This window comes from Schistocerca serialis, chromosome 11, assembly GCF_023864345.2.
Source record: "Schistocerca serialis cubense isolate TAMUIC-IGC-003099 chromosome 11, iqSchSeri2.2, whole genome shotgun sequence".
Lineage (NCBI taxonomy): Eukaryota > Metazoa > Arthropoda > Insecta > Orthoptera > Acrididae > Schistocerca > Schistocerca serialis.
This window is the reverse complement of record NC_064648.1, coordinates 158,240,996-158,385,174: the sequence shown is the minus strand read 5'-3', so window position 1 is coordinate 158,385,174 and position 144,179 is coordinate 158,240,996. Positions and strand designations below refer to the sequence as shown.

The 144,179-nt window shown below is 44.8% G+C and overlaps 1 pseudogene; it reads right to left on the bottom strand.

The window, feature by feature from the left end:
- Window positions 1–137,589: 137,589 nt before the first annotated feature.
- On the bottom strand, window positions 137,590–137,707 carry LOC126427536 (5S ribosomal RNA; annotated as a pseudogene).
- Window positions 137,708–144,179: the final 6,472 nt, after the last annotated feature.

Below are 144,179 nucleotides of genomic sequence, written 5' to 3'. Positions count from 1 at the left end.
CCAATGACGACCTCATAAACCGTGACTGTGGCTATAATCTTAGCAAGGCTTGGGAACCAGCGATTGGGTTAATCAAGAGTATATCGAGCAAATGTATAGTTGTGACGACCACGGCGGACAGACCCATCACACCGACGTCATCTCAGACGCCGTCGCAATCTGTTCCACCGCGCGACCGTGGCGCGGGGCGCGGACGGCGGAGGGAGTGCGCCGCGGGCGGAGGGTATTTAAATCGGCCGCCGCCGCGACCGAACCCAGGTCCCCCTGAGCAGCCGTAGCGTACGGATCTCTGTGCCGGCACGTTCACAGGAGCTCAGTCCGTCAGTTCACCTGATGATGGCGACATGTATGATCGCCGAAATATTGTGCCCGTTGGACACTATAGACTGGCAGCACACCCGTGGATATTTTGATTATCAAATACGCCGGGAGAAACTCAAGAATCACATCATACACCTTTACGGGGAGGAGATGTATCGCAGCATGAAGAAATTTGAAAAGTTGCGCAACCGTAGATGTCGTTTGCTAAGTACTCTTGCGTTTCTAAAGAGATGTCGTTCCGAGAATGTTGTTCCAAATTTTGCTAAGGTTATGCATCACATCGATTCTGCAGCAGCTAAGAGAATCAAGAAACGAGCCAGCCTCGCATTGGTACGTGAGAGAGTGCAATTCACCCGCCGGAGCCTTGAGTTTATGTCACAGGAATTACTCAAACTACGTTTGCAACTGGCTAGTAAGTTCACTTCTTTTTCCTGGGATTGGATTGATGGTGTCACCTGGGTGTCAGCTGATTCCGCCCATAAGAAGGCTACGGGACGTCAAACAGCTAAGTTCTCACATCTCCTTGACAAACCATCTCTGCAGGTTCCGTGCAAGACTGTCATCAATTTGAGTGGCATGGTGTTGAGTTATGATGCGGTCTCGGTTTTGCAGAAAGGTCTCAACTTCGCTCCCACCCCCAAGTTCACTCCGGTCGCAGAAATTGTTAGTGCTGTTGAAAAGGTTGCAGCTCGACTTCCGCCAGAATCAGCCGAGGAAATACGTCGTGAAACTTGTCGTGCGTTGACGAAATCCAAGCCGATGAAGTCAAATATCAGCAGTAAAGAGAGGGCGGCCATTCGTGATTGGAGGGAACGCTCTGAAATTGTTGTCTTACCGGCTGACAAAGGCAATGCTACAGTTGTTGTCTCCCATAAGGACTACACTGATAAGATGCAGAGCCTGCTAAATGACGATTCCTACCGGAAGATCAGCGTTGACCCTACAAAGAAGGTGGAGAACAAGACGAGGGCACTTCTCAAGGACGCAGATTTACCGGAGGGTGACGCTAAGAAATTGTTACCCCAAGGCCCGGTACCGCCTAGACTATATGGACTCCCGAAGGTTCACAAAGAGGGGGTACCATTACGCCCCATTGTCAGCAACATCAGGGCACCTACATATTTGTTGGCCAAATACCTGACGGGAATATTAAGTCCTTATGAGGGTAAATGCCCTCATCACATCCGTAATTCCGTGGATTTTGTTAAACGCCTTGATGGCTTCAGGTTGGATGAGTCAGATATCATGGTGAGTTTTGACGTCGTTTCCTTGTTTACGAGGGTACCCCTTCGAGAGTCACTAGAATTGATTAGTCAGAAGTTTGACGAGAAGACCACTGAACTTTTTAGGCATGTCTTGACTTCCACGTATTTTCTCTTTAATGGAGAATACTACGAACAAACGGAGGGAGTCGCCATGGGTAGCCCACTCTCACCGGTGGTAGCGAATTTGTACATGTAGAACTTCGAGGAGGAAGCCCTGTCGTCATCCGTATAGAAACCTACTTGCTTTTTCCGTTACGTGGACGACACGTTCGTCATCTGGCCACATGGTATGGATAAACTGTGGTGTCACCGCCAGACACCACACTTGCTAGGTGGTAGCTTTAAATCGGCCGCGGTCCATTAGTACATGTCGGACCCGCGTGTCGCCACTGTCAGTAATTGCAGACCGAGCGCCACCACACGGCAGGTCTAGAGAGACGTACTAGCACTTGCCCCAGTTGTACGACGACTTTGCTAGCGACTACACTGACGAAGCCTTTTTCTCAATTGCCAAGAGACAGTTAGACTAGCCTTCAGCTAAGTCCATGGCTATGACCTAGCAAGGCGCCATTAGCCTTACAGACCTTGTATTTAAAGAGTCTCATTTGTATCATCAAGAGCGATGTACCACAATGATGGATTAAAGTTAAGTATTACAGCAGCTATGTACTTTTCTTTATAGCATTCATTACGTATCCTGTTTCAGACCTCACGCCAGCCGGCGTGTGTAACGCGTGCATTTCGGCTACTTCCAAGTAGCGTGGCTGTCTTGTTACGCCACAACATAAACTCCTTGACTTCCTTACACATCTAAACTCCATACACCCCAACATCAAATTCACTATGAAGACTGAAACGGAGGGTAAATTACCTTTCCTTGACATCTTGGTCAAGAGAAGGACTGACGGCACCGTAGGTCATGGGGTGTATCGGAAGACAACGCACACTGATCTGTATTTGCAAGCAGACACCTGCCACCACCCTACACAGAGGAACGGGGTACTTAAAACTCTAGTACATAGGGCTCGCACTATCTCTGATGCAGAGAGTCTACCCCAGGAATTGGAACACCTGAGAACTGTATTTCGAAAAAATGGGTACTCAGAGTGGCAGATTCAACGTGCTCTCCGCCCAACCACTGCACCACAACCTGTTGAGATGGATGAAGTCACGAGGGAGGAGGTAGGCACTGCATTTATTCCATACACAGGCGCACTCTCGGGGAAAATCGCCTGCATTATGAAGAAACACCACGTCGGAACTGTGTTTTGTCCTCCAAATAAAACTCGTGCACTGGTGGGGAGCGCCAAAGATGACCTCGGTTTGAGGAAGGCCGGCGTGTACCAGATTCTGTGTCAATGTGGCAAGTCTTATATTGGTCAGACGATGCGTACCGTCGAGGATCGATGCCGTGAACACCAGAGGCACACTCGACTGATGCATCCGAGCAAGTCGGCGGTCGCCGAACATTGTTTGTCGGAAAATCACGCCATGGAGTATGACCGCACGAGGATTCTGGTACAGACGTCGAGATACTGGGACAGCGTTGTTAGAGAGGCCATCGAAATTCGCACCAATGACGACCTCATAAACCGTGACTGTGGCTATAATCTTAGCAAGGCTTGGGAACCAGCGATTGGGTTAATCAAGAGTAAATTGAGCAAACGTATAGTTGTGATGACCACGGCGGACAGAGTCATCACACCGACGTCGTCTCAGACGCCGTCGCAATCTGTTCCACCGCGCGACCATGGCGCGGGGCGCGGACGGCGGAGGGAGCGCGCCGCGATCGGAGGGTATTTAAATCGGCCGCCGCCGCGACCGAACCCAGTTCCCTCTAAGCAGCCATAGCGTACGGATCTCCGTGCCAGCACGTTCACAGGAGCTCAGTCCGTCAGTTCACGTGATGATGACGACATGTATGATCGCCGAAATATTGTGCCCGTTGGACACTATAGACCGGCAGCACACCCGTGGATATTTTGATTAGCCTATGTAATATTTGAGGCGATTTATTTATCTGATATGAATGAAATGCAGTCCGCCCCCGGTAGCTGAGTGGTCAGCGTGACACGATGACAATCGTAAGTGCCCGGGATCGATTCCCGGCTGGGTCGAAGATTTTCTCTGCTTGGGGACTGGGTGTTGTGTTGTCATCATTTCATCCCCATCGACGCGCAGGTCGCCGAAGTGGCGTCAAATCGAAAGACTTGCACCCTAGTCACACGACGCTTACATTTTTAATGAAATGTAAATACAGAAAATAATGCTTGTAATATTATAAGTTATTTTGTCGAGTGTGATAATTATCTGTAACAAATATTGTAAATATTTTCCATGAATCGCAAAGAATACTATATTTCAATGCGTTCCATGAAAGAAAGGAACTTCATGTGTAATATATACAAGATGGTCCATTGATAGTGACCGGGCCAAATATCTCACGAAATAAGCATCAAACGAAAACGAAACTTGTCTAGCTTGAAGGGGAAACCAGATGGCACTATGGTTGGGCCGCTAGATGGCGCTGCTGTAGGTCAAACGGATATTAACTGCGTTTGTTTAAAATACATATTTGTGTAGTACGTAACGAAATATGAATGTCTTAGTTCAACCACTTTTTTCGCTTTGTGATGGATGGTGCTGTAATAGTCACAAAAGTACGTGGTATCACGTAACATTCCGCCAGTGCGGACGGTATTTACTTCGTGATACATTACCCGTGTTAAAATGGACCGTTACCAATTGCGGAAAAGGTCGATATCGTGTTGATGTATGGCTATTGTGATCAAAATGTCCAACGGGCGTGTGCTATGTATGCTGCTCGGTATCCTGGACGACATCTTCCAAGTGTCCGGAACGTTCGCCGGATAGTTACGTTTTTTAAGGAAACAGGAAGTGTTCAGCCACATGTGAAACGTCAACCACGATCTGCAACAAATGATGCTGTCCAAGTAGGTGTTTTAGCTGCTGTCGCAGCTGATCCGCATATCAGTAGCATAAAAATTGCGCGAGAATCGGGGAGCTCAAAAACGTCGGTGTTGAGAATGCCACATCAACATCGATTGCACCCGTACAATATTTCAATGCACCAGGAATTGCATGGTGACGACTTTGAACGTCGTGTACAGTTCTGCCACTGGGCACAAGAGAAATTACGAGACGATGACAGCTTTTAGCACGCGTTCTATTTAGCGACGAAGTGTCATTCACCAACAGCGGTAACGTAACCGGCATAATATACACTACTGGACAACGGATAATCCGAGATGGCTGTGACAATTGGAACATCAGCGACCTTGGTGGGTTAATGTACGGTGCGGCATTATGGGAGGAAGGATAATTGGCCCCCATTTTATCGATATCAATCTAAGTGGTGCAATGTATGCCGATTTCCTACGTAATGTTCTACCGATGTTACTACAAGCTGTTTCACTGCATGACAGAATGGCGATGTACTTCCAACATGGATGTCCGGCACATAGCTTGCGTGCAGTTGAAGTGGTATTGAATAGCATATTTCATGCATGACAGGTGGATTGACCGTCGAAGCACCATACCGTGGCCCGCACGTTCACCGGATCTGACGTCCCCAGATTTCTTTTTGTGGGGAAAGTGGAAGGATATTTGCTATCGTGATCCACCAACAACGCCTGACAACATGCGTCAGCGCATTGTCAATGCATGTGCGAACATTACAGATGGCGAACTACTCGCTGTTGAGAGGAATGTCGTTACACGTATTGCCAAATGCATTGAGGTTGACGGACATCATTTTGAGCATTTATTGCATTAATGTGGCATGCTGTAACAACATGCGTTCTCAGAAATGATAAGGTACATGTATCATATTGGAACAACCGAAATAAAATGTTCAAACGTACGTACGTTCTGTATTTTAATTTAAAAAACCTACCTGTTACCAACTGTCCGTCTACAATTGTGAGCCATATGTTTGTGACTATTTCTGCGCCATCTGTCACAAAGCGAAAAAAGTGGTCCAACTAAAACATTCATATTTCTTTATGTACTACACGAATATGTAATAAAAAATGGGGGTTCCTATTAAAAAAAACGCAGTTGATGTCCGTTTGACCTATGGCAGCGCCATCTAGTGGACCAACCATAGCGCCATCTGGTTTCCCCCTTCAAGCTAGACAAGTTTCGTTCTTTGTGGGTTTTTCGTTTGACGCTTATTTCGAGAGATATTTGTCCCTGTCACTATCAATGAACCACCCTGTATACACAAGAGCCATGTTGCTCGCCCCTGTTTGTTCTCTCTCTCTCTCTCTCTCTCCTAGCTATCTGTATGAGCTTTAAAGTTACAGTATAATGTTAATTGAAAATGTGTTACGTTTCCTTTCAAAAATGCCTCTCCCTCAACATAAAATTTATTATAAATAATTATGATGTTGCTGTCGATTATCCACCTGTGTTAGACTGTTCCGGTCGTGCTAAGTCCGCCATTACGTGTACTAAAACATATTTCAGTGTTTACGAGCTTCACTCGCAAAGGAAAATAATTCTAAGCGCTTTTATGAACTATTCCAGTCAGTTTTAAATACCGAGGTTAGTTAATATTTTTGATTACGTAACTTATTCAGAGATTTAACACCAAAGGCTTAGGTGAGGCTTCACCTCTGGTTTAAAATATTTTCGGTTAATTTAAAGGATTAAAAGTTAACTCAGTTCTTAAAGATAAATAGTTAAATAAAATATTTAAAATTTATTTAAATTATTTAAAAAATACGCAGATGTTTGTACCATTCTTTCTTTCTGTGTAACGTTATATTAATTTGCTGGGGAAAGAAATTGTCTCATGCTCTGTATTATCGCTGGGTAAGTTCATAGAGTAAAAACCTCTGGAGTGAGCATTCACATGCTGAGAACGGATTGTGTGTCGTGAACATACATTGCCGGCCTGGTCACGTGATCTCGGGACATCGTGTGTTGGTCTGTATAGCGCCCAGTGTATTTAGAATGTAACTACATCCCTAGTACAGACGGATTCTTTTCGTACGTGTCGTGGATTATTTATATATGTTGTGCAGACATGTTAACAGTATCCATTTGATACCGGGAATAAACCAGCTACGTAACTTTCAAGGGTAAGTGATATTGCATTCTGCTTCTTTGCGGTAGGTGTCGCAGTTCAGATGCACTCGATTTTTGGTAGTTTTCGGTATGATACGGCACTTTGTAGTATTACAGAGCCTGACGTACATTTATGCAGTGGTAGTCTTGCAAAACGACTTGACAGTACACTAGTACTTTTGCAAGTGTCCGAAAAACACCGAATTTGCCACACATTAGCGATTATATCCCTGCTAATTCGTCCTTTTTTTCTGCTATTTCTGCGTATTTATTTTCTCGTTTTTGCGACCTAAAGCACAACTTTTCTTACTGGTGACACTTTGCAAGTGTTTATTTAACGCATTTTACGTACTTCCTCCCAGTTTATTAAATAAATAGTAGACTGAGTAAGAAGGGGGAAAAAGGCGATTATAGAATAAATGTACTGTAAAGCAAATACAGTTGGCCATGTAACAGTCAACCCATATAACACCATTAAGGGAACTGGAAAGTGACACAAATGAAAGAGTTTGGGGACATGATTACTAATATTTTACGCTTCTTAATCAAATGGTGAAGAGAATAAATTGAAGGCAAAATACACCAAAGAAGATGAATGTGTACTTTGATTAGCTACACTATTGTGTGTTTTATTTGATTTGTGCAGAAAATGTATTTAAGCTGAATGCAGAAATTGTTAGTAGGTGCTGTGGAAAATTAAAAATAGTTGGTATAGCATCTGCCTTCAGCCACACACGTCCAAATTTTTCTCTGTCTAAACATTCCTCTTCAAAGTGTTTTGAACATACTTTGGAATATTTTGAGGGGACAAAATTACTCCTCCTTATTTTCTGGAGCCACATCTTTACTCGTTGTTCATCCTTCGGGAAACTAAAATATAAATCACACATAATCATTCTCCATGTCCTAGACACAATTAACATGGTCTCCTATTGTAACTTTATAGTAAACAAAAAGGTTTGAACACGTCACTGATAAATGCATGGAGAATAGTATTTGTTGAAACAACTGACCATACCCTTTCCAGTTCCACTAGGAAATTTACGAGAGGAAGCGGTTGTTTGTAAGCTTTTGTACGAGCCGTAATAATTATTGTATAGTCATAAAATCGGAGAAAAATAGGTCTACAGAATCAAACCATAATTATAATGCGCCTCGAAATGTTTAAATATTGTACCCATGAAAAGTTACTATCCCTCCTTTCACATATTTTTCTTTGCATCCGCAGCAACAACAGTAATTCACCATAGATATTACACTATCAACAAACGGTGAAAACACAACAAAAACTCTTGATATTATAAACTCTCTGCAGAAAGCACACACGCACAGCGTATTCCCGAAAACACGTGACAATCGTTGTTTAATGTTGACAACAGGCGCAGAATGCAATGCTCACTCCAGAGATATTTACTCTATGGGCAAGTTGCAGGTTGTGTTACATCGTCGTTCACTGAAAGAGAGCACAACATTTCCATTAATAATAAATAACGTTTTTCTCTGCGTATTGAGATTAAGTCACGCTACAGACGCATTTACATGCACTCAAAATATAGATGGCGTTCCAAAAACAATATTCACAATTTAAACTCTTACGTTACACCATCATCGCTGGATGTTCCGACTGACGCCTGCACATGTATTGCAAACCGCACGTAGCAAACTGCACTGACTTATACGGAATAACTAAATTAATTCAACATCACAACTACTACGCAGAAAGGAGGTAATGGTACAACACCTGTATGTCCACATCAGTTCCCATGATAAAGTTAACAGCTGATCACTTTCCTTTCAGAAGACCTGCTCCACTTCCTAACACAACCATCCCAAAAGTGACTCCTCTGCCAACTTCTTCAGATACAACTGCAGAAGTCTTTCAGCCAATTGGAAGCAATCATTACTCATTCTAATTGCCCACCCTAATACATGTTTTCCACCTCTGTAGCTATCACACTATACTAAAATGTAGACTTTCGCGGCCGGAAATGCCTTGTCCATTAAAATTATCCGGGCTGTTATGACGTGGTCAGTTGATGAATTCTGTGTCAATTCCCAACGTTTCGTCCCCGACTGCGCGAGACATCTTCAAGGGGGTCTGTAGCTCGATGGAAGGTCCAACACACCCACTGGCTCGCTACTGACTGCCGCCAAATTCCGTGTCCGCGCGTTCCCACGCCGCGGCGTGACGACATGTGTTTTGAAAACGTCAGTGCAATTGGTCGCTGTCCGCTGCCGTTGCCATCACCCAGTAGTGGACGGGTGGTACACATCTTCTTCAACACCGGCATCCATATACCGTTTAATTTCACACCCTCCTCCTTTCGATTGAAATTATTAGGGTGTTTGGCGATTTCGATTGCCTCCCTGTAGAGCCTTTCGTAATATCCGCTTGTGGCCGCTAGTACTTTCGTCTCCTCAAAACGAATATGGTTCCCTGGCTGGAAAGCATGCTCCGCAACAGCTGATCGTTCCGTTTCTCCTCTTCTACAATTGCCCTTGTGCTCTTGGAACAGCTGGATCGAATTTTTCCTGCCGATATTTCAGAACTGTTGTTTAACGAACACATACTTCAAGTGGAATGAACAGTTTTATGAGCAAACGGATGGCGTGACTATGGGAAGCCCGCTAAGTCACGTAATTGCAAACTTCTTTATGGAGAAGTTCGAAGAACAGGCCTTAGGTACTGCCAGCAGAAAACCAAATGTATGATTCCGATACGTGGATGACACGTTTGTGCTGTGGAGACATGGCAGGGAGGACCTAAGCCGCTTCCACGAACAGCTGAATAGTATAAGCTCGAGAATTCAGTTTACAATGGAGGAGGAGGTAGACGGCAAATTACATTTCCTCGATGTGCTTGTTTTCAGAAACGAAAATGGTAGTTTGGGCCACTCAGTATACCGCAAACCCACACACACAGACCATTATTCGAACCACCACCCACAACAGAAGCGGTGTGTTATCGAGACGTTAGCGGACAGAGCTAGAAATATTTGTGAACCTGAGTTGCTCGACGCTGAGATGGAACATCTCCACAATGCACTAATGAAGAACGCCGAAATAAAACGTGCGTTGGGACAGCCACGCAGAAATCATAGTGACGTACAGGCTACAGCAAAACCTAAGGTTTTCCTGCCATTTGTTAAGAATGTAACGGAAATAATAAGGAGTATCTTGACAAAGCGGAATATTACCGTAATTTACAAGCCCATCAGGAACATACAGAAATACCTTAGCCTGCCAAGGACGCTCGCAAACCATTGGAAAGAGCTGAAGTGTATAGGATCCCATGCAGCTGTGGAGATGTTTGTGTGGGTACCACTGAAAGAACTGTTTCTAAACGTTTGGAAGAGCACAAGGGCAATTGTAGAAGAGGAGAAACGAAACGATCAACTGTTGCGGAGCATGCTTTCCAGCCAGGTCACCATATTCGTTTTGAGGAGACGCAAGTACTAGCGGCCACAAGCGGATATTACGAAAGGCTCTACAGGGAGGCAATCGAAATCGCCAAACACCCTAATAATTTCAGTCGAAAGGAGGAGGGTGTGAAATTAAACGGTATATGGATGCCGGTGTTGAAGAAGATGTGTACCACCCGTCCACTACTGGGTGATGGCAACGGCAGCGGACAGCGGCCAATTGCACTGACGTTTTCAAAACACGTGTCGTCACGCCGCGGCGTGGGAACGCGCGGACACGGAATTTGGCGGCAGTCAGTATGAGCCAGTGGGTGTGTTGGACCTTCCATCGAGCTACAGACCCCGTTGAAGATGTCTTGCGCAGTCGGGGACGAAACGTTGGGAATTGACATAGAATTCATCAACTGACCACGTCATAACAGCCCGGATAATTTTAATGGACATATCCGACTATAACACAAAATAATCCAAGAAGACTACCACAAGACCTACAATGCCTGATTGGAGCTTACCCATTCACATACCGAAGACCACCTTGTCACTCTCCATACTGCCAACCTATCGCCTACACTACTCCTTTCCATGGCCCCATATGTCTACCACTTAAGAAACAATTACACTTCCCTCTCGCTCGCAACTTACAGTAATTACGCTGTATGCTATAGACTGATTTAAACAATCACAGCACAAAAGCCAGCCGCTGTGGTCGAGCGGTCTAGGCGCTTCAGTCTGGAACCGCACTGCTGCGACGGTCGCAAGTTCGAATCCCGCGTCGGGCATGGATGTGTGTGATGTCCTTAGGTTAGTTAGATTTAAGTTGCTCTAAGTCTAGGGGACTTTTGATCTTAGATGTTAAGTCCCATAGTGCTTAGAGCCATTTGAACCATTTTGAACAACACAATATGTGAGTACCATGTCTATTCACTTCCCCACTGCTGACATCGTCCCATTTTTTGTTTAATCCTCATCGCTACTTGGATTTTTCCTTCGTCTATTGAGATTAAAGCATGACTTGTGGCCTCTTCTACTCGTCATTTGATGCCAGTATCTGGGCTACAGTGGCTGCTCACAGTATTAGCGTAATTTCCCCTGCGGGTGACCTTTTTTTCGTCCTGCATAAGGAGAGGATATTCTCAGTTTTCGTGTCAGATACCACAGGTTTTCCCATGTCATTGGTTTCACAAATTATGAAGTATCTGCAAGCATTATTACTTTCTCTAGTCAAAGCAGCAACAACGTTCACTGTCGAGAATTCGTCTGGGTTGTATGGCAGTGGTCCATGGAACTCTTCAATACCTGACGTTTCATCCAAGGTTACATTGGACATCTTCGGATGTGCTCCTGGTTGTGCTGTCTTACCGACTGATGAGTCGGACGTGTAAGGACGGCCTAAATACCGTGGAAAGTGGGCGTGGTCTGGATTTCACGTGATAGCAGAGATAAACCTTGTCAATGATAAAATATAACTATCGATCATAGTACGTCAAAGATAAAAACTGGTATCGATACATGGATGATACATTTGTGGTTTGGTCACTTGGCATAAAAGCTTTAGAGGTATTGTTTTGTTATTTAAATAGTATAAATCCTAAATCCATTTTACCGTGGAAATGGAGAAAGACAATGCAATATCATTCTTGGATGTCTTCTTTATGAGACAGACTGATAGCAGCTTGAAACATAAAGTCTTTCGGAAGGTTACACATACCGACAAATACTTGCATAATGATTCCAACCATCATACACAACAGAAATTAAAAGTCTAGTGAACAGAGCTAAAAGGATTTGTGCGCTGGAGTGCCTGGACGTCGAGTTAAAACATCTAAAGCAGACTTTTGAGAAGAATGGGTACTCTCGTAAGGAAATAAATAGATTTTTGCGACCGAATAACAGGAGGCCTAAGGACAACGATAGGACACAGCGGTGGAAGAACGCAGTTTGTCTACCCTTCATCAAAAAAGTAACGGATGAAATCGGCGCCGGCTGGTGTGGCCGAGTGGTTCTAGGCGCTTCAGTCTGGAATCGCGCGACCGCTACGGTCGCAGGTTCGAATCCTGCCTCGGGCATGGATGTGTGTGATGTCCTTAGGTTAGTTAGGTTTAAGTAGTTCTAAGTTCTAGGGGATTGATGACCTCAGAAGTTAAGTTCCATAGCGCTCAGAGCCATTTGAACCATCAAATCGGAAAGATTTTAAGGAAACATAACATTTGACCGATTTTCAGACCAACTATGAAAATAGGCCAAGCACGTCGTTCCATCAAAGATAAACGTCCACCTCTATCTGCAAGTGGTGTATACAAGATTCCGTTGGCCAAGCGGTTCTAGGTGCTTCAGTCCGGAACCGCACTATTGCTGCCGTCTAAGTCCTGGGGACTGATGACCTCAGATGTTAAGTCCCATAGTGCTTAGAGCCATTTTTGAAGAAGATTCCGTGTACATGTCGTAGGGTCTACATTGGAACTACAAAGAGAAGTGTGAATACACAGTTGAAGGAACATAAAAGTCTTTACTGACTAGGGAAAACAGACAAGTCAGCCATAGTGGAACATGCTCTTCAGTTGGGTGGTCAAATAGTGAAATTTTTGGAAACTGAAGTTTTATGCACTATGACGAACTGCTATCCATGGCTATATAGAGAAGCTATCGAAATATATAAACAAGGGGATAATTTTAACAGAAAAGAAGCTATGAAAGTCAGCGATATATGGACAGTGGCGCTACAGAATCGAGGAGAAGCTTTTATCTTTGATGTACTATGATCGATAGTTATATTTTATCATTGACAAGGTTTATCTCTGCTATCACGTGAAATCCAGATCACGCCCGCTTCCCACAGTATTTAAGGAAACGTTAGCGACAGCCCCAGACATTTGCACAAGTCCCGCCCATTTAACCCACACCTACCCCCGCCGCACCAACCAAGAGTGCATCAATACGATCTTTGGTAGTCCTCATCGCTGTCGTGTTTTTGTTCATCGTTTTTTGTTTTACCGCAGTTGTTCATACTAGCAGTGTTGTGGTGTTAGTACTTCTTAGCAGTTTGTGTAATACTGTCAAAAGGAAACATAGATATGCACTCTCAATAAAGTTATCATACACAAGGTACGTAATATTGACTGTTGTGCGTAACTGCTGTCAAAACGGATATCTCACAGACATTAAAGTACTATAAGATGTGTTGGAATGACACTGACAAAATTATGTACATATGTTTAACAATAGGCAGCTCTAAAGCTCTCAAACACTGAAGAAGAACTCAAAGTAATCTCGTGTCTGCTATAAGCAAACAGTCATAAGAGTTCACAAGTAAAAATTCACCCATTGCACAGGCAACTATTAATGAAGAACGTCACTGAATAAATATCTGACTGCTTGCATTACGCATTTCTACATTATCCCACTCTTATATTCTTTAGTCTTAATGAGGTATGCAGAAACAAACCAAGACATCGACTTTGCCTTGTTTATGCACAACATTGACTTTAAACAATCGAGATAATGGACAGTATCCTTGGTGATACTACCAATTAATATTTCCCAACAGAATTTCTTACACTACGCGATGTGACGGAAATTTGCGCTCACTGCAGTTAACAAAATACCAGATTTTTTGATATAGTGCAGATGAAAGCTCATGAAATAAAAAAGACAGTGTGGATACCATTTTTGTTTTTCTTTCTTATTGATGATTTTTCAACTCGCATATTCAATGAACATACACTCCTGGAAATTGAAATAAGAACACCGTGAATTCATTGTTCCAGGAAGGGGAAACTTTATTGACACATTCCTGGGGCTGGGGTCAGATACATCACATGATCACACTGACAGAACCACAGGCACATAGACACAGGCAACAGAGCATGCACAATGTCGGCACTAGTACAGTGTATATCCACCTTTCGCAGCAATGCAGGCTGCTATTCTCCCATGGAGATGATCGTAGAGATGCTGGATGTAGTCCTGTGGAACGGCTTGCCATGCCATTTCCACCTGGCGCCTCAGTTGGACCAGCGTTCGTGCTGGACGTGCAGACCGCGTGAGACGACGCTTCATCCAGTCCCAAACATGCTCAATGGGGGACAGATCCGGAGATCTTGCTGGCCAGGGTAGTTGACTTACACCTTCTAGAGCACGTTGGGTGGCTCGGGATACATGCGGACGTGCATTGTCCTGTTGGAACAGCAAGTTCCCTTGCCGGTCTACGAATGGTAGAACGATGGGTTCGATGACGGTTTGGATATACCGTGCACTATTCAGTGTCCCCTCGACGATCACCAGTGGTGTACGGCCAGTGTAGGAGATCGCTCCCCACACCATGATGCCGGGTGTTGGCCCTGTGTGCCTCGGTCGTATGCAGTCCTGATTGTGGCGCTCACCTGCACGGCGCCAAACACGCATACGACCATCATTGGCACCAAGGCAGAAGCGACTCTCATCGCTGAAGACGACACGTCTCCATTCGTCCCTCCATTCACGCCTGTCGCGACACCACTGGAGGCGGGCTGCACGATGTTGGGGCGTGAGCGGAAGACGGCCTAACGGTGTGCGGGACCGTAGCCCAGCTTCATGGAGACGGTTGCGAATGGTCCTCGCCGATACCCCAGGAGCAACAGTGTCCCTAATTTGCTGGGAAGTGGCGGTGCGGTCCCCTACGGCACTGCGTAGGATCCTACGGTCTTGGCGTGCATCCGTGCATCGCTGCGGTCCGGTCCCAGGTCGACGGGCACGTGCACCTTCCGCCGACCACTGGCGACAACATCGATGTACTGTGGAGACCTCACGCCGCAAGTGTTGAGCAATTCGGCGGTACGTCCACCCGGCCTCCCGCATGCCCACTATACGCCCTCGCTCAAAGTCCGTCAACTGCACATACGGTTCACGTCCACGCTGTCGCGGCATGCTACCAGTGTTAAAGACTGCGATGGAGCTCCGTATGCCACGGCAAACTGGCTGACACTGACGGCGGCGGTGCACAAATGCTGCGCAGCTAGCGCCATTCGACGGCCAACACCGCGGTTCCTGGTGTGTCCGTTGTGCCGTGCGTGTGATCATTGCTTGTACAGCCCTCTCGCAGTGTCCGGAGCAAGTATGGTGGGTCTGACATACCGGTGTCAATGTGTTCTTTTTTCCATTTCCAGGAGTGTATTTCTAATTCTTTTCACAATGGTACCAGAAAAACTGTACTTCGTACTAATTACTGATTTTCTCCCCTGTTATGACAACTTTGATGTTGGAACATGCGGCAGATCATGGGCGGAGCTTAGGATATCGATTGGTGTGGAGGGGGGTGATTGGGCGGGACTTGTGCACTGTCCGGGGCTGTCGCTAACGTTACGTCGGTATTTAGGCAGCAGCTGAAACATCCGGTCGTGAAAGCCTTCATTGTATGACTGTGCACTGTTTTGGTTTTCTCCGCTCGTCTGCTGCGTAGTTCGTGGCACATTTTGAGACAAAATACGAACCAAAAATTGAAGGCTAAACGGAACCAAGAAATTTGTAAATAACTAGTTTATGTAGTCGCCTCCGTCATTACTATCTATCATGCTTAGTTCTTTAGTTCATCCTGAATTAAATGAGACCTGTACTTTCTATAACAGTGATGAATACTTCCACGAAAAAAAGCCAAATGAACACTAATAAATCATAGTGAGTCAGACAAAGATTTGAGTGTAGGCTGGTTTATACCTGATTTTAAAGTCCCCAGGCGTGTCTTCATCTTCTTCTACCTCGTAGCGCAACATCTGTTTGCTGACGTATTGCATGTCGTGTACCCATCCTGTTAATTTCGTGTGCAGTATGTCCTTCACACGTTCCACGTCCTTAATCCAACGGTGGAGTTGCTGATCACTCGTGTTTTTACCCTGAAACACACCGAAAATAGTTCAAACTACCTGCATAACGTTCACAAACAGCAGTCAGCCTTAATGTACAGTTAATGTACCGCGCTTACACAAAGCTGAAATTACTGCCGGCGCATGAGTGTATTACATTGTTTTCTACAGGCATTAAGACAGTAACGCATAGGGATACTAACTACTGCTTCCCAATATATTTATTCTTTAATGAAATTTGTCATTAAAAATGCATCACTTTTTCAAACCAACAGCTCAATTCATGGAATCAATACTAGAAATAAGAATAATCTTCACGAGGATTTAAGGTCACTTAGTCTTGTTTAAAAAGGTGTGCATTGTTCAGGAACACACATTTTCAGTAACTTGCCAGCAGCCGTAAAAAGCTTAACAACCAATGAAATTCAGTTTAAGAGAAGCCTAAAGGATTTATTGGTGGCCAACTCCTTCTATTCCACTGATGAATTTCTCAGTAGAACCAACTGATTTGTGTGTATAACTTCTGCACAATCCAGTGCAGTAATGTGTCCATTGTAAATAAGTGTGTGTGTGTGTGTGTGTGTGTGTGTGTGTGTGTGTGTGTGTGTGTGTGTGTGTAAGTACAATCTACCTTCTGCACCATTTCAGTACAGCAATGTGTTCATTGTAAATAAGTATTATAGTAGTTGTATTACACGTTTATTACCTTATAAATAAATTTAAAAGAAACTTTTTTATTTTAAATTCATTTGTATTTGTAAAATGGTTCTATCATCTGGAGGACCTCCTCGCTACGGATCAGTTGTAATGAAAGTAAATCTAATCTAATCTAACCTAGCTGGTGCCTAGTAGAGATGGGCAAAACTGTTCTTTTCAGAGATTGGATCAGAACTTTTCAGAGATTGGATCACTCCCTGAAATGAATTAGCTCTTTTTCATGACTCACCACTCATTTACAATAGAAAATAAATGGAAGGCACATTGCCCTTTAAACTTGGTTTATTCCAGTACTATACCTGTATTTTGATCTTATTTGATCCTATTTTGAAGTAACACAGATAATGAGTAAGAATTTTGTATTGTTTATTGAAATTTCCATGATATGACAAAGTTTTGGATTATTGATTTATTTTGCACTATCGTGGTTTTTTGGGTGATCGGAAAATGTTGTAACTTGAGATTTACATTAACAATATATTTGGCTGTAATGTATTAAAATTTCATTAACCTCATACAAATACATCGCAAGCCATATATTTTTAAAGTGAACGTTTCCTTCCGAAGACGCCTAAAATCGCAAAATCCGTACCAGAATAAGAACAAAAAATATAAATTTGACTGTAAAACTAAAGTGCTGCATATAGCCTTACGCAGAATAAAACAAGGAAAATATTGGTGTATCACATTTTGCGATACGTTTATCGGTTCGCTCGTAATTAAAGCGTAAATTCGAGTGTCCATAATAAAAATCCTATAGTAAGAGGAGTCGTCAGGAACCTAATCTAATCAGTTTAAACAAAGAAAAATAAAATAAAAACAATTGATGTATACATAACATAATAATGTAATATACATAGCGGTATTACTACGAAGAACAATATCCAGTAGAGACGAACTCCGATGCAGAGGTGCTGAGTCGAGCAGGTCGAGCCGCGAGCTGTATTACTGCGTGAGCTGAGACCGCAGAGACCAGAGTGACACCTGAGTCGCTTTTCTCAACGCTCTGGCTAGAGTCGAGACGGTGGGGCGAGCGTTGAGCGGGCGAGTTCCGAGGGAGGGGGGGAGCGGTGAACTCACCCGCTCCGAGACAAATAGTTCGTTCCCTTGCGAGCAGGTTGTTGCAAGTAGTTCCTATGTTATCCACTAGGTGGCTCTGTCCTGTTGCTCGCATCAACTGCCCAGAGGGCAGGACGTGCGACTGAAACGATCACCGACAGAGTGCGATGCGAAGCTACGCTGCGCCAGACACTGCAGGCGGCAGACGTCGCACAGAGACGGCACGGCATATGTGAAACACAAAATCCAATGGGGCACTGCACAATGCAGGCAGCCAAGGTAGAAGCAGGGCAGAGGCCGGCGCTGGCTGTGTTGTGTGGCGTGCACTGTGCTCTGACCAGCAGAGGCGCTGCTGATGTGCTCCGTCTCTCTCTCTCTCTCTCTCTCTCTCTCTCTCTCTCTCTCTCTCTCTCTCTGCCATGGGAAACGTTTGGAGCTACCGTTCTTTTTTTCTGAATCACTGATTGTTCACTCCTTTGAAAGATGCAACTCTATGCATTAGTTCAAGAGCGGATCCCCCATCTCTAGTGCCTAGTGGTGTCATACTGAAAACAAACAATTCTAAAACTATGACACCAAGCAAGTGAGCTGCAGATGTTTCTCGGTAGTTAACAATACAAACGTCTGAACGTATGAAGGCGTGCTCTTGTGACGATACGTTCGACTGAAACGTTGTGGGGCTGGCAGCAGCGTCAAACTCCTTGATATAGGGCCAAATGGCGTGCTCGGGGCTCTCTGTTCAGACCTTTGAACGACTTTCGAAAACAGAATCGTCAGATTGTTGACTATTCCATGCAAATCTTACTCGTTACCAACGCTGTGAGGAGCTTGAGCGCATGTTGCGACCGTTTGCAAACCGCTCCATTTACGAAAAATTATCCGAATTAGTTGTGCACGCACGAAATGTCAGTTTGACTCAAAATTTTGTAGCGTTGGTCTGTTGCCTGACTGCTCGCTTTTGCCGAAAATTTCCGTTTGTTGCTCGTCACCTAACATGATGTCGTCTTTGTCTTTTTGAGTACGTCTCGAATATTGCAGATTTTATTGACCTCAGATAGGGAATAATGAACCTCTCTCAGTTGTTCTAGCTGATGTTAACATAGAAACTATATAAGAGAAAAGTCTCGACATATCTCTGTTGGATGGAAAGAGAACGACGTGGAACGGTTAGGGCTCCATGTCTCAATGTGCAAAAATGGAACCCTTATAGAATAGCTTTGTTATCCCTCTGTCTCTCCGACTGTTACGAATTCTTTTCGTTAGGAACGGACACACGTATCAAGTTCAAATTCATGTCACATATTAATGTCTTTCGTCCCTTTGTGGTACCAAAATTTCAAGTTTATAAGTCACTTAAATTAAAAGAAACAGCCATTTATGTCACATATTTTGATACTCGAAAACTCACTCATCAAACCCTGAAGGGTGCTTCCGTTGTCCTAGAATAGTGAAATTTGCCAAGAAGCAAGGTTTTACAGTACACGTAAAGGAAAAGAATTCGAAAATTATTAATCTGTAATTATATAACACAAAAAATACTTTTTTTAATCAGTCTGTCTACTTTTCCTATTCGTCTATTAAGACACATTTTTTTCTGGAACAGTTTGGCGTATGAAGTTCAAATTTATGTCACATATTAAGGTCTGTGCTCCCTCTGCGTTGTACACATTGTAAGCTTTTAAGTCAATGCAGTCAAAAGATATGGCCATTTATGTCTGCGGCTCCCCTCCCCATGGTGACCTAGAATCATGAAATATGTCAACAACTAAATTTTCCAGTACGAGTAAAGGAAACAAAATATGAAGCTTGTTAACTTGTAATTTTATCACATAAAAAACATCTTTCTCCATTGGGACATACATAGCATTCATCATCTGTCAAAAGCATAACACATGAACATTATTGCATGCAAACATAAAATGTAAGTTCCAGTCATACTTTAGTAGGTAAATAGAAATGTATTATTAAATCTTTTCTCCCTACATATATAAACTGAAGTCCCCTGTTCACTTGTTTTTGTATGTTGAGGCTACGCTGAAGAACTAATGTAGAATTTCTGGTGTCGTCTTGGTATTCCCAGGGCCAATAGCTTGCCAGTATCTGCATACATCAAAAAAAGTTTTGCATCACCCAGGTTCCCAGAACTCCTGAAGATGGACGTTGACTGTGGAGATTGTATCACAGACACAGTCCCTTTCACTGTTCAGAGACGTCACTAAACCCACTCAAAGATGTAAACAACAAAGCATGAACATAGCCTATTAGACGGAGGGGGTCCGACAGCCGATCAGTTCCAATCATTCCACCAGGAAGGAGGTACACAGCTCATGTTGTCTGTAGTTCAACCATGCCTAGACGGACAACACCGCTGCTCGATCGCCTCCGCATCGTTACTTTGTGCCAGGAAGGGCTCTCAACAAGGGAAGTGTCCAGGTGTCTCTGAGTGAACCAAAGTGACATACACTCCTGGAAATTGAAATAAGAACACCGTGAATTCATTGTCCCAGGAAGGGGAAACTTTATTGACACATTCCTGGGGTCAGATACATCACATGATCACACTGACAGAACCACAGGCACATAGACACAGGCAACAGATCATGCACAATGTCGGCACTAGTACAGTGTATATCCACCTTTCGCAGCAATGCAGGCTGCTATTCTCCCATGGAGACGATCGTAGAGATGCTGGATGTAGTCTTGTGGAACGGCTTGCCATGCCATTTCCACCTGGCGCCTCAGTTGGACCAGCGTTCGTGCTGGACGTGCAGACCGCGTGAGACAACGCTTCGCCCAGTCCCAAACATGCTCAATGGGGGACAGATCCGGAGATCTTGCTGGCCAGGGTAGTTGACTTACACCTTCTAGAGCACGTTGGGTGGCACGGGATACATGCGGACGTGCATTGTCCTATTGGAACAGCAAGTTCCCTTGCCGGTCTACGAATGGTAGAACGATGGGTTCGATGACGGTTTGGATATACCGTGCACTATTCAGTGTCCCCTCGATGATCACCAGTGGTGTACGGCCAGTGTAGGAGATCGCTCCCCACACCATGATGCCGGGTGTTGGCCCTGTGTGCCTCGGTCGTATGCAGTCCTGATTGTGGCGCTCACGTGCACGGCGCCAAACACGCATACGACCATCATTGGCACCAAGGCAGAAGCGACTCTCATTGCTGAAGACGACACGTCTCCATTCGTCCCTCCATTCACGCCTGTCGCGACACCACTGGAGGCGGGCTGCACGATGTTGGAGCGTGAGCGGAAGACGGTCTAACGGTGTGCGGGACCGTAGCCCAGCTTCATGGAGACGGTTGCGAATGGTCCTCGCCGATACCCCAGGAGCAACTGTGTCCCTAATTTGCTGGGAAGTGGCGGTGCGGTCCCCTACGGCACTGCGTAGGATCCTACGGTCTTGGTGTGCATCCGTGCGTCGCTGCGGTCCGGTCCCAGGTCGACGGGCACGTGCACCTTCCGCCAACCACTGGCGACAACATCGATGTACTGTGGAGACCTCACACCCCACGTGTTGAGCAATTCGGCGGTACGTCCACCCGGCCTCCCGCATGCCCACTATACGCCCTCGCTCAAAGTCCGTCAACGGCACATACGGTTCACGTCCACGCTGTCGCGGCATGCTACCAGTGTTAAAGACTGCGATGGAGCTCCGTATGCCACGGCAAACTGGCTGACACTGACGGCGGCGGTGCACAAATGCTGCGCAGCTAGCGCCATTCGACGGCCAACACCGCGGTTCCTGGTGTGTCCGCTGTGCCGTGCGTGTGATCATTGCTTGTACAGCCCTCTCGCAGTGTCCGGAGCAAGTATGGTGGGTCTGACACACCGGTGTCAATGTGTTCTTTTTTCCATTTCCAGGAGTGTAGTTCGGAGAGGGAGCAGACAGGATCTGTCGACGACATGCGTCGCTCAGGCCGCCCAAGGGCTACTACTGCAGTGGATGACCGCTACCTACGGATTATGGCTCAGAGGAACCTTGACAGCAACGCCACCATGTTGAATAATGATTTCCGTGCAGCCACAGGACGTCGTGTTACGACTCAGACTGTGCACAGTAGGCTGCATGATGCACTCCCGGCGAGATCCAACTTTGCAACGATGACACCATGCAGCACGGTACAGATGGGCCCAACAACATGCCGAATGGATCGCTCAGGATTGGCATCATGTTCTCGTCACCAATGAGTGTCGAATATACGTCCAACCAGGCAGTCATCGGAGATGCGTTTTGAGGCAACCTAGTCAGACTGAACGCGAGTGCAGTAAGATGGAAGTTCCCTGCTGTTTTGGGGTGGCATTATGTGGGGCCGACGAACGCTGCTGGTGGTAAAAAAGGCGCCGTAAAGGCTGTACGATACGTGAATGCTATCCTCCGACTAATAGTGCAACCATATTGACAGCATATTGGCGAGCTATTCGTCTTCATGGACGACAATTCACGCCCTCATCATGCACATCTTGTGAATGACTTCCTTCAGAATAACGACATCGCTCGAATTGAGTGGCCAGCATGTTCTCCAGACATGATTCCTATCGAACATTCCTGGGATAAATTGAAAAGGGCTATTTATGGACGACGTGACCCACCAACCACTCTGAGGGACCTACGCCGAATCGCCATTGAGGAGTGTGACAATCTGGACCGACATTGCCTTGATGACCGTGTGGATAGTATGCCAAGACGAATACAGGCATGCAGCAATGCCAGAGGACGTGCTACTGGGTATTAGAGGTACCGGTGTACACAGCAGTCTGGACCACCAACTCTGGACGTCACGCTGTATGGTGGTACAACACGTAATGTGTGGTTTTCATGAGCAATAAAAAGGACAGAAACGATGTTTATGTTGATCTCTATTCCAATTTTCTGTACAGGTTCCGGAACTCTCGGAACCGAGTGAGCTGTGCTCCGGCTCGCATTGGTGCTGTTTGTAGGTTTCTGCCCTCTGTTGCAGGCCAGACGGTATCGTTTAGTTGGCATGGTTGTGGTTGTTGGTCTTCTTCTCGTGTTGACTGGCGCCACTCCCAAGCGTTGCTTGTCCGCAGCAGCGACGTTTATCGATGTGTAGTAACTGTTGCCCTATCTTTGGGGCGACACCAGTTTTTTTCTGGGTCGTGTGAGTGGGCCAGTTCGGTTGGGGACTCAGGAAGAGCCAGGTCTGAGTAGCGCCAGAACACGCCAGGACCGCTGGCGGCACGCGGGGACTGCCGGATGTAAGGGCTGTGGTCACGAGCGTGTACGACATCGTTGTAAACCGGCTCCAACAAGCTTTAAGATGAGTGCATTTCAATTCGAGTAGAGAAACCGCGCGATTCTCCAGTGACTTGGATTCATGTTGCTGCTCTTACAACGGAACCTCCCCATCGCCCCCCCCCCCTCAGATTTAATTATAAGTTGGCACAGCGGATAGGCCTTGAAAAACTGAACACAGATCAATCGAGAAAACAGGAAGAAGTTGTGTGGAACTATGAAAATATAAGAAAAATATACAAACTGAGTAGTCCAAGCGAAGATAGGCAACATCAAGGATGAAACATTTCTGGAAACATCAAGGAAAATCTGAGCTGAGGAGCGCCGTGGTCCCGTGGTTAGCGTGAACAGCTGCGGACTGCGAGGTCCTTGGTTCAAGTCTCCCCTCGAGTGAAAAGTTTTTCTTTATTTTCGCAAAGTTATGATCTGTCCATTCGTCCATTGACGTCTCTCTTCACTGTAATAAGTTTAGTGTCTGTGTTTTGCGACTGCATCGCAAAACCGTGCGATTAGTAGACGAAAGGACGTGCCTCTCCAATGGGAACCGAAAACATTTGATCGCAAGGTCATAGGTCAACCGATTCCTCCACAGGAAAACACGTCTGATATATTCTATACGACACTGGTGACGGCATGTGCGTCACATGACAGGAATATGTTGTCGACCCATCTAACTTGTACACTTGGCGAATGGGTAAAAAGATTCTTCTACGTTGCCCGATTTAGGTTTTCTTATGGTTGTGATAATCACTCCCAAAAAAGTGATGAAAACATAAGAGTTTGTCACACAGACAGCAACAAATGAATCCAACAGTTTCACAGTCGCACACTTTTCCCTGTGCTCTGTCAAAATATATGTTTTTAACGTTTTCAAATTTTTACGTGTGTAGACCGTCAAATCCTGCATATGTCCAAGCAAATCTGAACACGTACTCGAATTTTGGAGAGCGAAGTTTATTATGTGTGAGTGCCTGAACTTTGATAATTGTCTGAATATAAAAAAATTAAACTTTTCGCTCGAAGGAAGACTTGAACCAAGGACCTCGCACTTCGCAGCTGCTCACGCTAACCACAGAACCACGGCGTTCCAGAGCTCACATTATCCTTGATGTTGCTTATCTTGTGCATGGACTACTCAGTTTGTATATTTTGCTTATTTTTTTTCATAGTTCCACACAAATTCTTCCTGTTTTCTCGATTGATCTGTGTTCAGTTTTTCAAAGCCTATCCACTGTACCAACTTATAACTAAATCTGAGAGGGGGTGCGATGGGGAGGTTCCCTTGTTAGTGTCGCCGAGGCGAAGAGCAGCTAGTGGAGTGCTTGGGGAAGGCGAATCTTATTAGGCTTCCTCGACTACTTATTACTGTTTACTGCGTTCAACTTGTTACAATTTGTTAAGTTCGAGCAGCGGTAATTTTTCTTGCCTGGTGGCCGCTAACGTCCCAGTTACCTGCCCTGGGGGTTAGCGTATGTAACGGCAGTGTACGTTTCCTCACCTTGCCGCTGCTGTCCGGTATGTTGTTGTTGTTGTGGTCTTCAGTCCGGAGACTGGTTTGATGCAGCTTTCCATGCTACTCTATCCTGTGAGAGCTTCTTCATCTCCCAGTATCTACTGCAGCCTACATCCTTCTGAATCTGCTTAGTGTATTCATCTCTTGGTCTCCCTCCACGATTTTTACCCTCCACACTGCCCTCCAATGCTAAATTTGTGATCCCTTGATGCCTCAAAACATGTCCTACCAACCGATCCCTTCTTCTAGTCAAGTTGTGCCACAAACTTCTCTTCTCCCCAATCCTATTCAATACCTCCTCATTAGTTACGTGATCTACCCACCTTATTTTCAGCATTCTTCTGTAGCACCACATTTCGAAAGCTTCTATTCTCTTCTTGTCCAAACTAGTTATCGTCCATGTTTCACTTCCATACATGGCTACATTCCATACAAATACTTTCAGAAACGACTTCCTGACACTTAAATCTATACTCGATGTTAACAAATTCCTCTTCTTGAGAAACGCTTTCCTTGCCATTGCCAGTCTACATTTTATATCCTCTCTACTTCGACCATCATCGGTTATTTTACTTCCTAAATAGCAAAACTCCTTTACTACTTTAAGTGTCTCATTTGCTAATCTAATTCCCTCAGCATCACCCGACTTAATTTGACTACATTCCATTATCCTCGTTTTGCTTTTGTTGATGTTCATCTTATATCCTCCTTTCAAGACACTGTCCATTCCGTTCAACTGCTCTTCCAAGTCCTTTGCTGTCTCTGACAGAATTACAATGTCATCGGCGAACCTCAAAGTTTTTACTTCTTCTCCATGAATTTTAATACCTACTCCGAATTTTTCTTTTGTTTCCTTTACTGCTTGCTCAATATACAGATTGAATAACATCGGGGAGAGGCTACAACCCTGTCTTACTCCTTTCCCAACCACTGCTTCCCTTTCATGCCCCTCGACTCTTATAACTGCCATCTGGTTTCTGTACAAACTGTAAATAGCCTTCGTTCCCTGTATTTTACCCCTGCCACCTTCAGAATTTGAAAGAGAGTATTCCAGTTAACATTATCAAAAGCTTTCTCTAAGTCTACAAATGCTAGAAACGTAGGTTTGCCTTTTCTTAATCTTTCTTCTAAGATAAGCTGTAAGGTCAGTATTGCCTCACGTGTTCCAACATTTCTACGGAATCCAAACTGATCTTCCCCGAGGTCGGCTTCTACCAGTTTTTCCATTCGTCTGTAAAGAATTCGCTGTCCGGTATGGCTTGTAGTTTTGACAGCTTTCTTGATTGTAGGCCGGTTGGTGATTCTTCTACTCTGGTGGTAGTGATTCCTTTCTCGTGCGCTCTAAACACAGTATTCTGGCGACGTAGTGCAGACCGCCGGTTCCGGCTTTGGCGTGTTGTTCCATCGTTGCATTTGGTTTATCGGACGTCAGATAGGTTCAGCAAGATTATCATTAGTCATTCGTTAGACTGCCACTAGTCTTGAGTTATCATCTCGTGAAGTGAATGCAACTCTTTGCTGCCTATCTCATCGCTCGCGAAAGTGTTTGTTGCCGGACCTTCTCAGAGGTCAATTCCTGGAGCACCGTCTGCGGCCCCTTGGTTCTTGTAAGACATGTGTGTTCTAAAAGGAGGTCTGATGGCCAGTAGTTCAGTGTAACATTCCTTCAGCCCACGCCTTCTTCTGGCATAATCTGCCTCAGTACCCTCTAAGGAACTTATTTATTACAATACCTTGTAATGCCTACATTAAGGGCTATAATTCTACACTCCTGGAAATGGAAAAAAGAACACATTGACACCGGTGTGTCAGACCCACCATACTTGCTCCGGACACTGTGAGAGGGCTGTACAAGCAATGATCACACGCACGGCACAGCGGACACACCAGGAACCGCGGTGTTGGCTGTCGAATGGCGCTAGCTGCGCAGCATTTGTGCACCGCCGCCGTCAGTGTCAGCCAGTTTGCCGTGGCATACGGAGCTCCATCGCAGTCTTTAACACTGGTAGCACGCCGCGACAGCGTGGACATGAACCGTATGTGCAGTTGACGGACTTTGAGCGAGGGCGTATAGTGGGCATGCGGGAGGCCGGGTGGACGTACCGCCGAATTGCTTAACACGTGGGGCGTGAGGTCTCCACAGTACATCGATGTTGTCGCCAGTGGTCGTCGGAAGGTGCACGTGCCCGTCGACCTGGGACCGGACCGCAGCGACGCACGGATGCACGCCAAGACCGTAGGATCCTACGCAGTGCCGTAGGAGACCGAACCGCCACTTCCCAGCAAATTAGGGACACTGTTGCTCCTGGGGTATCGGCGAGGACCATTCGCAACCGTCTCCATGAAGCTGGGCTACGGTCCCGCACACCGTTAGGCCGTCTTCCGCTCACGCCCCAACATCGTGCAGCCCGCCTCCAGTGGTGTCGCGACAGGCGTGAATGGAGGGACGAATGGAGACGTGTCGTCTTCAGCGATGAGAGTCGCTTCTGCCTTGGTGCCAATGATAGTCGTATGCGTGTTTGGCGCCGTGCCGGTGAGCGCCACAATCAGGACTGCATACGACCGAGGCACACAGGGCCAACACCCGGCATCATGGTGTGGGGAGCGATCTCCTACACTGGCCGTACACCACTGGTGATCATCGAGGGGACACTGAATAGTGCACGGTACATCCAAACCGTCATCGAACCCATCGTTCTACCATTCGTAGACCGGCAAGGGAACTTGCTGTTCCAATAGGACAATGCACGTCCGCATGTATCCCGTGCCACCCAACGTGCTCTAGAAGGTGTAAGTCAACTACCCTGGCCAGCAAGATCTCCGGATCTGTCCCCCATTGAGCATGTTTGGGACTGGATGAAGCGTTGTCTCACGCGGTCTGCACGTCCAGCACGAACGCTGGTCCAACTGAGGCGCCAGGTGGAAATGGCATGGCAAGCCGTTCCACAGGACTACATCCAGCATCTCTACGATCGTCTCCATGGGAGAATAGCAGCCTGCATTGCTGCGAAAGGTGGATATACACTGTACTAGTGCCGACATTGTGCATGCTCTGTTGCCTGTGTCTATATGCCTGTGGTTCTGTCAGTGTGATCATGTGATGTATCTGACCTCAGCCCCAGGAATGTGTCAATAAAGTTTCCCCTTCCTGGGACAATGAATTCACGGTGTTCTTATTTCAATTTCCAGGAGTGTAGTTAATAGTTCTGGTCGCCGTCTGGAATAAATCTAGCAGCGTAATGTCCAGTGGATGTTAAGGGTTGTGTTACGAAGTTTACCATCATCTTATTTCACCCATTTGGTGATCAGTTGCTTGTTTTTTTTTTTAATTAACCTTTGCTATTGTATTTGCTGTTTTACAGCATGTTTCTAAAATTTCTGTATTATTGCCGTTCCTGGCGTGTAAGGCCTTCAGTCGTGATTGTGGTCATTTGCCTTAAAATTCTAATTTGTTATTTGTGTTTACGCAGTAAGTCTTTGAAACCTTATTCACTGCCATACCTGGCGTCTGATGCCTTCTGCTGTGTTTGTGGCGACTTGCCTGTAATATTTCAATACCTGTAATTTGCAAGTTGCAGCGAGTTTTAAGAAATTCTTAATTTATTGCCATTTGTGGCGTGTAAGGCCTTCTGCTCAGATCACAGTGGCTTGCTTTTAAAACATTATCTGCTGTATCTGTATTTAATTGTGATTTGCTAAATTGTAACTCACTGGAAACACTCTTATTTACACAGTTGTTTATTCCTTCATTAATAACGTGTGGGATTTTAGTTGCGATGGAATCTTCTCGCGAAATTCCACTCACCAACTTTCTCGTCCGAATGCGAAAATATTTTGTTGACACCTACCTACATAGGGAGGAACGATCACCCCGATAAAATAAGAAAAATAAGAGCTCGTACGGAAAGATTTAGGTGTTCATTCTTTCCGAGATTGGAATAATAGAGAATTGTGAAGGTGGGTCGATGAACCCTCTGCCTGGCACTTAAATATGGTTTTCAGAGTATCCATGTAAACGTAGATGTAGATATTTTTATTCATTGTTGAGTCTGGAATTACTTGTTTAAAACAAATAGTGTGTAACTGTAAAAGGCAACCAATAGTAACTGATTACGGCCCCGTCCAGAATCGTAGCCGAATGCTGCCTTCGCTTGACTACCAGGTGTCACTGAGATGATGCAAAACATTTTTTGATTTGTGTATATCAATAATAGGCAAAAATAGTAGGGATTCTTGATTTCCAGGTAGATCAACTGTACATATACACAATTAAGTTTGTACAGAACCCTTAGTGCGTAAGTCCCTCTCGCACTTGCCCAGTTTTTTTTTTTTGTTGGAAGGCGACTGTTCATCACAGACCAAAGTGTTGTCAGGTGTGTCCGAGAGAAGTGCAACAGAACTACTCTTGTTCTCTATATGGGGTCTTCCAGTCCTTTTGAGTCATATTGAAAGAGGTGATAGTGGTTCCATAAAAGATAATATAGAGGTAGGGAACCAATGGTCGAAATTGCATATTTATCATGTAATGTACTTACACAGCATACACCGCCTAACAACAATGTGGCTCATAGTAATGGTTCAAAGCAACGACTGCATTTATTGTAATGATGCCTGCAGTTGCCATACTCTTGCAAAGATCCTGGGTGTCTATTGTACAGTGGAACTGGTAGCAGGTGATAAACAGCCTACACCCCTCACCACCAAACAGACACGCTGTACACAACTTGGCTCATAGCACATGTGTCATGTGGTGACCACATCCATTGCACCGGCACATTCACCTTTGCCACAAGCACACCACTACCCATTGTGTCAGTTGTGAAATTGCATCAGACAGCTTGTGATGTGTTCGTGGTGAGGAGTGATAATGTGTATGGTGCATGATGCGTAGGCAAAGATGGAGCATTACTTGACATGAGATTTGGCAGACATGCATTTAATGTATGGTGCAGCAGGATGTAATGCAGGTAAAGCAGCATGAATGTATAGAGAATGCTTTCTCAACAGACATCATCCTAACTGGCAGAAGTTTACCTCAGTAGATACCAACTACTACCCTGGCCAGCACATTCTCCAGATCTCTCACCGATTGAAAACGTCTGGTCAATGGTGTCCGAGCAACTGGCTCGTCCAAATACGCCAGTCACTACTCTCGATGAACTGTGGTATCGTGTTGAAGCTGCATGGGCAGCTGTACCTGTACACGCCATCCGAGCTCTGTTTTACTCAATGCCCAGGCATATCAAGGCCGTTATTACGGCCAGAGGTGGTTGTTCGGGGTACTAATTTCTCAGGGTCTATGCACCCAAATTACGTGAAAATGTAATCACATGTCAGTTTTAGTATAATATTTTTGTCATCTGAATTTCTTCTTGGTGTAGCAATTTTAATGGTCAGTAGTGTAGATTCTCCTGGGCTCATTTTTACAGTTCTTTTGTTAGGTACGTTAGTTTAGCATGTGACATATACATCATTTTCGAGAATCGGTGAGATGTTTTTGATAGTGTCTGCAATATGTCATTCAGAATGTAGCCGATCAGCAGCTGCTCGCAGCCAGCGTATTCCATTCCGTGCATTTCTGTACGCACCATAATCCCACTACTCATACGTGAACTACTTCTTTCGAGAAATAAACCCGTTTCTGCTGCTTTACCTCAGTAAGTAATGATAGTAGTACCATGTGGGAGAAGTATGTTCAAACGTGTACCAACTAGTGTGTGTAATTTACTCACCTCTCATTCATATAACAGAGCTTATAAGAGGAGGAAAAAACACCACTTACCATGTGTTCGAATGCGAGAGGAACCAATAGCTGCGAGATGTGAGTGGCACTGAGTGAGACCAGCTGCGCCAAGTCTCTCCAGAAGTTGGAGAGGCGTCCCTGGTAGCCCGCTGCCTGGGCCTGCAGTTCTGGACAAGACAGGAGACAATGTAGTAGTGAACAGGCCAGCGGATCAGATTTCTGAAGAACAATAGCTTCCCACTTTCCGCTTTCACCAGATCACAGAGTGTATGAAAGTAACACTTACTTTTTGAAAGTAGATCAATATGTTGATCGTCGGTAAAGCAGATGCCAGACTGAGATTCATTGGAAGAATTCTGAGGAAATGCAATCCGAAAACAAAGGAAGTAGGTTACAGTACGCTTGTTCGCCCACTGCTTGAATACTGCTCAGCAGTGTGGGATCCGTACCAGATAGGGTTGATACAAGACGTAGAGAAGATCCAACGGAGAGCAGCGCGCTTCGTTACAGGATCATTTAGTAATCGCGAAAGCGTTACGGAGATGATAGATAAACTTCAGTGGAAGACTCTGCAGGAGAGACGCTCAGTAGCTCGGTACGGGCTTTTGTCAAAGTTTCGAGAACATACCTTCACCGAAGAGTCAAGCAGTATATTGCTCCCTCCTACGTATATCTCGCAAAGAGACCATGAGGATAAAATCAGAGAGATTAGAGCCCACACAGAGGCATACCGACAATCCTTCTTTCCACGAACAATACGAGACTGCAATAGAAGGGAGAACCGATAGAGGTACTGAAGGTACCCTCCGCCACACACCGTCAGGTGGCTTGGGGAGTATGGATGTAGATGTAGATGTAGATGCACTACCAGTAAACATAGGAGTTCCAATATGGACACCTTGATCAGACCTTGCAATGCTCATACTCCACTGACACGTTTAAAGAACACATCACGCAGAGTGAGAGGGGTACTCTCACCTAGCGTAGATTCAGCCTTAAAATTCTTCGTACATTGCCTAAGGGTAGAAGTATCAACCTACGTGAAGAAGTGGAAATATGCAACTACATTAAAAATGACCCACACGATGCGCTCACGAATCAGGCAGATTTAAGAAATAAGAGGTATATACACACATCAAAAAAAGATTTGCATCACCTTGGTTCCGAGAGTCCCAGAACCTGTACAGAAAATAGGAATAGAGATCAACATACACATCATTTCCGCCCTTTTTATTGCTCATGAAAACCACATGTTGCATGTTGTAACACCTTACAGCGAGAACTTCGGAGGTGGCGGTTCATATTGCTGTACACACCAGTACCTCTAATGTCCAGTAGCATGTCCTCTTTCATTGATGCATGCCTGTATTCGTCGTGGCATAGCGTCCCCAAGTTCATCAAGGCACTGTTGGTCCAGATTGTCTCACTCCTCAACAGCGATTCGACGTAGATCCCTCAGAGTGGTTGGTGGGTCACGTCGTCGGTAAACTACACTTTTCAATGCATCCCAGGCGTGTCGATAGGGTTCATGTCTCTAGAACATGCCATCCACTCTAGTCGAGCTATGTCGTTATCTTGAAGGAAGTCATTCTCAAGATGTACACGATGAGGGGGTGAATTGTCGTCCATGAAGACGAATTCCTCCCCAATATGCTGTCAATATGGTTGCACTATCGGTCAGAGGATAGCATTCACGTATCGTACAGCCTTTATGGCGCCTTCCATGACCGCCAGCGACGTACGTTGGCCCCACATAATTTCACCCCAAAAGAGCAGGAATCCTCCACTTTGCTGCACTCGCTGGACGGTGTCTAAAACGTTCAGCCTGACCAGGTTGCCTCCAGACACGTCTCTGACAGTTGTCTGGTTGAAGTCATATGCGACACTCATCAATGAAGAGAACGTGATGCCAATCCTGAGAGGTCCATTCAGCATGTTGCCGGGCCCATCTGTACCGCGCTGCATGGTGTCATCGTTGCAAAGATGGACCTCGCCATGGATGTCGGGAGTGAAGTTGTGCATCATGCAGCCTATTGCGCACAGTTTGAGCTGTAATACGAAGTCGTGTGGCTGCAAGGAAAGCATCATTCACCATGGTGGCGTTGCTGTCAGGGTTCCTCCGAGCGGTCATCCACTGCAGTAGTAGCCCTCGGGGGCCTGAGCAGGCCATTCATCGACAGTTCCTGTCTCTCCCCGTATCTCCTCCATGTCCGAACAACATCACTTTGGTTCACTCAGATATGCATGGACACTTCCCTTGTTGATAACCCTTCCTGGCACGAAATAACAATGCGGACGTGATCGAACAATGGCATTGTCCGTCTAGGCATGTCTGAACTACAGACAGCATGAGCCATGCATGTCCTTCCTGGTGGAATGATTGGAACTGATCGGTTGTTGGAACCCCTCCGTCTAATAGGCGCTGCTCATGTATGATTGTTTACATCTTTGAGTGCGTTTAGTGACATCTCTGAACAGTGAAAGGGACTGTGTCTGTGATACAATATCCACTGTCAACGCCTATCTTCAGGAGTTCTGGCCACTGGGGGATGCAAAGCTATTTTTGATGTGTGGAGAAAATTTCAAGTCATTTTTATGTGCTAATAATAGAAGATAACAAACATGAGGATGTGTAGTTTGGCTACCTGACTTTGACTTTACTGATAAGCAGAATCGTATGTATGCTGCTTTTATAATATGAGTAGTCCTTCTGATGTTTCCAATGAGTTGTATTGTTTTACATGAAAACAAGGAAAAATCATGTGCTCTCACACACATTTTTATATTTAGTATGCCTTTATTTTAACATAACTAATATATTTTAGTAATTCAGCAAAAAATTGTATGGGATGTTTTTCAAGTGGAACTGAAATAGCCCTCTCCAGAGTAAACATTCTAAGGAGCATGGGAATGTATGACTACGTTTGCACACATATGATACATTACATATTAGTAGTACATTTTACAATTAGATGGTGGTATATACACTCCTGGAAATTGAAATAAGAACACCGTGAATTCATTGTCCCAGGAAGGGGAAACTTTATTGACACATTCCTGGGGTCAGTTACATCACATGATCACACTGACAGAACCACAGGCACATAGACACAGGCAACAGATCATGCACAATGTCGGCACTAGTACAGTGTATATCCACCTTTCGCAGCAATGCAGGCTGCTATTCTCCCATGGAGACGATCGTAGAGATGCTGGATGTAGTCCTGTGGAACGGCTTGCCATGCCATTTCCACCTGGCGCCTCAGTTGGACCAGCGTTCGTGCTGGACGTGCAGACCGCGTGAGACGATGCTTCATCCAGTCCCAAACATGCTCAGTGGGGGACAGATCCGGAGATCTTGCTGGCCAGGGTAGTTGACTTACACCTTCTAGAGCACGTTGGGTGGCACGGGATACATGCGGACGTGCATTGTCCTGTTGGAACAGCAAGTTCCCTTGCCGGTCTAGGAATGGTAGAACGATGGGTTCGAAGACGGTTTGGATGTACCGTGCACTATTCAGTGTCCCCTCGACGATCACCAGTGGTGTACGGCCAGTGTAGGAGATCGCTCCCCACACCATTATGCCGGGTGTTGGCCCTGTGTGCCTCGGTCGTATGCAGTCCTGATTGTGGCGCTCACCTGCAAGGCGCCAAACACGCATACGACCATCATTGGCACCAAGGCAGAAGCGACTCTCATCGCTGAAGACGACACGTCTCCATTCGTCCCTCCATTCACGCCTGTCGCGACACCACTGGAGGCGGGCTGCACGATGTTGGGGCGTGAGCGGAAGACGGCTTAACGGTGTGCGGGACCGTAGCCCAGCTTCATGGAGACGGTTGCGAATGGTCCTCGCCGATACCCCAGGAGCAACAGTGTCCCTAATTTGCTGGGAAGTGGCGGTGCGGTCCCCTACGGCACTGCGTAGGATCCTACGGTCTTGGCGTGCATCCGTGCGTCGCTGCGGTGCGGTCCCAGGTCGACGGGCACGTGCACCTTCCGCCGACCACTGGCGACAACATCGATGTACTATGGAGACCTCACGCCCCACGTGTTGAGCAATTCGGCGGTACGTCCACCCGGCCTCCCGCATGCCCACTATACGCCCTCGCTCAAAGTCCGTCAACTGCACATACGGTTCACGTCCACGCTGTCGCGGCATGCTACCAGTGTTAAAGACTGCGATGGAGCTCCGTATGCCACGGCAAACTGGCTGACACTGACGGCGGCGGTGCACAAATGCTGCGCAGCTAGCGCCGTTCGACGGCCAACACCGCGGTTCCTGGTGTGTCCGCTGTGCCGTGCGTGTGATCATTGCTTGTACAGCCTTCTCGCAGTGTCCGGAGCAAGTATGGTGGGTCTGACACACCGGTGTCAATGTGTTCTTTTTTCCATTTCCAGGAGTGTATAATGTTCTGTAATTTGTTGGAAGTATCCCAACACACATTTTTATCTTAGTTCATTTTCCTTTTTCTTTATTCGTCTATTGGGTCTGTTCATGTACGACAGTTGCCGTGAATGCCCTTTATGCTCTTGCGATGTTAATCTGCTACAATGTATAAACATGTAAAATGATGGGTACGATTATTATTGCCATGTTTTAATGAGCATCCAAGCTCCTTTAAGTCTCTGAGCGTAGGTACCATACGTTCTATTACGCCCTATCATAATAAATTAATTGCTTATCTCATCCCCTTACACCATATGGTTGTATTATGGTACAGAATGTCAAATTCTGTTAACGAATGTAAACACGATCTTAAGATACTCTGATATAAAACTTTACTGTTCAGCGTACAATCGCTGACAAGAGCAAAGTGCAAACGAGTTGTGAATATGTTCCCGCGCCAATTGCCTCATTTGTCACATAAAGAGTGTGCATGAACGGTGATTTAATAGGATCCTTGTTAATGATGTTAACACTTGTAACAGTAAATGTAGTTTATGTCATTTTTACAGTACTCACGCTCGTTTAATGCTGACGTATTCTGAAAGTTAGAAGACTCAACATACAGATACTATGATGAGATATATACATGTCAGAAGATTCGTAAATTTTGATATCTACTTGACACAGTGTAAGTGACATGTTGTTTTGTTTTTAGCATTTTTGTAGTATTGTATTGTATGTTAATCATAGACCTAGAAACGACGGAGAGGCTCCGTCCCTGCTGCAGCCGCAGTGGTCCACAACCCCACGACGACTACCGCAGTCCACTTCACCCCTCCGCCGCCCCACACCGAACCCAGGGTTATTGTGCGGTTCGGCCCCCGGTGGACCCCCCAGGGAACGTCTCACACCACACAAGAGTAACCCCTATGTTTGCGTGGTAGAGTAATGGTGCTGTATGCGTACGTGGAGAACTTGTTTGCGCAGCAATCGCCAACATAGTGTGAGGCGGAATAAGGGGAACCAGGCCGCATTCGCCGAGGCAGTTGAAAACCGCCTAAAAACAAGCCACAGACTGGATGGCTCACCGGACCTCGACACAAGTCCACCGGGTGGATTCGTGCTGGGGACCAGGCGCTCCTTCCATCCCGGAAAGTCGTGCGTTAGACTGCACTGCCAACCGGGTGGGCTTTGTATACTACTGCTATATAAATGTCATGGTAGTGCCATTCTATCCTATATGCCACGTGATAATGGGCATAAGATCGAAACTGCAGTCGTGAAAATAACTTTTACAGTCAATAGCTGCTAGGAGTCTTTTAAAAAAAATCATACTTCATTATTTTTTATGCCTGGTTGTTGTTGTTGTGGTCTTCAGTCCTGAGACTGGTTTGATGCAGCTCTCCACGCTACTCTATCCTGTGCAAGCTTCTTCATCTCCCAGTACCTACTGCAACCTACATCCTTCTGAATCTGGTTGGTGTATTCATCTCTTGGTCTTCCTCTACGATTTCTACCCTCCACGCTGCCCTCCAATACTAAACTGGTGATCCCTTGATGCCTCAGAACATGTCCTACCAACCGGTCCCTTCTTCTTCTCAAGTTGTGCCACAAACTCCTCTTCTCCCCAGTTCCATTCAATACCTCCTCATTAGTTATGTGATCTACCCATCTAATCTTCAGCATTCTCTGTAGCACCACATTTCGAAAGCTTCTATTCTGTTCTTGTCGAAACTATTTGTCATCCATGTTTCACTCCATACAAATACTTTCAGAAACGACTTCCTGACACTTAAATCTATACTCGACGTTAACAAATTTGTTCAAATTTAACCTGTCTCATACATCTTGCTCACCAGATGGTAGAGTTTTGTCAGGACTGGCTCTCCCAAGGCCATCAGTAGTTCTAATGGAATGTTGTCTTCTCCTGGGGCTCTGTCAAACTCGCAGTATCGTATCTCCCATTTCACCTTCTTCAAAAACGCTTTCCTTGCCATTACCAGTCTACATTTTATATCATCTCTACTTCGACCATCATCAGTTATTTTGCTCACCAAATAAAAAAACTACTTTACTACTTTAAGTGTCTCATTTCCTAACCTAATTCCCTCAGCATCACCCGACTTAATTCGACTACATTCCATTATCCTCGTTTTGCTTTTGTTGATGTTCATCTTATATCCTCCTTTCAAGACACTGTCCATTCCGTTCAACTGCTCTTCCAAGTCCTTTGCTGTCTCTGACAGAATTACAATGTCATCGGCAAACCTCAAAATTTTTATTTTTTCTCCATGTATTTTAATACCTACTCCGAATTTTTCTTTTGTTTCCTTTACTGCTTGCTCAGTATACAGATTGAAATTGGGGAGAGGCTACAACCCTGTCTCACTCCCTTCCCAACCGCTGCTTCCCTTTCATGTCCCTCGACTCTTATAACTGCCATCTGGTTTCTGTACAAATTGTAAATAGCCTTTCGTTCCCTGTATTTTACCCCTGCCACCTTTAGAATTTGAAAGAGAGTATTCCACTCAACATTGTTAAAAGCTTTCTCTAAGTCTACAATTTTAGAAACGTAGGTTTGCCTTTCCTTAATCTTTCGTCTAAGATAAGTCGTAAGGTCAATATTGCCTCACGTGTTCCAATATTTCTACAGCATCCAAACTGATCTTCCCCAAGGTCGGCGTCTACTAGTTTTTCCATTCGTCTGTAAAGAATTCGCGTTAGTATTTTGCAGCTGTGGCTTATTAAACTGATTGTTCCGTAATTTTCACATCTGTCAACACCTGCTTTCGTTGGGATTGGAATTATTATATTCTTCTTGAAGTCTGAGGGTATTTCACCTGTCTCATACATCTTGCTCACCAGATGGTAGAGTTTTGTCAGGACTGGCTCTCCCAAGGCCATCAGTAGTTCTAATGGAATGTTGTCTACTCCCGGGGCCTTGTTTCGACTCAGGTCTTTCAGTGCTCTGTCAAACTCGCAGTATCGTATCTCCCATTTCGCCTTCATCGACATTCTCTTCCATTTCCAGAATATTGTCCTCGACTACGTCGCCCTTGTGTAGGCCCTCTATATACTCCTTTCACTTTTCTGCTTTCCCTTCTTTGCTTAAAACTGGGTTTCCACCTGAGCTCTTGATATTCATACAAGTGGTTCTCTTTTCTTCGAAGGTCTTTTTAATTTTCCTTTAGGCAGTATCTATCTTACCCCTAGTGAGATAAGCCTCTACATCCTTACATTTGTCCTCTAGCCATCCCTGCTTAGCCATTTTGCACTTCCTGTCGATCTCATTTTTGAGACGTTTGTATTCCTTTTTGCTTGCTTCATTTACTGCATTGTTATATTTTCTCCTTTCGTCCATTAAATTCAATATTTCTTCTGTTACCTAAGGATTTCTACTAGCCCTCGTCTTTTTACCCACTTCATCCTCTGCTGCCTTCACTACTTCATCCCTCAGAGCTACCCATTGTTCTTCTACTGTATTTATCTCCCCCATTTGTGACAATTGTTACCTTATGCTCACCCTGAAACTCTGTACTACCTCTGGTTTAATCAGTTTGGCCAGGTCCCGTCTCCTTAAAGTCCCACCTTTTTGCAGTTTCTTCAGTTTTAATCTACAGTTCATAACCAATAGATTGTGGTCAGAGTCCACATCTGGCTTTGGAAATGTCTTACAATTTAAAACCTGGTTCCTAAATCTCTGTCTTATCATTATATAATCTATCTGATACTTTCTGGTATTTCCAGGATTCTTCAATGTGTACAACCTTCTTTTATGATTCTTGAACCAAGTGTTAGCTATGATTAAGCTATGCTCTGTGCAAAATTCTACCAGATGGCTTCCTCTTTCATTTCTTTCCCCCAATCCATATTCACCTACTATGTTTCCTTCTCTCCCTTTTCCTACTCTGGGTGATACTTTTAAAAAATTCATCCTTATGAGAGTTTACTTTCAGTGCAGAAAAGATATGTTCAGTGAAGAATGGTCTGAGTAGGTGATGTGTTCAACAGACGTGCACATTCAAATTATGGGAATTTTTCTGAGTTTGTAAAAGGTCGAATCTTTGGCACAAAGGGCTTAAGAGCATCAGACTGACAGATCACACTGACATTTGGCTGTAGGGCAACAACTACAGGAAGTGTAGTGATGAGTTGGGGTAAACACAGTGGTGAGAAGATCACTAACCATCAGAAACAGATTGATGGAGTCTGGGTTGAGACATGTACTTGCCGTATGTCGTTTACCACTGTGTGTAGAGCCAGAGTCAGCTGGGACACTGAGTGGCTATCTGTGGCGTTCAGCGGCGGCTGTCGCTTTTGTCTGTGGCGGCCAGGACGACCTGGTGAGAGGTCGAGGGAAGCAGCGGTCTTTGAGATACATGTCTCTACAGCTCACAGAAACAAACAGAGCCTAGGAAGAAGACTTGCGATGGTAAAATCGTGTTGAAGGCATATGGAACAGTCCCTCGGAATTTGGAAAACTATTGAGAGATATGGAAACCAAACTATTATTCCAATTGGTTTGCAGACTCTATGGTTCTGGAGATGTACAGTCACAATCTTGGGAAATCACTATCCACGAAATTCTGAAGATTCCAAGGGCAGGTAAGCGCAAGAACATTCGCACAATCAGCTCAAGAGTTCTTGCACTCAAGTTGCTGTAAGGATATATGTATGGGGAGGAAACGAAGACTGAGGAAGTGCTACATGACGATCAGTTTGGTTCTAGGAAAGGTAAAGGAACTAGAGGGGAACTTCTGAGTTTGTGATTGATAATTAAAGCGTTAATTAAGAAAAATCGAGGCACGTTCGTAGGATTTGTAGATGCGTAAAAATCATATGACAATATGAAGTGGTGCAAGATGTTCAAAACTCTTCCGAAAATGGGTGTAACCTCCACGGGAAGAAGCGCAATATCCAGTACATGTGTCAACCAAGAGGGTAAAATAAGAAGACCAAGAACAGAGAGCTTAGATCAAAAAAGGTGTAAGACATGCATGCAAACTCCCTCGCTATTCAATCTGTACATTGAAGAAGCAATGATGGGTTTGAAAGAAAGGTTCAGAAGTGGAATTAAAAATCATGTTGAAACGCTATCAGTGATAAGAACAGCTGACGACATTGCTGTTCTCAGTGAAAGTGAGAAATAACTGTGGAATGGAATGTCGTGTGGATAGGGCTTCCCGTCGGGTAGACTTGTCGCCTGGTGCAAGTCTTTTGAGGTGAAGCCACTCCAACGACTTGCGTGTCGATGGGGATGATATGATGAGGATGACAAAGATAACACAACACTCAGTCCCTGAGCTGGGAAAATCTCCAGCCCAGTCGGGAATCGAACCCAGGCCCCTGTGCAAGACATTCCGACACACTGACCACTCAGCTATCGAAGTGGACAGAAATAACTGTAGGACTTATTGAATAGAATGAACAGTCTAACGAGTACACTCTATGAACCGAGCCTAAACCAAAGAAAGACTAAATTAAAGAGGTGTAGCAGAAATGAGACTAGTGATCAACTTAACGTCAAAATTGTAGACGAGCTGCAAGACGAACTGAAGGAATCTTGCTTGAGAGCTAGAAAATTCACAAAGGACAAATTAAAGTGGACATAAGAAGTACACCAGAACAATCAAAGAGGGCATCCCTGGCCAAAGGAAGACAACTAATGTCAAATGTCGGTCTTTGCTTGAGGACGAGTAGCTGAGAATATAAGTTTGGAGCACAGAATTGTATGAAAGCAAATCATTTAAAATCGAAACAGAAGAGAATCGAAGAGATTGAGATGTGGTGCTACAGAAGAATGTTGACAATTAGATGGACTGATAAGGCAAGAAATGAGGAAAATACAGAACACATTGGTAGGAACATGGGATAGCATTTTCTCCATGGTCTTGCATTCTTATTGTTGCCTCTTCATTCTTGTACGTATTGTATATCACCCATCTTGCACTGCATATTGCTCTTATTTTTCTCAGTATTTCGAACAGCTTGCACAAATTCACATTTTTTGATGCTTTTTCTAGGTCTAAAAGTCTCATGGATGTGTCCGTTTTTCAAGTTTTGCTTCCCTTATCAATCGCAATGTCAGAAGTGCCTGTCTTTTGCGCCATTACCATTGTGACAGCCAAAATGATCGTCATCTATTATCTCCTCTATTTTCTTTTCCATTCCTCTGTATGTATTATTCTTGTCGACAAATTGCGTACATGAGCTGCTATGCTGACTATGCATTAGATCTCGTACGTATCTGCTCTTGTTGTCTTCAGGATTGTGTCTAATGGTATATCTCCTGTCATGTATATTCTAGACTCCAGCTTGAGTAGTTCTTGGTTGACACTCCTCCCCAGTGATTTCGGAAATTGCGAAGGTATCTCTTCTGCCTTCCAAAAGCTGCGTTATCCTCTGGCTCTTAAATGGGACCTCCAATGTCTTCTATTGCTGTTTTCATTTCTTCTTCTGTCAAGTCATCAGACCAGTTCTTCACCTCATAGATGGTACCAGTTCACCGTTTCCATCCACCCACACTCCTGTGCATTTAACAGTGGAATTCCCATTGCACTCTTGATGTTGACCCCCCCCCCCCCCTTTTAATTACATCAAATTTTCTTTTGAGTATTCTGTACTTTGAATCAGTCCTTCAGACTCTTTCTTCACATTTTTCCAGCAGCCATTTCACTTTGGTTTCCCATGTCTCCCTAGTTACTTCTTTCTGAAATGACTTATATTGCTGTATTCCTGTCTTTCTCTGAATGTTGTGCACTTTCTACATTTGTCGATCAAATGAAATGTATTTTCTGTTTCCCAAGGTTTCTTTTCCGTTACCTCCTTATATCTATCTTTGTTTGTCCAACATCCATGATGTTCTTTTTGTAGATATCCATTCCTGTTCAGCTGAACTGTCTACCGTGCTATTCATTATGGTAGTATCTACAGCCTAAGAGAAATTCAGACTTACTTCATGATTGCTCTGCACTTCAGTGTCCCACTTCGTTCCACATTTTTCTTCCAGACGATTCTCTTAGACTTCAGTCCACTCTTCATCACTACTGAATTATCTGAGCTTATATCTGCCCCTGCGTATGTGTTAGAGCCCAATATCTGTCTTTAGAATCTCTGTGTGACCATGATGTAACCTACCAGGAATTATCGTGAGCCTCAATCGTTTTCCAAACATATCTCTCGTGGGGAAGCCAGTGCTTTCGATAGCTGGCGAGGGTCGCCACTTAAAACAAAGAACTACAGAGCGAGAGACTTCCCCTCCCTTCCGCTCAGCTTCAAGGCCAAACCTGATGTGTGATCATGCTTGTTTGTGTGGCAGCCAGCAACTGCTGCACATAAAATTTTGATATTTTTATAATTATGTAATACAGGAGGTGTGATTTCTGATTAAGAAAGAAGGATGAGATCCGAGAGAATGAAGAAGTACTGGGCTGACAGGAAACTGAAAAATTCTTTGTATAAAGTTGGCTAGAGTGGTCTAATGAAGGCCATAAAATGTAAATAATAATAATAATTATTATTATTATTTTATTTGATAAAAGAAAGGCGAAGAAACATGTAAAAGTAATGTATCTACAGCTTGAAACAATTGCTTCAGAAATGAATGTTTTATGTTGTTTTACATCGGTATGAATTTAAAGATGCATACTTACAGTTTTTGTGGTTTGTGTATTTTGATATAAAGCGTAACATACACAATTTATTAAAGTCCATACATTTATTTCTGACATCAGTGATAAAACCTGCTACAGTCAGAAAATCTTACAACTGAAGTTCATTTTATCACTGATGATGAAATCAAAAGTTGTGCATGTCCCTTCAAGAGAAACATGTGTTCATTTCTGTATCGACTGTTATTGTTGCTGTTGTAGTATAATTATTATCACTGCATGCTGGGCGTGTGCTATATGTGTTGTAATGTTGACTGAGTAAGAATGCCAGGTTATGTGTAAGAGAACGTATAAATGGCCTAATTTTAGAAAGTGAGAGAAACGTGTTCATTTCTGTATCGACTGTTATTATTATTTTATTATTAGTACTAGTATAATTATTATCACTGCATGCTGGCCGTGTATTATATGTGTTATAATGTTGACTGACTAAGCATCTCAGGCTATGTGTAAGAGAATGTATAAATGCCCTAATTTTATAAAGTGAGAGAAACGTGTTCATATCTGTATCCACTGTTATTGTTACTGTTGTTGTTATTAGTAGTAGTATAATTATTATCACTGCATGCTTGCCGTGTACTATACGTGTTGTAATGTTGACTGACTAATAATGTCAGGTTATGTGTAAGAGAACATATAAATGCCCTCATTTTAGAAAGTGAAATAAATGCATGTAAAACTAAATAAATGAAGAAAATGTGAAAAAATCCGCTATTGTTTGTAATCCACTTTAAAGTACACTACTGGCCGTGGCTACACCACGAAGATGACGTGCTACAGACGCGAAATTTAACCGACAAAAAGAAGATACTGTGATATACAAATGATTAGCTTTTCAGAGCATTCACACAAGATTGGCGCCGGTGGCGACACTTACAACGTGCTTACATGAGGAAAGTTTCCAACCGAATTCTCATACACAAACAGCAGTTGACCGGCGTTGCCTGGTGAAACGTTGTTGTGATGCCTCTTGTAAGGAGGAGAAATGCGTAACAACACATTTCCGACTTTGATAAAGGTTGGATTGTAGCCTATCGCGATTGCAGTGTATCGTATCACGACGTTACTGCTCGCGTTGGTCGAGATCCAATGACTGTTAGCAGAATATGGAATCGGTGGGTTCAGGAGGGTAATACGGAACGGCGAGCTGGATCCCGACGGCCTCGTATCACTAGCAGTCGAGATGACAGACATCTTATCCGCACGGCTGTAACGGATCGTGCAGCCACGTCTCGATCCCTGAATCAACATATGGGGACGTTTGCAAGACAACAACCATCTGCACGAACAGTTCGACGACGTTTGCAGCAGCATGGACTCTCAGCTCGGAGACCATGGCTGCGGTTAGTCTTGACACTGCATCACAGACAGGAGCGCCTGCGATGGTGTACTCAACAACGAACCTGGGTGCACGAATGGCAAAACGTAATTTTTTCGGATGGATCCAGGTTCTGTTTACAGCATCTTGATGGTCGCATCCGTGTTTGGTGACATCGTGGTGAACGCACATTGGAAGCGTGTATTCTTCATCGCCATACTGGCGTATCACCCGGCGTGATGGTATGGGATGCCATTGGTTACACGTCTCGGTTACCTCTCGTTCGCATTGACGGCACTTTGAACAGTGGACGTTACATTTCAGATGTGTTACGACCCATGGCTCTACCCTTCATTCGATCCGTGTGAAACAATACATTTCAGCAGGATAATGTACGATCTGCTGAAATGTACGACCGGGGGTACCCGTGGTCTAGGGGTAGCGTCTTTGATTCATAATCAGAAACCTCTTCGGTCCCCGCCACTGCCTAAATTTTGATAAATAATCAGCATTGGCGGACGAAGACTTCCGGCATAAGAAGTCAGCCTCATTCTGCCAACGGCCTTGTCAAAGAGTGCGGAGGAGCGGATAGAGGTTCAGGGCACTCTCTTGTCCTAGGGGTGGGAAATTGCCCCTAAAGGCGGAAGAATCAGCAATTATCAACGACATGAGGATGCAGAAGGCAATGGAAACCACTGCATTATAGACACGTAACGTGTATCCACAGGACATGTGTCCTGTATTTGAAGATTAGTCATGATGATCTCTCCATTGGCAAAAGATTCCGGAATAGTCCCCCATTCGGATCTCCGGGAGGGGATTGCCAATAGGGAGGTTACCATGAGAAAAATATTGAATAATCAACGAAAGGATAACGTTCTACGAGTCGGGGCGTGGAATGTCAGAAGCTTGAACGTGGTAGGGAAACTAGAAAATCTGAAAAGGGAAATGCAAAGGCTCAATCTAGATACAGTAGGGGTCAGTGAAGTGAAATGGAAGGAATACAAGGATTTCTGGTCAGATGAGTATCGGGTAATATCAACAGCAGCAGAAAATGGTATAATAGGTGTAGGATTCGTTATGAATAGGACGGTAGGGCAGAGGGTGTGTTACTGATAGGTGTAGGATTCGTTATGAATAGGACGGTAGGGCAGAGGGTGTGTTACTGTGAACAGTTCAGTGACCGGGTTGTTCTAATCAGAACCGACAACGATAGTTCAGGTATACATGCCGACGTCGCAAGGTGAAGATGAACAGATAGAGAAAGTGTATGAGGATATTGAAAGGGTAATGCAATATGTAAAGGGGGACGAAAATCTAATAGTCATGGGCGACTGGAATGCAGTTGTAGGGGAAGGAGTAGAAGAAAAGGTTACAGGAGAATATGGGCTTGGGACAAGGAATGAAAGAGGAGAAAGACTAATTGAATTCTGTGAGAAGTTTCAGCTAGGAATAGCGAATACCCTGTTCAAGAATCACAAGAGGAGGAAAAGGCCGGGAGATATGGGAAGATTTCAATTAGATTAAATCATGGTCAGATAGAGATTCCGAAATCAGATACTGGATTCTAAGGCATACCCAGGAGCAGATATAGACTCAGATCACAATATAGTAGTGATGAAGAGTAGGCTGAAGTTCAAGACATTAGTCAGGAAGGATCAATACACAAAGAAGTGGGATACAGAAGTACTAAGGAATGACGAGATACGTTTGAAGTTCTCCAACGCTATAGATACAGCAATAAGCAATAGCGCAGTAGGCAGTACAGTTGAAGAAGAATGGACATCTTTGGTGACATTAAAAGCAACGGTGGTAACATTAAGAGTGCAACAGGAATTCCACTGTTAAATGCAGAGGAGAAAGCAGATAGGTGGAAAGAATACATTGAAAGCCTCTATGAGGCTGAAGATTTGTCTGATGTGATAGAAGAAACAGGAGTCGATTTAGAAGAGATAGGGGATCCAGTATTAGAATCGGAATTTAAAAGAGCTTTGGAGGACTTACTGTAAAATAAGGCAGAAGGGATAGATAACATTCCATCAGAATTTCTAAAATCATTGGGGGAAGTGGCAACAAAACAACTATTCACGTTGGTGTGTAGAATATATGAGTCTGGCGATATACCATCTGAGTTTCGGAAAAGCATCATCCACACAATTCCGAAGACGGCAAGAGCTGACAAGTGCGAGAATTATCGCACAATCAGCTTAACAGCTCATGCATCGAAGCTGCTTACAAGAATAATATATAGAAGAATGGAAAAGAAAATTGAGAATGCGCTAGGTGACGATCAGTTTGGCTTTAGGAAAAGTAAAGGGACGAGAGAGGCAATTCTGACGTTACGGCTAATAATGGAAGCAAGGCTAAAGAAAAATCAAGACACTTTCATAGGGTTTGTCGACCTGGAAAAAGCGTTCGACAATATAAAATGGTGCAAGCTGTTCGAGATTCTGAAAAAAGTAGGGATAAGCTATAGTGAGAGATGGGTCATATACAATATGTACAACAACCAAGAGGGAATAATAAGAGTGGATGATCAAGAACGAAGTGCTCGTATTAAGAAGGGTGTAAGACAAGGCTGTAGCCTTTCGCCCCTACTCTTCAATCTGTACATCGAGGAAGCAATGATGGAAATAAAAGAAAAGTTCAGGAGTGGAATTAAAATACAAGGTGAAAGGCTATCAATGATACGATTCACTGATGTCATTGCTATCCTGAGTGGAAGTGAAGAAGAATTAAATGATCTGCTGAACGGAATGAACAGTCTAATGAGTACACAGTACGGTTTGAGAGTAAATCGGAGAAAGACGAAGGTAATGAGAAGTAGTAGAAATGAGAACAGCGAGAAACTTAACATCAGGATTGATGGTCACGAAGTCAGTGAAGTTAAGGAATTCTGCTGCCTAGGCAGTAAAATAACCAATGACGGACGGAGCAAGGAGGACATGAAAAGCAGACTCGCTATGGCAAAAAAGGCATTTCTGGCCAAGAGAAGTCTACTAATATCAAATACCGGCCTTAATTTGAGGAAGAAATTTCTGAGGATGTACGTCTGGAGTACAGCATTGTATGGTAGTGAAACATGGACTGTGGGAAAACCAGAACAGAAGAGAATCGAAGCATTTGAGATGTGGTGCTATAGACGAATGTTGAAAATTAGATGGACAGATAAGGTAAGGAATGAGGAGGTTCTACGCAGAATCGGAGAGGAAAGGAATATGTGGAAAACACTGATAAGGAGAAGGGACTGGATGATAGGACATCTGCTAAGACATGAGGGAATGGCTTCCACGGTACTAGAGGGAGCTGTAGAGGGCAAAAACTGTAGAGGAAGATAGAGATGACTGATGACCAAAAAAAAAAAAAAAAAAAAAAAAAAAAAAAAAAAAAAAAAACAGATGTACGACTGCATGTTGCAGGTCCTATACCGGCCTTTCTGGACACAGAAAATGTACGACTGCTGCCCTGGCCAGCACATTCTCCAGATCTCTCACCAATTGGAAACGTCTGGTCAATGGTGACCGAGCAACTGGCTCGTCACAATATGCCAGTACTACTCTTGATGAACTGTGGTATCAAGTCGAAGCTGCATGGGCAGCTATACCTGTACACGCCATCCAAGCTGTGTTTGACTCAATGCCCAGGCGTATCAAGGCCGTTATCACGGCCAGAGGTGGTTGTTCTGGGTACTGATTTCTCAGGATCTATGCACCCAAATTGCATGAAAATGTAGTCACATGTCAGTTCTAGTATAATATATTTGTCCAATGAATACCCGTTTGTCATCTGCATTTCTTTTGGTGTAGCAATTCGAATGGCCAGTAGTGTATTTAACATGAAAAACTGAGCAGCAATATGTGCAGGTAAAGTGTCAATCTCATGCACATATGTGTTCAACATTATTTAGCAATATTATAGTACTGATATTCTGCATCAGTTTTACAAGTATACTCATCTGCAGCAGCGTGTGTGTGAATATACACTGAAGCAGCTAAGAAACTGGTATAGGCAATGAGTATTCAAATACAGAGATATGTAAACAGGCACAGTACGGAGCTGCAGTTGGCAGCACCTACATAAGACAACAAGTGTCTGGCACAGTTGTTAGACCGGTTACTGCTGCTACAATGGCAAGTTATCAAGAGTTAAGTCAATTTAAACGTGGTACTATAGTCGGCGCACGAGCGGTGGGACACAGCATCTCCGAGGCAGCAATGAACTGGGGATTTTCCTGTACGACCATCTCACCAGTATGCCGTGAACATGAGGAATCTAGAGAAACATCAAATTTCAGATATTGCCACAGCCGGAAAAAGATCCTGGAAGAACGGGGCCAGCGATGGATGAAGAGGATCGTCCAACGTGATAGAAGTTCAACCCTTCCACAAACTGCGCAGGTTTCAATGCTGGGCCATCAACAAGTGTCTGCATGCGAACGACCCTTCAATGAAACATCATCGATACGGGCTTTTAGAGCAGAAGGCCCCCTCGTGTTCCCTTGACCACTGCACAACAGAAATCTTTACGCCTTGCCTGGGCCCGTCAACATCTACATCTACATCATACTCTGCAAGCCACCTAATAGTGTGTGGCGGAGGGTACCTTCGGTACCACTATCTGATCCTTCCAACCCTGTTCCACTCGCGAATAGTGCGTGGGAAGAATGATTGTCGCTAAGCCTCTGTATTGGCTCCAATTTCTCTAATTTCTCCTCGTGGTCAATATGAGAGATATATCTGGGGGGAAGTAATATGCTGTCTGATTCCTCCTGAAATGTGCTGTCCCGAAATTTCAATAGTAACTCTCTCCGTGATGCACAACGCCTCTCTTGTAACGTCTGCCAGTGGAGTTTGTTTAGGATCTCTGTAACGCTCTCTCGCCAGCTAAACGACCCTGTGACGAAACGCGCCGCTCTTCGTTGGATTTTCCCCATCTCTTCTATCAGTCGTATCTGATAGGGATCCCAGATAGATGAACAATACTCGAGAATCGGGCGAACAAGCGCTTTATAAGCCACTTCTTTCGTGGATGAGTTACATTTCCTTAAGAGGGGTAGGACGTCAAACGGTCCGACCTGGAGCAGGAGAGGCACCACAGGACATTTTAATTTCTACTGTCTATACTTTTACAAATAAATTCATCAAACTTTGTCAGCATGACCAGGAAGCATTGAGGACTCACACTCATAGCAGTGGAAGTTCAAAAATGTAGCAAAATGCCCTTTTTTTACATGTGAAGTTTCATCATTTTTTCACTTACTACTGGCTGCATTTGTTTCTGTAGGTACACTTTTCTTCCTAAGTAAGAGAGATTCTTCGACGAATTTTGCACAGCATACAAGCAGTACTTACAGGTGTATGAAACTCTAGAATTTTCCATATCTATTAAAAACTGTATTAAAAATTGAGATAATTAACTATACAATTTGAGTTTTTTCTAAACATGAAGTTTAAAATGTAACAGTTCATTCACTTTTACATAAATTAAATAAACTCTAGAGTTTTATACACAAGTAACTATAGTTTGTGTGCTGTGCAAAATTCATCGAAGAATCTCTCTTACTTAGGAAGAAAAGTGTAGGATAGCAACAAATGCAGCCAGTAGTAAGTGAAAAAATGATGAAATTTCACATGTAAAAAATGTATTTTGTTACGTTTTTGAGCTTCCACTGCTATGAGTATGAATCCTGAATCCTTCCTGATCATGCTTTCAAAGTTTTATGAATTTATTTGTAAAAGTATAGACAGTTGAAATTGAAATGTCCTGCGATGCCTCTCCTGCTCCAAGTCGGCCCGTTTGACGTCCTACCCCCCTTAAGATTCTTCCTATGAATCTGAGTGTGGTGTCTGCTTTTCCCACTATCTGTTTTATATGGTCATTCCACTTAAGGTCGCTCTGGATAGTTATACCTAGATATTTTACAGCTAGACGCTGTCTCCAGCTGTCATCAATACTGTAGATGTACAGTAGTGGATTTCTTTTCCTATGTAATATGTTACATTTACTTACGTTCATCGTCAACTGTCGGAGTCTGCACCATTCATCAGTTCTCTGCAGGTCGTTGTGCAAATTCTTACTTTCTTCTGGTGTTGCTACTTTGGTATAGACAACTGCATCATTTCTGAAGAGCAAAGAGCATCCGACGCTTACTACTAGATCATTTATGTATATCATAGCAGCAACGGTCCTATAACGTTTCCCTGTGGTACTTCGGATATTACCTTTAATCTGTCGATTTAGTTCCGTTAAGAGCGACGTGTTGAGTTGTATCTGCAAGAAAGTCTTGAATCCAATCGCACGTCTGCTCCAATACTCCGTAAGCTCGTGTTTTTTCATTATAGGGCAATTCGGGCCTTTGTCAAATGCCTTAGTGAAATCAAAGAATACGGCATCAACCTTAGCGCCGTTGTCCACTGCGCTGTGGACCTCATGGAGGAACAGAGCGATCTGAGTTTCGCAGGATCTCTGTCTGCGAAGTCCATGTTGATTTTCATAGTGGAGATGTTCATTTTCCAAGAACGTCATAATTCTTGAGCATAAAACATGTTCCATAATTCTACAACAGATTAACGTCAACGATATGGGTCTATAATTGTGTGTATCTGTCTTACGGCCTTTCTTAAAGCGGGAATGACCTGCGCTTTTTTCCAGTCGTTAAGTACCCTTCGTTGCTCAAGCAATCCACGATAAATTACTGCTAGAAGGGGAGCAAGTTCTTTCGCATAATCTTTATAGAATATTATAGGTACCTCATCTGGTCCTGAAGCCATTCCACTACTCAGCTATTGTAGCTGCTTTTCAATCGATCGGTTACCTCACTATCTGCCATTTCGACGGTCGCACGACGATTGAAAGGGGGGACAGTGTTACGATCTTCCGCGGTGAAACAACTTCGAAAGTGCCGAATTCGGTATTTCGGCCTTCTCTTTGTTATCTTCCGTTTCGGTGCCGGTATGGTCGCTGAGAGAATGAATAGATTATTTTGACCCACTGACTGATTTTACATATGACCCAAATCTCTTAGTGTTTTTACTCAGGTCGGTTGACAACATCTTACTTTCGAAATCATTGCTCTCCTTACGCTCATTCTCGCTTCGTTCAGCTTTTGTCAGCTAGGTTTTTACTTCTCTTGCATCTGAGATGAAGTGCTCTTTGTGTACTTAGCACTTTTCTAACACGTCTATTAAACCATGGTGGATCTTTTCTAACCCTTAAAACATTACTCGGAACATACTTGTCTAGGGCATTTTGAACGATGCCTTTGAATTTTTTCCATTTGTTCTCCATATCTTCGTCCTCATCGCCGAATATTTGATGTTGACTGCTGAGATATTCTGGCGTTTCTAACACGTCTATTAAACCATGGTGGATCTTTCCCATAAAACCTTACTGGGAACTTGTCTAGGGCATTTTGAACGATGCCTTTGAATTTTTTACTTTTGTTCCCCACATCTTCGTCCTCATCACCGAATATTTGATGTTAACTGCTGAGATATTCTGAAATTTGTATCTTGTCGCCCTTGCTGAGCAAATATATTTTCCTGCTTTTCTTAAAACTTCTTGTAGGACCCGTCATCATAGATGCTGTCGCAGCCTTATGATCACTGATACATTCCTCTACGTTAACTGATTCGATAAGTTCAGGTCTGTTTGTTTCCAGGAGCTCTAAGACGTTACCCTCCCCAGTTGGTTTTCTAACTATCTGCTCAAGGTAATTTTCGGACAAGACATCCAGAACAATGTCACACGATTCCCTGTCTCTGGCACCGGTTTTGACGGCATAACACCCCCCAATCTATAACTTGCAAGTTGAAGTCACCTCGTATTACATTGGCATGATCAGGAAAATTACTAATGGTGTTCTACAAGCTCTGTCTGGCCCAGCATCCGATTGGACTGTTGATTACTTGAAATATGTTTCCTAGCCGCACGAGTCTAGTTTCAAATTGTATCCAGTGGATGGACGTGTAAGGATATGGAGACAACGTCATGAGTCCATGGACCCTGCATTTCAGCAGGGGACTGTTCAAGCTGATGGAGGGTCCGCAACGATATGGGGCATGTCCAGTTGGAGTAATATGGGAGCCGTAATACGTCTAGATATGACTCTGACAGGTGATACATATGTAAGCATCCGTTCTGATCACCTGCAGTCATTCATGTCCATTGTGCACTGCGACGCACTTGGGCAATGCCAGCAGGACAGTGCCTACATGTTGATAATTTCTACAGAGTGGCTCCAGGAAAGCTCTCCAGCGGTAACGTTAGGTGACTCACCATATATATATATATATATATATATACAGGGTGAGTCACCTAACGTTACCGCTGGATATATTTCGTAAGCCACATCAAATACTGACGAACCGATTCCACAGACCGAACGTGAGGAGAGGGGCTAGTGTAATTGTTTAATACAAACCATAAAAAATGCACGGAAGTATGTTTTTTAACACAAACCCAGGTTTTTTTAAATGGAACCATGTTAGTTTTGTTAGTACGTCTGAACATATAAACAAATACGTAATCAGTGCCATTTGTTGCATTGTAAAATGTTAATTACATCCGGATATATTGTAACCTAAAGTTGACGATTGAAACCTCCGACGTTCAGTTGCGTCTTGTAACAAACACAGGCCACGGTCGGCGAGCAGCATCTGCAGGGACATGTTTACGATGACGACCGTGTTTACGAGTGTGGCTGTAGTGCACTGTTGTGGTTAGGTCTAGCTGTCGCAGTGTCCGCATGTACCGCTTGCTGCTATTGTTATTCTGCATTCGTCTCCGCACGCAGACCAACTGTAGTACACCGTGTTACCAGACGTCTGTGGTAGTGTAGTGTTGTAGGAACTGTGACCATGGTGTATTTGAACTCTGAAAAGGCGGAGATGATACTCATCAACGGCGAGTGTCGACAAATGCAGCTGAAGCCTGCAGGGTCTATGCAGAACGGTACCCGGATAGAGAGCATCCACCGTGCCGCACATTGCAAAACATCTACCGCCAACTCTATGCAACAGGTATGGTCGTAGCACGCAAACGGGTCCGTAACAGGCCCGTCACAGGAGAAGCGGGTGCAGTTGGTGTGTTAGCTGCTGTTGCCATGAACCCACACATGAGTACACGGGACACTGCGAGAGCCAGTGGACTGAGTCAAAGTAGTTTCATGCGCATACTGCATCGTCACCGCTTTCACCCGTTTCATGTGTCACTACATCAGCAATTACATGGTGATGACTTTAATCATCGAGTGCAATTCTGTCAATGGGCATTAACAGAGAATGCGTTGCAGTTCTACCTGTTTACCGATGAAGCGGGTTTCACAAACCACGGGGCAGTGAAACTACGGAACATGCATTACTGGTCCGTGGACAATCCTCGCTGGCTCAGACAGGTAGAGTGACAGCGACTGTGGACTGTAAATGTATGGTGCGGAATCATAGGCGACCACCTCATAGGTCCTCACTTCATTGCAGGGGCCCAAACAGCTGCAACATACATCGCGTTTCTACAGAATGATCTGCCAACGTTGGTCGAAAATGTCCCACTGGAAACGCGGCGACGTATGTGGTATCAGCATGATGGTGCACCTGCACATTCCGCAATTAACACTAGGCTGACCCTTGACAGGATGTTCAACGGGAGTTTCATAGGACGTGGAGGACGCATAAATTGGCCAGCCCGTTCTCCTGATCTTACACCTCTGGACTTCTTTCTGTGGGGTACGTTAAAGGAGAATGTGTACCGTGATGTGCCTACAACCCCAGAGGATATGAAACAACGTATTGTGGCAGCCTGCGGCGACATTACACCAGATGTACTGCGGCGTGTACGACATTCATTACGCCAGAGATTGCAATTGTGTGCAGCAAATGATGGCCACTACATTGAACATCTATTGGCCTGACATGTCGGGACACACTCTATTCCACTCCGTAATTGAAAATGGAAACCACGTGTGTACGTGTACCTCACCCCTCATGGTAATGTACATGTGCATCAGTGAAAAATACCAATAAAAAGGTGTTAGCATGTGGACGTAATGTGCTGTTCCAGTCTCTTCTGTACCTAAGGTCCATCACCATTCCCTTTGGATTCCTACATAATTCGGTGCTCTCCGATACACACGATCGAACAGTGTAGGAGTGGTACTCAAGCGTCAACTTTAGGTTACAATATCTCCGGATGTAATTAACATTTTACAATACAACAAATGGCACTGATTACGTATTTGTTTATATGTTCAGATGTGCTAACAAAACTAACGGGGTTCCATTTAAAAAAAACCTAGGTTTGTGTTAAAAACATTCTTCCGTACATTTTTTTATGGTTTGTATTAATGAATTACACTAGCCCCCTTCCTCACGTTCGGTCTGTGGAATCGATTCGTCAGCATTTGATGTGGTTTACGAAATACATCCAGCGGTAATGTTAGGTGACTCATCCTGTATATATGGTGGTCCATTGATCATGACCGCGCCAAATATCTCACGAAATAAGCATCAAACGAAAAAACTACAAAGAACGAAACTCGTCTAGCTTGATGGGGGAAACCACATGGCGCTATGGTTGGCCTGCGAGATGGCGCTGCCATAGGTCAAACGGGAATCAACTGCGTTTTTTAAAAATAGGAACCCCCATTTTTTGTTACATATTCGTGTAGTACATAAAGAAATATGAATGTTTTAGTTGGACCACTTTTTTCACTTTGTGATAGATGGCGCTGTAATACTCACAAACGTATGGCTCACAATTTTAAATGAACAGTTGGTAACAGGTTCGTTTTTTAAATTAAAATATAGAAAGTAGCTACGCTTGAAGATTTTACTTAGGTTGTTCCAATGTGATACATGTGCCCTTGTGGCTCTGAGCACTATGCGACCTCTGAGGTCATCAGTCGCCTAGAACTGAGAACTAATTAAACCTAACTAACCTGAGGACATCACACACATCCATGCCTGAGGCAGGATTCGAACCTGCAACCGTAGCGGTCACGCAGTTCCAGACTGAAGCGCCTAGAACCGCACGGCCACACCAGCCAGCGCACCTTTGCGAATTTATCATTTCTGAGAACACATGCTGTTACAGCGTGATTACCTGTAAATACCACATTAATGCAATAAATGCTCAAAATGATGTCCGTCAACCTCAATGCATTTGGCAATACGTGTAACGACATTCCTCTCAACAGTGAGTAGTTCGCCATCCGTAATGTTCGCACATGCATTGACAATGTGCTGGCGCATGTTGTCAGGTGTTGTCGGTGGATCACGATAGCAAATATCTTTCAACTTTCAGCCACAAAGAGAAATCTAGGGACGTCAGATCCGGTGAACGTGCGGGCCAAGGTATGGTGCTTCGACGACCAATCCACCTGTCATGAAATATGCTATTCAATACCGCTTCAACCGCATCATGTTGTAAGTTCATCGCCATTCTGTCATGCAGTGAAACATCTTGTAGTAACATCGGTAGAACATTATACGCACGGAATCAGCATAAATTGCTCCATTTAGATTGCCATCGATTAAATGGGGGCCAATTATCCTTCCTCCCATAATGCCGCACCATACATTAACCCGCCAAGGTCGCTGATGTTCCAATTGTCGCAGCCATCTCGGATTATCCGTTGTCCAGTAGTGTATACTATGCCGGTTTACGTTACCGCTGTTGGTGAATGACACTTCGTCGCTAAATAGAACGCGTGCTAAAAGCTGTCATCGTCCCGTAATTTCTCTTGTGCCCAGTGGTAGAACTGTACACGACGTTCAGAGTCATCACCATGCAATTCCTGGTGCATAGAAATATGGTACGGATGCAGTCGATGTTGATGTAGCATTCTCAACACCGAAGTTTTTGAGATTCCCGATTCTCGCGCAGTTTGTCTCCTACTGATGTGCGGATTAGCCGTGACAGCAGCTGAAACACCTACTTGGGCATCATCAGTTGTTGCAGGTCGTGGTTCAAATGGCTCTGAGCACTATGGGACTTAACATCTTAGGTCATAAGTCCCCTAGAACCTAGAACTACTTAAACCTAACTAACCTAAGGACATCACACACACCCATGCCTGAGGTAGGATTCGAACCTGCGACCGTAGCAGTCCCGCGGTTCCGGACTGCAGCGCCAGAACCGCTAGACCACCGCGGCCGGCGCAGGTCGTGGTTGACGTTTCACATGTGGCTGAACACTTCCTGTTTCCTTAAATAACGTAACAATGCGGCGAACGGTCCGGACACTTGGATGATGTCGTCCAGGTTACCGAGCAGCATACATAGCACACGTCCGTTGGGCATTTTGATCACAATAGCCATACATCAACACGATATCGGAATTTTTCCGCAATCGGTAAAAGGTCCATTTTAACACGGGTAATGTATGACGAAGCAAATACCGTCCGCACTGGCGGGATGTTACGTGATACCACATACTTATACGTTTCTGACTATTACAGCGCCATCTATGATAAAGCGAAAAAAGTGGTCCAACTAAAACGTTAATATTTCTTTACGTACTATACGAATATGCAATAAAAATGGGGGTTCCTATTTTAAAAAACGCAGTTGATATCCGTTTGACCTATGGAAGCGCCATCTAGCGGGCCAACCATAGCGCCATCTGGTTTCCCCCTTCAAGCTAGACGAGTTTCGTTCTTTGTAGTTTTTTCGTTTGATGCTTATTTCGTGAGATATTTGGCCCGGTCACGATCAGTGGACCATCCTGTATATATACACGATAGTGGTGAAAGGTTAGCGTCACCATCGTCACCGACAACCTCTCATACAGAAGAACCTGATGTCACTCAGTTTACCAGGTCTTCTCTATGGTTTATACAACTAAATCGGTAGTTATAAATAATAGCACCAAGAAACACTCAAACTATTCCATTTGCCTCATGTAAAAGTTTGTCAAATAGCCACGTGTAACGATGCATACCAGTCACAACTTTCACGGTCTTTGACGTTAAAACGTCGCGATTTGACCTTGTGGATAACATTGGAAGTTCACTGAGGCTTTTTGCGGATCGTGCTGTGGTATATCGAGAGGTTGTAACAATGGAAAATTGTACTGAAATGCAGGAGGATCTGCAGCGAATTGACGCATGGTGCAGGGAATGGCAATTGAATCTCAATGTAGACAAGTGTAATGTGCTGCGAATATATGGAAAGAAAGACCCTTTATCATTTAGCTACAATATAGCAGGTCAGCAACTGGAAGCAGTTAATTCCATAAATTATCTGGGAGTAGGCATTAGTAGTGATTTAAACTGGAATGACCACATAAAATTAATCGTCGGTAAAGCAGATGCCAGACTGAGATCCATTGGAAGAATCCTAAGGAAATGCAATCCGAAAACAAAGGAAGTAGGTTACAGTATACTTGTTCCGCCATTGCTTGAACACTACTCAGCAGTGTGGGATCCGTACCAGATAGGGTTGATAGAAGAGATAGAGAAGATCCAACGGAGAGCAGCGCGCTTCGTTACACGATCATTTAGTAATCGTGAAGGCGTTACGGATATGATAGATAAACTCCAGTGGAAGACTCTGCAGGAGAGACGCTCAGTAGCTCGCTATGGGCTTTTGTCAAAGTTTCGAGAACATACCTTCTCAGAGGAGTCAAGCAGTATATTGCTCCCTCCTACGTATATCTCGCGAAGAGACCATGAGGATAAAATCAGAGAGATTAGAGCCCACACAGAAGCATACCGACAATCCTTCTTTCCATGAAGAATACGAGACTGGAATAGAAGGAAGAACCGATAGAGGTACTCAAAGTACCCTCCGCCACACACCGTCCGGTGCCTTGCAGAGTATGGGTGTAGATGTAGATGTTGTATACTGCTCCTGGAGGTGCCATACTGTGGCTTATTCGTTCACCGGCATTATAAGTACGAATCTCTTACTGTACTGTACGGTAGTTCGCACTTTAGGCATTGGGGGGCCACAGTGTGCTGGAACGAGTGCAAAACAGAATTATGGCCCAAATCTCTGCTCAGGATAGATGGCTGGTGCTGATACGTTACAAGTGTGCTTTTTTTTATCCCTAAAACATGGGACCAATTTGATGATCTTCAATTGTTAGACGCAATCGGTTGTCAGTAGATAACTGTTCAGTTTCTCCAGTGCAGTTACAATCCAGTGTGGTTATTATTTAGTTCTAAATGCTGTACCAAAAATAAATGCAATTGTTAAAAGAGTATTCATTGGACAGATATATTATACAGGAACTGACATGTGATTACATTTTCACATAATTTGGGTGCATAGATCCTGAGAAATCAGTACCCAGAACAACAACCTCTGGCCATAATAACGGTCTTGATACGCCTGGGCATTGAGACAAACAGAGCTTTGATGCCGCGTACAGGTACAGCTGCCCATGCAGCTTCAACACGATACCACAGTTCATCAAGAGTAGTGACTGGCGTATTGTGACGAGCCAGTTGCTCGGCCACCATGTACCAAACGTTTTCCATTGGTGAGAGATCTGGAGGGTGTCACAGGAATCGAATAAAGGGTAGAGCCATGGGTCATAACACATCTGAAATGTAACGTCCACTGTTCAAGGTGCCATCAGTGCGAACAAGAGGTGACCGAGACGTGTAACCAATGACACGCCATACCATCACGCCGGGTGATACGCCAGTATGGCGATGACAAATAGACGCTTCCAATGTGTGTTCACCGCAATATCGCCATACACAGATGCGACCATCATGATGCCGTAAACAGAACCTGGATTCATCCGAAAAATGGCGTTTTGCCATTCGTGCATGCAGGTTCGTCGCAGGCACTCCTCTCTGTGATGCAGTGTCAAGGGTAACCGCAGCCATGGTCTCCTAGCTGAGAGTCCATGCTGCTGCAAACGTCATCGAACTGTTCGTGCAGATGGTTTTTGTCTTGCAAACGTCCCCATCTGTTGACTCAGGAATCGAGACATGGCTGCATGATCCGTTACAGCTGTGCAGATAAGATGCCATCATCTCGACTGCCATGGTACGAGGCCATTGGGATCCAGCACGGCGTTCCGTATTACCCTTCTAAACCCACCTATTCCATATTCTTGTAGCAGTCATTGGATCTCGACCAACACGTGCAGCAATGTCGCGATACGATAAACCGCTATCGCGATAGGCTACAGTTCGACCTTTATCAAAGTCGGCATGCGGGAGGCCGGGTGGACGTACCGCCGAATTGCTCAACACGTAGGGCGTGAGGTCTCCACAGTACATCGATATTGTCGCCAGTGGTCGGCGGAAGGTGCACGTGCCCGTCGACCTGGGACCGGACCGCAGCGATGCACGGATGCACGCCAAGACCATAGGATCCTACGCAGTGCCGTAGGGGACCGCACCGCCACTTCCCAGCAAATTAGGGACACTGTTGCTCCTGGGGTATCGGCGAGGACCATTCGCAACCGTCTCCATGAAACTGGGCTATGGTCCCGCACACCGTTAGGCCGTCTTCCGCTCACGCCCCAACATCGTGCAGCCCGCCTCCAGTGGTGTCGCGACAGGCATGAATGGAGGGACGAATGGAGACATGTCGTCTTCAGCGATGAGAGTCGCTTCTGCCTTGGTGCCAATGATGGTCGTATGCATGTTTGGCGCCGTGCAGGTGAGCGCCACAATCAGGACTGCATACGACCGAGGCACACAGGGCCAACACCCGGCATCATGGTGTGGGGAGCGATCTCCTACACTGGCCGTACACCACTGGTGATCGTCGAGGGGACACTGAATAGTGCACGGTACATCTAAACCGTCATCGAACCCATCGTTCTACCATTCCTAGACTGGCAAGGAAACTTGCTGTTCCAACAGGACAATGCACGTCTGCCTGTATCCCGTGCCACCCAACGTGCTCTAGAAGGTGTAAGTCAACTACCCTGGCCAGCAAGATCTCCGGATCTGTCTCCCATTGAACATGTTTGGGACTGGATGAAGCGTCGTCTCACGCGGTCTGCACGTCCAGCACGAACACTGGTCCAACTGAGGCGCCAGGTGGAAATGGCATGGCAAGCCATTCCACAGGACTACATCCAGCATCTCTATGATCGTCTCCATGGGAGAATAGCAGCCTGCATTGCTGCGAAAGGTGGATATACACTGTACTAGTGCCGACATTGTGCATGCTGTGTTGCCTGTGTCTATGTGCCTGTGGTTCTGTCAGTGTGATCATGTGATGTATCTGACCCCAGGAATGTGTCAATAAAGTTTCCCCTTCCTGGGACAATGAATTCACGGTGTTCTTATTTCAATTTCCAGGAGTGTTGAATATCCTAATAAGCACATTTTTTTAACAGTAGCATATTTCCAAATAAGATACTCACCAGTTTTGTTCGAGTACGTCGTCTTAAAATATGGCCGATGGTTCTGCTCACACGTTTGCCTGGCGGCTATGGCTGTTGTGATGCGCCGAACAGCTTGCAGTGACTGGGACAAGACACGGTGCCTCAGAGCATCCGTTTGCAGCGTTGTCACGTTCCATTCCGTATTATTCCACCTTTCAAAATAAAATGGAGGCAACTCATGTGACAAATGGTATATTGAAACTTGGCTATAGTTTGTAGAATAGAATAGTGAAAACTGAACTCAACTTTCCCCTTCTCCAGTTTTTAAGTTTGCTGTTGGTACTGGTCACTAGAGACGAATTAAACTGTCGGACAGTTATTCTGGCGTAAATTATCACTGGTATATGAGTCTGCTGACATATTCTGGTGAACTGAGCGGTCTCTTTTGAAATACTAAAATTCCCATTGTATTGTATTGTATTGTATGTTAACCGGGGCCTAGAAACGGCGGAGAGGCTCCATCCCCGCCTCAGCGGTCCACAACCCCACGATGACTACCGCAGTCCACTTCACCCCTTGGCCGCCGCACACCGAACCACTCTTTCAGGGTTATTGTGTGGTTCGGCCCCCGGTGGACCCCCCAAGGAACGTCTCACACCAGACGAGTGTAACCCCTATGTTTGCGTGGTAGAGTAATGGTGGTGTACGAGTACGTGGAGAACGTGCTTGTGCTGCAATCGCCGAGATAGTGTAACTGAGGCGGCATAAAGGGAACCAGCGCGCATTCGCCGAGGCAGATGGAAAACCACCTAAAAACCATCCACACACTGGCCGGTTCACCAGACTTCGACACAAATCCGCTGGGCGGATTCGTGCTGGGGACCGGGCACACCTTTCTGCCCAGAAAGCCATGCGTTAAACTGCACAGGCCCAAAATTCCCATACAAACATTTGGCCAGAACTATGACAGACAACCTCTAAAAAACCATCCACCATCACCATCATCATTTAAGACTGATTATGCCTTTCAGCGTTCAGTCTGGAGCGTAGCCCCCCTCCATGATCCCCTATTCACTGCTAACATTGGTGCCTCTTCTGATGTTAAACCTATTACTTCAAAATCATTCTTAACCGAATCCAGGTACCTGCTCCTTGGTCTGCCCCGACTCCTCCTACCATCTACTGCTGAACCCATGAGCCTCTTGGGTAATCTTGCTTCTCCCATGCGTGTAACATGACCCCACCATCTAAGCCTGTTCGCCCTGACTGCTGCATCTATAGAGTTCATTCCCAGTTTTTCTTTGATTTCCTCATTGTGGACACCCTCCTGCCATTGTTCCCATCTACTAGCACCTGCAATCATCCTAGCTACTTTCATATCCGTAACCTCAACCTTGTTGATAAGGTAACCTGAATCCACCCAGCTTTCGCTCCCATACAACAAAGTTGGTCGAAAGATTGAACGGTGCATAGATAACTTAGTATTGGTACTGACTTCCTTCTTGCAGAAGAGAGTAGATCGTAGCTGAGCGCCCACTGCATTAGCTTCGCTACACCTCGCTTTCAGTTCTCTCACTATGTTGCCATCCTGTGAGAATATGCATCCTAAGTACTTGAAACCGTCCACCTGTTCTAACTTCGTTCCTCCTATTTGGCACTCAATCCGTTTATATTTCTTGCCCACTGACATTACTTTCGTTTTGGAGATGCTAATCTTCATACCATAGTCCTTACATTTCTGATTTAGCTCTGAAATATTACTTTGCAAACTTTCAATCGAATCTGCCATCACAACTAAGTCATCCGCATATGCAAGACTGCTTATTTTGTGTTCACCTATCTTAATCTCACCCAGCCAGTCTATTGTTTTCAACATATGATCCATAAATAATATGAACAACAGTGGAGACAGGTTGCAGCCTTGTCTTACCCCTGAAACTACTCTGAACCATGAACTCAATTTACCGTCAACTCTAACTGCTGCCTGACTATCTATGTAAAGACCTTTAATTGCTTGCAAAAGTTTGCCTCCTATTCCATAATCTCGTAGAACAGACAATAACTTCCTCCTAGGAACCTGGTCATATGCCTTTTCTAGATCTATAAAGCATAGATACAATTCCCTGTTCCACTCATAACACTTCTCCATTATTTGCCGTAAGCTAAAAAAAAAATAAATAAATAAAAAAATAAAAAAAATGTTGAAATGTGTGTGAAATCTTACGGTACTTAACTGCTAAGGTCATCAGTCCCTAAGCATACACACTACTTAACCTAAATTATCCTAAGGACAAACACACACACCCATGCCCGAGGGAGGACTCGAACCTCCGCTGGTACCAGCCGCACAGTCCGTGACTGCAGCGCCTGAGACCGCTCGGCTAATCCCGCGCGGCCCACCTCTAAAAAGATGGAGTAGGTAGTCCTGCACAACGTGTCTCACATCGTCTGCTCCTTGACACCATAGTCACAGGAAACACTTCCGCTGTAAGTCGACTTCTTGAAGATGTGACCACGTCTCCCTTGTGCTACTTGGATGACGCTGAACCTCGAGCTTTCATGACGAGGGAGATCAAACTGTGCAAACTTCCTCAGTTGGTGGAGTCTGGAACATGCTACAGTAGAGTCTCGACAGTTTGAGTCTCGATAGTTCGAGTTTTCAATAATCCGAGCCTCTCTCTTTTTTTTTTTTTTTTTTTTTTTTTTAAGGAGGTTGCAACGATCTACTTTCTTTTTTTTTTTTTACTGACATGGTAAATAATGAAAACGTCATTGCAAAAGATAGATAGGGAGAGTACAGCTCAGTGACAAATCAGACCACAATGCAATCAACACCGAAAATTAGCTCGCTGCCCTGTTGCACGAACATCTGTTGTCAGTATGGCACGAAATATCCCGACTGCTGCCGGCTGCTATCGATCAAAACTGGGGAGTTCATACGCTGCTGTAGTTCCCAGTACATACCTGTATTGTACAGTGTTGTGTGTCGTTTTGTTTGTTGACTGTGTGTTCCGTTGTACACCTTACAAAGATGAGTGCTGTAACAAAAAAGAGGGAATTTGTGCCTTGCATCTAAAATTAGAAGCACTAAGACGACTTGACAAAGGAGAAACAATAAAAAAACTTGCTCTCGAATATGGTGTCGGTGAAGTTACTGTTGGTGACTGGCGAAGAAACCGACTTAAATTGGAACAGTTTTTTTCACAGAAATGCTCACACAAATCTCTCAGTCGAAGAAGTATAAAGAAGTCAGACTTTGGAAAAACAAGTGAGGCATTGTTCATGTGGTTTACCCAACAGAGATAGAAGGGTGCTCCGATTTCTGGACCAATCTTGCAAGAAAAAGCTTTGTTTTTCAGAAACCAGCTGCACGAAGGGGATGACAATTTCGCCGCTAATGTGGGCTGGCTCGACATGTGGAAGAAGAGGTATGGAGTGCGTCAACTAGACGAATGCGGAGAAAATCTCTCTGGTGACGCTCAGCCCGTTTCAGAATTTATCATCGAGTTTAAAAAAAATCGTAACTGACGAATATTTGTCTAATGAACAAATATATAACTTTGACGAAATTGGGCTAAATTTTAAAATGTTACCAGCGAGAACACTTGCTTCTTGTGAAGAAAAAAGTGCTGTTGGGCGCAAAAAAAGAAAAGAGCGGCTCACAGTTATGGCAGCTTCACACGCAACTGGAAACCACAAACTAAAACTAGTTGTCATTGGGAAGTCTGCCAAGCCAAGAGCATTCCAGAATGTATCGATCTCAGCTCTTCCGGTTTTCTATACACATCAGAATAATGCCTGGATGAATCAGGAAATCTTCAAGAACTGGTTTTTTAACTCATTTGTACCTGACTGCAAGAACTTTTTAAAAGAAAGGCGCCTGCCATGCAAAGCAATTTTGCTCATGGATACATCTACATCTACATCTACATTTATACGCCGCAAGCCACCCAACGGTGTGTGGCGGAGGGCACTTTACGTGCCACTGTCATTACCTCCCTTTCCTGTTCCAGTCGCGTATGGTTCGCGGGAAGAACGACTGTCTGAAAGCCTCCGTGCGCGCTCTAATCTCTCTAATTTTACATTCGTGATCTCCTCAGGAGGTATAAGTAGGGGGAAGCAATATATTCGATACCTCATCCGGAAACGCACCCTCTCGAAACATGGCGAGCAAGCAACACCGCCATGCAGAGCGCCTCTCTTACAGAGTCTGCCACTTGAGTTTGTTAAACATCTCCGTAACGCTATCACGGTTACCAAATAACCCTGTGACGAAACGCGCCACTCTTCTTTGGATCTTCTCTATCTCCTCCGTCAACCCGATCTGGTACGGATCCCATACTGATGAGCAATACTCAAGTATAGGTCGAACGAGTGTTTTGTAAGCCACCTCCTTTGTTGATGGACTACATTTTCTAAGGACTCTCCCAATGAATCTCAACCTGGTACCCGCCTTACCAACAATTAATTTTATATGATCATTCCACTTCAAATCGTTCCACTCGCATACTCCCAGATATTTTACAGATGTAACTGCTACCAGTGTTTGTTCCGCTATCATATGATCATACAATAAAGGATCCTTCTTTCTATGTATTCGCAATACATTACATTTGTCTATGTTAAGGGTCAGTTGCCACTCCCTGCATCAAGTGCCTATCCGCTGCAGATCTTCCTGCATTTCGCTACAATTTTCTAATGCTGCAACTTCTCTGTATACTACAGCATCATCCGCGAAAAGCCGCATGGAACTTCCGACACTATCTACTAGGTCATTTATTGTGAAAAGCAATGGTCCCATAACACTCCCCGGTGGCACGCCAGAGGTTACTTTAACGTCTGTAGACGTCTCTCCATTGATAAAAACATGCTGCGTTCTGTTTGCTAAAAACTCTTCAATCCAGCCACACAGCTGGTCTGATATTCCGTAGGCTCTTACTTTGTTTATCAGGCGACAGTGCGGAACTGTATCGAACGCCTTCCGGAAGTCAAGAAAAATAGCATCTACCTGGGAGCCTGTATCTAATATTTTCTGGGTCTCATGAACAAATAAAGCGAGTTGGGTCTCACACGATCGCTGTTTCCGGAATCCATGTTGATTCCTACATAGTAGATTCTGAGTTTCCAAAAACGACATGATACTCGAGCAAAAAACATGTTCTAAAATTCTACAACAGATCGACGTCAGAGATATAGGTCTATAGTTTTGCGCATCTGCTCGACGACCCTTCTTGAAGACTAGGACTACCTGTGCTCTTTTCCAATCATTTGGAACCTTCCGTTCCTCTAGAGACTTGCGGTACACGGCTGTTAGAAGGGGGGCAAGTTCTTTCTCATACTCTGTGTAGAATCGAATTGGTATCCCGTCAAGCCCAGTGGACTTTCCTCTGTTGAGTGATTCCAGTTGCTTGTCTATTCCTTGGGCACTTATTTCGATGTCAGCCATTTTTTCGTTTGTGCGAGGATTTAGAGAAGGAACTGCAGTGCGGTCTTCCTCTGTGAAACAGCTTTGGAAAAAGGTGTTTAGTATTTCAGCTTTACGCTTGTCATCCCCTGTTTCAATGCCATCATCATCCCGGAGTGTCTGGACATGCTGTTTCGAGCCACTTACTGATTTAACGTAAGACCAGAACTTCCTAGGATTTTCAGTCAAGTCGGTACCTAGTATTTTACTTTCGAATTCACTGAATGCTTCACGCATAGCCCTCTTTACGCTAACTTTGACATCGTTTAGCTTCTGTTTGTCTGAGAGGTTTTGGCTGCGTTTAAACTTGGAGTGAAGCTCTCTTTGCTTTCGTAGTAATTTCCTAACTTTGTTGTTGTACCACGGTGGGTTTTACCCGTCCCTCACAGTTTTACTCGGCACGTACCTGTCTAAAACGCATTTTACGATTGCCTTGAACTTTTTCGATAAACACTCAGCATTGTCAGTGTCGGAACAGAAATTTTCGTTTTGATCTGTTAGGTAGTCTGAAATCTGCCTTCTGTTACTCTTGCTAAACAGATAAACCTTCCTCCCTTTTTTTATATTCCTATTAACTTCCATATTCAGGGATGCTGCAACGGCCTTATGATCACTAATTCCGTGTTCTGCACTTACAGAGTCCAAAAGTTCGGGTCTGTTTGTTATCAGTAGGTCCAAGATGTTATCTCCATGAGTCGGCTCTCTGTTTAATTGCCCAAGGTAATTTTCGAATAGTGCACTCAGTATAATGTCACTCGATGCTCTGTCCCTACCACCCGTCCTAAACATCTGAATATCCCAGTCTATATCTGGTAAATTGAAATCTCCACCTAAGACTATAACATGCTGAGAAGATTTATGTGAAATGTATTCCAAATTTTCTCTCAGTTGTTCTGCCACTAATGCTGCTGAGTCGGGGGGTCGGTAAAAGGAGCCAATTATTAACCTAGCTCGGTTGTTGAGTGTAACCTCCACCCATAATGATTCACAGGAACTATCCACTTCTACTTCACTACAGGATAAACTACTACTAACAGCGACGAACACTCCACCACCGGTTGCATGCAATCTATCCTTTCTAAACACCGTCTGTAGCTTTGTAAAAATTTCGGCAGAATTTATCTCTGGCTTCAGCCAGCTTTCTGTACCTATAACGATTTCAGCTTCGGTGTTTTCTATCAGCGCTTGACGTTCCGGTACTTTACCAACGCAGCTTCGACAGTTTACACTTACAATACCGATTGCTGCTTGGTCCCCGCATGTCCTGACTTTGCCCCGCACCCGTTGAGGCTGTTGCCCTTTCTGTACTTGCCCGAGGCCATCTAACCTAAAAAAACCGCCCAGCCCACGCCACACAACCCCTGCTACCCGTGTAGCACATCCAAGTGCAGGAGATCTGCAGTGCGACGGTATCCGTGCCTTGTTTTTCCCACCGAACGTTACCTGTCTCATTCAGCCCATCGATCAGGGCGTTCTGGAATGTCTAAAAAAAAAAAATGTATCGACGGCGATGGCTACAGTCAATCTGGCATTCCGAAGACGACGAAAGCATTGAAGGAGCTTTGAAGAAAGTGACTTTGAAGAACGTCGTGTACTGGATTAGCGAATCTTGGAGCGAAATAAAGTCAGACACAATTTCGAAGTCATGGAGGAAAATTCTACAGGAAAGTATACCAGACACAGAAACTGAAGATTCAGCAGATGAGGACGATCAACCAGAAGATTGCCAGGGTGTGAAGAGGCAGAAGAGGTGGAGGTAGGCGAGTGGTTAAATGCGGACGAACAGTTGGAAGTGACAGACTCTTCTAGAATTGACACGGTTAACATTCCATGGCAGTGTGACGAGGCAGAGGCTGCACCGATGATGAGTCACACCGGTGGCTACGCTGCTCTCGAGGCCGCCGTATGCTACGTGGAACAACAGCCTGAGGCGACACCAACTGACCTGCTGCTCCTGAGACGGTGGCGTGACATTGCCGCGAGGAAACGTTGCAGCTCCGCCAAACAAAAGACACTTCACTATTACTTGTCTACATAAATAATTATTGTTATTCTGCCAGTGCAAATGCACGTGTAAATACTTTTATTTTCATAAAGTTCATACACTCCTGGAAAGGGAAAAAAGAACAAATTGACACCGGTGTGTCAGACCCACCATACTTGCTCCGGACACTGCGAGAGGGCTGTACAAGCAATGATCACACGCACGGCACAGCGGACACACCAGGAACCGCGGTGTTGGCCGTCGAATGGCGCTAGCTGCGCAGCATTTGTGCACCGCCGCCGTCAGTGTCAGCCAGTTTGCCGTGGCATACGGAGCTCCATCGCGGTCTTTAACACTGGTAGCATGCCGCGACAGCGTGGACGTGAACCGTATGTGCAGTTGACGGACTTTGAGCGAGGGCGTATAGTGGGCATGCGGGAGGCCGGGTGGACGTACCGCCGAATTGCTCAACACGTGGGGCGTGAAGTCTCCACAGTACATCGATGTTGTCGCCAGTGGTCGGCGGAAGGTGCACGAGCCCGTCGACCTGGGACCGGACCGCAGCGACGCACGGATGCACGCCAAGACCGTAGGATCCTACGCAGTGCCGTAGGGGACCACACCGCCACTTCCCAGCAAATTAGGGACACTGTTGCTCCTGGGGTATCGGCGAGGACCATTCGCAATCGTCTCCATGAAGCTGGGCTACGGTCCCGCACACCGTTAGGCCGTCTTCCGCTCACGCCCCAACATCGTGCAGCCCGCCTCCAGTAGTGTCGCGACAGGCGTGAATGGAGGGACGAATGGAGACGTGTCGTCTTCAGCGATGAGAGTCGCTTCTGCCTTGGTGCCAATGATGGTCGTATGCGTGTTTGGCGCTGTGCAGGTGAGCGCCACAATCAGGACTGCATACGACCGAGGCACACAGGGCCAACACCCGGCATCGTGGTGTGGGGAGCGATCTCCTACACTGGCCGTACACCACTGGTGATCGTCGAGGTGACACTGAATAGTGCACGGTACATCCAGACCGTCATCGAACCCATCGTTCTACCATTCCTAGACCGGCAAGGGAACTTGCTGTTCCAACAGGACAATGCATGTCCGCATGTATCCCGTGCCACCCAACGTGCTCTAGAAGGTGTAAATCAACTACCCTGGCCAGCAAGATCTCTGGATCTGTCCCCCATTGAGCATGTTTGGGACTGGATGAAGCGTCGTCTCACGCGGTCTGCACGTCCAGCACGAACGCTGGTCCAACTGAGGCGCCAGGTGGAAATGGCATGGCATGCCGTTCCACAGGACTACATCCAGCATCTCTACGATCGTCTCCATGGGAGAATAGCAGCCTGCATTGCTGCGAAAGGTGGGTATACACTGTACTAGTGCCGACATTGTGCATGCTCTGTTGCCTGTGTCTATGTGACTGTGGTTCTGTCAGTGTGATCATGTGATGTATCTGACCCCAGGAATGTGTCAATAAAGTTTCCCCTTCCTGGGACAATGAATTCACGGTGTTCTTATTTCAATTTCCAGGAGTGTATTTTGACCTGTATTAGGTACAATATCATAATACTTCTTTTTCTCATTTAAATTTCGATAGTCCGAGTTTTCGATAGTTCGAGGTGGTTCCAGTCCCGTTCACCTTGAACTATCGAGACTCTACTGTATTGAGGATTGAATTCACATTGGACTGTGTATTAAGAATTAGAACCTTGGCATCTGATTGTGAGATTAGTGGGGGCAAAACTGGGTAAAATGGTTCAAATGGCTCTAAGCACTAAAGGACTCAACATATGTGTTAATGAGTCACCTAGACTTAGAACTACTTAAACCTAACTAACATAAGGACATCACACACATCCATGCCCGAGGCGGGATTCGAACCTGCGACAGTAGCAGCGGCGCCGTTCCGGACTGAGGTGCCCAGAACCGCTCGTCCACAGCGGCCGGCACAAAACTGGATAGAACCAGCTACCACTAACAAGGGAACCTGCCCATCGCACCCCCCTCAGATTTAGTTATAAGTTGGCACAGTGGATAGGTCTTGAAAAACTGAACACAGATCAATCGAGAAAACAGGAAGAAGTTGTGTGGAAGTATGAAAAAAATAAGCAAAATATACAAACTGAGTAGTTCATGCGCAAGATAGGCAACATCAAGGACAGTGTAAGTTCAGGAGCGCCGTGGTCCCATGCTTAGCGTGAGCAGCTGCGGAGTGTGAGGCCCTTGGTTCAAGTCTCCCCTCGAGTGAAAAGTTTAATTTTTTATTTTCAGACAATTATTATCTGTCCCTCTGTCCATTCGATGCGATCACTTTTTTTGGGAGTGATTATCACATCCACTCGAAATCCTAATTCGGGCAAGGTAGAAGAATCCTTTCACCCATTCGCCAAGTGTACAAGTTAGGTGGGTTGACAACATAGTCCTGTCATGTGACGCACATGCCGTCACCAGTGTCGTATAGAATGTATCAGACGTGTTTTCCTGTGGAGGAATCGGTTGACCTATGACCTTGCGATCAAATGTATTCGTTTCCCATTGGAGAGACACGTCCTTTCGTCTACTAATTGCACGGTTTTGCGGTGCGGTCGCAAAACACAGACACTAAACTTATTACTGTGAAAAGAGACGTCAATAAACGAACGGACAGATAGTAACTGTCTGAAAATAAAAAATCAAATCTTTACACTCGAGGGAAGACTTGAACTAAGGACCTCACGTTCCGCAGCTGCTCACGCTAACCACGGGACCACGGCGCTCCTGCCCTCAGATTCTCCTTGATGTTGCTTATCTTGCGCATGGACTACTCAGTTCGTATATTTTGCTTATTTTTTTCATACTCCCACACAACTTCTTCCTGTTTTCTCGATTGATCTGTGTTCAGTTTTTCAGGGCCTATCCACTGTGCCAATTTATAACTAAATCTGAGGGGGGTGCGATGGGGAGGTTCCCTTGTAAGTAGGAGCTGTTGTGGCAATACCGTTAATAGTCTACACAGCCTATTCTTATTTGTACGTGCCATGTTCTTCCATGATTTAGTACAATATTCAGCAGCTTAATGTCCAAGTGAAATTGCAACGTTGCATTGTTCATCTGCGTTTCCTCCCCATGTCCATTATAATTATCCGGGCTGTTATGCCGTGGTCGGTTGATGAATTCTGTGGTGATTCTCAACGTTTCGTCTCCGACTGCGGGAGACATCTTCAAGGGGGTCCATAGCTTGATGGAAGGTCCAACACACACACTGGCTGTAGCGAGCCAGTGTGTGTGTTGAACCTTCCATCAAATCGGAGACGAAACGTTGGGAATCACCACAGAATTCATCAACCGACCACGGCATAACAGCCAGGATAATTATAATGGACATGATATTTCCGGCCGTGAAAGTTTACATTTTAGTATTTGCTCCTCAGTTGTTTGCGGCAATGTGGTGCAATAGATTTACTATGGAACCAAACGCCTTTGACAGGCTAGCGCAGTCCTGCATAAATGACAGTGACAGGCAGAGGGAAGTACCTAGATAGTTAACAATGTAGCTGTGGGATACTTTGATCCCATCTAGGTGCACGTATAACTGCCTGTGTACCTCTTTACTATGGAGATGGAACGCTGGGAGCTCTGTTTTACTTGGATTTTGCTGGACTTCACTGGATGAATTTGGTCTCTAGGCATCCATTACGAATGACAGTAAAAAACTACGTAGGGTCTTAATGTGTGAGGAAACTGGATAAGGGGACACGTGAAATGGAACCTGCAGCAATGGCACGGGTTTCTGCTCACTAGAGAGTACAGGTTTCGAATGACGTCTGGAAATCGTCATACAAGACTGTAAAGGTGGCCAGGTACCAGCGCAAGTCTCTGTTCCCAGGTTCAGCAGAGGGATGGGTTGGTCATACTGTAAGTAGCCTGTTTATGTGTCTGTATGTGTGCAGCGCGATAGACTGCACTACTAAGTCTCATGGTACTGTGCTCACTCTGTAAGAGACTCTGTGGCTGGTGGGACTAGCAGTTGGAAGTTAACAAATCAAATCAAATCAAATCAAATCGTTCTGAGCACTATGGGACTTAACATCGCAGGTCATCGGTCCCCTAGAACTTAGAACTACTTAAACCTAACTAACCTAAGGACATCACACACATCCATGCCCGAGGCGGCATTCGAACCTGCGACCGTAGCAGCAGCGCGGTTCCGGCCTGAATCGCTTAGAACCGCTCGGGCACAGCGGAAGTTAACAGTCAGCGGTGATGGAAGTTGAAGGTGAACAGCCAGTAGTGGTGGATGTTAGAGATTAATAATTAGTAGTGTTGGAGATTTGCAGTATTAGTGCAAGTGGATGGTCTGAATATATATCTGTCATTGACATTTGTTACTGATGATTATATAATTTTTGAACTGGTTGTGACATTCTTAAGGTAAATACATTGTTTGCTCTGCAACAAAATCTTTGCTTTGCTATCTACATGCCTATTAGTAGTTAGAGCCTTCAGTAGTTAGAATCTTTTATTTACTGGCGTTATTGGTGCTTGCGGCATTGCTGTAGTTTGTGTAATGAAGATTTTTGTGAGGTGAGTGACTTATGATATGTATGGGTTATTGCTAGGATTTCTTCTTATTCAGGGCCTTTCTTTTGAGTTAATTTGAAAGCAGTCAGATCGCGTTACCGTTGAATATTGTGAGTAATTAATAACTACGAAAAGTTTGAGTTCTGTTTGTCACGGCAAATTCTGTAGGTCAGAAATGATATGATAAAGAATAACAAAGAGACAGTATAGTCAATTTCACATAGTAAATTTTTACTTACTTAAACTGAAATAACTGGGAAGGTGAAACTTCTGAATTTAATTCTGAAACTGCTGAATCAAATTGACGTACTGAACCTACTGTCTCTTTGCTATTCTTATCATCTCAAAACGGACCCACAATATCCTGGCGCGACGCAATATGACTGCTCAAAATGATAACGTGACCCCAAATAATTAATACAAAAGAATGGCCCTGAATTAGTTGAGATCCTTACAATATATAAGTCCCTCACCTCACAAAAATCTTCATTACACGAACTACAGCAATGCCGCAAGCACCAGTACTGCCAGCTAAATAAAAGATTCTAACTACTGAAGGCTCTAACTACTGATAGGCATGTTGTTAGCAAAGGAAAGATTTTATTGCAGAGCAAACAATGTATTTACCTTAAAATGTGACAACCAGTTCAAAAATTATATAATCATCAGTAATAAATCTCAATGACAGAAGTACATTCAGACTGTCTGCTTGTGCTAATACTGCAAACCTCCAACACTGCTAATTATGAACTTGTAACCTCCACCACTGCTGACTTCTCACTCCCAACTTCCACCACTGCTGGCTGCTCACCTTCAACTTCCATCAGCGCTGACTGTTATCTTCCAACTGTGAATCCGACCAGCCACTGAGTGCGCACGGTGCTGTCAGAGTTATTTATGCAGTCTATTGCGCTGCCAACATACAGACACATAAACAGGTTACTTACAGTATTCTTGGCTGCTATTATATATGGGTATCTGACACTTACCATTCATATGGAAAACAATGTAAGTGCAGTGCTGAATCAGAAAAGGATCCTACAAACTTTTGGTCAGTCCTACAAACAACATGCTGTGTATTTGTCTTGCAACACGACACTGCTCGGCAACATCATGGCCTCCACATAAACATAATCCTACAGTGGACAAATCAAATGTATGGAACAGCGAGTTGCGTCTGTTAACTGGCTGTTGGGACTAGATGAAACCATCTGTTAACTGACTGAGTCTGTTGGGACTAGATGAAACTTGATTGTCAAAGGGACCATCCTCACACACTGGATGACGGCAGGAAGCCCACTGCTGAAGAAGAGAGACACGCTGGAGCAGAAACACATCGACCACCCTGCTGCCAGCATGCCATGTAGAATCCAAGCCATCGGTCAGGTGGTGAATTGACATGTTTATTCTATGATTGCTATTTATTTAATTCATCATAATCTGTATCATGTTCCTACTGATTGATGAACATCTGATGCTGATAATACGGGTGATGACAAAATGGTAGATATCGAAATAGACGACACAGGGATAGAGAAACAATTAAAATCGCTCAAAAGAGGAAAGGCCTCTGGACCTGATGGGATACCAGTTCAATTTTACACAGAGTACGCGAAGGAACTTGCCCCCCTTCTTGCAGCGGTGTACCGCAGGTCTCTAGAAGAGCGTAGCGTTCCAAAGGATTGGAAAAGGGCACAGGTCATCCCCGTTTTCAAGAAGGGACGTCGAACAGATGTGCAGAACTATAGACCTATATCTCTAACGTCGATCAGTTGTAGAATTTTGGAACACGTATTGTGTTCGAGTATAATGACTTTTCTGGAGACTAGAAATCTACTCTGTAGGAATCAGCATGGGTTTCGAAAAAGACGGTCATGTGAAACGCAGCTCGCACTATTCGTCCACGAGACTCAGAGGGCCATAGACACAGGTTCACAGGTAGATGCTGTGTTTCTTGACTTCCGCAAGGCGTTCGATACAGTTCCCCACAGTCGTTTAATGAACAAAGTAAGAGCATATGGACTATCAGACCAATTGTGTGATTGGATTGAGGAGTTCCTAGATAACAGGACGCAGCATATTATTGTCAATGGAGAGAAGTCTTCCGAAGTAAGAGTGATTTCAGGTGTGCCGCAGGGGAGTGTCATAGGACCGTTGCTATTCACAATATACATAAATGACCTTGTGGATGACATCGGAAGTTCACTGAGGCTTTTTGCAGATGATGCTGTGGTGTATCGAGAGGTTGTAACAGTGGAAAATTGTACTGAAATGCGGGAGGATCTGCAGCGAATTGACGCATGGTGCAGGGAATAGCAATTGAATCTCAATGTAGACAAGTGTAATGGGTTGCGAATACACAGAAAGATAGATCCTTTATCATTTAGCTACAAAATAGCAGGTCAGCAACTGGAAGCAGTTAATACCATAAATTATCTGGGAGTACGCATTAGGAGTGATTTAAAATGGAATGATCATATAATGTTGATCGTCGGTAAAGCAGATGCCAGACTGAGATTCATTGGAAGAATCCTAAGGAAATGCAATCCGAAAACAAAGGAAGTAGGTTACAGTACACTTGTTCGCCCACTGCTTTAATACTGCTCAGCAGTGTGGGATCCGTACCAGATAGGGTTGATACAAGACATAGAGAAGATCCAACGGAGAGCATGGCGCTTCGTTACAGGATCATTTAGTAATCGCGAAAGCGTTACGGAGATGATAGATAAACTCCAGTGGAAGACTCTGCAGGAGAGACGCTCAGTAGCTCGGTACGGGCTTTTGTCAAAGTTTCGAGAACATACCTTCACCGAAGAGTCAAGCAGTATATTGCTCCCTCCTACGTATATCTCGCGAAGAGACCATGAGGATAAAATCAGAGAGATTAGAGCCCACACAGAGGCATACCGACAATCCTTCTTTCGACGAACAATACGAGGCTGGAATAGAAGGGAGAACCGATAGAGGTACTGAAGGTACCCTCCGCCACACACCGTCAGGTGGCTTGCGGAGTATGGATGTAGATGAAGATGTAGATGTAGATGTGATATCGCTGACTGCAAGGATAGAGCTGCTACACATCTTAATTTGTCTGTGTAATTAATTGCATGTCCCACGCTTGTGGTGTTTACTGATTAATGGAGTCATGGATGGGCCACACAGCAGCATGGGCAGGGAGGGGGGGGGGGGTTGCCCTGGTGACCAGCTACGGGTGCACCCCCTCAGGAGAACGACTATGTCCTATAGAGACTGGGGTGCTTGGAGTAGAGGATGGAGACTTGGCTACTGACTCTGCGAGGTAGGAGTTTACAAGTACCTTATTGTCCAGCAAGGCACTGTCTAGGCATATGCAGTCAAGATCCCATGAACTGCGGCCAACGAGCTGTATGATCCGGGACTCTGGCTACACAGCCCAGTATAATGAACAGTGTCGTGTGCCCAGCCAGTGCAGAATAATTTATGTTTACAAGTTGGCATCATTGGGCGACTGGAAGGTGCCAGGCTGTTCGAGAGATTCTCATCTCTGCTTTCTTGTGGGATACTCGCTGGCTGTTTATTGTCGAATACTTTCTCTTTTCTCCTTGTGGGGGCGAAAGTACAACAGCTAGGTTCCACTCCACGTGGTGTGAGAATTTCTCTCTCTCGCAGTGTGGGATGGTAGCTTATTGGGTGATCTAAAAAAAATACATATATGTAAGTGAAAGTGGAAACAGGCCACTGGGGTGCCTCTAAGGATGACAATCTCTCCAGACCCTTGCAAAAACTCGTCAAATTAATCTAGTTCTGATTTAAATTTGGTTCAGTGTCCATAATTAGCACTTCATTTTACTTTGTATTTTGTCAGTCCTTGTAATGAGTAACTATTGCTTTCTTTTTTGTTCAAAAATGGTTCAAATGGCTCTGAGCACTATGGGTCAGCAGTCCCATAGAATTTAGAAATACGTAAACCTAACTAACCTAACTACATCACACATATCCATGCCCGAGGCAGGATTCGAACCTGCGACCGTAGCGGTCGCGCGGTTCTGGACTGAAGCGCCTAGAACTGCTCGGCCACAGTGGCCGGCTTCTTTTTTGTGTTTCTGCTTACAAGGAGTAATAGTAATGAACTGGGATAAAATAGAACCAAGATTTTCAATGTAGTAATTAGATTTACCTTCTCTCACTTATAAAATGTTAAATGTCTTTGGGATTGGGTTGGGCTGTTTTGGAGGAGGAGATCAGACAGCGAGGGCATCAGTGTCATCAGATTAGGGAAGGACGGGGAAGGAAGTCAGTCGCGCCCTTTCAAAGGAACTATCCGGGCATTTGCCTGGAACGATTTAGGGAAATCGCGGAAAACCTAAATCAGGATGGCCAGACGTGGGTTTGAACTGTCGTCCTTCCGAATGTGAGTGCAGTGCGCTAAGCACTGCGCCACCTCGCTCGGTTTTTAATGTTTTTGGTAAGAGCCAACTCCTGGAAGTCGTTTCTGATTTACAAGGACCATTATATTCAAACTGTTCAACCAACTTCGCGACATATTCATTTCCGTTTATGGACCAATCAAACATGTGCAGGCTATTATAACAGCCAAGGCCCTCATAGCTCTGCTGGCGTCTAACAGCTGTTTCGTTCTTATTTCAGAGTAAAGTGCTATTTTTGTTTGATAAGCCTAATTCCTTCATTCTCGGTGAGTTGTTTCTTTCAGTTTTACGTATAAAACTCTGATATTCTTCTTCTTCTTCTTCTTCTTCTTCTTCTTGCGTTACGTCCTGTGTAGGACCATCGGTAGCCCCTTCATGGAGTTTATTTTCCTCTTCTTCTCCCAGAACCTCTTCATTCTTTCTCTTCTTCTCTACCGCTCTTCTTCCGAGATCTTCAGTTTCCGTTTCTCCTGGCGGCTCCACTGGTGATATTCTAATCTTTTCCTGCATTCTTCTCTGCCATTGATCTCCAGCATATTTGTCGGTGTATCTTTGTTCCTCCAATTTTCCTTTCCTTCGACCTTGATCCCCAATTCCAACCAGTCCTTTCGAAGTTCAACAGTCCACTTGGTTCCTGTCTTTCCTCTTATCCTCCCTGTTGTTTCCCACACTCTCTTCGTCATTCTGTCCATACTCATCCTAACCACAGGTCCAGCAAACCTTGCCCTTTTGAGTCTGATTTCCCCAGATATTGTTCTCATGTTCCGGTACAATTCTTCCCTAGGTCTTCGCATCCACCTCTTTTTGGACCTAGTATTTTTCTCAGTATTTTTCTCTCTTCTTTGTCTAGTTGTTCTGCCCCATTTCTTCCTAGTGTCATTGTCTCATGAGCATATAATACTGCATTCCTCACTGTTGCCTTGTAGTGGCTTATCTTTGCCTCTGTGGATATACTGTATATCTCTCTCGTCATGCAGAAGTCTGACCTCATCTTCTTTATCCTCTCTGTTATTTCTTCCTTGCTCTTGTTCCTTCCTGTTATAAATTCTCCCACGTATTTAAATTTGTCCATCATTTGCACAGTGCCTTCCAGTGTTTCCCAGTTTGGAGTGGTGTTTAATGTCTTTGTCTTGTTATAAGCGATCCTCAGTCCCACCTTTCTGGCTACCTTACTTAAGTTGTCGAGTTGTGTCTTTGCGTCTTCTTCCGTCTCACTTACTATTGCTATGTCATCTGTAAAGGCTAGGCAGTCCACTTGAGCCCCGTTGTCCTTTTTGTCCCCCACATGGGTCTTTGGTATTCCCATTTCCTCGTTTATTGCTGTCCACTGCCTGATCACTTTGTCCAGTGCTATATTGAACAACAATGGTGACAATCCATCTCCCTGTTTAACACCAGTCTTGATCTCAAATTCTTCTGACAGTGCTCCTCTGAATCTCACCATTGCTTTTGTGTCTGTCAGAATTTCTTTTATGAGTTCTTGTGTAGTTCCATCAAGTACTCTGCTCTTCAGGATCCTAACAAGAGTCTGTCTGTCGATGGAGTCATATGCCGTTTTGAAGTCCACAAAGGTTATTACTGTCTTTTTGTTTTTTAAGCCCCAATGTTCTATCAGTTGCTTCAGGATAAATATCTGTTCTACAGAACCTCTTACCTTCCTGAATCCCGCTTGGTAGTCGCCAACTGTACTTTCTACCTGTTCTTTTACTCTCTTGAGCAATAGTTTTGACAGCACCTTGTATCCAACCTCTAGTAGCGATATTCCTCGGTAGTAGATGTAACACAATATTTTAATGGGTCATAACTGTCCTTTGCAAAAATTCATTCTAAGACAAAGGAAAGAAAAAGGAAAAGAACACGACATACCACAAAGGAATTATCTGAATGGGACGGAAATCAGTTGACGTGATTTACACTAACAAACAAATGATTACAATTTCAGAAAAACTGAGAGATTTATACATGAGAAAGAGCCTCACAAACTGAGCAAATTCAATAATACTTTGGTCCACTTCTGGCCATTATGCAAGGAGTTATTCGGCTTGACATTGATTGGCAGAGTTGTTGAATGTCCTCCTGAGAGATGTGGTTCGAAATTCTGCACAGTAGGGATCAGATGTGAGCCGTGCTATGGCTGGCTTTGGCGCTGTTGTAGGCTTACGTCCTCTGTTGGAGGCCAGACTGTATCGTTTAGATGGCACGGTTGCAGTTCTTTGTATTCTTCTTGTGTTGACTGATGCCACTTGGTTTCGCAAGCGTTGCCTATCCGCTAGTGGCAGCAGCGGCGTTATCGATATATAGTAACTGTGGCCCTATCTTTGGGGTGACGTCGTTGTTCTTCTGGGCCGTTTGAGGGGGTAGTTCGGTTGGGGACTCCGGAGGAGCCAGGTTCGCACAGTGCGCTAACGCGCAGGGACCACTTGCGGCACGCGTGCTCTGCCGGATGGAAGGGCTGTGGTCGCGAGCGTGTACGATCTCGTCGTCAACCGGATCCAACATGCTTTAAGTTGGATGGATTTCAATCCTGGCGTGAAACCTCCACCATTATGAGATCTCGCGGTTCTCCAGTGACTCGGGTTCGTGTTGCTGCTCGCAGTGTCGGCGAGGAGAAGAGCAGGGAGTGGAGTGCTTGGAGAAGGCGAATCTACGAGGGCAGTTCAATAAGTAATGCAACACATTTTTTTTCTGAAACAGGGGTTGTTTTATTCAGCATTGAAATACACCAGGTTATTCCCCAATCTTTTAGCTACACAACACTATTTTTCAACGTAATCTCCATTCAATGCTACGGCCTTACGCCACCTTGAAATGAGGGCCTGTATGCCTGCACGGTACCATTCCACTGGTCGATGTCGGAGCCAACGCCGTACTGCATCAATAACTTCTTCGTCATCTGCGTAGTGCCTCCCACGGATTGCGTCCTTCATTGGGCCAAACATATGGAAATCCGACGGTGCGAGATCGGGGCTGTTTGGTGCATGAGGAAGAACAGTCCACTCAAGTTTTGTGAGCTCCTCTCGGGTGCGAAGACTTGTGTTAGGTCTTGCGTTGTCATGAAGAAGGAGAAGTTCGTTCAGATTTTTGTGCCTACGAACACGCTGAAGTCGTTTCTTCAATTTCTGAAGAGTAGCACAATACACTTCAGAGTTGATCGTTTGACCATGGGGAAGGACATCGAACAGAATAACCCCTTCAGCGTCCCAGAAGACTGTAACCATGACTTTACCGGTTGAGGGTATGGCTTTAAACTTTTTCTTGGTAGGGGAGTGTGTGTGGCGCCACTCCATTGATTGCCGTTTTGTTTCAGGTTCGAAGTGATGAACCCATGTTTCATCGCCTGTAACAATCTTTGACAAGAAATTGGCACCCTCAGCCACATGACGAGCAAGCAATTCCGCACAGATGGTTCTCCTTTGCTCTTTATGGTGTTCGGTTAGACAACGAGGGACCCAGCAGGAACAAACCTTTGAATATCCCAACTGGTGAACAATTGTGACAGCACTACCAACAGAGATGTCAAGATGAGCACTGAGTTGTTTGATGGTGATCCGTCGATCATCTCGAACGAGTGTGTTCGCACGCTCCGCCATTGCAGGAGTCACAGCTGTGCACGGCCGGCCCACACGCGGGAGATCAGACAGTCTTGCTTGACCTTGCGGCGATGATGACACACGCTTTGCCCAACGACTCACCGTGCTTTTGTCCACTGCCAGATCACCGTACACATTCTGCAAGCGCCTATGAATATCTGAGATGCCCTGGTTTTCCGCCAAAAGAAACTCGATCACTACCCGTTGTTTGCAACGCACATCCGTTACAGACGCCATTTTAACAGCTCCGTACAGCGCTGCCACCTGTCGGAAGTCAATGAAACTATACGAGACGAAGCGGGAATGTTTGAAAATATTCCACAAGAAATTTCCGGTTTTTTCAACCAAAATTGGCCGAGAAAAAAAATGTGTTGCATTACTTATTGAACTGCCCTCGTAATTAGCTTTCCTCGACTTCTTGTTACTAAGTGCTGCATTCTGTGTGTTAAAATTTGTTCAAGCAGTGGTATCTTTTGTGCCTGGTGGCCGCTAACGGCCCAGTGAGCTGCCCTGGAGGTTAGTGTATGTAACAGCAGTGTACATTTCCTCGCCTTGCTGCTGCTGTCCGGTAAGGCGTGTAGTTTTGACAGTTTCCTTGATGTGTAGGTCGGTTGGTGTTTCTTCCATTCTGGTAGTAGTGGCTCCTTTCTCCTTTTGGACGCTCTAAACATAGCATTGTGGGGACATAGTGCTGACCGCTGGTTCCGGCTTTGGCGTGGTGTTCCATCGTTGCATTGGTTATCGCACGTTAGGAAGCTTCAGCAGATTATCATTAGACTGCCACTAGTCTGAGCTACCATCTTGTGAAGTGGAGCCACGCGGGATGAGCCGAGCGGTCTTAGGTGTTGCTGTCATGGACTGTGCGGCTGGTCCCGGCGGAGGTTCGAGTCCTCCCTCGGGAATGGGTGTGTGTGTTTGTCCTTAGGATAGTTTAGGTTAAATAGTGTGTAAGCTTAGGGGCTGATGACCTTAGCGGTTAAGTCCCATAAGATTTCATACACATTTGAACATTTTTTGTGAAGTGGATGCAACTCTTGGCTGCCTATCTCATCGCTCGCAAAAGTGTTTTTGGCCTGACCTACTCAGAGGTCGATTCCTGGAGCACCGTCTGTAACTGGCCCTTGTGTTTTATTGTTGTGGTGTCATTTTATTATTGCATTACCAAATTACCATCATTCGTCTCACCTGTTTGATGATCAGTTGCTTGACCTTTTGAATTGACCTTGTTATTATATTTGCTGCTTTAATTGTATGTTTCTAAATTTTTTTTAACATAATTGTCATTCTTGGCGTTACAGCAAGTTTAAAAGGTTGTGCTACTAAGTTTACTATCATTTTGTCTCACCCGTTTGGTGATCAGTTGCCTGGCTTTTAAATTAACTTTTGCTATTGCCTTGCTGTTTGACAATATGTTTGTTAAATATTTTTAATAATTGCCGTTCTTGGCGCTGAAGGCCTTCTGCCATGACTGTTGCTACTTGTCTTAAAATTCTAATGTGTCAATTGTATTTTAGCAGTTAACCTTTAAGACCTGAGTGATTTGTTTTGAATATTTTACTAACTGTCTTTTGTAAGTTGCAACAAGTTAAACACTTCTTAATTTATTGCCATTAAGGCCTTCAGCTGCGAATCATTCTTAATTTAATACCATTAAGGCATTCAGCCATGAAACAATTCTTAATTTATTGCCATTAAGGCCTTCATCAGTGAGTGTCATTACTTGCCTTAAAATTTTAATTTAGCAATTGTATTTTTGCAGCTATCTTTAAGACCTTGGCCACTTGTCTCTTATATTTTAGTAACTGTAATTGTAAGATGCAGCAAGTTTAATTAATTCTTAATTTATTGCCATTAAGGCCTTCAGCTATGAAACAGTTCTTAAATTATTGCCATTACTTTAATTTGTTATTGATTTCAAATAAATTGTGTGTGATTAAAAGAAAAGTCAGCCAATAGTTACTGATTATGGCCCTGTCGACAATCATAACCGAATTCTGCCTTCCTTGACCACAGCATCTCAAGATCCTAAAAATCCTGAGGTGGTTGGAGGGCCATGACCAGATTGCTCGTTCTCAGTTGGCGAGAGATCCGGCGATCTTTCTGGTCGAGGTACAGTTTTGCGAGCACAAAGGCGAGCAGTAGAAACTCTCATTGTGTGCAGACAGGCATTGCCTTGCTGAAACGTAAGCCCGGTGTGGCTTGCCAGAAGGAGCGTGGAATACCTTGGACTTATCGCTCTGCTGTATGGGTGCTGCGGATGACTGCTGAGCGCTTTTGCTATGAAAATGAGTGGCACCCCACTCCATCACTCCTGGTTGTCGTGCCTTTTGGCAGTCGGGTTCGTTTCCCACCTTTTTCTGGGGCGTCTTTGCTGATCATCGGGTTCAGTTTGCGGGCTTTCAAATAACTACGCACCCTCTGCCTCAATGTTGCAGTATTAAAAGTATTAGCTAGTTTCGTTATCTGGGGGCTTGGATACGTAGTTGCCCCATAACAGGCCAAATACTGCTGAGTCTAGAGTATACGATAAACATACACACATGAATCGAATGGTCGAATGGTTCTATCACTCGGCAATTGCGAGTTACGAATGTAACATATAAATTTATAAATGAAAGATTGCAATCAAATAAAATCTGCAGGTACTATCTTAACGACTTTAAATCACGAGTATGACAGGAGAAATACTTTTGAGAATGTGTTATATTTCTGAAAAACACTTATTGATGTCGATGGTCCAGCAATTATGTTGAATATCAGGGAAACAATAGATTCCTATAGCATGTAATTAGTTATGAACAACAACACAGCTCACAAGACATTCACTTCTAAAAGCACACTACATATTCACTGCAGAAGCCACAGAAATCACACAAGAGCACAAGTCCCGTGTCCACAGCTGTACTGTTCAGCACTCCCCGTGTCCAGTCCTGTCCTGTCCAGCACTCCCTGTGTCCAGTTCCATCCTGTCCAGCACGCCCCGTGTACAATGCCATACTGTCCACCACATCCTGTGTCCAGTCACATCCTGTCCAGCACTCCCCATGGGAGTCCCGACGACGTCCTGCTCGAACTATAGATTATATTACCAAACTTGATGTTTGTTTGTAATCCTCAAACTTTGTTATATATGTATGTTTGCAATTATTAACGTTTGTTATATTAGTGATTTGTCTGTTTCTTTCTTATGTGTCTGTATTGCCATATGATAAATACACTACTGGCCATTAAAATTGCTACACCAAGAAGAAATGCAGATGATAAACAGGTATTCATTGGACAAGTATATTATACTAGATTACATTTTCACGCAATTTGGGTACATAGATCCTGAGAAATCAGTACCAGAACAACCACCTCTGGCAGTAATAACGGCCTGGGCATTGAGTCAAACAGAGCTTGGATGGCGTGTACAGGTACAGCTCCCCACGCAGCTTCAACACGATACCACAGTTCATCAAGAGTAGTGACTGGAGTATTGTGACGAGCCACTTGCTCGGCCACCATTGACCAGACGTTTTCAATTGGTGAGACATCCGGAGAATGTGCTGGCCAGGGCAGCAGTCGAACATTCTGTGTCTCCAGAAAGGCCTGTACGGGACCCGCAACATGGCATCGTGCATTATCCTGCTAAAATGTAAGGTTTCTCAGGGATTGGATGAAGGCTAGAGCCACGGATCGTAACACATCTGAAATGTAACGTCCACTGTTCAAAGTGTCGTCAATGCGAACAAGAAGTGACCGAGACGTGAAACCAATGGCACCCCATACCATCACGCCGGGTGATACGCCGGTATGGCGATGACGAATACACGCTTCCAATGTGCGTTCACAGCCGTGGTGATGCTGTAAACCGAACCTGGATTCATCCGAAGAAATGACGTTTTGTCATTCGTGCACCCAGCTTCGTCGTCGAGTACACCATCGCAGGCGCTCCTGTCTGTCATGCAGCGACAAGGGTAACCGCAGCCACGGCCTTCGACCTGATAGTCTGTGCTGATGCAAACATCGTCGAACTGTTCGTGCAGATGGTTGTTGTCTTGCAAACGTCCCAATCTGTTGACTCAGGGATCCAGACGTGGCTGCGCGATCCGTTACAGCCGTGCGGATAAGATGCCTGTCATCTCGACTGCTAGTGATACGAGGCCGTTGGGATCCAGCACGGCGTTCCGTATTACCCTCCTGAACCCACCGATTCCATATTCTGCTAACAGTCATTGGATCTCGACCAACGCGAGCAGCAATGTCGCGATACGATAAACCACAATCGTGAGAGGCTAGAATCCGACCTTTATCAAAGTCGGAAACGTGATGGTACGCATTTCTCCTCGTTACACGAGGCATCACAACAATGTTTCACCAGGCAACGCCGGTCAACTGCTGTTTGTGTACGAGAAATCGGTTGGAAACTTTCCTCATGTCAGCACGTTGTAGGTGTCGCCACCGGCGCCAGCCTTGTGTGAATGCTCTGAAAAGCTAATCATTTGCATATTACAGCATCTTCTTCCTGTCGGTTAAATTTATGTCTGTACTACGTCATCTTCGTGGTGTAGCAATTTTAATGGCCAGTAGTGTAATAAAGTAGATACATGGTAGGCAGTGTAAAACAGCGTTGATGAAACCACTACTTAATACCTACCACACACTGGCCGCGTAACTCAAGTTGCAAATGAGTCCGTTTTCCCAAATTTCGGGCGGTAGGAGAATGCAGTTTAATTGCAGTAAGCATTTAAAAATTCTATTAACGTCTTTTTATTCACAAGGAAGCATATGAAATGGCTATCAATCCGTATTTAGTAATGCAAATGCTCTGTCATTCCGAGTTCACTGTTTATCCAGCATATTTCAGACTTAAAAGCAGCCGGAATTCCTGCAAGTCCGACCCAATTAATTTTTTGCGATCTAACGGTGACTGACCCACCACTAGCGAGTTTCATTGATTGATTGATTTATTGATCCATTTTCATCTACAGCTGCACGATGTGCAAGAGATATTTGGATTTTTATGTTAATATTGACAGTTTTACATATAATATACCTTTGTGCATAATAACACACATTAACATATCAATTAATGATGAATACTTAAATAAATGTTGTTACGCTATATACAGGGAGATAAAATACAAATGTTCTTTTGAATGAGATTGCTTTGGGATAACATAGAAAAAATTTAATTTTGTAGTTATTCATTTACTGCGTAAAAGCAGTGATCAACCAAGTACGACTTCAATGTAGATTTGAAGTGACCAATGTTTTGTATGTGTTTAATGGTATCTGGTAAGACATTGTATAGTTTGATACTAGAATGGATAAGACCGTTTTGATATAACTTTCTGTTGGTGCTTTGAACATGTACATACTATTTTTGTCTTGATTCATAGCTGTGTATTGTGTGATTTTGAGTGATGAGTGGTCTTTTTGAATGTAAGTTTTGCTTTAAATACATTATACTTACAAGTATATATATGCAATGAAGAGGCAGGATCATCTTTTTTTTGAAACAATTGTCTACATGATTTGCGATTATCTACCCCTTCCATTATTCTCATAATTTTTTTTTTTTTTTTTTTTTTAATTTCGGCATTCAGTCTTCTCAGTGGTCTTCTATGTCAGAAGTGGTCAGCAGAGTATTCCTTAAGAGGAAACGTTGATAAAATTGACCAAAAATGTCAATTTTCGATTTATTTTTTATTTGTTAGTACAACTCATGGACAATAAGTCCCCAATGTTTCAATGTTTAAGTCGCATCCGAAGTGCCTGAAAATTAATTAAAAGTGTGACGCGGTCTCCCTGCCACGCCCACGTTTTGAAGCAGCACTTCAATACCAACTCAGTGAACAACAATTCTGTGTATTACTTTCAACCAAACGTGTGTGGGATACATCTAGAAGAGCGTGGTACATACTCTTTGGATTTATAGATAATCTCTGACTCTGTTTCATGTCTTATAAACAATAACAAACTAGCTCTATCGTTTATAAGGAAGAAATTCTTTTTTTTTTTGCCTTGTGATACTGACGGAGATTTATGCAAGTGTTCGATTATTTCTTCATTCAGTTATGCCACGATCACAAAGAGTGTATAAAAAAACTGGATAAACTGCGTTTGAATAAGTTAGTGAATGGATGACGTGAGAAACAACGACAAACTAGCAATGAAATTACGCCCGAAGTAAGAACATCTGCTGAAAATGTGAACTCGTCTGCTAGCAGCTCCAAGCAAAAAATTGGTGAGGTGAATGGTGCATACTACAGTGATGAATCTTGGTAAACTGGATTTAGATTAATTGACCTTGAATTACTGACTGCAGCAGTGAAATTTTCTTATGTTTGTAAGATGTGTGGTAGTGATAACATTCAGATTATGGATGATGGTAAGGGAGTAGGCTTTCAGTCAATCTGCGTATTGTGTGCCAAAAATGCGATGCTGATAGTTCATTCAAAACTTCCAATTGTAAAAACTGGTACTATGAAGATAATATGAGGTTTACCTGTGGATTGAGGTGCATTGGAGTTGGGAGAGAAGGGAGAAATTTATTGTGTGGAATAGTGAATATGCCAGCGCCACGTCTGAGATTTACACAGATAAACTGTGCACTGCAAAACATAATTTCTGACATGTGTGAGGACAGTATGATAGCAGCTACAGTAGAAGCTATTGCAGACACTGACCCATTAGATGAAAACGATTCTAATCGTGTTAGAACAGATCTGGTTGTGTCATGTGATGGTACATTCTTGAAAAGAGGGCGTACGTCTTTATATGGTGTGTCGAGTGTCATAAGTATTGACACAGGTAAGGTATTAGATGTTCAAGTTATGAGCAAGTTCTGCCATAACTGTGCACTTAGTGGAGAACGTGAAGAAGATGTAAAAGGACATAACTGCAGCAAAACATTTTCTGGTTCTATTGGTGGAATGGAAGGAGCTGGTATGCTAATTATTTTTAAGAGATCTGTCAAGGGACATGGTGTCAGAGCTGTCAAACATCTTGAGATGGTGACCCCAGTGCATTCAAGTCTGTGTGAATGAGAGCAAACCTTATGGAGAACTTTCAATTGAGAAACTTGAATGTATAGGTCACATCCAGATAAGAGTGGATCAAGATTGAGGAAACTTGTCAGTGACATGAAGGGCAAAAAGAACACGGAATATGCCACGTGGAATTGTCTCTACGATCAAAAGATCACACGCTTGCAAAACTTCAACTAACTTATTCAGAAACATCAAACTTTTCTCAAAATGTTCGTAAGTTAAGCCGCCTTGGTCACGAGACGTTTTAAACGCAATGAACTCCCTAGTTCTTCATTTTACATACTATTTTCACGGGGAGATCTAACATGGTGTTACTCGGAATCAGGTTAGCGAGCGACTACCTTGATGCTCCTCTCCTCTCTGCCTATCTATCTATCTGCGTGCGGGGACTACTTAATTCTGATTGGCTATTGATCTGAATGACAAATTAGAATGATCCTTCCAGATCATTGTCGCGGCAAAATTCGCCTTAGCCAACCATTAATCAGATAATCAGTTACGTCATTACAGTTTCAATTTCTAATATATTGTTTAATAAAATCGAACGAAATGCAAAATATTATTTAAATTAATATAAAAATTTATTCCACTTCAGGATTTTATTCTGGCTGCACTCTTACAATATTGATGTACGTCATCAGCATCGTGGTTGCAACACAATTTTCCCACTGTTCAATTTCATAAGGTTTTACATAAAATGACATTAAGTTTTAACATATGTCCCGCATACACTCTCTCATTCATTCCCATGTATTAACACAAAAAATAATAAGCAAATAATAATTTTGAATTGTTCTTATGCTACATAACAAGGATAATCAAACTTTTGAAAAGAAAATCCCAATTAAGTGGTTTCATATACTGCAACCTCTGTTATGACTTCATATGATAATAAAAGACATTTGGTTATTGTTCGTAACTGAGTTTTGAAACACAAGTGTCGGTTTTAGGACATTTAAGCAATTTTCTCAGTCTCCGTAACTACACTACTGGCCATTAAAATTTCTACGCCACGAAGATGACGTGCTACAGACGCGAAATTTAACCGACAGGAAGAAGATGCTGTGATACGCAAATGATTAGCTTTTCAAAGCATTCACACAATGTTGGCGCCACTGACCACATCTACAACGTGCTGACATGAGGAAAGTTTCCAACCGATTTCTCATACACAAACAGCAGTTGACCGGCGTTGCCTCGTGAAACGTTGTTGTGATGCCTCGTGTAAGGAGGAGATATGCGTACCATCACGTTTCCGACTTTGATAAAGGTCGGACTGTAGCCTATCGCGATTGCGGTTTATTATATCGCGACATTGCTGCTCGTGTTGGTCGAGATCCAATGACTGTTAGCAGAATATGGAATGGGAGCGTTCAGGAGGGTAATAGGGAACGCCGTGCTGGATCCCAACGGCCTCGTATCACTAGCAGTCGAGATGACAGCCATCTTATCCGTGTGGCTGTTACTGATCGTGCAGCCACATCTCGATCCCTGAGTCAAGAGATGGGGCCATTCGCAAGACAACACCCATCTGCACGAACAGTTCGACGACGTTTGCAGCAGCACGGACTATCAGCTCGGAGACCGTAGCTGTGCTTACCCCTGACGCTGCATCACAGACAGGAGCGTTTGCGATGGTGTACTCGACGACGAACCTCGGCGCACGAGTGGCAAAACGTCATTTTTCCGTATGAATCCAGGTTCTGATTACAGCATCATGATGGTCGCATCTGTGTTTGGCGACATCGCGGTGAACGCACATTGGAAGTGTGTATTCGTCATCGCCATATTGGCGTATCACCCGGCGTGATGGTACGGGGTGCCATTGGTTACACGTCTCGGTCATCTCTTGTTCGCATTGACGGCACTTTGAATAGTGGACGTTACATTTCAGATGTGTTACGACCCGTGGCTCTACCCTTCATTCGATCCCTGCGAAACCCTACATTTCAGCAGGATAATGCAAGACCTCATCTTGCTGGTCCTGTACGGGCCTTTCTGGATGCAGAAAATGTTCGACTGCTACCCTGGCCAGCACATTCTCCAGATCTCTCACCAACTGAAAACGTCTGGTCAATGGTGTCAGAGCAACTGGCTCGTCACAATACGCTAGTAGCTACTCTTGATGAACTGTGGTATTGTGTTGAAGCTGCATGGGTAGCTGTACCTGTACACGCCATCCAAGCTCCGTTTGACTCAATTCCCAGGCGTATAATGGCCGTTATTACGGTCAGAGGCGGTTGTTCTGGTACTGATTTCTCAGGATCTATGCACCCAAACTGTGTAAAAATGTAATCACATGTCACTTCTAGTATAATGTATTTGTCGAATGAATACCCGTTTATCATCTGTATATCTTCTTGGTGTAGCAATTTTAATGGCCAGTAGTGTATAATATCTGAAATCTGAAATTTTGATGGTGTCCCTTCCTTAATAACGAAAGATTGTGTAGGAAGTTTGAACAAAATCAGATGATAATTACGACGCTTTATTTAGATTCGTAGGGGGTATGAATTTCCATACTGACTGAATGGTACTTGAGCCGGCCGGTGATGCCTTGCGGTTCTAGGCGCTTCAGCCTGGAACCGCGTGACCGCTACGGTCGCAGGTTCGATTCCTGCCGCGGGCATGAATGTGTGTGATGTCCTTCGGTTAGTTAGGTTTAAGTAGTTCTAAGTTCTAGGGGACTGATGACCACATATGTTAAGTCCCATAGTGCTCAGAGCCATTTTTTGAGTGGTACTTGAGACCACTCTGACGGCTGGTAGCGTTATCTCCGCTGTGAGTCAGAGTGAAGAAAAAGCGTAGCCATCATGAAGCCACCTTCCTATACGGCTGTGTGCCTTGCTGCATCGAATGTTATCTCGTAGTAACTTGCTACGTTACAGAGCGTAACGCCGTCAGACGAGTTGCGATTTCACCCCTTCTGAAATTATCGAGGTGTCGATTGGACCGACAACCCAATGAGGCGTTTAAGCTGCAGTGAAAAAGTGCGTCGCCGTCAGCCCAGTAGTGGTTGCGTGGTGTTACGGAGGTGTTTCTGTTGCCACTGCTTTGTTTCACACATCAAGGCTAATGTGAACCTGAACTACACTCCTGGAAATTGAAATAAGAACACCGTGAATTCATTGTCCCAGGAAGGGGAAACTTTATTGACACATTCCTGGGGTCAGATACAACACATGATCACACTGACAGAACCACAGGCACATAGACACAGGCAACATAGCATGCACAATGTCGGCACTAGTACAGTGTATATCCACCTTTCGCAGCAATGCAGGCTGCTATTCTCCCATGGAGACGATCGCAGAGATGCTGGATGTAGTCCTGTGGAACGGCTTGCCATGCCATTTCCACCTGGCGCCGCAGTTGGACCAGCGTTCGTGCTGGACGTGCAGACTGCGATAGACGACGCTTCATCCAGTCCCAAACATGCTCAATGGGGGACAGATCCGGAGATCTTGCTGGCCAGGGTAGTTGACTTACACCTTCTAGAGCACGTTGGGTGGCACGGGATACATGCAGACGTGCATTGTCCTGTTGGAACAGCAAGTTCCCTTGCCGGTCTAGGAATGGTAGAACGATGGGTTCGATGACGGTTTGGATGTACCGTGCACTATTCAGTGTCCCCTCGACGATCACCAGTGGTGTACGGCCAGTGTAGGAGATCGCTCCCCACACCATGAAGCCGGGTGTTGGCCCTGTGTGCCTCGGTCGTATGCAGTCCTGATTGTGGAGCTCACCTGCACGGCGCCAAACACGCATACGACCATCATTGGCACCCAGGCAGAAGCGACTCTCATCGCTGAAGACGACACGTCTCCATTCGTCCCTCCATTCACGCCTGTCGCGACACCACTGGAGGCGGGCTGCACGATGTTGGGGCGTGAGCGGAAGACGGGCTAACGGTGTGCGGGACTGTAGCCCAGCTTCATGGAGACGGTTGCGAATGGTCCTCGCCGATACCCCAGGAGCAACAGTGTCCCTAATTTGCTGGGAAGTGGCGGTGCGGTCCCCTACGGCAGTGCGTAGGATCCTACGGTCTTGGCGTGCATCCGTGCGTCGCTGCGGTCCGGTCCCAGGTCGACGGGCACGTGCACCTTCCGCCGACCACTGGCAACAACATCGATGTACTGTGGAGACCTCACGCCCCACGTGTTGAGCAATTCGGCGGTACGTCCACCCGGCCTCCCGCATGCCCACTATACGCCCTCGCTCAAAGTCCGTCAACTGCACATACGGTTCACGTCCACGCTGTCGCGGCATGCTACCAGTGTTAAAGACTGCGATGGAGCTCCGTATGCCACGGCAAACTGGCTGACACTGATGGCGGCGGTGCACAAATGCTGCGCAGCTAGCGCCATTCGACGGCCAACACCGCGGTTCCTGGTGTGTCCGTTGTGCCGTGCGTGTGATCATTGCTTGTACAGCCCTCTCGCAGTGTCCGGAGCAAGTATGGTGGGTCTGACACACCGGTGTCAATGTGTTCTTTTTTCCATTTCCAGGAGTGTAGGACGTTTATTTCAACATTGTCGGTGAGGAAGTGTCTACCTGTCTTCTATCTCTTCCTCTGGACCCTTGCATTGTACGAGGGTCACTCCAGAAGAAGTGCACATTATTTTTGTAAAAATACGGTTTTATTCTGCATGAGTGAAAGTTTTACAGTGTGTGGATACATCCTTCCCGCTTGTTTTCAAACTTAGTTCAACCTATTCCCGTGAGTGGCGCCATCACAGCATGTCTTCAAGATGGCTGCTACACTTGACGTTCGTCAGAAGCAACGTGCTGTCATACAATTCCTGTGCTGTGAAAACGAGACAGTGGGAAATATCCACAAGAGGTTGAAAAAAGTGTACGAAGATGCTGCTGTCGATCGCAGTACAGTTAGTCGGTGGGCAAGCAGGTTACGTGACGAAAGCGGGCACGGCAATATTGAGGATTGTCCTCGCAGCGGCAGGCCTCGTACTGCACATACTCCATTGTGCAGAGAATTAACGAATTGGTGACTGCTGGCAGACGCGTCACAGTGAACGAATTGTCACGCTACGTTGGGATAGGGGAAGGAAGTGTTTGGAGAATACTGAAAGTGTTGGCGTTAAAAAAGGTTCGTGCCTGGTGGGTTCCCAGGATGTTGACAGTGCCTCACAAAGAAACAAGAAAAACGGCATGCAGCGAACTTTTGGAACAGTACAAGAATGGTGGAGATGAATTTCTTGGAAGAATTGTGGCAGGTGATGAAACATGGCTCCATCATTTTTCACCAGAGACGAAGAGGCAATCAATGGAGTGGCATCATGCAAATTCACCTAAGAAAAAAAAATTCAAAACCACACCTTCTGCTGGAAAAGTTATGGCTACATTTATTTTCGATTGCGAAGGACTCTCGCTTGTGGACATCGTGCCAAGTGGAACCACCATAAATTCTGACGCATATGTGACGACACTGAAGAAACTTCGAGCTCGACTGAGTAGTGTTCGACCACATCGGCAAAAGCAGGATGTTTTGCTGTGGCACGACAATGCAAGGCCAAATGTCAGTCAAAAAACCATGGAAGCGATCACAAAAACTGGGATGGACAACGCTGAAACATCCGCCTTACAGTCCTGACCTGGCTCCATGTGAGTATATCATCTCTTTGGGAAACTGAAAAACTCTCTTCGTGGAACAAGGTTTGAAGATGATGACTCCCTTGTGCACAGTACCAAACAGTGGCTCCGACAGGTTGGTCCAGAATTTTACCGTGCGGGTATACAGGCACTGGTTCCAAGATGGCTCTCAAATGGCTCTGAGTACCATGGGACTCAACATCTTAGGTCATAAGTCCCCTAGAACTTAGAACTACTTAAACCTAACTAACCTAAGGACATCACACACACCCATGCCCGAGGCAGGATTCGAACCTGCGACCGCAGCAGTCCCGCGGTTCTCCAAGATGGAGTAAGGCAGTTGACAGGGATAAAAATTACTTGGAGAAGTGAAAATATTGTTCCTAAAGGATGTATCTACACACTGTAAAACTTTCAAACGTGTATAAAAGATGGATTTAAAATAATAGTGTGCATTTCTTTTGGAGTGACCCTCGCAGTAGGTGGCAACAGTAGTGTTCTCAGGGCTGCGAGCATACATTCCTGGTTTCACGAACACTGAGGCACCGTACTGCACCTAGACAAGCTGATCTTAGTGCCGTAGACAACGTGTGGTACTGTTTGGAACAGCAGCTGACATCCCCACAGACTGGGACCTTATCACCAATGGAAGCCTCAGTTGGATATTGTGTATCTGAAGAAACTTTCGGTTCTCTCTTCCTCCCTGAACTGACGGAATTTTCGAGGCTAGAGGTGGTCATATGACGACGCCATAGCGTGATACTTTAACCAAAAGCCGGCTGGAAGCTGACTGTCTTACTAAAACTTAGTGATGGATGGAAACAATGGGAATCGTGCAGGCAACTAGTTGTACGTCAAAAGTTTATTCGGACTCTTACCTAGGTTTCTACAGATGTAATCGTGTCTTCCTCAGAAGCAGTAATAGCACGTGTTAACTTATCGCATGAAAAGAGAAACCAAGTCACAAGCGCCAGTCAACACTAGAAATGATAAGGTACAGCCCAAAGGCTTAACAAAGAAGACGAAGTAAATATTCCTGAATTCCAATCAAGAACGACTGCCAAGATGAGATACATAGAAGTAGATATCCTCAGAGTAACGAAGCAGCTTAAGTCACTTAATAAAGGCAAGGCCTCCGGTCCAGATTGTATACCACTCAGGTTCCTCTCAGAGTATGCTGATAAAATAGCTCCATATTTAGCAATTATATACAACCACTCGCTCACAGAAAGATCCGTAGCTAAAGACTGGAAAATTGCACAAGTCGCACCAATACACAAAAACGGAAATATCAGTAATCCGCTGAATTGCAGGCCCACATCACTAACGTCGATTTCAGAAGGGTTTTGGAACATATACCATGTTCGAACATTATGAATTACCTCGAAGGAAACGATTTATTGACACATAGTCAGCACAGATTCAGAAAATATCGTTCTTGTGAAACGCTACTAGCTCTTTATACTCATGAAGTAATGAGTGCTATCGACAGGGGATGTAAAATTCATTAAATATTTTTAGATTTCCAGAGGGCTTTCGTCACCGTTCCGTATAAGCGTCTTCTAACCAAACTGGGTGCCTACGGAGTATCACCTCAGTTGTGCGATTGGATTCGTGATTTCCTGGCAGAAAAGTCACCGTTCATAGTAACAGACGGAAAGTCACCGAGTAAAACAGAAGTAATATTCGGCGTTCCCCAAGGAAGTGTTATAGGCCCTCTGTTGTTCCTGATCTGTATTAACGACATAGGAGACAATCTGAGTAGACGTCTTAGATTGTTTGCAGATGATGCTGTCATTTTCCGCCTTGTAATCAGATGATCAAAACGAGTTGTAAAACGATTTAGATAAGTGGTGAGAAAAGTGGCAATTGACCCTGAATAAAGAAAAGTGTAAAGTTATTCACATGAGTACTAAAAGAAAGCAGCTAAATTTCGATTACGCGATAAGTCACACAAATCTGTAGATTCAACTAAATACTTAGGGATTACAATTACAAATTGTAACGATCACATAGATAATATTGTGGGTATAGCAAACCAAAGACTGCGATTCTTTGGCAGAACACTTAGAAGGTGCAAGAGATCTACTAAAGAGACTGCTTACACCAGGCTTGTCCGCCCTATTCCGGAGTATTGCTGAGCAGTGCGGGATCCGCATCAGGTGGGACTGACGGATGACATGGAAAAAGTACAAAGAAGGGCAGCTCGTTTTGTATTATCCCGAAATAGGGGAGACAGTGTCACAGACATGATACGTGAATTGGAGTGGCAATCGTTAAACCAAAGGCGTTTCTCGTTGCTACGCGATCTCCTCATGAAATTTCAATCGCCAGTTTTCTTCTCGGATTGTGAAAACATTCTGTTAGCACCCACCTACAAAGGGAGAAATGATCATCACCATAAAATAAGAGAAATCAGGGCTCGCACAGGAAATTTAAGTGCTCGTTTTTCCCGCGTGCCGTTCGAGAGTGGAACGGTAGAAGACAGCTTGAAGGTGGATCATTGAACCCTCTGCCAGGCACTTTATTGTGAATATTAAACACGTAGACGTAGATGGAGAAACAGTAAACCTGCGTGAATAAACTTCTGATGTGCAACTGGTTGGCTGTACGATTCCTATGGCTTCCATAAATTTATATCTGCTGACTACATGCTCACGATTTCAATGACGTAAGTATAGCAGATGATGAGATGATGCGGAGCATTAGAACTATATTATGGGGCAGGGTGCTGACTCTACAACTACTTCTTCCGAAAAATAATTAATTTAGCCACTGGTGGTGTTTATTGCTCACTTTTAAACTCATTTACAACTAAAACGTGAGGCAATACTGACCTTACGACTTATCTTAGAAGAAAGATTAAGGAAAGGCAAACCTACGTTTCTAGTATTTGTAGAGGTAGAGAAAGCTTTTGACAATGTTGACTGGAATACTCTCTTTCAAATTCTAAAGGTGGCAGGGGTAAAATACAGGGAGCGAAAGGCTATTTACAATTTGTACAGAAACCAGGAGGCAGTTACGAGAGTCGAGGGGCATGAAAGGCAAGCAGTGGTTGGGAAGGGAGTGAGACAGGGCTGTAGCCTATCCCCGAAGTTATTCAATCTGTATATTGAGCAAGCAGTAAAGGAAACGAAAAAAAATTCGGAGTAGGTATTAAAATCCGTGCAGAAGAAATAAAAACTTTGAGGTTCGCAGATGACATTGTAATTCTGTCAGAGACAGCAAAGGACTTGAAAGAACAATTGAACGGAATGGACAGTGTCTCGAGAGGAGGATATAAGATGAACATCAACAAAAGCAAAACGAAGATAATGGAATGTAGTCGAATTAAGTCAGGTGATGCTGAGGGAATTAGATTAGGAAGTGAGATACTTAAAGTAGTAAAGGAATTTTGCTATTTGGGGAGCAAAATAACTGATGATGGTCAAAGTAGAGAAGATATAAAATGTAGACTGGCAATGGCAAGGAAAGCGTTTCTGACGAAGAGAAATTTGTTTACATCGAGTATAGATTTAAGTGTCAGGAAGTCGTTTCTCAAAGTATTTGTATGGAGTGTAGCCATGTATGGAAGTGAAATGTGGATGATAAATGGTTTGGACAAGAAGAGAATAGAAGCTTTCGAAATGTGGTGCTACAGAAGAATGCTGAAGATTAGATGGGTAGATCACATAACTAATGAGGAGGTACTGAATGGGATTGGGGAGAAGAGGAGTTTGTGGCACAACTTGACTAGAAGAAGGAACCGGTTGGTAGGACATGTTCTCAGGCATCAAGAGATCACAAATTTAGCATTGGAGGGCAGCGTGGAGGGTAAAAATCGTAGAGGGAGACCAGGAGATGAATACACTAAGTAGATTCAGAAGGATGTAGGTTGCAGTAACTACTGGGATATGAAGAAGCTCTCACAGGATAGAGCAGCATGGAAAGCTGCATCAAACCAGTCTCAGGACTGAAGACCACAACAACAACATAGAGCTTCGGTTGTCGTCTCTAATGACAGTGCACTCTTATTGAATTTTGATAACATGGTTGAAAAACAGGTATAGAAATTCAGTTTCAGTAAGGCAATCAGTCTCGATCGCAAAATGCTTTATTGAGGGTTATCGATTTCAATCTTTGACTATCATCATCAGATCACTGACTGTTTCCTGTAGCGCTATGCGGAGACAGCGAACGGAGCAGCATGTATGCTGGAAGGAACATTCATCGACTGTTCGCTGGGCACCGTTAAGGGGCTCTGGAAAGGCTCAAAATCATGAAAAGTTCAATTTTTACTTTTTTGCGTTTTCTGAATCTGTAGACTATTACCTTTTAATAGATATATAATTTATTCAATTCCGAAGACTACAACTATTTTTAAATTTTTTTTGAAATGTGTTCTACATGGGCGTGACCCACTGTGGCGCTGTTAAACTGCTGTCAAATGGTGTTATTATTAACGTCCGTGTTCATCAGGTACATTTTAGTGATGTGAGATAAAGTATGTGTTGTGGCTAACCTGTGATGGTTCAATATATATCGCTGGTGTGATTGTCGATTGTTTCATGTTTATTTACTCTGTCGTTATCTCGAAAATATTCGTAATTAATTCTGTTTCTTGAGTCTCTGTTTTGTTGAAGTATAATAATGAGTAAAAGTAAAGTTATTAGAAATCCTCTGAAGGCTTTTAAGAAAAGGAGAAATGTTGAAAAGCCAAAGGTATGTGTTATTACTGTAAATAATAACATTCTAACATGTTACGAGCGATGCTTGCTTTAGACAAGGAACGCCTTCGGGCTGCAGACAGGGCTGTAAAGAGTCTAGAAATACAAGCCAGAGTAAACAGGAGGAGGAACAAGAGGAAGCTGGAGGAGCAGTTTGCAGAGGATGAAGATAATCCATCCTATGGACCTGGAATGCACTAAAAAGTTACTCCAATCTTTGTCGCTCGATTCCCAAAACTTTTATTTTCTCATACTAATTACATGTTTTCTAAGTATCTTCCAAACATATTTGTTTCAAACTTTCAGTAAATGTTACACAGTACCTTCTGCATAATTTAACACAGTCTTTTTCCAAAAAACTGTATATTTTTGAATATATAAATAAAAAATTTCAAAAAAATGTTGTGAATTTTCAATACAATTGAAAAAAAAAATCATCTTTAATAACTGAACTAAAATTTTGTAAAATCCCTGTGTTAAGTAGTAGCCCATATTCCAATAAATAATCTGTAAAAAGTTCAACTTCGTACCTCAAATACTTTGTGAGGAAAGATGTAATTTATAAGCGTTATTTTAACATTGCAAGTATAGGGCGTTCCGGAGCCCCTTAAAGCGAGAAGCGGCGGCGCGAGGCACTAGCGTGGTGTCTCCTTGGGTCTGAGCAATGTGCGGAGATGGTTAATCTCGGAAAATACCCTGAAGATGCAAAGAACTGGTACACCTGTCCAATATCACATGGGGCCCCCTGAGCACGCAGAAGTGCCGCAACACGACGTGGCAGGGACACGACAAATGTCTCAAGCAGTGCTGGAGGGAACTGACAGCATGAATCCTGCAGGTCTGAACGTATCAGGGGTCCCATACCACTCCAACTACTCATACGCCACACCATTACAGAGCCCCCAGTATCCATGGATTCATGACGTTGTCTCCATACCCATAAAAGTCCATCTCCTTGGTACAATTTGAAACGAGACTCTTGCGACCAGGCAACATGTTTCCAGTCATTAAGAGTCCAGTGCCAGTGTTAAGAGACCCAGGCTAGATCTGGAACCGCGTGACCGCTACGATCGCAGGTTCTAATCTTGCCTCGGGCATGGATGTGTGATGTGTGTGATGCCTTTTGGGTTAGTTAGGTTTAAGTTGTTCTACGTTCTGGGGGACTGATGACCTCAGATGTTAAGTCCCATAGAGCTCAGAGCCATTTGAACCAGGCTAGGTGTAAATCTTTGTGCCATGCAGTCATCAAGGGTACACGAATTGGCCTTTGGCTCCGAAACCCCACGCTAATGATGTTCCGTTGGATGGTTGGCATGCTGACACTTGAAATTTGCAGCAGTTTGCAGAAAGGTTGCACTTCTATCACGATGAACGAATCTCTTCAGTCGTCGTTGGTCCTGTTCTTGCAGGATTTTTTTCCGGCCACAGCGATATTGGAGATTTGATGTTTTACTGGATTCCTGATATTCACGGTACACTGGTGAAGTGGTCGTACTGGAAAATCCCCACTTCATCCCTACCTCGGACATGCTGTGTGCCATCGGTCGTGGGCTGACTATAACGCGACTTTCAAACTCACTTGTGAGCCGCAGTTGTGTCCAGCTCTTCGAAAAGCGCGCCAGGCGGAGTGCTTTCGCTTTGCGTGCAGTGTCTGCGGTGGCACCATCGGTTTGGCGCGCTGTTTGGATCGCTACCGCCCTCTGGCGGGAGGTGGAGCAAGTGTACGGCCGCGTAACGATCGAGGGGGACGTTCTGGGCGGTGACCGAGAGAGGTGGTGGCGCGAGCGGGGCCCTGTTGTTGGGGGGGTCGTCAACTGCTCGCCACGTGCTTTGGCCGACCTCTTGGCTGTCAGGGGCCAAGCCTGCCTGACCCGCACGTACGTGGCTTACGAAGCTAAGAAGCCGTGGTGCAGGAGATCAGTGCGTGGGACCGTTATGTCTTCTTATCGCCCATTGCAACCACTGGCAGCGGTTGGCTCTGACGAGCATGTGGAAGTGCAACGTGCTCCCGGCGCTGTGGTCGAGTGTGAGAAGTTGAGAACTATTTTTATGTAATATATATATATATATATGTATATATATATATATATATATATATATATATATATATATCTATATATCTACAGGGCTATTACAAATGATTGAAGCGATTTCATAAATTCACTGTAGCTCCATTCATTGACATATGGTCACGACACACTACATATACGTATAAAGTTTTGTTCGGCTGAAGCCTTACTTCAGGTTTCTGCCGCCAGAGCGCTCGAGAGCGCAGTGAGACAAAATGGCGACAGGAGCCGAGAAAGCGGATGTCGTGCTTGAAATACGCTCACATCAGTCAGTCATAACAGTGCAACGACACTTCAGGACCAAGTTCAACAAAGATCCACCAACTGCTAACTCCATTCGGCGATGGTATGCGCAGTTTAAAGCTTCTGGATGCATCTGTAAGGGGAAATCAACGGGTCGGCCTGCAGTGAGCGAAGAAACGGTTGAACGCGTGCGGGCAAGATTCACGCGTAGCCCGCGGAAAATTGGCTCGTGCCACAACTGGAGACCGACAGCGCCGACTTCATCTTTCAACAGTATGGTGCTCCACCGCACTTCCATCATGATGTTCGGCATTTCTTAAACAGGACTTTGGAAAACCGATGGATAGGTCGTGGTGGAGATCACGATCAGCAATTCATGTCATGGCCTCCACGCTCTCCCGACTTAACCCCATGCGATTTCTTTCTGTGGGGTTATGTGAAAGATTTAGTGTTTAAACCTCCTCTACCAAGAAACGTGCCAGAACTGCGAGCTCGCATCAACGATGCTTTCGAACTCATTGATGGGGACATGCTGCGCCGAGTGTGGGAGGAACTCGATTATCGGCTTGATGTCTGCCGAATCACTAAAGGGGCACATATCGAACATTTGTGAATGCCTGTAAAAACTTTTTGAGTTTTTGTATGTGTGTGCAAAGCATTTTGAAAATATCTCAAATAATAAAGTTATTGTAGAGCTGTGAAATAGCTTCAATCATTTGTAATAACCCTGTACACACACACACACACACACACACACACACACACACACACACACACACATATATATATATATATATATATATATATATATATATATATATATATATATATATATATATATATATAAAGGGATTTTCAAGTTCTAGTTAAGTGTACGAGTTTTTTCACCAGTCGTTTTGTTGGTGTGTTCCCACCACAGTTTTTGTTTGACTGTCCGCGAGAATGTGGTAATTGCTTCTTGGTCGGGCCGTTTCATTCACACCTTGATTGGGTGATTTAGGGTCAGTGTTGCATGTCTCTGTGGTTTGGCGTCTGTGCAGGCACCGCCCTTGCTACACCTTCCAATTTTGGGTAACTCGGGGAGGTGGTGGCTTGTAATGGAGGTTTTGGGATTGATCTGCTGTGGCCCTGTAGACCACCAGTAACTATTCCGACTATTGCGATTTGGGCCTCTTTACACGTGTCACACCCTCACCGAGCTAAGGAAAATTTTTTTGGGAACTGCCTTTAATGTGAAGGTTTGTGTGCTGGCTTACTCACATTTATCTTGTAACAACTATTGTAGCTTTAGCGGAGACTAGCTACTTAAAGGTGTTTTTTGAAGGAACTGTTCTCTTATAGATATAACTAGTTTAAAATCTTATTATTGGGAAGTTGTTAACGTCATACCTTGCAATATCCTTTACATAGAAGAAAATTGCCAGCTATTTAAAAGAGTTTTACAATTGTTGTTTATATATATATATATATATATATATATATATATATATATATATATACTCCTGGAAATTGAAATAAGAACACCGTGAATTCATTGTCCCAGGAAGGGGAAACTTTATTGACACATTCCTGGGGTCAGATACATCACATGATCACACCGACAGAACCAAAGGCACATAGACACAGGCAACAGAGCATGCACAATGTCGGCACTAGTACAGTGTATATCCACCTTTCGCAACAATGCAGGCTGCTATTCTCCCATGGAGACGATCGTAGAGATGCTGGATGTAGTCCTGTGGAACGGCTTGCCATGCCATTTCCACCTGGCGCCTCAGTTGGACCAGTGTTCGTGCTGGATGTGCAGACCGCGTGAGACGACGCTTCATCCAGTCCCAAACATGCTCAATGGGGGACAGATCCGGAGATCTTGCTGGCCAGGGTAGTTGATTTACACCTTCTAGAGCACGTTGGGTGGCACAGGATACATGCGGGCGTGCATTGTCCTGTTGGAACAGCACGTTGCCTTGCCGGTCTAGGAATGGTAGAATGATGGGTGTCAATGTGTTCTTTTTTCCATTTCCAGGAGTGTATATATATATATATATATATATATATATATATATATATATATATATATATAAGTTAAAATCTTACTATTGCGAAGTTGTTAACATCATACCTGAAATCTCCTTTTCATAAAGAAAATTTGTCAGCTATTCGATATTATTTTTGAAATTGTTTTTCTTTTAAATGCCAGATTTAAAAATTTGTTACTGAGAAAGGCTTTTAAAATAAAAAGATAACCTAAGCACTGTGTGTTACTTCACCAGCACCTCCTGGCCCCTACTTCCACGATAACGTTTTTGGAATAACATGTGTACTTGAGTTGTTGTTTGTGAACCGCCCTAATTGACAGTTCAACTTGAACCTTGACAACTTGCTGTTGAAACAACAGTAACCAATGGAACAACACACGAGAAACTTGTTGTGGTATGCAGACGTTGCCAACCGCAGCGCCGTATTCTGGCTGTTTACATATCTGTGTATTTCAATACCCATGCCTATAGCAGTTCCTTTGCCGCTTCGGTCTAAGAAACATACACTACTAGGCATTACAATTGCTACACCATGAAGATGACGTGCTACAGACGCGAAATTTAACCGACAGGAAGGAGATGCAAATGATTAGCTGTTCAGAGCATTCACACAAGGTTGGCGCCGGTGGCGACACCTACAACGTGCTGACATGAGGAAAGTTTCCAACCGATTTCTCATACACAAACAGCAGTTGACGGCGTTGCCTGGCGAAACGTTGTTGTGATGCCTCATGTCACGAGGAGAAATGCGTACCATCACGTTTCTGACTTCGATGAAGGGCTAGATTGTAGCGTATTGCGATTGCGGTTTATCGCATCGCGACGTTGCTGCTCGCGTTGGTCGAGATCCAATGACTGTTAGCAGAATATGGAATCCGTGGGTTCAGGAGGGTAATACGGAACGCCGTGCTGGGTCCCAATGGCCTCGTATCACTAGCAGTCGAGATGACAGGCATCTTATCCGCACGGCTGTAACGGATCGTGCAGCCACGTCTCGATCCCCGAGTCAACAGATGGGGACGTTTGCAAGACAACAACCATCTGCACGAACCTTTCGAAGCCGTTTGCAGCAGCACGGACTATCAGCTCGGAGACAATGGCTGCGGTTACCCTTGGCGCAGCGTAACAGACAGGAGCGCCGGGGATGGTGTACACGACAACGAACCTGGGTGCACGAATAGCAAAACGTAATTTTTTCGGATGAATCCAAGTTCTGTTTACAGCATCACGATGGTCGCATCCGTGTTTGGCGACATCGCATTGAACGCGCATTGGAAGTGTGTATTCGTCATCACCATACTGGCGTATCGCTCGACGTGATGGTATGGGATGCCACTGGTTACATGTCTCGTTCACCTCTTGTTCGCATTGACGGCGCTTTGAACAGTGGACGTTACATTTCAGATGTGTTACGATCCGTGGCTCTACCCTTCATTTGATCACTGCGAATCCTTACAATTCAGCAGGATAATGCACGACCGCATGTTGCAGGTCCTGTACGAGCCTTTCTGGATGTTCGACTGCTGCCCTGGCCAGCACATTCTCCAGATGTCTCACCAATTGAAAACGTCTGGTCAATGGTGGCCGGGCAACTGGCTCATCCCAATACGCCAGTCACTACTCTTGATGAACTGTGGTATGGTGTTGAAGCTGCATGAGCAGCTGTACCTGTACACGCCATTGGAGCTCTGTCTGACTAAATGCCCAGGCGTATCAAGGCCCTTATTACGGCCAGAGGTGGTTCTTCTGGGTACTGATGTGTCACGATCTATGCACCGAAATTGCGTGAAAATGTCAGTTCTAGTATAATATATTTGTCCAATGAATACCCATTTATCATCTGCATTTCTTCTTGGTGTAGTAATTTTATTGGCCAGTAGTGCAGGTGATAGCATACAGAATAAATTTGAGGACAAGAGAAGTTGAGTGGTTGTACGGTTAACAATTACGGCGCACATACCTCAATACAGAGCTCGAGTCGATACAATCAGCAGCGATCCGGCAGTAGATCTCCTTGCGGAATTCGAGGGTCTCAAAAGGCGTGAGGCGCTGAAGCCCCTCCAGGGCGCCGACGCAGCCCCCTCGCTGCCCCCCTCGTTGCCACCCTCCTGCAGGCCGCTGCAGGGGTCCGTAGGTCGGAAAGCTGGCTGCCTGCCGCGCCACAGCTGACAACGCGGCCGACGGCGGCTCCAGCGTCCCGCACGTTCCGGTCACCAGGTAGCGTCCTGAAAAAAGCTGTTCGGTCACCTCTGATTGCTCACACGGGCGCGGATTGACTACTTCTCTCCGCATCAGTACGGGCAGCCACTGAAAGTGACACACGTAGAGAGCGGCAGTCGACAGGGCACGAGGTGTACCGCACAGTGTCGCGAGCAGGCGCGGCTCGTGGTTTCTATACTGGGGAAGGCTGCGGCATTTATTGATCGGAGCCAACATAGACCTCGGGTTACGCTATAGATTAGTCTGACATAAACAACTAAGAATTCAGGTGGACGGGGTGGGCAGATCACTCTCTACCCATAATTTTACGTACTGTATCTTCTACACTCCTGGAAATGGAAAAAAGAACACATTGACACCGGTGTGTCAGACCCACCATACTTGCTCCGGACACTGCGAGAGGGCTGTACAAGCAATGATCACACGCACGGCACAGCGGACACACCAGGCACCGCGGTGTTGGCCGTCGAATGGCGCTAGCTGCGCAGCATTTGTGCACCGCCGCCGTCAGTGTCAGCCAGTTTGCCGTGGCATACGGAGCTCCATCGCAGTCTTTAACACTGGTAGCATGCCGGGACAGCGTGGACGTGTACCGTTTGTGCAGTTGACGGACTTTGAGCGAGGGCGTATAGTGGGCATGCGGGAGGCCGGGTGGACGTACCGCCGAGTTGCTCAACACGTGGGGCGTGAGGTCTCCACAGTACATCGATGTTGTCGCCAGTGGTCGGCGGAAGGTGCACGTGCCCGTCGACCTGGGACCGGACCGCAGCGACGCACGGATGCACGCCAAGACCGTAGGATCCTACGCAGTGCCATAGGGGCCCGCACCGCCACTTCCCAGCAAATTAGGGACACTGTTGCTCCAGGGGTATCGGCGAGGACCATTCGCAACCGTCTCCATGAAGCTGGGCTACGGTCCCGCACACTGTTAGGCCGTCTTCCGCTCACGCCCCAACATTGTGCAGCCCGCCTCCAGTGGTGTCGCGACAGGCGTGAATGGAGGGACGAATGGAGACGTGTCGTCTTCAGCGATGAGAGTCGCTTCTGCCTTGGTGCCAATGATGGTCGTATGCGTGTTTGGCGCCGTGCAGGTGAGCGCCACAATCAGGACTGCATACGACCGAGGCACACAGGGCCGACATCCGGCATCATGGTGTGGGGAGCGATCTCCTACACTGGCTGTACACCACTGGTGACCGTCGAGGGGACACTGAATAGTGCACGGTACATCCAAACCGTCATCGAACCCATCGTTCTACCATTCCTAGACCGGCAAGGGAACTTGCTGTTCCAACAGGACAATGCACGTCCGCATGTATCCCGTGCCACCCAACGTGCTCTAGAAGGTGTAAGTCAACTACCCTGGCCAGCAAGATCTCCGGATCTGTCCCCCATTGAGCATGTTTGGGACTGGATGAAGCGTCGTCTCACGCGGTCTGCACGTCCAGCACGAACGCTGGTCCAACTGAGGCGCCAGGTGGAAATGGCATGGCAAGCCGTTCCACAGGACTACATCCAGCATCTCTACGATCGTCTCCATGGGAGAATAGCAGCCTGCATTGCTGCGAAAGGTGGATATAGACTGTGATAGTGCCGACATTGTGCATGCTCTTTTGCCTGTGTCTATGTGCCTGTGGTTCTGTCAGTGTGCTCATGTGATGTATCTGACCCCAGGAATGTGTCAATAAAGTTTCCCCTTCCTGGGACAATGAATTCACGGTGTTCTTATTTCAATTTCGAGGAGTGTATAATCAGGTATTAAATATCATTAGAAGCTAACTTCGAGTTAAAATCTTCGGTAAGTGTTTTTATACATCATCATTACATTTTCTGACACTTTGCAGCAAATCATATGGAAAGACGCGTTTCGGAGAGATCTTTAATGCGGGTCTGGATGCACAAAGTTCTTTCACTTTCATTCTATGGCCGTGTTCCAAGTTTTTACCTATTAAATTGCGCACTGAATTCATATTGCGCTTGTTTCACAGTCGCGGTATGTCGCAGATATTCACCAGCAAATAAAACTCACTAAAATCTTGCAAAATATACTCCGAAAAAGAAACATGCTAATATTACACGGTATCAACAAAAGCAGTCAGCATCGGCAAGCAAGGAAAGCAAAGTAACGGGACAAATTTCGCGCGTTTTGTCCTCTAACCACTTAGGAAACTCTCGCTAGATGGCAGTACTGGTATGTTACTGTAGTCTAGTGCACTCTGGCGGGATATTTGCAAACTTATTCTAAATGTGGATAAAATAGCCAATGGCAGAAACAAAACAACTATGTAAAACATTATAAAACAATAATACTAAACGTCAATTAATGACGCATCGAAGCGCAGTACAATTGTGCAGAGACAGATTGGATAGCGAAGTTTCGGCCACTCTACATTCCTTTATTACATAGATAGTGGAACCTGAAAAATGTGTGGTGGTTGGTATGACACACTTAGGCTACAAGCTCTGAGCCTTCGGGTCGCCCATAAAGGGCAGTACTGTGTAGAAGCCACGCCCCCAAACCGCTACTACATGCAGCTTACGGACGTTCCAAGGCGCAGCCTAAACACTACTAACCGTTCGTAAAACATCTATGGATACAAACAGTTCCAAAAACGTTGACCGCCGTTATTTTAATCGGAATGGGAAATATGCGAAATTCGTCCTGATAATTTAAATTATGTAATACGTTCTTGCGAAATTTACTTTAACATATATTTTGGGGCGGCTCCACCTCAGAGCAATTAATTACGAGCCGCGCCTGGTCGCGAGCGAATCGTCAACATTTCAGCTGACTGTCAGGGAGGCGGGGAGAGCAGCGCCGACAGTACCCTGCCCTGCGACACCGTGTCCTCCCTTCTGATGAGCCCTCGTTGTGATTGCTATATCTGTGTAAGCAGGAGAAACTAACAATCAAAGTCCAGAAACAATTTATTGGACTGTTCAATTGTTGTTTTTGTTGTTGTTGTTGTGGTGTTCTTCAGTCCTGAGACTGATTGGATGCAGCTCCCCATGCTACTCTATCCTGTGCAAGCTTCTTCATATCCCAATACGTACTGCAGCCTACATCCTTCTGAATCTGCATAGTGTATTCACCTCTTGGTCTCCCTCTACGATGTTTACCCTCCACGCTGCCCTCCAATACTAAATTGGTGATCCCTCGATGTCTCAGAACATGTCCTACCAACCTATCCCTTCTTCTAGTCAAGTTGTGCCACAAACTCCTCTTCTCCCCAATCCTATTCAATACCTCCTCATTAGTTATGTGATCTACCAATCTAATCTTCAGCATTCTTCTGTAGCACCACATTTCGAAAGCTTTTTATTCTCTTCTTGTCCAAAATGTTTATCGTCCATGTTTCACTTCCATACATGGCTACACTCCATACGAATACTTTCAGAAACGACTTCCTGACACTTAAATCTATACTCGATGTTAACAAATTTCTCTTCATCAGAAATGCTTTCCTTGCCATTACCAGTCTACATTTTATATCCTCTCTACTTCGACCATCATCAGTTACTTTGCTCCCCAAATAGAAAAACACATTTACTGTGTTAAGCGTCTCATTTCCCAATCTAATTCCCTCAGCATCACCCGACTTAATTCGACTACATTGCATTATCTTCGTTTTGCTTCTGTTGATGTTCATTTTATATCCTCCTTTCAAGACACTGTCCATTCCGTTCAGCTGCTCTTCCAGGTCACTTGCTGTCTCTGACAGAATTACAATGTCATCGGCGTACCTTAAAGTTTTTATTTCTTCACCATGGATTTTAATACCTACTCTGAATTTTTCTTTTGTTTACTTTACTGCTTGCTCAATATAAAAAATTGAATAACATCGGGGAGAGGCTACAACCCTGTTTCAGTCCCTTCCCAACCGCTGCTTCCCTTTCATGTCCCTTGACTGTTATAACTGCCATCTGGTTTCTGTACAAATTGTAAATAGCCATTCGCTCCCTGTATTTTACCCCTGCCACCTTCAGAATTTGAAAGAGAGTATTCCAGTCAACATTGTCAAAAGCTTTCTCCAAGTCTACAAATGCTAGAAACGTAGGTTTGCCTTTTCTACTGTTCAATTAACAAAACAAATTCTCCAAGTATAACGCCAACACAAAACACTGATCCGTCTTCGAATCACAACTACATACAAGAATAATATATAAAACAACTGAAATAATTTTCCTACTAGTCTCCGCCAGAGACTTCTCCGATATGCCGAGTCTAATCCAGGGATCGGCGAGAAGATCTGCGCCGGGCTGCTGGGGCATCAGCTATCTGTATCTGCTGGCGGTCGATGAACTGCCGGTGTGCGATTTTTTTTTTTTTTTTACTTTATTGTTATTGTAACACCTGAACAAAACAAGTAGGCTGGCAGCGGCATGCTACGCCGCTCTTCAGCCAGAGAGTTGACAATCACAGTACAAAAAATGGAGAATGAAATGAACATAGTGACGGGCAAAAAACAGTGGTCACAGTCACACAAAAAACACGGCGCCGTTCACACTCGACGAGAAAGACACTGAAAACACGTTGACACGGCGCACAGAACACTGACGAATCCGATGGCACAAGTGAACGGAGAAGCGTGATGGTGGACACTAAAAACACGAAACGACGTCACACACACAAGACACAGCTGGCGATGATCTCCGGCGCGCGAAAGTCCACGTAGCGTGTGCGAGTCCGGGGACCTGCCAAGAGGGGAAGCAGGGTGAGGGTGGGTGGAGAGGGTGGAGAGGGGAGAACAGAGATGCCAGTGGCTGAGGAGAGGGGAGGAGGAATAGAAGGACAGGGGAGGGGAGGCCCGGGGGAGAAGTGGTGAGGAGGGGGGGGAGGGATGGAGGGTGCCCAAAGGAACAGATACAGGAAGAGGGAGGGAGGATCAAATTTGGTAGGAGGGGTAGATGGAGGGGAGGAGGACATCATCAGGGAGGGGGAGCTGGCGGAAGCCACCTTGGGAGAGGGTAAGGAGGGTGGAGAGATGGAGATCGGGTGGGACGAGGGAATACAGGCGCGGCAGCGAACGGGGGTGGGAAAGGAGCAGGAAGACGAGCGGGTGAGCCGGTGTGCGGCCGAGCGCCGGCCTTTATAGCGCTTCGGCGGATGAGTACCTCGGAACTATTTTCTGTCACGTGGTTTATCGTGTGAAAATAGTTCCGGGATCTGCAGCGACCTCTTCTTTATGTTTATGTCGGCCGGTAGTGGCCCCTGGTGGCCGCTGGTGTCTTTGCTGTGGTGTTGTTGTTGTGGCCGATAATCAATATTGCCTGTCAGTTGTGTAGTGCTAGGGTGTGCCTGTAAGGTGGGCAACCCGCGGCTGCAGGCTATCAGTTTGGTTGCCGATACTCTAGGGGCCGTGATGTCTGGTAGCGAAGGCCACAGCAGATTGCAGCATCATGATGGACGTACCCACGTGCCGGGACCCGGACCGGAATGTACCAGGTGTACCGGTATGAAATGAGCGTTTTTTTTTGTGAAAATGAAATACTAATTTTGAATTGAAAATTAAAAACATTTTATTCAATGTACTGACCATTGCTTTCTATACACTTTGACCACCTGTCTGGCAATTTGTGGACACCACGCCAGTAGAAATGTTCGTCTTTTGAAGCAAACCAATCAGACACCCAATTTTCGACTTCTCTGTAGGAATCGAAGTGTTCCTCAGCCAATGCGTGTCCCATTGATGAAAACAAATGGTAATTGGAAGGGGCTAAGTCTGGTGAATACGGCAGGTGGGGTAGCAGCTCCAAACCGAGTGTTTTGATTGTATCCTCAACCAGTTTTGCTTTGTGTGCAGGTGCATTGGCGTGTAAATTACTTTGCCATGTCTTCTGGCCCATTATGGTCTTTTTTCGATCAATGCATAGTTCAAATTGATCATTTGTTGTCTGTAGCGATTAGTATTCACAGTTTCACCGGGTTTTAGAAGCTCGTGATACACCACACGTTTCGGAACCCACCAACAAACACAGAACATTGTCTTCTTGTCGAATCGATCTGGTTTTGCAGTCGATGTTGATGGTTGTCCTGGATTAACCCATGATTTTTCCCGTTTAGAATTCTTAAAATAAATCCATTTTTCATTGCCAGTAACAATTCGATTCAAACTGATTTTCCTTCATGTCTTTCATGTCATTTGACAAATGGTATCTCGGTTTTCCATCGGCCTTTCATTCAGTTTATGTGGCACCCATTTTCCACACTTTGGATCTTTCCCACAGCTTTCAGACGGTCAAAAATTGTTTTTTGTGCAACATTTAGCTTTGCTGACATTTACTTCTGACTCAAAGTATCATCTTCATCCAATATTGCTTGCAATTCGGCGTCTTCGAACTTTTTTGGTGGTCTTCCACGTTCTTCATTTCGTACATCAAAATCATTATTTCTGAACCGTTGGAACCATCTTTTGCATGTTCCTTCTGATAGAGCACGATCACCACATGCCTCGACAAGCATTCGATGCGACTCTGCAGCACTTTTTTAAAAATGAAAACCAAAGATTAATGCTTTCCGCCAATCATCACTTTCAGGTAGAAAATTCGACATTGTTAACACGATGAAAACGTATCATGTTGTTTGTTCCATGACTTGATGTATCTTTGACAGATGTCATACCAACCAAACAAAAATAATTAAGGCTCATCCACAACAAATGTTCCCTATCGACACATTTGTATCTTTTCAGTTGGTGAGATATCTGGAGAATGTGCTGACCAGGGCAGCAGTCGGACATTTTCTGCATCCAGAAAGGCCGTTAAGGACCTGCAACATGCGGTCGAGCATTATCCTGCTCAAATGTAGGGTTTAGCAGGGATCGAAAGAAGGGTAGAGTCACGGGTCGTAACACATCTGAAATGTAACGTCCACTGTTCAAAGCGCCGTCAATGCGAACAAGAGGTGACCGAGACGTGTAACTAATGGCACCCCATACCATCACGCCGCGTGATACGGCATTATGGCGATGACGAATACACGCTTCCAATGTGCGTTCACCGCGATGTCGCCAACAATGATGCGACCATCGTGATGCCGTAAACAGAACCTGTATTCATCCGAAAAAATGACGTTTTGCCATTCGTGCACCCAGGTTCGTCGTTGAGTACACCATTGCAGGCGCTCCTGTCTGTGATACAGCGTCAAGGGTAACCACAGCCACGGTCTCCGAGCTGATAGTCCGTGCTGCTGCAAACGTCGTCGAACTGTTCGTGCAGATGGTTGTTGTCTTGCAAACGTCCCCATCTGTTGACTCAGGGATCGAGACGTGGCTGCACGATGCGTTACAGCTGTGCGGATAAGATGCCTGTCATCTCGACTGCTAGTGATACGAGGCCGTTGGGATCCATCACGGCGTTCCGTATTAACCTCCGGAACCCACTGATTCGATATTCTGCTAACAGTCAGTGGATCTCGACCAACGTGAGCAGCAATGTCGCGATAGGATAAACCGCAATCGCGATACGCTACAATCCGATCTTTATCGAAGTTGGAAAAGTGATGGTACGCATTTCTCCTTGTTACATGGGTCATCACAACAACGTTTCACCAGGCAACGCCGGTCAACTGCTGTTTGTGTATGAGAAATCGGTTGGAAACTTTCCTCATGTCAGCACGTTGTAGGAGTCACCACCGGCGCCAGCCTTGTGTGAATGCTCTGAAAGCTAATCATTTGCATATCACACCATCTTTTTCCTGTCGGTTAAATTACGCGTCTGTAGCACGTCATCTTAGTGGTGTAGCTATTTTAACGGCCAGTAGTGTAGTTCTCGACAATGCGCCATATCACAATGTTAAAATAAACAAAGCTGCAACATCTCATTCAGCTAAAGACGATATCAGAAAGTGGCTATCAAAGGAACGTATGCCATTCTCGGATCACATGTTGGAGCCCGTTCTCTATGAGCTCGTTCGAAGGCAACGACCGTCGAATATTCCGCCGATAAAATCCTTGAAACTGCTGGTCGCGTTGCTTTCCGCCTTCCTCCTTACCATCCAGAATTAAATCCAATAGAAAATACACTCCTGGAAATGGAAAAAAGAACACATTGACACCGGTGTGTCAGACCCACCATACTTGCTCCGGACACTGCGAGAGGGCTGTACAAGCAATGATCACACGCACGGCACAGCGGACACACCAGGAACCGCGGTGTTGGCCGTCGAATGGCGCTAGCTGCGCAGCATTTGTGCACCGCCGCCGTCAGTGTCAGCCAGTTTGCCGTGGCATACGGAGCTCCATCGCAGTCTTTAACACTGGTAGCATGCCGCGACAGCGTGGACGTGAACCGTATGTGCAGTTGACGGACTTTGAGCGAGGGCGTATAGTGGGCATGCGGGAGGCCGGGTGGACGTACCGCCGAATTGCTCAACACGTGGGGCGTGAGGTCTCCACAGTACATCGATGTTGACGCCAGTGGTCGGCGGAAGGTGCACGTGCCCGTCGACCTGGGACCGGACCGCAGCGACGCACGGATGCACGCCAAGACCGTAGGATCCTACGCAGTGCCGTAGGGGACCGCACCGCCACTTCCCAGCAAATTAGGGACACTGTTGCTCCTGGGGTATCGGCGAGGACCATTCGCATTCGCAACCGTCTCCATGAAGCTGGGCTACGGTCCCGCACACCGTTAGGCCGTCTTCCGCTCACGCCCCAACATCGTGCAGCCCGCCTCCAGTGGTGTCGCGACAGGCGTGAATGAAGGGACGAATGGAGACGTGTCGTCTTCAGCGATGAGAGTCGCTTCTGCCTTGGGCCAATGATGGTCGTATGCGCGTTTGGCGCCGTGCAGGTGAGCGCCACAATCAGGACTGCATACGACCGAGGCACACAGGGCCAACACCCGGCATCATGGTGTGGGGAGCGATCTCCTACACTGGCCGTACACCACTGGTGATCGTCGAGGGGACACTGAATAGTGCACGGTACATCCAAACCGTCATCGAACCCATCGTTCTACCATTCCTAGACCGGCAAGGGAACTTGCTGTTCCAACAGGACAATGCACGTCCGCATGTATCCCGTGCCACCCAACGTGCTCTAGAAGGTGTAAGTCAACTACCCTGGCCAGCAAGATCTCCGGATCTGTCCCCCATTGAGCATGTTTGGGACTGGATGAAGCGTCGTCTCACGCGGTCTGCACGTCCAGCACGAACGCTGGTCCAACTGAGGCGCCAGGTGGAAATGGCATGGCACGCCGTTCCACAGGTCTACATCCAGCATCTCTACGATCGTCTCCATGGGAGAATAGCAGCCTGCATTGCTGCGGAAGGTGGATATACACTGTACTAGTGCCGACAGTGTGCATGCTCTGTTGCCTGTGTCTATGTGCCTGTGGTTCTGTCAGTGTGATCATGTGATGTATCTGACCCCAGGAATGTGTCAATAAATTTTCCCCTTCCTGGGACAATGAATTCACGGTGTTCTTATTTCAATTTCCAGGAGTGTATGTGGTCGAGTTTAAAAGGTTGGGTATCTTCTAGGAACGTTCTCTGCAATGTAACGTCTGTGAAATATTTGTGTGACGAGTAATTTAAATCCATGAGCAAAGATGACTGGATTCCGTTGTCCGAACACGTTAAAAAAAATTGAGTGGGAATACAAGCAGAAAGAAATATTTATCGACAATGAAACAGATAAAATAATCACAGATTTAGGTGGTGCAGACAGTGATAGCGGAACTGATTACTGTGATCCTAGCTCTGAATTTGACGGAGGACTGGAAGGAGCGGCTGTGCTACCATATGATGACTGAAGGGAAGTGCTCGCAACCTAAGCTGATCAGATTTCAAAGAGAAAAGAAACAGGACAATTTTTTTTATAGTTTATATTTAATTTCATTACTGCACTTACTGCACTTTGCCGATGACCTGATGTTATGGGGAAATTGCGAGAAGGAGGTGCAAGAGCAGTTAGATGCATGGGAGGCAATGGCAGCACAATATGGAATGCATTTCTCTGCAAAGAAAAGTGAAATAATCGTCACAACAAGGAAGAAGAATAGGCCAAATGTGGATATAACTTGTGGAGGGGAAAAACTACAAGTGGTAGAGAACTTCAAGTACCTGGGAAGCGTGATTGAAAGTAAGGGGGGAAATGCAATGGAAATAAATGAAAGGTGCAGAAAAGCAAGGCAGTTCTACAAATGCATTAGGGGGCTTATTTGGAGAAAGGAGGTGCCACAGAAATCCAAGGGAATTATATACCGAACCTACTTTGTCCCCATATTGGCATACGGAAGTGAGACATGGGTAATGCACAAAAGCGACAAAAGTAGAATACAGGTTAGTGAAATGAAGTTAAAGAGGAGCAGGCTGGGTGTAACAAGACGAGACAGATTGCGAAATGTGTATGTGAGGGAAAGACTAAAGGAGGAACCAGTACAGAACAGGATAGAAAAATCAAGACTGCAGTGGTATGGACACATGAAGAGAATGGATGAGGGAAGAATTCCAAAGAGGATGTTTGATCTGCAACTGGAGGGCAAGAGGCCCAGAGGAAGACCAAGGGATAGATGGGTGAAGGGAGTGAAGGAATGTGTGATGAGAAGAGGAGAGAACTGGAAGAAGGTGGAAGAGGGGGAATGGTGGAAAGACAGAACACGATGGAGAGGCTTGTGTTCCCGACAGACCCAGCCAATGGCTGGAAACTGTCCAAGATGATGATGATGACTGCACTTACGTCTTACTCTTATTTTTCTTGCCAGGTACTGTGATATGTTGAGGCTGATAATAGGCCCATGATGATGCTACACTTGAAGAACTCAAAACGAGAGTGTATCTTCAATTTGTGAATTGGGATGGGAAATGTAAATATTACTAATCTGTAATAAGACACAAAGTAAATATTTTATCCTAAGATTTACCTTAGTAGTATTTATCAGAAGAATGAATGGATTGATTTTAGCAATTCCTCGTTAGAAAGAAGGTATTTTATTATCAATACGGTAAATATTGTGAAATACATTTCTCTAACGCCCTACTACTGGGGAATTTAATTCTCATAATTTTTTAATTAACTAAGAAATGTTACTGCACGCATTTTGTTTCTCGATTAAAACCGGGATCGCAGACTCCTCACCTAATACTAGTTCTTGATACTTGCATCTACATCTACGTGATTGCTCTGCTATTCACAATAAAGTGCCTGGCAGAGGGTTCAATGAACCACCTTCAAGCTGTTTCTCTACCGTTCCACTCTCGAACGGCACGCGGGAAAAACGAGCACTTAAATTTTTCTGTGCCAGCCCTGATTTCTCTTATTTTATCGTGATGATCATTTCTCCCTATGTAGGTGGGTGCCAACAGAATGTTTTCACAATCGGAGGAGAAAACTGGTGATTGAAATTTCATGAGAAGATCCTGTCGCAAGGAAAAACGCCTTTGTTTTAATGACTGCCACTCCAATTCACGTACCATGTCTGTACCACTATCTCCCGTGTTTCACGATAATACAAAACGAGCTGCCCTTCTTTGAACTTTTTCGATGTCATCCGTCAGTCCCATATGATGTGGAACCCATACCGCACAGCAGTCCTCCAGAATAGGGCGGACAAGCGTAGTGTAAGCAGTCTCTTTGGTAGACCTGTTGCACCTTCTAAGTCTTCTGCCAAAGAATCGCAGTCTTTGGTTTGCTCTACCCACAACATTATATATGTGATCGTTACAATTTGTAATTGTAATCCCTAAGTATTTAGTTGAATCTACAGATTTGTGTGACTTATCGCGTAATCGAAATTTAGCTGCTTTCTTTTAGTACTCATGTGAATAACTTTACACTTTTCTTTATTCAGGGTCAATTGCCACTTTTCTCACCACTTATCTAAATCGTTTTACAACTCGTTTTGATCATCTGATTACAAGGCGGTAAATGACAGCATCATCTGCAAACAATCTAAGACGTCTACTCAGATTGTCTCCTATGTCGTTAATACAGATCAGGAACAATAGAGGGCCTATAACACATCCTTGGGGAACGCCGGATATTACTTCTGTTTTACTCGGTGACTTTCCGTCTGTTACTATGAACGGTGACTTTTCTGCCAGGAAATCACGAATCCAATCGCACAACTGAGGTGATACTCTGTAGGCACCCAGTTTGGTTAGAAGACGCTTATACGGAACGGTGACGAAAGCCCTCTGGAAATCTAAAAATATTTAATCAATTTTACATCCCCTGTCGATAGCACTCATTACTTCATGAGTATAAAGAGCTGGCAGTGTTTCACAAGAACGATATTTTCTGAATCTGAGCTGACTATGTGTCAATAAATCGTTTCCTTCGAGGTAATTCATAATGTTCGAAGACGGTGTATGTTCCAAAACCCTACTGCAGATCGACGTTAGTGATATAGGCCTGTAATTCAGCGGATTACTCCCTTTTTGGATCCTGCCTCGGGCATGGGTGTGTGTGATGTCCTTAGGTTAGTTAGGTTTAAGTAGTTCTAAGTTCTAGGGGACTTATGACCTAAGATGTTGAGTCCCATTGTGCTCAGAGCCACTCCCTTTTTGGATATTGGTGTGACTTGAGCAATTTCCCAGTCTTTAGATACGGATCTTTCTATGAGCGAGTGGTTGAATATAATTGCTACATACGGAGCTGTCGTATCAGCATACTCTGAGAGGAAGCTGACTGGTATAGAATCTGGACTGGAGGCCTTGTCTTTAATAAGAAATTGATGCAGCTTTGCTACACCGAGGATATCTACTTCTATGTTTCTCATCTTGGCAGTCGTTATTGATTGGAATTCAGGAATATTTACTTCATCTTCTTTTGTGAAGGAGTTTCGGAAAACCGTATTTAATAACTCTGCTTTAATGGCACTGTCATCAATGACTTCACCATTGTTATCGCACAGTGAAGGTATTGACTGCGTCTTGCCACTAGTGTGCTTTATGTATGTTCAGAATCTCTTTGGGTTTCCTGCCACATTCCGATGTGTATAGTCTGACAGGATACCAAACTTCTGTCTTCTGCCAGTTTCTCTCTTACAGTTTTCCTGGCGCGCTCTTCTGACCCTCAAACCAGCCTGCCAGCCCCGTTGTGGCTCTCTTTCTAAACATCCCACATCATCTCTTCTTACTGCTATCTGGTATGCATCCCCTCCCTGTCATCAGTATTCTGGAATGATTCCCACAAACGTTTTGCCAGCAAGCTCCTCTATAGAATGACAGCATTTTTGCCCTATTCTACCAGTGAAGCGTAATCCACCACCTGCTTCATTTATGACTGACCCTATGTCATTGTCCCGTTTCACATCTTCATAGATTGTTACACCCAAGTAAGTACACTCGTTCCAGTTAGTGAAAAGCACAGTTTCATATTTATGAACATTTACAGCTTGTTGCCAAAGTTTGTTCCACTCTGAAATCGTGCCGTTATCTAGTTGCGTATTTAAGCAGTTTTATACCTTTGGAGAAAAGAGAACCACTTGTATGAGTATCAAGAGCTCAGATGGAAACCCAGTTCTAAGCAAAGAAGGGAAAACAGAAAGGTGGAAGGAGTATATAGAGGGTGTAAACAAGGGCGATGTTCTTGAGGACAATATTATGGAAATGGAAGAGAATGTAGAAGAAGATGAAATGGGAGATACGATACTGCATGAAGAGTTTGATAGACCACCGAAAGACCTGATTCGAAACAAGGCCCTGGGAGTAGACAACATTCCATTAGAGCTACTTACGGCCTTGGGAGAGCCAGTCCTGACAAAACTCTACCATCTGGTGAGCAAGATACATGAGACAGGCGAAATACCCTCAGACTTCAAGAAGAATATAATAATTCCAATCCCAAAGAAAGCAGGTGTTGACAGATATGAAAATTATCGAACTTTTAGTTTAATAAGTCACAGCTGCAAAATAATAACACGAATTCTCTACAGACGAATGGAAAAACTAGTAGAAGCCGACCTCGGGGAAGATCAGTATGGGTTCCGTAGAAATATTGGAACACGTGAGGCAATACTGACCCTATGACTTATCTTAGAAGGAAGATTAAGGAAACGCAAACCTACGTTTCTAGAATTTGTAGACTTAGAGAAAGCTTTTGACAATGTTGACTGGAATACTCTCTTTCAAATTCTAAAGGTGGCAGGGATAAAATACAGGGAGCTAAAGGCTATTTACAATATGTGCAGAAAACAGGTGGCAGTTATAAGAGTCGAGGGGCATGAAAGGGAAGCAGTGGTTGGGAAGGGAGTGAGACAGGGTTCTAACCTCTCTCCTATGATATTTAATCTTTATATTGAGCAAGCAGTAAAGGAAACAAAAGAAAAATTCGGAGTAGGTATTAAAATCCATGGAGAAGAAATAAAAGCTTTGAGGTTCGCTGATGACATTGTAATTCTGTCAGAGACAGCAACGGACTTGGAAGAGCAGTTGAACGGAATGGACGGTATCTTGAAAGGAGGATATAAGATGAACATCAATAAAAGCAAAACTAGGATAATGGAATGTAGTAGAATTAAGTCGGGTGATACTGAGGGAATTAGATTAGGAAATGAGACACTTAAAGTAGTAAAGGAGTTTTGCTATTTGAGGAGCCAAATAACTGATGATGGTCGAAGTAGAAAGGATATAAAATGTAGACTGGCAATGGTAAGAAAAGCGTTTCTGAAGAAGAGAAATTTGTTAACATCGAGTATAGATTTAAGTGTCAGGAAGTCGTTTCTGAAAGTATTTGTATGGAGTGTAGCCATGTATGGATGTGAAAAATGGACGATAAATAGTTTAGACAAGAAGAGAATAGCACCTTTGGAAATGTGGTGCTACAGAAGAATGCAGAAGATTTGATGGGTAGATCACGTAACTAATGAGGAGGTATTGAACAGAATTCGAGAGAAGAGGAGTTTGTGGCACAACTTGACTAGAAGAAGGGATCGGTTGGTAGGACATGTTCTGAAGCATTACGGGATCACCAATTTAGTACTGGATGGCAGCGTGGAGGGTAAAAATCGTAGAGGGAGACCAAGAGATGAATACACTAAACAGATTCAGAAGGATGTAGGTTGCAGTAGGTACTGGGAGATGAAGAAACTTGCACAGGATAGAGTAGCATGGAGAGCTGCATCCAATCAGTCTCTGGACTGAACACCACAACAACAACAATCACACGCCTGTTATTTGAGACTGATACACAATATTTTATTCAAAATAATCTCCATTGTTATTTAGACATTGGTCCCAGCTCTCCAGCAGGCCATGAACGGCACCTCACACAAATGAAAAAAAGTACTTCTTTCGAAGCGAACCAGTCAGCGATTCATTTTCGTACACTTTGATACGAGTTGCGGCGTTGTTCAGCAAGACCATGTGCCAGTGACGCAAACAGATGATAACTGGAAACAGCCAAGTCTGGAGAGTAAGCCACATGCCCTGCTATTTCCAAACCGAGCCCCTCAATCGTTTCCCTGACCCGTTTTGCTGTCCGTTATGGGACGTAATCGTGGAGCAATATGACTTTGTGTTACCTTTTTCAATGTATCTAACAACAAGAAATAATAATGACCCAGAAACAGCCAAATATTATAAAAACTACTGTGCTACATTAAAAAAGGTTATTAAAAAGTCCAGAAGTATGCGCATCATGTCTGAGATTAATACCTCTGATAACAAAATCAGAACAATTTGGAAGATTATTACACGGGAGACAGGGAGTACAGGATGACAGCATCACCATCAAAGCGAATGGAAACTTGATAAACAACAAGCCAGAAGTCGAAAACATTTTAAATAATCATTTTTTTAATGTCGTAGAGAAAATAGGATCTACATGTTCATTAGAAGGACCAAGGCAGTTAATGGAGGAGGCCATACGCACACCATTTGATACACTTGAAATTCTACCCACCTCTCCTTCTGACATTAGGAAGAAAATAAACTCTCTCAAGAATAAAAGCTCACATGGAATTGATGGCATTTCCAGCAGGATAATAAAAGCCTCTTCCCAAGAAATAAATGGGATTCTTAGCCACATACGTAATAGCTCTCTGAAGCAGGGTATTTTCCCAGATAGACTGAAGTATGCCATTGTTAAACGACTGCGTAAAAAAGGGGATACGTCAGATGTCAACAACTACCGCCCAATCTCTTTTCTGACTGCCTTATCCAAAATTCTTGAAAAAGTAATGTATTGTAGAGTAGCTTCACACCTTTGTAAAAATAAAGTTTTAACAAAATATCAGCTTGGTTTCCAGAAGGGTTTGTCAACGGAAAATGCTATATATACTTTCACTAATGAAATATTAAATGCTCTGAGTAACTGGAAGTCACCTGTTGGGATTTTTTGTGATCTATCAAAGGCTTTTGATTGTGTAAATCATGGAATACTTCTAGATAAAGTCAAGTATTGTGGTATGAATGGGACAGTGCTCAAATGGTTTAAATCATACCTAACTGGAAGAGTGCAGAATGTTGCAATAAGCAGTTCACATAATATACAAAAAACTAGTGATTTCACAAACTGGGGAACAATCAAGAATGGGGTGCCACAAGATTCGGTCTTGGGTCCTCTGTTGTTCCTAATATATATTAACGACTTGCCACTCTATATTCACGAAGATGCAAAGCTGGTACTTTTTGTCGGTGATACAAGTATAGCTATCACACCCGTCAGACAAGAATTAACTGGTGAAATTGTAAACGATGTTTTTCAGAAAATCATTAAGTGGTTCTCTGCAAATGGACTCTCATTAAACTTTGACAAAACACAGTATATACAGTTCCACACAGTAAATGGTATGACACCATTAATAAATATAGACTTCGATCAGAAATCGCTAGCTAAGGTAGAATATTCAAAATCTCTAGGTGTGAGGGATTGGACTGGAAAAAACACACTGAGGATCTGCTGAAACGTTAGAGTTCATCTACTAATGCTATTAGGGTCATTGCAATTTTGGTGATATACATCTGAGTAAATTAGCTTACCACGCCTATTTTCACTCTCTGCTTTCGTTGCTGTTGTTGTGGTCTTCAGTCCAGAGACTGGTTTGATGCAGCTCTCCATGCTACTCTATCCTGTGCAAGCTTCTTCATCTCCCAGTACCTACTGCAACCTACATCATTCTGAATCTGCTTAGTGTATTCATCTCTTGGTCTCCCCCTACGATTTTTACCCTCCACGCTGCCCTCCAATACTAAATTGGTGATCCCTTGATGCCTCAGAACATGTCCTACCAACCGATCCCTTCTTCTGGTCAAGTTGTGCCACAAACTTCTCTTCTCCCCAATCCTATTCAATACTTCCTCATTAGTTATGTGATCTATCCATCTAATCTTCAGCATTCTTCTGGAGCACCACATTTCGAAAGCTTCTATTCTCTTCTTGTCCAAACTATTTACCGTCCATGTTTCACTTCCATACATGGCTACACTCCATACAAATACTTTCAGAAATGACTTCCTGACACTTAAATCTATACTCGATGTTAACAAATTTCTCTTCTTCAGAAACGCTTTCCTTGCCATTGCCAGTCTACATTTTATATCCTCTCTACTTCGACCATCATCAGTTATTTTGCTCCCCAAATAGCAAAACTCCTTTACTACTTTAAGTGTCTCATTTCCTAATCTAATTCCCTCAGCATCACCCGACTTAATTCGACTACATTCCATTATCCTCGTTTTGCTTTTGTTGATGTTCATCTTATATCCTCCTTTCAAGACACTGTCCACTCCGTTCAACTGCTCTTCCAGGTCCTTTGCTGTCTCTGACAGAATTACAATGTCATCGGCAAACCTCAAGGTTTTTATTTCTTCTCCATGGATTTTAATACCTACTTCGAATTTTTCTTTTGTTTCCTTTACTGCTTGCTCAATATACAGATTGTATAACATCGGGGAGAGGCTACAACCCTGTCTTACTCCCTTCCCAACCACTGCTTCCCTTTCATGTCCCTCGACTCTTATAACTGCCATCTGGTTTCTGTACAAATTGTAAATAGCCTTTCGCTCCCTGTATTTTACCCCTGCCACCTTTAGAATTTGAAAGAGAGTATTCCAGTCAACATTGTCAAAAGCTTTCTCCAAGTCTACAAATGCTAGAAACGTAGGTTTGCCTTTCCTTAATCTTTCTTCTAAGATAAGTCGTAAGGTCAGTATTGCCTCACGTGTTCCAGTATTTCTACGGAATCCATACTGATCTTCCCCGAGGTCGGCTTCTACTAGTTTTTCCATTCGTCTGTAAAGAATTCGTGTTAGTATTTTGCAGCTGTGGCTTATTAAACTGATTGTTCGGTAATTTTCACATCTGTCAACACCTGCTTTCTTTGGGATTGGAATTATTATATTCTTCTTGAAGTCTGAGATTATTTCGCCTGTTTCATACATCTTGCTCACCAGATGGTAGAGTTTTGTCAGGACTGGCTCTCCCAAGGCCGTCAGTAGTTCCAATGGAATGTTATCTACTCCGGGGGCCTTGTTTCGACTCAGGTCTTTCAGTGCTCTGTCAAACTCTTCACGCAGTATCGTATCTCCCATTCCATCTTCATCTACATCCTCTTCCATTTCCATAATATTGTCCTCAAGTACATCGCCCTTGTATAGACCCTCTATATACTCCGTCCACCTTTCTGCTTTCCCTTCCTTGCTTAAAACTGGGTTTCCATCTGAGCTCTTGATGTTCATACAAGTGGTTCTCGTATCTCCAAAGGTCTCTTTAATTTTCCTGTAGGCAGTATCTATCTTACCCCTAGCGAGATAAGCCTCTACAATCTTACATTTGTCCTCTAACCATCCCTGCTTAGCCATTTTGCACTTCCTGTCGATCTCATTTTTGAGACGTTTGTATTCCTTTTTGCCTGCTTCATTTACTGCATTTTTATATTTTCTCCTTTCATCAATTAAATTCAATATTTCTTCTGTTACCCAGGGATTTCAACTAGCCCTCGTCTTTTTACCTACTTGATCCTCTGCTGCCTTCACTACTTCATCTCTCAAAGCTACCCATTCTTCTTCTACTGTATTTCTTTCCCCCATTCCTGTCAATTGTTCCCTTATGCTCTCCCTAAAACTCTGTACAACCTCTGGTTCTTTCAGTTTATCCAGGTCCCATCTCCTTAAATTCCCACCTTTTTGCAGTTTCTTCAGTTTTAATCTACAGGTCATAGCCAATAGATTGTGGTCAGAGTCCACATCTGCCCCTGGAAATGTCTTACAATTTAAAACCTGGTTCCTAAATCTCTGTCTTACCATTATATAATCTATTTGATACCTTTTAGTATCTCCAGGGTTCTTCCATGTATACAACCTTCTATCATGATTCTTAAACCAAGTGTTAGCTATAATTAAGTTGTGCTCTGTGCAAAATTCTACCAGACGGCTTCCTCTTTCATTTCTTAGCCCCAATCCATATTCACCTACTACGTCTCCTTCTCTCCCTTTTCCTACACTCGAATTCCAGTCACCCATGACTATTAAATTTTCGTCTCCCTTCACTATCTGAATAATTTCTTTTATTTCATCATACATTTCTTCAATTTCTTCGTCATCTGCAGAGCTAGTTGGCATATAAACTTGTACTACTGTAGTAGGTGTGGGCTTCGTATCTATCTTGGCCACAATAATGCGTTCACTATGCTGCTTGTAGTAGCTTACCCGCATTCCTATTTTCCTATTCATTATTAAACCTACTCCTGCATTACCCCTATTTGACTTTGTGTTTATAACCCTGTAGTCACCAGACCAGAAGTCTTGTTCCTCCTGCCACCGAACTTCACTAATTCCCACTATATCTAACTTTAACCTATCCATTTCCCTTTTTAAATTTTCTAACCTACCTGCCCGATTAAGGGATCTGACATTCCACGCTCCGATCCGTAGGACGCCAGTTTTCTTTCTCCTGATAACGACATCCTCTTGAGTAGTCCCCGCCCAGAGATCCGAATGGGGGACTATTTTACCTCCGGAATATTTTACCCAAGAGGACGCCATCATCATTTAATCATACAGTAAAGCTGCATGCCCTCGGGAAAAATTACGGCCGTAGTTTCCCCTTGCTTTCAGCCGTTCGCAGTACCAGCACAGCAATGCCGTTTTGGTTATTGTTACAAGGCCAGATCAGTCAATCATCCAGACTGTTGCCCTTGCAACTACTGAAAAGGCTGCTGCCCCTCTTCAGGAACCACACGTTTGTCTGGCCTCTCAACAGATACCCCTCCGTTGTGGTTGCACCTACGGTACGGCCATCTGTATCGCTGAGGCAAGCAAGCCTCCCCACCAACGGCAAGGTCCATGGTTCATGGGGGGGGGGGGTCTCTGCTTTCGTATGGCATCATATTCGGGGTAACTCATCACTGAGTAAAAGAGTGTTCATTGCACAAAAGCGTGTAATCAGAATAATTGCTAGAGCTCATCCAAGATCATTCTGCAGACACTTATTTAAAGAGCTAGAGATCTTCACTGTAGCCTCACAATATATATATATATATATATATATATATATATATATATATATATATATATATATATATATATATATATTCACTTATGAAATTTGTTATTAATAATCCGAACGAATTCAAAAGTAATAGCAGTGTACATGGCTACAACGCTAGGAGAAAGGATGATCTTCACTACTCAAGGTTAAATCTAACTTTGGCTCAGAAAGGGGTAAATTATGCTGCCACAAAAGTCTTTGGTCACTTACCTAATAGCATCAAAAGTCTGACAGATAGCCATACAGCATTTAAAAGGAAGTTATAAGAATTTCTTAATGGCAACTCCTTCTACTCATTAGATGAATTTTTGTATATAGTAAGTGGGTAATTTCCCCAAACCACAGAAAAAAAAAAATTAAAAATATTAAGTGTCATGTAATATTTTCTGTAATGTAATATCTTGTATAGACACCTTTTATTAACCTGACACGTTCCACATCATTACGAAATGTCGTATTCACAGTCTATGGAACAAATACTAATCTAATGTGTTCTGGTCGTTTTTTTCGTAATGCTCGATTTAAATCGACCAATTGCTGTTGGGAACGATGAGTGTTAACGGTTTCACCAGGTTTTAGCAGCTCGTAACAGATGACGCGCTTCTGATCCCACCAAACACAGAGCATTATCCTCTTTGCAAAGAGATTTGGTCTTGTAGTGGATGTCGATGGTTTGCCTGGATTCACTCATCATTTACGACGCTTACAACTCTCAAAATATATCAAATTTTCATCACTTTCTACTATTCGATGGAGAAACGACTTTCCCTTGTATCTGGCGAGCAGCACTTCACAAGTTGCATGCTGTCTTTCATTCACTTAATGCGGAATCCATTTTCCCATTCAATCGAAGCGAAGGAACGGCTTCCTGCATCACATTCTATTGTCCCGCGATTTCCTGTTGAGATTGAGCATCACCTTCATCCAATCTACATCTACATCGCTACTCTGCAAATCACATTTAAGTGCCTGGCAGAGGGTTCATCGAACCACCTTCACAATTCTCTATTCTTCCAATCTCGTATGGCGCACGGAAGGAATGAACACCTATATTTTTCCGCGCGAGCTCTGATTCCTCTTATTTTATCCTCCCTACGTAAGTGTCTACAAAATACACTCCTGGAAATGGAAAAAAGAACACATTGACACCGGTGTGTCAGACCCACCATACTTGCTCCGGACACTGCGAGAGGGCTGTACAAGCAATGATCACACGCACGGCACAGTGGACACACCAGGAACCGCGGTGTTGGCCGTCGAATGGCGCTAGCTGCGCAGCATTTGTGCACCGCCGCCGTCAGTGTCAGCCAGTTTGCCGTGGCATACGGAGCTCCATCGCAGTCTTTAACACTGGTAGCATGCCGCGACAGCGTGGACGTGAACCGTATGTGCAGTTGACGGACTTTGAGCGAGGGCGTATAGTGGGCGTGCGGGAGGCCGGGTGGACGTACCGCCGAATTGCTCACCACGTGGGGCGTGAGGTCTCCACAGTACATCGATGTTGTCGCCAGTGGTCGGCGGAAGGTGCACGTGCCCGTCGACCTGGGACCGGACCGCAGCGACGCACGGATGCACGCCAAGACCGTAGGATCCTACGCAGTTCCGTAGGGGACCGCACCGCCACTTCCCAGCAAATTAGGGACACTGTTGCTCCTGGGGTATCGGCGAGGACCATTCGCAACCGTCTCCATGAAGCTGGGCTACGGTCCCGCACACCGTTAGGCCGTCTTCCGCTCACGCCCCAACATCGTGCAGCCCGCCTCCAGTGGTGTCGCGACAGGCGTGAATGGAGGGACGAATGGAGACGTGTCGTCTTCAGCGATGAGAGTCGCTTCTGCCTTGGTGCCAATGATGGTCGTATGCGTGTTTGGCGCCGTGCAGGTGAGCGCCACAATCAGGACTGCATACGACCGAGGCACACAGGGCCAACACCCGGCATCATGGTGTGGGGAGCGATCTCCTACACTGGCCGTACACCACTGGTGATCGTCGAGGGGACACTGAATAGTGCACGGTACATCCAAACCGTCATCGAACCCATCGTTCTACCATTCCTAGACCAGCAAGGGAACTTGCTGTTCCAACAGGACAATGCACGTCCGCATGTATCCCGTGCCACCCAACGTGCTCTAGAAGGTGTAAGTCAACTACCCTGGCCAGCAAGATCTCCGGATCTGTCCCCCATTGAGCATGTTTGGGACTGGATGAAGCGTCGTCTCACGCGGTCTGCACGTCCAGCACGAACGCTGGTCCAACTGAGGCGCCAAGTGGAAATGGCATGGCAAGCCGTTCCACAGGACTACATCCAGCATCTCTACGATCGTCTCCATGGGAGAATAGCAGCCTGCATTGCTGCGAAAGGTGGATATACACTGTACTAGTGCCGACATTGTGCATGCTCTGTTGCCTGTGTCTATGTGCCTGTGGTTCTGTCAGTGTGATCATGTGATGTATCTGACCCCAGGAATGTGTCAGTAAAGTTTCCCCTTCCTGGGACAATGAATTCACGGTGTTCTTATTTCAATTTCCAGGAGTGTATTTTCGCATTCGGAGGACAAAGTTGGTGATTGGAATTTCGTGAGAAGATTCCGTCGCAACGATAAACGCTTTTCTTTCAGTGATGTCCATCCCAAATCTTGTATCATTTCTGTGACACTCTCTCCCATATTTCGCGATAATACAAAACGTGCTGCCTTTCTTTGAACTTTTTCGATGAACTCCGTCACTCCTATCTGGTAAGGATCCCACACCGCTTAGCAGTATTCTAAAAGAGGACGGACAAGCGTAGTGTAGGCAGTCTCCTTAGTAGGTCTGTTACATTTTCTACGTCTCCTGCCAATGAAACGCAGTCTTTGGTTAACCCTCCCCACAACATTTTCTATATGTTCCTTCCAATTTAAAGATTTTAAACATATCTGAAACAACAACTGTTGAAATTCTTCACGGTAAATGATGACAGCCAAAACAGTAGCAGGATAAAGATTTATTAAAATTCTTGACCAAGGTTTCGTCACGATAGCTCATAGGCGAAGTACTGGTGCTAAACTGTGTTCACGTTGACCCTGTGTCCATAGTCATGTTGTACAAATAGAGATGATGTCTTAACTATTGACGACGCCTTTGGCACAATTATTTTATTAATCTCCTTTGCAGGATGTAATTTTTGATTTTTTACTTCTGATGAAGGTATATTTATATATACCGAAACCTTGGTCAAGAATTATAATAAATCTTTATTCTGCAACTATTCTGGCTGTCATCATTTACCGTGAAGACTTCCAATTTAAATTGTTCGTAATTGTAATACCTAGGTATTTAGTTGAATTTACGGCTTTTAGATTACACTGATTTACTGTGTAACCGAAGTTTAACGAGTACCTTTTAGCACTCATGTGGATGACCTCACACTTTTCGTTGTTTAGGGTCAACTGCCACTTTTCGCACGATTCAGATATCTTTTCTAAATCGTTTTGCAGTTTGTTTTGATCTTCTGATGACTTTATTAGTCGATAAACGACGGCGTCATCTGCAAACAACCGAAGACGGCTGCTCAGATTGTCTCCCAAATCGTTTATGTAGATAAGGAACAGCAAAGGGTCTATGACACTACCTTGGGGAACGCCAGAAATCACTTCTATTTGACTCGACGACTTTCCGTCAGTTATTACGTACTGTGACCTCTCTGAGAGGATATCACAAATCCAGTCACATAACTGACGATATTCCATGAGTACGCAATTTCACTACGAGCCGCTTGTGTGGTACATTGTCAAAAGCCTTCCGGAAATCGAGAAATACTGAATCCATCTGAAATCCCTTGTCAATAGCACTCAACACTTCATGCGAGTAAAGAGCTAGTTGTGTTTCACAGGAACGAAGTTTTCTAAACCCATGTTGACTGTGTGGCCGTTTTCTTCGAGGTAATTCATAATGTTCGAACACAATATATGTTCTAAAATCCTGCTGCATATCGACGTTAACGATATGGGCCTGTAGTTTATTGGATTACTCCTACCACCTTTCTTTAATATTGGTGTGACCTGTGTAATTTTCCAGTCTTTGGGTACGGATCCTTCGTCGAGCGAACCGTTATATATGATTGTTAAGTATGGAGCTAATGCATCAGCATAGTCCGAAAGGAACCTAATTGGTAAACAGTCTGGACCAGAAGACTTCCATTTATTAAGTGATTTAAGCTGCTTTAATGCTCCGAGAGTATTTATACCACCAGACATTAAAATTGTTACACCACTAAGATGACGTGCTACAGACGCGAAATTTAACCGACAGGAAAAAGATGCTGTGATATGCAAATGATTTGCTTTACAGAGCATTCACACAAGGTTGGCGCCGGTGTTGACAGCTACAACGTCCTGACATGACGAAAGTTTCCAACCGATTTCTCAATACACAAACAGCATTTGACTGGCGTTGCCAGGTGAAATGTTGTTGGGATGACTCGTGTAAGGAGGAGAAATGTGTACCATCACGTTTCCGACTGTGATACAGGTCGGACTGTAGCGTATCGCAATTGCGGTTTATCGTATCGCGACATTGAAGCTCGCGTTGGTCGAGATCCAACCACTGTTAAGCAGAATATGGAATCGGTGTGTTCAGCAGGGTAATACGGAACGCCGTGCTGGCTCCCAACGGCCTCGTATCACTAGCAGTCGAGATGACAGGCATCCTATCAGCACGGCTGTAACGGATCGTGCAGCCACGTCTCGATCCCTGAGTCAACAGATGGGGACGTTTGCAAGACAACAACCATCTGCACGAACAGTTCGACGACATTTGCAGCAGCACGGACTATAACCTCGGAGACCGTGGCTGCGGTTACCCTTGACGCTGCATACAGACAGGAGCGCCTGCGATGGTGTACTCGACGACGAACCTGGGTGCACGAATGGCAAAGTGTAATTTTTTCGGATGAATCCAGGTTCTGTTTACAGTATCATGATGGTCGCATCTCGGTGAACGCACATTGGAAGCGTGTATTCGTTATCGCCACACTGGCGTATCACCCGGCGTGACGGTATGAGGTGCCATTGGTTACACGCCTCAGTCATCTCTTGTTCGCATTGATGGCACTTTGAACAGTGGACGTTACATTTCAGACGTGTTACTATCCGTGGCTCTACCCTTCATTCGATCCCTGCGAAACGCTACATTTCAGCAGGATAATGCACGACCGCATGTTTCAGGTCCTGTACGGGCCTTTCTGGATATAGAAAATGTTCGACTGCTGCCCTGGCCACCACATTGTCCAGATCTCTCATCAATTGTAAACGTCTGGTCAATGGTGGCCGAGCAACTGACTCGTCACAATACGCCAGTCACTACTCTGCATGAAGTGTGGTATCGTGTTGAAGCTGCATGGGCAGCTGTACCTGTACACGCCATCCAAGCTTCTTTTGACTCAATGCCCAGACGTATCAAGGCCGTTATTATGGCCAGAGGTGGTTGTTCTGGGTGCTGATTTCTAAGGATCTACGCATCCAAATTGCGTTAAAATGTAATCACATGTGAGTTCTAGTATAATATATTTGTGCAATGAATACCCGTTTATCATCTGCAATTCTTCTTGGTGTAGCAGTTTTAATGGCCAGTAGTGTACTTCTACGTTACTCATAAGGCCTGAAATTCGTTCGAATTTATTCCCTGGTTTCCCGCACTCGTCGTTCCTCACGTCAAAATCACCAATTCGAAATTTTTTTAACCACTCGAAACACTGTGTTTCCCCAAGAGCATGTTCGCTGAGAGCTTCGACAAGCATTCGATGCGATTCTGGTGCAGTTTTCTTCAAATGGCAACAGAAAACTAACGCTGTCCGCAAATCGTAGTTCATAGGCGCAGAAGTCGACATGTTTACGGGTTTGAAACGGATACTGGTGTATGGAACTTGGGTTACTGTGTGTTGACTGTCGTCGTCAGCCGTTACAGGAAGAAGAGGGCGCTGCAGAGGCGGTCTCCATCTATGGGAAAATTCCAGTTTCATACATCTACGCATGTGTAATACGCATAGCACTCTTTTCTTACTGTTAATCACTGCGATGAGCCTCTGAGCTGTATTTTTCCTGTAGTTGTCGCCGTGCTTACCCCGGGGTATCTCGTCAGGTAAGTAATAGACCTGCCGCCATTCATTGCTCCGTACCTGTCTCAGATACGAGGCGTGTTTTTTTAAAGTAAGTACCGTTTTGAAATTTAAAAAAGACGTGCTAAGGTATCTCAATAATTTTATTTTTACATGAAAGCCTGTACCTTAATGTACGCACTGACGCCATTACAGTATGAATCTTCCTTGTTTACGCCCGCATCTCGTGGTCGTGCGGTAGCGTTCTCGCTTCCCACGCCCGGGTTCCCGGGTTCGATTCCCGGCGGGGTCAGGGATTTTCTCTGCCTCGTGATGGCTGGGTGTTGTGTGCTGTCCTTAGGTTAGTTAGGTTTAAGCAGTTCTAAGTTCTAGGGGACTTATGACCATAGATGTTAAGTCCCATAGTGCTCAGAGCCAGCCTTCCTTGTTTACGTTGTCTACTGAGTGTTTAAGATGCCCCCGATAATCGTGAGTCCCACCGACTGTGAAGTACGGGCTGTTATAAGATTTCTTAGTGCTAAAGGCCTATAACCGATCGGTATTGGCTCTGAGCACTATGCGACCTAACTTCTCAGGTCGTCAGTCGCCTAGACCTTAGAACTAATTAAACCTAACTAACCTAAGGACATCACACACATCCATGCCCGAGGCAGGATTCGAACCTGCGACTGTAGCGGTCGCTCGGTTCCAGACTGTAGCGCCTAGAACCGCACGGCCACTCCGGCCGGCTAAGTTTGGTGCAGGAAGTGAACAATAAGGTGCGAGAAAACAGACGCTTTTTTGTCTGCAGCTCGTGGTCGTGCGGTAACGTTCTCGCTTCCCAAGCCTCATGATGACTGGGTGTGGTGTGACGTCCTTAGGTTAGTTAGGTTTAAGTAGTTCTAAGTTCTAGGGGACTGATGACCATAGATGTTAAGTCCCATAGTGCTCAGAGCCATTTGAACCATTTTTTGAACAGACGCTTTACAATTTCCTCCTTGCGGGATGACTTTCCTAATGTTTCTCGTAGTGCTTTGTATGGCATTGTGACCGAACACTTGAATTACCGAAAATTGTGCGGACGTTGGGTACCGAAAATGTTGACGGATGTGCACAAAACCGAACGTTTAGACAGTACATTGACTTTCTTTAAGCGGTACCACAATGACTGTGATGATTTCTTAAGCCAAATTGTTACGGGTGATGAAGCATGGGTGACCTACGTCACACCAGAATCAAAGCAACAGTCCACGGAAGTTGAGCAAGGGCATCGTTTTGCTGCAAGACAACGCCCGTCCGCACGTGGCGAATCAGACCAAAGATGTCATCACATTTTGCGGTGGGAAACTTTACATCATCCTCCTTGTAGCCCCGACCTTGCGCCCAGTGACTGCCATCTGTTCCACCGAGCGAGGTGGCGCAGTGGCTAGCACACTGGACTCGCATTCGGGAGGACGACGGTTCAATCCCGCGTCCGGCCATCCTGATTTAGGTTTTCCGTGATTTCCCTAAATCGCTCCAAGCAAATACCGGGATGGTTCCTTTGAAAGGGCACGGCCGACTTCCTTCCTCGTCCTTCCCTAATCCGATGAGACCGATGACCTTGCTGTCTGGTCTCTTCCACCAAACAACCCAATCCCGAACTACCATCTGTTCCTGCACTTGAAGAAACACCCGGGCGGTCAGCGTCTTCAAGTCGATGACGAAAACAGTGGTGATGCAATGGTTAACAAGTCAGGCGGCAGGCTTCTATGAGGAGGGTATTCAAAAACTGGTACAACGCTATGACAAGTGCCTTAATATTGACGGAAATTATACACAGGGTGAAAACTATTTAAACCGACAAAGTCTGAGAGGTTGAAGGGGACATCAAAACAAATATTTTTCTCTCATCATCATCATCATCATTTAAGACTGATTATGCCTTTCAGCGTTCAGCCTGGAGCATAGCCCCCCTTATACAGTTCCTCCATGATCTCCTATTCAGGACTAACATTGGTGCCTCTTCTGATGTTAAACCTATTACTTCAAAATCATTCTTAACCGAATCCAGGTACCTTCTCATCGGTCTGCCCCGACTCCTCCTACCCTCTACTGCTGAATCCATGAGTCTCTCGGGTAACCTTGCTTCTCCCATGCGTGTAACATGACCCCACCATCTAAGCCTGTTCGCCCTGACTGCTACATCTATAGAGTTCATTCCCAGTTTTTCTTTAATTTCCTCATTGTGGACACCCTCCTGCCATTGTTCCCATCTACTAGTACCTGCAATCATCCTAGCTACTTTCATATCCGTAACCTCAACCTTGTTGATAAGGTAACCTGAATCTACCCAGCTTTCGCTCCCATACAACAAAATTGGTCGAAAGATTGAACGGTGCACAGATAACTTAGTCTTGGTACTGACTTCCTTCTTGCAGAAGAGAGTAGATCGTAGCTGAGCGTTCACTGCATTAGCTTTGCTACACCTCGCTTCCAGTTCTTTCACTATGTTGCCATCCTGTGAGAATATGCATCCTAAGTACTTGAAACCGTCCACCTGTTCTAACTTTGTTCCTCCTATTTGGCACTCAATCCGTTGTCTAATGTCATTTTTTCCTAGGAGGATTATTTAAACCGGTGGAGGCCGTATTACGCTCTTCAGTTGTAGGCAACTGCTGTCCACCAGTGTAGTAGTGTATTGTCTCTGTTTACTAATGGAGCGATACACCTGGAGTGTGAGTACACTTATATGGTTGGTGCGTACTACGTAGCGCACCACAACGGACGAGCTGCACAGCGGGTTTATCAACAACAATATGCTAATCGCCGTATCCCGCATCATACGACCTCTGCTGCTGTGTACCAACGTCTGCGTGAGACCGGGTTATTTAGCAGATTACCTGGACAGGGACGCCGTCGCACGGTAAGAACGTTGCAATTTGAGGAAGCTGTCTTGCAGCATGTGGAGCGGGTTCCGTCAATCAGCACTCGTGCAATTGCACTTAACATGGGGACGAATCAGACGAGTGTAAGAACAGTCCTTTGAGAGAAATTGTTACTTCCACTTCACTTACAGCGTGTCCACAACCTGGAACCAGTTGATTATCCACACAGAGCGCAATTTTCGCAGTGGTACCTGGAACAGTGTGAAATGCATCCTACTTTTCCATCGTCTGTGTTGTTTACCGGTGAAACAACGTTCGGGCGTGATGGAGTCTTCAACATGCACAATTCGCATGTTTGGAGTGAGGTTAACCCACATGCCACAGTTACTAGCACTCACCAAGTGCGGTTCTTCGTTAATGTGTGGGTCGGTGCTATTGGGGACTGTTTAATTGGGCCGTATCTGCTACCTAGGGCATTAAATGGCAGGCACTGTTACAGTTTTCTCGACAGAGCATTGCCAGAATTGCTGGAAGACGTCCCTCTCCCTACAAGACAACGCATGTGGTTCCAACATGACGGGGCGCCGGCATATTTCACTCGTCGTGTGCGTCGATTCCTGGACCGACGGTTCCCAGAAACGTGGATTGGCAGAGGTGGTCCTGTACCTTGGCCTGCTCGATCCCCAAATATGTCCCCTCTGGACTTTTTTGTGTGGGGAGAGTTGTTTACGGAACTCCTGTTGCATCAGAAGTGGATCTGGTTGCCCTGATAGTAGAACCAGCAGCAGCAATTCAGGATACTCCTGGGGTTTTTACCCGTGCCACACAGAATATGATCCGACGGTGTAACCTTAGTTTACGTGTCAATGGAGGCATTTTTGAAAATCTACTGTAACTGAAATTGGGCTGTGTCAATGTGTTGTCTCTTGGTCATAAAAAAATGGAAAAGTGTTTCTTGGTTTAATTAATTTGCCGCCAGAGGCAAATCCTCTAGCGGTTTAAATACTCCTCATAGGAAAAAATGACATTAGGGAAAAATATTTGTTTTGATGTCCCCTATATGGAGTGTAGCCATGTATGGAAGTGAAACGTGGACGATAAGTAGTTTAGACAAGAAGAGAATAGAAGCTTTCGAAATGTGGTGCTACAGAAGAATGCTGAAGATTATATGGGTAGATCACATAACTAATGAGGAGGTATTGAATAGAATTGGGGAGAAGAGGAGTTTGTGGCACAACTTGACTAGAAGAAGGGACCGGTTGGTAGGACATGTTCTGAGGCATCAAGGGATCACCAATTTAGTATTGGAGGGCAGCGTGGAGGGAGACCAAGAGATGAATACACTAAGCAGATTGAGAAGGATGTAGGCTGCAGTAGGTACTGGGAGATGAAGAAGCTTACACAGGATAGAGTAGCATGGAGAGCTGCATCAAACCAGTCTCAGTACTGAAGACCACAACTACAACTATAACCTCCCAGAGTTTGTCGGTTTAAATACTTTTCACCCTGTAGAAAAGTAGCTTAAAGTACAGGCTTTCATGTAAAAATAAAATTATTGAGATATCTTAGTACATTTTTTTTTAAATTTCAAAACGGTACTTACTTAAAAAACACGCCTCGAATCTTTCCACTCGTGAAAGTGTGAACGAAGTCCACTGACCGAAAAGGTTGACAATGAAGTGCAGTCTGCCCCTGATAAACATAGTCGGGCTGGAAACGTGTGACCTGCTTTGATAATAGCGTGTGCATCCCGAGCCGCCTCCGAGTGGTTGAAGAATACACTGTACATACTGCTTTGGGAATCCGTACTGCGCGGAAGAGCACTTACCGAAATATTGACATAGCTGCTGCCATATGTCTAGTTCGCCGTAACTGGCTCTGTATACCCAGCGGTTTTCGCGGTCGGCCATGTCGTTGAGGTGGACGCAGGTGCAGTCCAGCACCGAGGTCCCATTTGTCACCAGCAGAGCGACGAGCGACGCAACTACCGGATCCATCGTCTGCCGAGGATACTGGAGAGCAAACAGAAGCAGAGAAACAATATAACGACTAGCGCGGCGGAAATCTACCGCAGGACGACTAAACCACAGGAAGTGTGACGTCTCTCGTCACTACCGCAGGCACATTCCTGTCTGGCGTGAGAGTGACCAGCTGCCAACACACGGTCTTCATACAAATATACAGGGTTATTACAAATGACTGAAGCGATTTCACAGCTCTACAATAACTTTATTATTTGAGATATTTTCAAAATGCTTTGCACACACGTACAAAAACTCAAAAAGTTTTTTTAGGCACTCACAAATGTTCGATATGTGCCCCTTTAGTGATTCGGCAGACATCAAGCCGATAATCGAGTTCCTCCCACACTCGGCGCAACATGTCCCCATCAATGAGTTCGAAACCATCGTTGATGCGAGCTCGCAGTTCTGGCACGTTTCTCGGTAGAGGAGGTTTAAACACTGAATCTTTCACATAACCCCACAGAAAGAAATCGTATGGGGTTAAGTCGGGAGAGCGTGGCGTGGAGGCCATGACGTGAATTGCTGATCATGATCTCCACCACGACCGATCCATCGGTTTACCAATCTCCTGTTTAAGAAATGCCGAACATCGTGATGGAAGTGCGGTGGAGCACCATCCTGTTGAAAGATGAAGTCGGCGCTGTCGGTCTCCAGTTGTGGCATGAGCCAATTTTCCGCGGGCTACGCGTGAAACTTGCCCGCACGCGTTCAACCGTTTCTTCGCTCACTGCAGGCCGACCCGTTGATTTCCCCTTACAGAGGCATCCAGAAGCTTTACACTGCGCATACCATCGCCGAATAGAGTTAGCAGTTGGTGGATCTTTGTTGAACTTCGTCCTGAAGTGTCGTTGCACTGTTATGACTGACTGATGTGAGTGCATTTCAAGCACGACATACGCTTTCTCGGCTCCTGTCGCCATTTTGTCTCACTGCGCTCTCGAGCGCTCTGGCGGCAGAAACCTGAAGTGTGGCTTCAGCCGAACAAAACTTTACGAGTTTTTCTACGTATCTGTAGTGTTTCGTGACCATATGTCAATGAATGGAGCTACAGTGAATTTATGAAATCGCTTCAATCATTTGTAATAGCCCTGTATTGCTTCGTTTTGTGTGCGCATCTGCCACTTGTGGGAAAGACAGGACTGCCACAAAAATGGGAAGGCCTGCCCTTGTTTAGTGCTGAATTCCGAACTGGGTGCTCCTATGTAAACGTAGCGTAAACTCCGTCCACTCAGCCCCTCCGACCGACCGCCGTGTCATCCTCAGCAGACAGGCGTAATCGGAGGTGAGGGTATCATCTGGAATGCCCCAGGGAAGTGTGTGAGGTCCGCTGTTGTTTTCTATCTACATAAATGATCTTTTGGATAGGGTGTATAGCAGTGTGCGGCTGTTTGCTGATGATGCTGTAGTGTACGGGAAGGTGCCGTTGTTGAGTGGCTGTAGGAGGACACAAGATGACTTGGACAGGATTTGTGATTGGTGTAAAGAATGGCAGCTAACTCTAAATGTAGATAAATGTAAATTAATGCAGATGAATAGGAAAAAGAATCCTGTAATGTTTGAATACTCCATTAGAAGTGTAGCGCTCGACACAGTGACGTCGATTAAATATTTGGGCGTAACATTGCAGAGCGATATGAAGTGGGACAAGCATGTAATGGCAGTTGTGGGGAAGGCGGATAGTCGTCTTCGGTTCATTGGTAGAATTTTGGGAAGATGTGGTTCATCTGTAAAGGAGACCGCTTCTAAAACACTAATACGACCTATTCTCGAGTACTGCTCGAGCATTTGGGGTCCCTATCAGGACGGGTTGAGGGAGGACATAGAAGCAATTCAGAGGCGGGCTGCTAGATTTGTTACTGGTAGGTTTGATCATCACGCGAGTGTTACGGAAATGCTTCAGGAACTCGGGTAGGAATCTCTAGAGGAAAGGAGGCGTTCTTTTCGTGAATCGCTAGTGAGGAAATTTAGGGAACCAGCATTTGAGGCTGACTGCAGTACAATTTTACTGCCGCCACCTTACATTTCGCGGAAAGACCACAACGATAAGAAAGATTAGGGCTCGTACAGAGGCATATAGGCAGTCATTTTTCCCTCGTTCTGTTTGGGAGTGGAAGAGGGAGAGAAGATGCTAGTTATGGTACGAGGTACCCTCCGCCACGCATCGTTTGGTGGATTGCGGAGTATGTATGTAGATGTAGATGTAGATGTGGGGGGGAGGGGGGGTCGGGGGCATGTGGTCAGCACACTGCTCTCCTGGCCGTTTGTCAGTTTCGGAGACCGAAGCCGCTACTCCTCAATCAAGCAGCTCCTCAGTTTGGCTCAGAAGGGCTGTGCACCCCGCTTGCCAACAGCGCTCGGCAGACCGGATGGTCACCCATCCAAGTGCTATCCCAGCCCGACAGCGCTTAATTCCGGTGATCTGACGGGAACCGGTGTTACCACTGAGGCAAGGCCGTTGGGTAATTTCCCCTATAGTAAAAATACACTCCTGGAAATTGAAATAAGAACACCGTGAATTCATTGTCCCAGGAAGGGGAAACTTTATTGACACATTCCTGGGGTCAGATACATCACATGATCACACTGACAGAACCACAGGCACATAGACACAGGCAACAGAGCATGCACAATGTCGGCACTAGTACAGTGTATATCCACCTTTCGCAGCAATGCAGGCTGCTATTCTCCCATGGAGACGATCGTAGAGATGCTGGATGTAGTCCTGTGGAACGGCTTGCCATGCCATTTCCACCTGGCGCCTCAGTTGGACCAGCGTTCGTGCTGGACGTGCAGAACGCGTGAGAAGACGTCTCATCCAGTCCCAAACATGCTCAATGGGGGACAGATCCGGAGATCTTGCTGGCCAGGGTAGTTGACTTACACCTTCTAGAGCACGTTGGGTGGCACGGGATACATGAGGACGTGCATTGTCCTGTTGGAACAGCAAGTTCCCTTGCCGGTCTAGGAATGGTAGAACGATGGGTTCGATGACGGTTTGGATGTACCGTGCACTATTCAGTGTCCCCTCGACGATCACCAGTGGTGTACGGCCAGTGTAGGAGATCGCTCCCCACACCATGATGCCGGGTGTTGGCCCTGTGTGCCTCGGTCGTATGCAGTCCTGATTGTGGCGCTCACCTGCACGGCGCCAAACACGCATACGACCATCATTGGCACCGAGGCAGAAGCGACTCTCATCGCTGAAGACGACACGTCTCCATTCGTCCCTCCATTCACGCCTGTCGCGACACCACTGGAGGCGGGCTGCACGATGTTGGGGCGTGAGCGGAAGACGGCCTAACGGTGTGCGGGACCGTAGCCCAGCTTCATGGAGACGGTTGCGAATGGTCCTCGCCGATACCCCAGGAGCAACAGTGTCCCTAATTTGCTGGAAAGTGGCGGTGCGGTCCCCTACGGCACTGCGTAGGATCCTACGGTCTTGGCGTGCATCCGTGCGTCGCTGCGGTCCGGTCCCAGGTCGACGGGCACGTGCACCTTCCGACCGACCACTGGCGACAACATCGATGTACTGTGGAGACCTCACGCCCCACGTGTTGAGCAATTCGGCGGTACGTCCACCCGGCCTCCCGCATGCCCACTATTCGCCCTCGCTCAAAGTCCGTCAACTGCACATACGGTTCACGTCCACGCTGTCGCGGCATGCTACCAGTGTTAAAGACTGCGATGGAGCTCCGTATGCCACGGCAAACTGGCTGACACTGACGGCGGCGGTGCACAAATGCTGCGCAGCTAGCGCCATTCGACGGCCAACACCGCGGTTCCTGGTGTGTCCGCTGTGCCGTGCGTGTGATCATTGCTTGTACAGCCCTCTCGCAGTGTCCGGAGCAAGTATGGTGGGTCTGACACACCGGTGTCAATGTGTTCTGTTTTCCATTTCCAGGAGTGTAAATTTGTTTTTCACAATGACTGATGACCAACGTACACTGACGCACCAAAGAAACTGGTGTAGGCATGTGTATTCGTATACATCTACATGGATACTGAGCAAATCACATTTAAGTGCCTGACAGACAGTTCATCCAACCACCTTCACAATTCTCTATTATCCCAATCTCGAAGAGCGCGGAAAGAATGAACACCTATATCTTTCCGTACGAGCTCTGATTTCCCTTATTTTATCGTGGTGATCGTTGCTCCCTACGTAGGTCAGTGTCAACAAAATATTTTCGCATTCGGAGCAGAAAGTTGGTTCAAAAACGGTTCAAATGACTCTGAGCACTATGGGACCTAACGTCTGAGGTCATCCGTTCCCTAGAACTTAGAACTACTTAAAGATAACTAACCTAAGGGCATCACACACATCCATGCCCGAGGCAGGATTCGAACCTGCGACCGTAACAGTCACGCGGTACCGGACTGAAGCGCCTAGAACTGCGTGGACACAAAGGCCGCCTGGAAAGTTGGTGATTGGAATTTCGTGAGAAGATTCCGTCGCAACGAAAAACGCCTTCCTTTTGATGTTGTCCAGCCCAAATCCTGTATCATTTCTGTGACACTCTCTCCCATATTTCGCGATAATACAAAACGTGATGCCTTTCTTTGAACTTTTTCGATGTATTCCGTCAGTCCCATCTGGTAAGGATCCCACACCGCTTAGCAGTATTCTAAAAGAGGACGGACAAGCGTAGTGTAGGCAGTCTCCTTAGTAGGTCTGTTACATTTTCTAAGTGTCCTGCCAATGAAACGCAATCTTTGGTTACCCTTCCCCACAACATTTTCTATGTGTTCCTTCCAATTTAAGTTGTTCGTAATTGTAATACCTAGGTATTTAGTTGAATTTACGGCTCTTAGATTAGACTGATTTACTGTGTAACCGAAGTTTAACGAGTACCTTTTAGTACTCATGTGGATGACCTCACATTTTTCGTTATTTAGGATCAACTGCCACTTTTCGCACCATTCAGATATCTTTTCTAAATCGTTTTGCAGTTTGTTTTGATCTTCTGATGACTTTATTAGTCGATAAACGACAGCGTCATCTGCAAACAACCGAAGACGGCTGCTCAGATTGTCTCCCAAATCGTTTATGTAGATAAGGAACAGCAAGGCTCTATAACATTTCTTTGGGGAACGCCAGAAATCACTTCTATTTTATTCGATGACTTTCCGTCAATTACTACGTACTGTGACCTCTCTGAGAGGATATCACAAATCCAGTCACATAACTGACGATATTCCATGAGTACGCAATTTCACAACGATCCGCTTGTGTGGTACAGTGTCAAAAGCCTTCCGGAAATCGACAAATACTGAATCGATCTGAAATTCCTTGTCAATAGCACTCAACACTTCATACGAGTAAAAAGCTAGTTGTGTTTCACAGGAACGAAGTTTTCTAAACCCATGTTGACTGTGTATCAATAGACCGTTTTCTTCGAGGTAATTCATAATGTTCGAACACAATACATATTCCAAAATCCTGCTGCATATTGACGTTATCGATATGGGCCTGTAATTTAGTGGATCACTCGTTCTACCTTTCTTGGTGTGACCTGTGCAACTTTCCAGTCTTTGGGTACGGATCTTTTGTCGAGCGAACGGTTGTATATGATTGTTAGCATGGAGCTAATTGGTATACCTTCTGGACCAGAAGGCTTGCTTTTATTAAGTGATTTAAGTTGCTTCACTATTCTTAATTCTACGTTACTTATGTTGGCAGCAATTCTCGATTCGAATTCTGGAATATGTACTTCGTCTTGTTTTGTGAAGGCATTTCGGAAGGCTGTGTTTAGTAAATCTGCTTTGGCACTACTGTCTTCGATAGTATCTCCATTGCTATCGCGCAGGGAAGGCATTGATTGTTTCTTGCCGCTAACATACTTCACATACGACCAGAATCTCTTTTGATATTCTGCCAGGTTTCGAGACAAAGTTTTGTTGTGAAAACTGTTATAAGCATCTTGCATTGAAGTTCCCTCTAAATTTCGAGTTTCTGTAAAAGATCGCCAAACATGAGGATTTTGCGTCTGTTTAAATTTGGCATGTTTGTTTCGCTGTTTCTACAACAGTGTTCTAACACGTTTTGTGTACCAAGGAGGGTCAGTTCCGTCGTTTGTTAATTTATTTTGTATGAATCTCTCAATTTCCGCCGATATAATTTCTTTGAATTTAAGCCATATCTGGTCTACACTTACATTATTAATTTGGAGTGAGTGGAGATTGTCTCTCAGGAAGGCGTCAAGTGAATTTTTGTCTGCTTTTTCGAATAGGTATATTTTTCGGTTATTTTTCGAGGATTTGGGGATTATAATATTCAGTCTCGCTACGACAACCCTGTGTTCACTAATCCCTGAATCGGTTTTGATGCTCGTTATTAACTCAGGATTATTTGTTGCTAAGAGGTCAAGTGTGCCTTCACAACCGTTTACTATTCGCGTGGGCTCATGAGCTAACTGCTCGAAATAATTTCCAGAGATTGCGTTTAACACAATTTAGGATGATATTTTGTGCGTACCTCCGGAATTAAACATATATTTTCGCCAACATATCGAGGATAAATTAAAGTCACCACCAACTATTATCGTATGAATCGGGTACGCGTCTGAAATCAAACTCAAGTTTTCTTTGAACCTTTCAGCAACTGTATCATCTGAATTGGGAGGTCGGTAAAAGGATCCAATTATTGATTTATTCCGGTTGCCAGCAATGACCTCTGCCCATACTAACTCGCAGGAAGCATCCACTTCAATTTCGCGACAAGTGAAGCTACTTCTGTCAGCAATATGCCATTTCCGACGCGGATAGCTTAACCCAAGGACTTGCGCATCTAATGGCTGTTTTTAAGGAAAATGGATGCTCCGAGAAGCAAATTCGTCGGGCTATGGAGTTTGGACCATCTCCGGAGGTGCGTGAAGAGGAACATAGATAGGTGGCCTTTCTTCCTTACGCTGGAGCCATATCGTTTAAGATTGGACGAATTTTAAGGAATTTTAACATTAAGACTGTGTTCCGTCCACCTACTCGGCTCTGTGAAAGATGATTAGGAAACCCAGTGTGTACAAAATTCCGTGCCAATGTGGGAAGGCCGTTCGATTCGCACAGTGCATGACAGGTGTGTGGAACATCGCCGTCGTACGAGGCTACAACAGCCGGAAAAATCGTCAGTAGCAGAACACTGCCTAAATGAGGGACGCAGTATGGAATTTGATGAAACTGTGGTAGTTGCCAACATTTCCGGTTTTTGGAACAGTGTCTATAAAGAGGCGATTGATATTAGGTTGGCGGATAATTTAATTGAACAGAGCCAATGGATTTCCTCTTAGCAAGACGTGGAATCCTGTGTTGTCTCGCATCAAAATTGAACGTTCTTCGGTGCGGCCCTGTGTGCGATATATCGTTGCCAGCAGTGTTCCACTAAGGGCGGCGCCACCTCCCTGTCTTAGAGGGCAGCAACCGTGAGGGGCCGTCTACTGAACGGTGGCCTATACTGGGTATTACAAAAAGGTACGGCCAAACTTCCAGGAAACATTCCTCACACACAAAGAAAGAAAATACGTTATGTGAACATGTGTCCGGAAACGCTTAATTTCTATGTTGTTGTCATGGTCTTCAGTCCTGAGACTGGTTTGATGCAGCTCTCCATGCTACTCTGTCCTGTGCAAGCTTCTTCATCTCCCAGTACCTACCGCAACCTACATCCTTTTGAATCTGCTTAGTGTATTCATCTCTTGCTCTCCCTCTATGATTTTTACCCTCCACGCTGCCCTCCAATACTAAATTGGTGATCCCTTGATGCCTCAGAACATGTCCTACCAACCGATCCCTTCTTCTAGTCAAGTTGTGCCACAAACTTCTCTTCTCCCCAATACTATTCAATACTTCCTCATTAGTTACGTGATCTACCCATCTAATCTTCAGCATTCTTCTGCAGCACCACATTTCGAAAGCTTCTATTCTCTTCTTGTCCAAACCATTTATCGTCCATGTTTCACTTCCATACATGGCTACACTCCATACAAATACTTTCAAAAATGACTTCCTGACACTTAAATCTATACTCGCTGTTAACAAATTTATGATCTTCAGAAACGCTTTCCTTGCCATTGCCAGCCTACATTTTGTATCCTCTCTACTTCGACCGTCATCAGTTATTTTGCTCCCCAAATAGCAAAACTCCTTTACTACTTTGAGTGTCTCATTTCCTAATCTAATTCCCTCAGCATCACCCGACTTAATTCGACTACATTCCATTATCCTCGTTTTGCTTTTGTTGATGTTCATCTTATATCCTAATTTCAAGATACCGTCCATTCCATTCAACTGCTCTTCCAAGTCCTTTGCTGTCTCTGACAGAATTACAATGTCATCGGCGAACCTCAAAGTTTATATTTCTTCTCCATGGATTTTAATACCTACACCGAATTTTTCTTTTGTTTCCTTCACTGCTTGCTCGATATACAGATTGAATAACATTGGGGAGAGACTACAACCCTGTCTCACTCCCTTCCCAACCACTGCTTCCCTTTCATGTCCCTCGACTCTTATAACTGCCATCTGGTTTCTGTACAAATTGTAAATAGCCTTTCGCTCCCTGTATTTTACCCCTGCCACCTTCAGATTTTGAAAGAGAGTATTCCAGTCAACATTGTCAAAAGCTTTCTCCAAGTCTACAAATGCTAGAAACGTAGGTTTGCCCTTCCTTAATCTAGCTTCTAAGGTAAGTCGTAGGGTCAGTATTGCCTCACGTGTTCCAATACTTCTATGGAATCCAAACTGATCTTCCCCGAGGTCGGCTTCTACTAGTTTTTCCATTCGTCTGTAAAGAATTCGCGTTAGTATTTTGCAGCTGTGACTTATTAAACTGATAGTTCGGTAATTTTCACATCTGTCAACACCTGCTTTCTTTGGGATTGGAATTTCCATGTTAGAGCTCATTTTATTACTTCTCTACAAATCACATTAATCATGGAAT